The sequence below is a fragment of the Canis lupus genome, chromosome 20 (assembly GCF_011100685.1).
Source record: "Canis lupus familiaris isolate Mischka breed German Shepherd chromosome 20, alternate assembly UU_Cfam_GSD_1.0, whole genome shotgun sequence".
NCBI lineage: Eukaryota > Metazoa > Chordata > Mammalia > Carnivora > Canidae > Canis > Canis lupus.
This window is the reverse complement of record NC_049241.1, coordinates 53,123,205-53,263,241: the sequence shown is the minus strand read 5'-3', so window position 1 is coordinate 53,263,241 and position 140,037 is coordinate 53,123,205. Positions and strand designations below refer to the sequence as shown.

At 54.6% G+C, this 140,037-nt stretch overlaps 3 protein-coding genes, 1 long non-coding RNA gene and 1 pseudogene across 7 annotated transcripts in view; 1 reads left to right on the top strand and 4 right to left on the bottom strand.

Annotated features, from left to right (window-relative positions):
* The window catches only part of CERS4 (ceramide synthase 4), a 32,027-nt gene extending 4,654 nt beyond the window's left edge, over nt 1–27,373 (bottom strand). Inside the window, exons 1-2 of one of the 4 annotated variants that reach the window (XM_038567491.1) lie at nt 27,206–27,373; nt 1,914–2,087 (exon numbers count right to left, since the gene is read on the bottom strand). In XM_038567491.1, coding sequence (XP_038423419.1) covers nt 1,914–2,086 — 173 coding nt within the window. In that variant the 5' untranslated portion in view covers nt 2,087; nt 27,206–27,373. Of the gene's footprint in view, nt 1–1,913; nt 2,088–18,499; nt 18,651–26,215; nt 26,354–26,644; nt 26,752–27,205 lie in introns of those variants that run through there. The other 3 variants (XM_038567489.1, XM_038567488.1, XM_038567490.1) reach the window with 3 other exon arrangements.
* A 10,042-nt stretch (nt 27,374–37,415) lies between these two features.
* On the bottom strand, nt 37,416–38,473 carry LOC119864591. The gene is made up of 3 exons (XR_005374466.1): nt 38,346–38,473; nt 38,130–38,210; nt 37,416–37,612 (listed from the first exon to the last, which is right to left on the bottom strand). It is a non-coding gene; the product is annotated as an uncharacterized LOC119864591 (long non-coding RNA).
* A 212-nt stretch (nt 38,474–38,685) lies between these two features.
* Nucleotides 38,686–41,120, bottom strand: LOC611592 (annotated as a pseudogene).
* Nucleotides 41,121–78,822: 37,702 nt separating this feature from the next.
* FBN3 (fibrillin 3) lies at nt 78,823–131,707 on the top strand. Its single transcript, XM_038567487.1, is given in 65 exon segments — nt 78,823–79,014; nt 79,157–79,239; nt 79,715–79,813; nt 80,009–80,104; nt 80,324–80,419; nt 81,992–82,189; nt 82,295–82,420; nt 82,543–82,668; nt 85,333–85,485; nt 85,593–85,778; nt 86,174–86,317; nt 86,396–86,515; nt 86,615–86,740; nt 87,752–87,874; nt 87,995–88,270; nt 88,571–88,624; nt 90,077–90,202; nt 90,290–90,415; nt 91,762–91,884; nt 92,024–92,161; nt 92,303–92,353; nt 92,577–92,702; nt 93,793–94,017; nt 94,204–94,329; nt 94,702–94,830; nt 95,873–95,998; nt 96,278–96,403; nt 96,568–96,690; nt 96,843–96,968; nt 97,992–98,117; nt 99,458–99,580; nt 99,781–99,903; nt 100,293–100,418; nt 100,527–100,649; nt 101,655–101,777; nt 102,192–102,353; nt 103,306–103,374; nt 104,378–104,503; nt 108,251–108,267; nt 108,269–108,377; nt 108,766–108,915; nt 110,959–111,030; nt 113,421–113,546; nt 113,809–113,934; nt 114,313–114,438; nt 114,824–114,940; nt 116,790–116,918; nt 117,167–117,286; nt 118,091–118,216; nt 119,018–119,170; nt 119,315–119,380; nt 119,605–119,730; nt 119,885–120,004; nt 120,135–120,257; nt 120,997–121,131; nt 121,288–121,413; nt 121,962–122,168; nt 123,033–123,158; nt 123,688–123,810; nt 123,992–124,108; nt 126,992–127,120; nt 127,216–127,335; nt 128,765–128,999; nt 129,549–129,696; nt 130,723–131,707. Coding segments are annotated over 65 exon segments (8,535 nt in total). The 5' UTR covers nt 78,823–78,868; the 3' UTR covers nt 131,062–131,707.
* A 2,132-nt stretch (nt 131,708–133,839) lies between these two features.
* CCL25 (C-C motif chemokine ligand 25) lies at nt 133,840–136,774 on the bottom strand. The gene is made up of 5 exons (NM_001005259.1): nt 136,705–136,774; nt 134,761–134,878; nt 134,503–134,636; nt 134,050–134,175; nt 133,840–133,847 (listed from the first exon to the last, which is right to left on the bottom strand). The coding sequence occupies exons 1-5, from the start codon at nt 136,772–136,774 to the stop codon at nt 133,840–133,842; spliced, it is 456 nt and encodes a 151-aa protein (NP_001005259.1).
* Between the last annotated feature and the right edge of the window lie 3,263 nt (nt 136,775–140,037).

Sequence of the window (140,037 nt, the reverse complement as noted above, 5' to 3'; positions counted from 1 at the left end):
GGGACGCTGGGAGCCTGGTGGGGTGGCCTGGCCGCTGCACCGGGACCGAACCCGAGAAGACAGCTGGGCGGTGGGTCTTCAAGGTGGGGATGTGCAGGTTAACTTGTGGGGTCTCGGGAGCTCCACAGAGTCCCAGGCGGGAATGAGAATCCCCTCACTGCCCGTCTCACGGTGCTCCGGGCCCTCACGCCGGCTGCACCTTCTTCCCATGTGGACAGGTGGAGGAGCCCGATCCCCGGCCCATCACCAGGGGCCCCCAGGGCCAGGCGTCCGGATGGAACTGCATAGCCAGCATCCCAACGTCACCCTTCATTTGGGGAAACTGAGGCTCGGGGCAGCCTAGGGAACTCATTCCAGACTCCATCACAACGGGGAGCGGAGGAGGACAGGGCTGTCGTTTACCAAGTGCTTACACCTGCCAAGCAGGGGTGCAAGTCCACGGTAGGTGCTGGCTCATTTCACTATCGTCAAGGTCCCTACTGTCCTGATGGGTACATTGAGGCTCAGGCCAGAGAGGTGCCCAAGGTGACAGAGCAAGGGAGGAGCAGACTGGCCCAAGATTTATTTTAAAAATGGCAAAAACCGGGGCATCGGGCAGCCCGGGTAGCTCAGAGGTATAGCACCGCCTTCAGCCCAGGGCGTGATCCTGGAAACCTGGGATCGAGTCCCATGTCAGGGCTCCCTGCAGGGAGCCCGCTTCTCCCTGTGCCTGTGTCTCTGCCTCTCTCTCTGTGTCTCTCATGAATAAATAAACAAAATCTTTAAACAAACAAACAAACAAACAAAAACCGGGGCATCTGGGTGGCTCAGTGGTTGAGAGCCTTCGGCTCAGGTCGTGATCCTGGGGTCCTGGGATCGAGGCCCTCACAGGGAGCCCGCTTCTCCCTCTGCCTATGTCTCTGTCTCTGTGTCCCTCATGAATGAATACCATCTTTAAAAAAAAATGGCAAAAACCTCTGCCTTCGACCCTGGAAAGGCTATCTCACCCCCACGGCCCTTTGAAAGGAGAAGGGGCAGGATGTGGTAACTAACCTCTGATGAAGCCATCAGTTAAATACACCCCCCCCCCAACCCCAGGCTGCAGTAGGGAACCTGGACACAGTCTCGTGCCCTCCCGCCCTGTGGGAAAGGTGGGGACTCACCCTTACAATCCTGATGGACTTGGGCCCCTTAGAATCCCTCAGGCAAAGCCTCGGTCCCAGATGACCTACCCCCTGTGTGACCACAGGCCGGGCCCCTGACCTCTCTGTGCCTCCATTTCCTATCTGTAAAACGGGGACCATGACAGTCCCGCCTCACGGGGTCGCACCGAGAGCTGAGTTAAGACGCAGCTCAGAGCAACGGTGAGCCTGGGGCAGGCGTTCAGGGAGGGGGTGGTGGTTGGTGTCAAAGAAATAACCACCTCAGTGGGTCTTCCCCGGGTGCCCTGGGTCAGCCTGTATCCAGGGCAATCCTCAGGAATGGAGAGATCAAGCAAGATGCACGATGCTCCCATGTCCCTGCGGTCAGGGCAGGACAAAGCCAGGGACCCCAAGTGGGGGCCAAAGGGGGGGCTAAGGGCTCCAAGGGGGTCGGGGGGGCTGGAGGGGCCCAGCCTACAGGAGAGAGGCAGGAGCGAGCGGGCAAGAGTTCCTCTGCTCACTGGCCTCCGCAGAGCCATCCTTGGTCAGCAGAGCAAGGACCTGCCCCCTGGGGCTTCCACCCATTCGCTGACGACGCTGGCACACCCAGCCTAGTGCGTGACCGCAGCCCAGCCATCAGAGGCTGGACGAGTGTGGGCGGCAGCAGCTCCAGGGGGGCCGGGGAAGGCACGGGGGCTCCCAGCCAGGCTCCACCCAGGACAAAGCCACACAGGATGGGCAGCCGGGGTGAGCACCGCACCTCCTGGGAGTGGCAACGACGCAGACACTCACCTCTCGAAGGTGAAGCGCATGACCACCAGGGCCAGCGCCAGGGGCAGGGCTGCCAGCAAGTCCCGGGGGTGAGCAAAGACCAGGCCATCCCGGTCCTCCAGGACAGCCCACGTGTTGTTGGGTGGGAGCCAGAACCTGTCCTGCCAGAACCATTCGTTGAGGCTGGACCACATCCTGTGGGCACAGGGTCCGGTTAACAGGAGCTCAGCATGCGGGAGGACCCCCCCCATCCCCACCACCCCTCCCCAGGGCCTGGTGACCTCGGCTTTATGACTGCCCGTGTCAAGGACAGACTTGCGCCGTGTGCCCTCGGGCAAGTGACCAGACCACTCTGAACCGCAAGCTCATGTGTCCAACGGGGACAGCAGCCCACCCGTCAGCCCAGCCTGATGAGGCCCACAAAGGGCTGCCCCGGTGCCTGCTGACCCTCAAAGCACACCTCGTGAAAACACTCATTATTTGGCACCTTATGGATGTAAAAAAGGCAGCCAGAAGTTACGAGACTGGCTGACGGGGGCATAAGCTCGGGTTCCCAAGCGTCCGGGAAGGTCTCCCACACCGTGGGGAGGTGTCCCCAGCACAGCCCAAAGATGCCAAAGTTGAGGAAACCCGCAATTCCCTCCCTGGCCATCCTCCCAGGTGTGAACACCAGCACCGCCTGCCACGAGGCTCGGCCGCAGAGCCCAGTGCGTGGCCGTGCCCGCCAGTCCCTGGAGCGGCAGGCAGGGCATGAAAGCTCCCCAGCGCCGTCCTGAGGGGCCCCAGCAGCTCTGCACACCCCCCCCCCACGATCTTAAGACAAGTGATCCGCCCCCACACTGGTCCCCACTCGGGATGTTTATTTGTCCTTACATCCATCCATCTGTCCATCAGTCCCATCTCATCCATCCATCCCCACTTCATCCATCCACTTTTTTTTTTAACATTTTATTATTTATTCATGAGAGATAGAGAGAGGCAGAGACACAGGCGGAGGGAGAAGCAGGCTCCATGCTGGAAGCCCGATGCGGGACTCGATCCCGGGACTCCGAGATCACGCCCTGAGCCAAAGGCAGATGCTCAAACACTGAGCCACCCAGGCGTCCCTCCATCTGCCTTCTTACCTGCTGATCTGTCTGTCCATCCACTCATTGTCTGTCCAACCATCTGTCCCTCCAACCATCTACCAGCCCACCCACCCACCAGTCATCCATCTATCCATCCAGCCCGTCCTCTGTTCATCCATCCACCTGCCCACTTGTCTGTCCATTCATCCACTTGCCTCCCCATCTGTCCGTCCATCCATCCATCCATCCATCCATCCATCCATCCATCCATCCATCTTCTTACCTGCTGATCTACCTGTCTGTTCCTCCACTCATTTTCTGTCCATCTGTCCCTCCAACCACCTACCAGCCAACCCACCCACCAGTCATCCATCTATCCATCCATCCCGTCATCTGTTATTTCATCCATTTGTCTGCCCACCTGTCCGTCCGTCCATCCATCCATCCATCCATCCATCCATCCATCCATCCATCCGCCCAGCTAGCTACCTGTCCATCCATCCATCCATCCATCCATCCATCCATCCATCCATCCATCCGCCTACCCAGCTGTCCATCTGTCCAACCATCCATCCATGAGGTGTTCTCTGATTGACTTATGCCAGCATGTGGCTAGGTGTTGGGGACACAGCAGGGAAAAAAGCAGACACATTCCTATCCCCATGGAGCTCTCAGCCCAGCGGTGGGGAGGGGGGTGGGGGCAGCCACCACACAAGTAAACAGATTCATAAATGAGATAACACTGTGTGCTGGGGCCTGCTAGAAAATAAGCAGGGTACCATGATTTTAAATGGGGTGACCAATGAAAGCCTAAGGAGTTGCCATCTGAGCAGAGACCCGGAGACAAGGAAGGCCTGGGTTTATGCAGAAGAGAAAAGGGGTGGTAGGGAGGGACTTTCAGAGAAATAAGCAGCAGGTGCAAAGGCCCTGAGGCAGAACTGAGCTCAGAGTGTTGGGGGAGCAGCAAGACACCCCTGTGGCTGGAGCAGAATGAGTGATGGGGAGAGAGGAAGGAGGGGGACAGAGGCAGGTCATGCAGGGCCTGTGGGCTTCAGGGAGGAATCTGGATGACTTCCCCCAACATGCATGATTAAAAATTTCAAACCCACAGAAAAGCCAAAAGAATTTACAGGGAACACCCACAACCCACCACTAAGGCCTACTGTCCACAGTTTGCTCATCTGCTCTATTGCACATCGGCCAGCGCATCCATCCTCCCCTCCATCCCCCCTCATCAGGCCATCTTATTTTTCTGGATGCATTTTTAAAGTAAGCAGCACACATCAAGGGACGCCTGGGTGGCTCAGCGGTTGAGTGTCTGCCTTCGGCTCGGGGCATGATCCCGGGGTCCTGGGATCGAGTCCCACATCGGGCTCCCTGCGAGGAGCCTGCTCTCTCTCTCTCTCTCTCTGTTTCTCATGAATAAAAAGCAGCAGACATCGAGCCCCATCACCTCTAAATATTTCAGGATGCAGATCATTAGCTAGGCTTCAATATTTGCTAATGGGTTTTCTTTTTTCCCCTTTCAAGGTAAAATTTACTAGGGCGAAATGCATAAATCCTTAAGGGTACAGCAGCCGAGTTCAGACAAATGCAGGTCCCTGCGTGATGCAGCCTCCAGCCACGAACATTCTCGTCCCTCCACAAAGCTGTCGTGCCCCTGTTGGTCAATCTCTATCTCCCTGTCCTAAAGGTACCCTCTGTTCCGAGTTTTGTTTCCACCGCATATTTATGGTCTGTGCTAGAAGTTCACATACATGGAATCGCACACCCCATCTTTGTGTCTGGCTACTTTCACTCCGTGTAATGTTTCTGAGATTCATTCACGTCATGGGGTCTACCGGTAGCTGCTGCTACTGCTTTATTATTATTATTATTACTAAATCATGGGTATGTATAAATATACCACAACTGGTTATTGCCTTCTTGTTGATGAGCAATCGGGGTTCTCTTTTGGGGTGATTTTGAGCAAAGCTGTTATGAACGTTCACACCTGCTGGGTCAACCCCCAGGAGTGTAATTCCTAGATCCCAAGGTGGCTGCCTGTTTGACTTCATAAGCAACAGCCAGACTGTGGGGTGGCTGTACCATTTTCCACTTCCACTCGTGGAGTCTGGAGCTTCTGTGGCCCTTGGTTTTATTTTATTTTATTTTTTTTTTATTTTTATTTTTTTAAATTTTTATTTATTTATGATAGTTAGTCATACAGAGAGAGAGAGAGAGGCAGAGACATAGGCAGAGGGAGAAGCAGGCTCCATGCACCGGGAGCCCGACGTGGGATCCGATCCCGGGTCTCCAGGATCGCGCCCTGGGCCAAAGGCAGGCGCTAAACCGCTGCGCCACCCAGGGATCCCTTTGGTTTTATTTTAGATGAGGAGACAAGCCGTGGGGTGTTGGCGGTCACGTGGGAAGTGGCCTTCTCGAGGCCGCAAGGAGGTGCTCTCCCCTGGGAGGGGGTGGAGAGGAGGGGCACATTTCTAGAGACTCTTTGTTTTTTAAGTAAGTTAGTTAGATTGATTGATTACTTATTTATTCATTTATTCATTTATTTTCTCTACACCCAGCATGGGGCTCGAACTCACGACCCGACCTGGAGATCAAGAGCTGCACACTCTTCCGACTGAACCAGCCAGGCACCCTTGCAGAGATATCTTGGAGGCAGAGCCCCCAAGAACTGAACACCCTCAACATATGAGCCAGAGGGAGAGAAGCACACCTATCGGGCTCCATTTCTGTAAAGTTCAACAGCAGGCAAGACCAACCTAGGAGGCTGGCATTAGTTTCCCGTGGCCACTGTCGCACGTGCCCACTCATGCGGGGGCTTACAACAATGCAGCTTTCTTCTCTCACAGTTCTGGGGGGCCGGAGTCTGGGAGGGGTCTTGCTGGGAGGTTGGGAGGGGCTGTGCTCCTTCGGGAGCTCCAGAGGGGGGATCCCTTCCTGCCTCTTCTGGCTTCGAGAGGCCACTTGCACTCCCGCCTTCTGTCTCCAAAGCCAACATCAACTGTCTCTCTGATCTCCTGCCTCCCTCTTATAAAGGCCCTTGTGATGACATTAGGGAATCTGGCGTCAGCCCCCATCTCAACGTCAGCTGACCAGCAACCTCTACTCCTCTTTGTCACACGAAGCTCCAGGACTAGGATGTGGGCACCTTTAGGGGTCCTGGGTAGGCTTAATTCCACCTACCATGTTGCTGGACATCGGACAGGCGACTGCTCTGGGGACAGGCAGTGACCAGAGGGGCCCTGTGGGGTTGCCTGAGGCTGGCATGTTCTGTTTCCTGATCCAGGTGCTATTCTGGTTGAGAAAATTCACTGGGCTATGCATCTATGATGCGGGCCCTTCTCTCTCTGCAACTTAAAGCGTCTGCATTTTTATTTTTTATTTTATTTAATTTTTTTTAATTTTATTTATTTTATTTTTTAAATTTTTATTTTATTTTATTTTTTTTTGCGTCTGCATTTTTAAAGTCTACAATTCCGATTCCATTTCCCACGGGTGGGCCTCTCCCCAACCCCACGATGCCAGCCGGCTGTCCTACAGCTCAACTCAGTTCCAACACTCTACCTGGACACAGCCTGGGAGTCCCCAGGCTCAGTCCTCTGTCACTGGCCCGCTGCCACTTGTGTCCAAATTAAATCATTGTCACCTATGCTTCTGACCAACTGGGTGTCAATCACGGGTTCCCAGGACCCTCTCCTTGGGTTTGAGCACTTGGCTGGAGTGGCTCACAGAACTCAGAAACATTTCACTTACTAGATGATAAGGTTTTTTTTTTTTATTTTTTAAGATTTTATTTATTTATTCATAAGAGACACACACAGAGAGAAGTAGGCTCCCTGTAGGGAGCCTGATGGGGGACTTGATCCCAGGACCCCAGGATCACGACATAAGCCAAAGGCAGACACTCAACCACGGAGCCACCCAGGTGCTCCGATCACAAAGTTTTATTACAAAAGGACACAACTCGGTCAGGAACAGCCGATGGAAGAGACGTAGAGAGCAAGGTGCAGGGGAGGGGTGCTACATCCACACGTACGACTTTCCCCAAATTTCCATGTGCGCACCAACCAGGAAACTCTCTGAACCCTGCCCTTTGGGTTTTCAGGGAGGCTCATTACGAAGGCAGGCTTGATTCAATCATTGATCACTGATGATGAAGTCGACCTGCAGCCCCTGTCCCCTCCCTGGAGGCGGGAGGGGGTGGCACTGACCGGTTGCACCCTCTATCCACAATTGCTTTCCCTGACGACTGACCTTCCCTCTTCCTCGGGTGACTCTGGGCCTTTCCAAAAATCACCACCTTACCCTAACAAAAGACACCTTGATCACTCTTATCATGGGAAATTCTAAGGGTTTCAGGAGCTCTGTGCATGACCAGGGACAAAAATGTATTTCTTATTCTACATTGCACTATCACAAGTCAGATACAAAAAAAAAGAAGAATTCCCAGAGTCCGAGTCTCAGAGCCAGCATGTGGCCGACGTGCACGTCCATGGGGATGTGTGGAACGGCCCAGGGAAGCGTGGGGGTGAAAGAGCATCCCGCAGACCACGCCGCGGGGCCTGTGGCAGTCAGCGAGGTGGCTACAGTGGCAGCAGCTTGACAAATGGTCCAGGGTGTGTGACTGTGGCTCGTCTAGAGCCACAAGGCTCCGATGGCCCAGAGAGAATGGACAGATGCAAGCAGGGACTCCCGCCTGGGTGGTTGATGGCTCTAGGAGAAACCGCCCTCGCTAGCAGGCAAGGATGGCTTGATCCCGTGCACACGCACGCCCAGCCTGGCATTCCCGCCTCCAACCAGAGCCCCACCCACTGCAGGGCATGTCCAGCCTCCTCCTCAGCCGCCCTCCGGCTCGCCCAGACCTTCCTTCCCCCTCCCCAGGCCCAGCGCAGATGGAAACACATGGGGAGCCCCAGGAAAGCCCCCAGCCAGCCAGAGCCCAAGCAGGTCCCTAGGGATCCAGGCCCCCAAGCCCATGTTCGTCCCCCCAACTCCAGGGTGGTGCTTCCAAATCATGATGAGCTTCAGAGACAGGAGGGAACACATGGGGGCAACAGCATCTTCCAATCTCGGGCCTCCGCTGATGTCACAGCTTCCAAGCCCACCATCCACGGCCTGACACCGTCTGCTCCCGCCACACCATAGGGTTTCACACGGCCAGCTTCTCCAAGTGTGCCCTCTGCCCAGAATGCCCGTATCCAATATTTATTGCCCTGTGCTGGGTGCTGAGGACACTAAACAGTGAGGGCAGCGGGCAAGGGCTCGGTCTCCACAGGGCTCACACTCCTTCCTCGGCTGTCTGGCAAACTCCCATGCATTCTTCAAAACCCAGTTCATTTTGTCACCTCCTCCAGGAGGCACCTCCCGATTGCCACCACCTTGGATTTAGTTTAAAGCACACTCCCACAGCCCTGCTTCACTCACCGTGAGGTTGGGAGTGAGTCATGAAGTCTTTTTTGGAGACTGTTGGGGGGGTGGGGGTGGAGAAGGAAGGAAGCATGACCAGCCTGGAACCCCAGTCCCCTCAGCTGAAGCAAGCCCAGCCCTTTCTGACCCACCTTGACTGCAGAGGTCTCAGCCCTGGAAGCTGTTCTCTGAACCGTCTGTCCCCCTCCCAGCCACTCACCCTCTTGACAAAGAGACACTACGGGATGAGAAGAAAACGGGGTCTGAGGCCCAGCAGACGGGCCGAGTCCCAGCTGCAGGACTCCCAGTCCTGGGGGGTGGGCCTCACTTTCTCCACCCACGTGTTGGTGGGACAGGTGCCCGTCCCCCTCACAAGCCAGAGGCCCTGCATAGGGAGCGCCTAGGCGAGGCCTGGCACACAGGCGGGGCTCAGGTGCGGCTGTTACCAGGCACTCACGGCCAGCCAGGCCCAAGCTTCCCTCGCATGCCCATGTGACCCCCCAACACACGCCTTCCCTCCCCAGGCCATGGGAAGGAAGGAGGTTCAGGGTGCCATTCCTCAATTTTCATTTTGCTCTTTGGGGGCCCCCAGCTCCTCTGCTCGCTTCTTGTGGCTCACTGCCACCCTGGGGCCTGGCGGCCCCGTCTGGAAAACAGGTACAGCCGCACCGCCTGTTTTCCTGACTACCGGGTGGGCCCAGGAAGCCGGGCCAGCTCACAACACCGCACGCTGGCATCGCAACTGTGACTCCTGTGTCCCCCTTCCCTGCTCACCAGCCATGCAGCCTCAGGCAGGCGACCAGGCCGCTCCGGGGCCTCTGGTGCCTCATCTGTAGGGATAACAATGACCCTCTCCCACGGGGTGGGGTGCTGAGCACTAACTCGGACCCCACTTACATGTCGTCAGCAGCAGGGAGGGCAGGGTGGAAGGAGAGGCATCTGGGGAAGAGGGATGCTGGCCCGCAGCAGGTTCTGGATGGTTCTTCCCAGAACCTCCCTGACCTCGGCTGTAGTGAATGAACTCAGGCTGGGCTTAGCCGGGGCCACCGAGGGGTCGTTCGGAGAGTCCCCAAGTGTGTGAGTGGCTGGTCCAGCCCAGCCAGCCTGAGCCCGAGCGTACATCCCCATCACCCCTGCCCTGCCCCCAGTCCCCCTGCGAGGCCACTGTGTCTTGAAGCCTGGCTGGCTGGCCCCATGCCCAGCCCTGCCCCTGCCACCTGGGAGCCAGACTCTGATAATCCTTCCTAGTGGCTAAAAATACCCTCAGACCGGGAGAGGGAGATTAGGACTTTGTGTTGATATGGGGAGGGGGGATGAGCAGAGGATCGCTGTTCCCCTCAGGGGCCCAGTGAGCACGCTGGACCCCCGCTGCTCCCCGAACGCCCACAGCTGCCCGGCAGAGCAGGGCTGTGCACAGAGGTTCGTTTTATTTTAAATCTAGCTGGACGTTGCAGGCCTTGCCCGAGGTTGAGGAAAAAGGAAATAAATTCAGTCTCCAGATGTCTGGGCTGCCCAGGGACGGACAGGGACACACGCACGCGCACACACACACAAGCACACACTCTCCGGGCTCCTGCAGCCTGGCCTGCTGCCGGGGGTCACCTGACTTCTGCGGCTGGAGGCCCAGGCAGGGAACACATGATGTGCTAAGTGCGGTGTGTGTGTAGATAACCACAGCCACCCCTGCACCGTCTGCCCCGGATGGCCGTGGCTCCTCCACCGAGCACCTCTCTGAGCAGAGGGCCGACGGGGTGCTAACGGCCAGAGACGCAGCAGGTCTGGGAGACGCTACCCTGCTGCTCCCTGTGAAGAGCCCAAGGAGGGCCCCGGGTCCAGGGCTCTGCCTCACACCCCCACCCCTCATATTCAGGCACACTTCTGGGGGCATCTGGGTGGCTCAGTCGGTTACGACTCCTGATTTAAGGCAGGTCATGATCTCAGGGTCGTGAGATCAAGCCCCGTGTTGGCCGTGGGGCTTGCTTAAGATTCTCTCTTTCCCTCTCCATTCTCTCTCTAAAAACACATACAAACATGTCATTAAGAAATTTTTTTTTAATTAGAAAAAAATAACTTAAAAAACCTACAAAAATAGACCTACCTCTGCCGTCCATACTCTGGTTCTGCTGATAAACCCTCTCACACCCCACCAACTCAACTTACTGCAATGGCTGCTTGCTGGTCTCTTAATTCTCCGAGCTCATTCCTGCCCCAGGGCCTTTGCATGTGCTGTGTCCACCTTACTAAGCTCACTCTTGCCCCAGGGCCTTTGCATGTGCTGTTCCACTACACAGCCCTGTGCCTAGCTCTATCTCATTATTCACATCTCAGCTCACTCTTCGGAGAAAGCTTCTCAGATCACTACCAAAGAAGCCTGTGTATTATTCCATCTCCTCACTCTGTTCTTTTTTTTTTTTTTTTAAGATTTTATTTATTTATTTATTAATGAGAGACAGAGAAAGAAAGAGAGAGAAAGACAGAGAGAGAGAGAGAGAGAGAGAGAGGGAGATTGAGGCAGAGACACAGGAGAGGGAGAAGTAGGCTCCATGCAGGGAGCCCGACGTGGGACTCGATCCCGGGTCTCCAGGATCACACCCTGGGCCTAAGGCAGGCCCCAAACTGCTGAGCCACCAGGGATCGCTGAGGTCAGATGTTCTAAAAGAAGCCACCACCGGGTCTCCAGTCTGGCTCAGATGGTGGAGCCCGGGACTCCTGATCTCAGGATTGTGAGTTCAAGCCCCACGCTGGGTGTGGAGCCTACTTAAAAAGGAACCACCTGGGCAGCGCTGGTGGCGCAGCAGTTTAGTGCCACCGGCAGCACAGGGCGTGATCTGGAGACCCTGGATCGAGTCCCGTGTCAGGCTCTCTGCATGGAGCCTGCTTGTGTCTCTGCCTCTCTCTCTCTCTCTCCCTGCATCTCTATGAATAAATAAATAAAATCTTTAAAAAAAAAAAAAAAAGGAACCACCTGTCTTAACAGGCGACATCAGCTTGATCCCCATAAAGTGGATCCCCTGTGGCCCCATTTCAGAACTGGGAAGCCCAAGGTTTAGAGCAAGAAGCCCCTGGTCATCCAACCGGCAAGAACTGGGAACTCACCAGGGCAGAGAGGGGGCTGCTCCGGACCACTGGTGGGCTCAGGGCTCACAGGACCCGGTGAGCAAGCTCCGACTCCACCCCTCTACGCTTTCAGGGCGCTAGTGGCTCAGCCCAGGTTTTTTTTTTTTTAAGATTTTCATTTATTCATTTAAGAGAGGGAGAGAAATAGTGCTTGTGCATGTGGAGGAAAGAGCAGAGGGAGGGGGACAGACTCCACGCTGAGCACAGAGCCCGACACAGGGCTCGATCCCACAACCCTGAGATCACGACTGGAGCCGAAATCAAGAGTCGGAGGCTTAACCAATGGAGCACCCCAGGCGCCCCTCAGCACATGATTTCTTCACATCTACACCCCTCGGCAGACTCGGGGGCTTAGGTGAGCTGGACCAGGTTCCCCAGTATCTCCAGCCTACTGGCCATGCTCTTTAGCACAGCCAGCCCCCCCAAACCCCACTGGGCTACACCTTCTCAGAACCACCCCTATCAGTGCCGCCACCCCCGCAAATAGAACACCCACCAGTGGGGCCATGAGGAGCATTCTGCAGCTGCCTTGGGCCCCCCCATGGAATCTGCTCCCTCCTGCAGCCCCACCGGGCCCCTGCACCATCCCACATCCAGACGTTGGGATGCGCTGGGATTCGTGAGAGCCTCCCCCATCGGACCAGCCTTCAGGACCCCGCACCCGCCGTGTCTTCTGCCTGAAATGCCTCCACCTGCTTCTGTGAGTCTGCTTCCGCTTCCACTGGTCTCTCAAGGCCTGGGTCAGATTCCACTTCCTCCTTAAGACACATGCTCTGCCTTTCCTGCACCCAGCAGAGCCCCCTCCCCAGCCTGGTCTGCCTCCCCACACCCCACCCTTGGGTCTTTCTTCAGCCCGGATCTTAGCGAGCTGGCTGGCTCTGAGTGCCCCCCTGGACAGGGAGGGACAGGGAGAGCCAGGGAGAGTCCTCTGGGTCCCCAGCATCACCTAGTCTGGGAGCATGTTTCGGAGGGGTGTGTCAACCAGGGAGGTGTCAAGGATCAAGAAAGGAGAGAGGATCGGGTGTCTTGGAGTTTGAAGGGGAAGTGAGCAGTTGTCAGTCCCAAAGGCAAGCAGGGGCGGGGCGGGGCGGGCAGCAGGATCTGACTATTACCTGCACAGGGGCTGATCAAGCATACAGGTGGGGGATGAGGGGAGCCCACTAGGGCTACTACACTAAAAACAAAAATACAGCTCCGCAGAGGTCTCCCGGACATATAAGAAACAGCACGTCTAAAGTGCCTGATTCGATGTGTTCCCACATATGTCCATTCGTGTGAAATCGTCACCCCAACCGAGATAATGAACACGGCCATCCCTCCCTGAATTTCCCTTTCAGAGTCCATCCATCTCGATGTCCAACAGTTGGGGATCAGAAGGCTCGGGACTCCATACGACCAAATCTCACATGCCAGTCTGAAAGGCAGAGGGAGCTACACCACGATGGGCCCTGAGGACAGGACGTCCAGTTGAGGAAGCTAGTCCTGCGCTGTAGGAGTCCGAGTCGGCTCCTGGGAGGTCCCTAGCGGAGCCCCGTCCATAGAGACAGGAAGTAGATGGTGGGTGCCGGGGGTGGGGGATGTGGAGGGGGAGTCCGTGCTGCCTGGGTACAGAGTCTCAGTTTGGGCAGCTCAGAAACTTCTGGAAGCAGATGCACAACAATGGGAATATATCAATACCGAACTGTGCACTTAAAAATGGTCAAGATGGTAAGTTTTAGGTTATGTGTATTTTACGACAGATTTTTTTTAAGGGGGGGGAGGAGGGCCAGAGGAAGAGGGAGAGAGATTCTAAGCAGGCTCCATGCCGAGCGTGGAGTCCGGCGCTGGACTCATTGTCATGACCCTGAGGTCATGACCTGAGCTGAAATCAAAAGTCAACGCTTAACTGACTGAGCCACCCAGGTACTCCCAGTTTTTTTATTTTATTTTTTCAGTTTTTTTTTTTTTAATTTAAAAAATTACCAAAGGGTGGCATAGTCAGTTAAGCAACTGACTCTTGGTTTCAGGTCTTGGTGTCGTGACATCAAGCCCCCCTCTTGGAGTCTGCTTGCGATCCTTTCTCACTCTCCCTCTACCTCTCCAGCTCATGCTCTTTTTCCCTCTCTCTAAAATTAATCAATTTTTAAAAATATTACCAAAGGGGAGAAAAGAGGTGGAAACGTTATGCTTATTGACTTGGGTGGGTGGGCCAGTGTGGTAACCAAAGAGTTAAAAAAAATAAAAGCAAATGCAGGAGCCACTAATGGCCTGATAGTCATTTACGCAATGGAAAACCACCAGGAGAGCTCAGCTTCCGCTGAAGGCAGGGTCAGCCCAGTCACACCAGCCCCCTCAGAGGCAACCAGAAACTGGGGACTACATAAACACAACTACCTGAAAGCCCCAGTGCTGTGATGTCCCACATGGTAGCCACCAGCAGCATGCGGCTATTTCTACTGCAATGAACTGAAATGAAATACAACACCAAATTCAATTCCTCAGTTGCACACAGCAAAATTTCTCTACTCAACGGCCACACGTGGCTTGTGGCCACCAGAGTAGCACAGATAGGGAACATGTCCATCCTTGTGGAAAATTCTACTGGGCAGTACTGCTCTGGGGTCTAGAGTGACCCCAAATAGGCAGTAGTTGGAGGGGAGTCTGTATACCTGGCATAACGAGCAATACAGGATGGGTTTCCCATTTGTACTGCTCTTTGCTGGAAATAGAAACTGGCTTGAAAAATGAGAAGAGACCAGAGAGATCACAATCGTTCAAGAATGGGACAGGACATGGAGGAAAAGAGAGAGCCAGAAAAAGGAAGTTCCAAATTCTACACAAAAACTCTGTGTATATCTCTTGTTCAGCCCTGAACCATGCGTGAGCAGGGTGGACTCCAACCAGCCCAGCTAAGGTGAAAAGAAAGGAAGAGAGATTTCATCTGCTACCCACCATGAGGAAAGCAGACTTTGGAACTTGAATCTAGACAGGTCAATTACCTGATTTATTTATTTATTATTTATTTTTTTTCAGTTACCTGATTAAAAAAAAAAAAATCAATCAGGGCAGCCTCGGTGGCTGAGCGGTTTAGTGCCACCTTCAGCCCGGGGTGTGATCCTGGAGTCCCGGGATTGAGTCCTATGTTGGGTTCCCTGCATGGAGCCTGCTTCTCCCTCTGCCTGTGTCTCTGCCTCTCTCTCTCTGTGTCTCTCACCAATAATAAAAATAATAAAAAAAATCAGAGGCACCTGCCTGGCTCAGTTGGTTAACCACCTACCTTCAGCTCAGGTAATGATCCTGAAGTCCTGGTTTTGAGCCCCACGTCCAGCTCCCTGCTCAATGGGGAGTCTACTTCCCCCTCTACCTCTGCCCCTCCCCCTGCTCGTGTTCTCTCTTCTCTCTCTCTCAAATAAATAAAATCTTAAAAAAAAAAGTCAGTGCTCTGCAGAGGAATACAACAGAATCCAGAGTCTCCACGATACATCTTGACAATGTCCAGAATACAACCTCAAATTACTTGATCTTCGGAGGAACAAGACCACATGACCCATACTCAAGACAGAAGGAAATTAATGGGGACTAGCCTGTGAGGTGACCCAGATGAGGTGACCCAGATGTTGGAAAGAGCAGGTATGGACTTTGAAGCAGGTATTACGGTCTATTCAAGGATATGAAGGGGAGAAAGAAAAAAAAAAAAAGCTCTATTGAACGAACAAATAAGAAACCTTGGTGGAAAAGCAGAAAAACAAACCAAATGTAAACTCTAAAACTGAAAATTATAATACCTGCAATTACAAAGTCATATGTGGGCTTGATAGCGACTGAAGATGATGAAAGAGTCAACAAATTTGAAGCTATCTTAGATACTAGTAAACACTCCAATTGAAGAATAAGAAAAAACAAAGGTTGAATAAAGGTGTGCCATCTGGGGGATGCCCAGCTGGCTCAGACAGAAAAGCCTGCAATTCTTGATCTGGTTGTGAGTTTGAATCCCATGATGGGTGTAGAGATTATTAAAAAAAAAGAAAAAATAAATAAATTGCCTTTGGGGTACCTGGTTGGCCCAGCCGGTAGAGCCTGTGACTCTTGATCTCAGGGTTGCAAGTTCCAGCCCTAAGTTGGGTATAGAAATTATTTAAAAATAAAACCTTAAAAAAAAAGTACCATCTGGAAATAGACAGTGGTGATATTTGCACAACACTGTGAATGTACTCAGAGCTACTAAGTTGCACACTTCAAAATGGCTAAAATGCTGAATTTTATGTTTTGTATGTTTTACCACAATTGGGCCAAAAAAAAAAAAAAGTGCACGGTCTCAGTAACCTTTGGGTTGTTATCAGAAGATCTAACAGGCATGTAATTTGAATCCCCAAAGGAGAAAGAAACAAGATTGGGGCAGGAAGAATATTTAAAGTAATATGAAAAGACTGTAGTTTCTCCCACGTCTACATATATCCAAGAAAACTCACGGAAATCGGCCATAAAGATACAGTTGTGCTCAGGAGAGTTATTATATCAGGGAAGTTGGGGGAGGGAGGAGCTGGTCTATTTGTTTTGTGATTCACTGATTTTTACGAGGAATGTTTCACAGGGACTTAAATTTTTTAATTGTGGTCAAATACATACAAATATATTGTCTTAATTATTTTTAAGTGTACAGCTCAGTGGTACTAACTATAGTCATATTGTTGGGCAACCATCACCACCAACCACTTTTTCATCTTCAAAACTGAAACTCTGTTCCTGTTTTTTTTTTTAAGATTTTATTTATTTATTCATAAGAGACAGAGAAAGAGAGAGAGAGGCAGAGACACAGGCAGAGGGAGGGGCGGGGGGAGCCTGATGCGGGACTCGATCCCAGCACCCTGGGATCCCGCCCAGAGCCAAAGGCAGATGCTCAAGCACTGAGCCACCCAGGTGTCCCAAAACTCTGTTCCTATTAAACACTAACTCCCTACTCCTCCACCCCGGACCCCTGGTAACCTCTACTCTGCTGTTTTTTTTTTTTTTTCTTTCTGTTTTTAATATAGTATTTATCCTACTGTGGCTGGTGTCTCTCACTGAGCATAATGTCCTCATGTTGTAGCAGGTTATCAGAATGGCCTTCATTTTAAGGCTGAAGAAGATTCTAATGAGAATATATATTTAAGGTGACTTTTTATTTTATTTTTTTTTAATTTGTCTATTTGAGAGAGAGCGGGAGAGAGCATGAGCCGGGGGACAGGCAGATGGAGAAGTAGACTCTCTGCTGAGCAGGGAGCCCGACCCGGGGCTTGATCCCAGGACCCTGGGATCCTGATTTGAGCCAAAGGCAGACACTTATCTGACCGAGCCACTCAGGCGCCCCTCTATTTTTAAACAGAAAATCATATTAGCACAAAAGGAAAATAAAGGTTTCCACTGAAGGGGTGGTTGACAGAGGAGATATGGGCTTAGAGGGGGGCATTTCTAGCTGTCAAGGATTTCCCCACCCTAGCTCATCATTAAGAAACCAATTCCCAATCAAGCTCAGCCCCTGCCACTACCCACCCAGTGGAGGGAACCGTGGGTTCCAGGTTGTACTCTGATGGCACCCCTTCTCCACCCAACCTGGTCTAACATCTGCTCGACTTCTCCCACAGCTGGCCACTGGGTCCCTCTGCCACTCCCTGGTGACAGCGTACATGGACGCAGGTGCAGGCAGGGCTGCTTTCTGGGACAGCAGGCCTTGCCCATACCCATACCAGGGACTGCCCAACATACCCGGGATGCTGGTACCATGCCAGGTGTTATCAATACAAGTTTGCCCAGGGCAGGCTCTGTGCCAGGTGCTCTGCCCTTCTATCGTGGAAATGCTGTCAACATCCACATTTCCTTTTTTTTTTTTTTTTTTTAACTGAGAGAGTATGTGCATAGTGGTGGCAGGGAGAGATGGAGAGGGAGAGAATCTTCAGCAGGCTCCATGCCCAGTGTGGAGGCCGGTGCGGGGCTTGTGATCACGACCCTGAGATCGTGACCTGAGCCCAAATCAAGTGTCAGAAGCTTAACCGACTGAGCCACCCAGTGGCTCAGTCACCAGTGGCACGAAAAAGCCCCAGCATCCCTTTTTCGTGGCTGAGTCTCAGGGACCCTGAGTCATCTACCCAGGGTCACACAGCTGGCATCTGAACCCTGCTCTCTATCACTGGGCGTTCCGACGGACGAGGGCGCACGGGACCTCAGCTCGTCAGCAGCAGCCCTGGCTTTCTTGGAAAGCAGAATCTGCCCCTGGGCCCGCACTCTACACCATCTCCACCTCTCTACTTTGGACTCTGCCTAGGGCCCCAGGGACACCCCCCCCCCAAACCACGTCCTTGGCCAATCGCGGTGGCCGATCTATATGTTCACGACCTCCCACTGTGTATGGGACCCCCTGTCTGCCCTTCCTTCCAAGCACTGTGGCATCCTGGCTCCCCTCCTCTCTGCTCTTCTGTCTCTAATCCACGCTGCCTTGCCTCCCCTTTGGCCCCAAATCCAGTCCTGGGCCCCCACGGTCTCCTGCTGTCCCTGGACATTGCACCCACTGGGGAGCGGCGATCGGCACAGGCACACTGTGGGTTTCTGATTCCCGGGGCTCCCAGGTCTCTCCCCCAACAAACCTGCTAGGCCAAGAGCACCTGACGGCTCCTTGCCCAGGCGCGCACCACGATCCTCCACCCCAGTGTGCGCTCTTCCTCCCCAGGATTCTTGGCCAACGTCCCATCTTCCACCCAGTCTTTGGGGACAGGAATCTGGGAGTCATCCCAGATTCACACAGCCTGGCCTCTGGGCCCCTCCTCTGGTCCTGCAACGGCATCTGTCTGCCACGTGACCATCGAGTGGGTCCCTTCCCACTCATGTCCCACAGCTACGCCCTCCTCTCTCATGTAGTAATGGGGCCTCCTCCCTGGGCTCCCTGCATCTGGGTTTTGCCCAGGCCGCCCTTCTAATTTGGCCTGAAATGCCGCAAATGCTCCTGCGCCCAGCACTGTGCACCTAGGTACACCTCTGGGCCTTTGCACGTGCCGTTCCCCTTACCAGTAATGCCCTCCTTGCTGCCTGCCAAATGCCTTCTGCTTCTTCACGACTCTGCTCTCAGACTCGTCCGCCAGGAAGCCCTGCCCAGCGTCCCTGGGCTGGACTGGGGGGCCCTCCCCTCCGTCCTTCCCACAGCCCTGTCATGCTTGGGCCCCAGCCCGCTCCCATCTGTGCATTATGCACTCGCCAATCTCCTTCAAAAGGCTCACTTTGTTTTTCAGTACATTTATTTTCAGAAGAAACTTTGCCTCCCTCCCCTGCGGAGAAAGCCAGCATCAGTGTCACATGCAGACAAGTGGCCATGAGACAGAGACAACGAAAACAAGACATTGAGTCCTGGCCAGTGCTTGACACTGGTGAGGCTGCCAGTCCGGGTCCTGGCTCTCCTCGTTCAAGCGGAGGGTGGCGAGTGCCTGTCACCTGGCCCTCAGTGATACAGGGGCAGCGTGGGAGGCTGGGGCTCGAGGTCACCCCAAGGGAGCGAGCCTGTGACCCCCTCCTTCAGGCGGGCTGTCCTTGGGGTTTCACAGGCGAGGGAAGTGCTGCCCAAGAGCCCCTCAGCAGCTGACATGTGGGAGGTGACAGGGGCTGGGACAGGACTTGGTAGGGACATCTTCAAGGAGTTGGGGGTCGAGGATGTTGGGGCGGGCAGCCCGATCGGGGAGCCACCCCCCTGGGCAGGAATGTGGGGACACACAACCCAGCGGTGGGAGGGGACAAGAGCCATTTCGGGCAAATTCCAGGTGCAGGACTCGGAGAAGATGCCTTCTGAGTACACAACGGGCTGATGATGGGGAGGGGCAGGGCCTCGAGGCCTCTGGAGCCCCAGCACCCCCAGGCACTGCCTCCCTGCCCCGACTGTCTCGCACCTGAACATGAGCCCACGCACTTGTCTGGGTTCCAGGTCACCTGGGGGCCAACCGTGAACTTCAGAGCCCACATGCCTGTGCAGATCTGCTGCTCCTGCTGGGTGGTCTCAGGCTGGCAGCACCTCCTGTGAAATTGTCACCACCCCGTCTGCCTGCCTAGGAAGGGTGGGGAGCCCGAGCAGGGCATGTCCTCTGGGTGCAGGGCTGGGCTTCCAAGCCCCATGGGGTGGGGCAGAGAGGGGTCCCCACCGGAATGCCAGGCTGCCCGTGGGCCCTTTAAGGACCAGAGGTGTTTGCGTAACTAGAGGCCAAGCTGCACTTCCTCTTAGATGACCGTTGAGGGCTCAGAGGGGATGTGCCCAGATGCAGGGCTGCTCACCGATGGAGGACAAGGCAGGGGTGGGGGATGGAGGGCATGCTGGGGCATGCAGGCCGCTGCTCTTCCCCACCCAGCCCTCGGCAGCACACAGCTCAAAGTACAAGCCTCTCCCTCCCCCGTCCCTTCCCCCCTGGGGACCTCCTGCAGACACCACCCACCCCCACCCGTGGTTCTCAGCCAGGGTCTGTGGCCAGATTCCCAGGATCTGGTCAAATTTCAGAAACATCACTCTCATGCAATACCCGGATGTCCCCTCGGCCTGAGTCGCTATTCACCATTCCTCCCACCCTTCAAAGTAAGCAGCGTGCCCTGTTGCTGCTTCCAGGAAGCCTTCAAGACTTCCAGGCTGCATCATGGGCCCTCCATTGGGTTCACTTTATTTTGCCTTATAACTGCCCAGGGGGTTATCGATCTATCTCCCCCAACGAACAGGGTGTGTGTGGGGGTTCTGGGAGGACAGTCCCCAGGATCCGATTCCTGCCTCTGTCCACTGTCAGCTCCAGCTCAGGCCTCAGTGTCAAAATTACCTCCTCGGAAGAGCCAAGTTACAACAGCACAGGTAAGGCAACGAAGAGTGACTTAGCAGGCGACAAACAAGGATGCTGCTAAAATTTACAGAGGGTGATGCCTCAGTAATAATAGAAGCATCCAGGCTCCGCATCCTAGGCGACATGAACGACTCTAAAGGAGAGCCAGTGGCTGCAAAGGTCCACGTCGTAATGGTTTCTAAACAGTCGGTGCCCGATCGGATCGGTAGGCAGTATTTGAGCAATGCTGTGTGCAAGTGACTTATGTACTTGGATTTCCCAAGGTCCCAAGGCGCGACCTCTTCACCTATTTCCAGAAGTCGAATTGGTTGTGCTCACTCCGGGTGATTACTGTTCAAGGTTGGAACACGTTGAAACAGGTGAGCAGCTCCTGCCCTCTGGCTTGCTCCTGTCTCAATCCAGAAGTTGCTGCAAGCATCGTTGACGTTTCATCAATGCAAGCGCCACGGCGCCAGTTGTACCTGCCCGCCCCCCACGCCCCCGGAAAGTACTTTGAAAATCTTCCACCCTGGGACACCTGGGTGGCTCAGCCGTTCAGCAGGTTCAGCATCTACCTTCGGCTCAGGCCATGATCCCAGGGTCCCGGGATCGAGTCCTGCATCCGGCTCTTCCATAGGGAGTCTGCTTCTCCCTCTGCCTATGCCTCTGGCTCTCTCTGTGTCTCTCATGAATAAATAAATAAAATCTTAAAAACAAAAAAAAAGAAAAGAAAAAAAAAAGAAAATCCTTCACCCTAACAGCCAACTTCACTGAGAAAGTAGGACCGGTAACTCAGGCACCTAAGAGACCTTGTTCCCTGAGCTCGTCCTACAGGCTCTTAGGTTTGTACAAACACATCCTATCCCACGAATCTCAGTCTTTCTGTGGAGTCATGTACATTTCCTTGCATGAAAATGATCATAAGCTTCAAAATTCAAAATCAGTCCTTTGCCAGTGAGAACTACATGAGGGGAAGCATGTTCCCATGCAGTCATGGGTATAGCCTGACAGCCCCCCGAGAAGCGCCCCAATCTGCAGACCCGGGGAAACCTCTCGACTCCCAGTGCCCGTGGAAACGTGACCTGGCAGCGGAGGAGCAACTGCACTTTATTGTTAGACATGAGCCATCTGGAAAACAGTACTGGAAACACACATCCTAAAGGGTCAAGGCATTTTCCCAGGATAAGGGTCTATCAAAAAAAATTTTTTTTAAAGATTTTATTTATTTATTCATGAGAGACACAGAGAGAGGCAGAGACACAGGCAGAGGGAGAAGCAGGCTCCCCGTGGGGAGCCGGATACAGGACTCGATCCCAGGACCCCGGGATCACGACCTGAGCCGAAGGGAGATGCTCAACCACTGAGCCACCCAGGCGTCTCCCCCCTAGTTTTATTTTTATTCAAAAGCGAAAGATTCGAAATCTATGAAGAGGGGAAAGAAGTGATCTCCTTAGAGAGGCTCTGGCTTCCCTTATGCTCAACATGTTTGTGGGAAATCCTAGGAACATGTGGGAAAGTTCTAAATGTCCTGACCCAAAGTCGAAATTGCCACCAACTGCTTCCAGGCTCTGGGGAGGTTCCCCAGGAAGCTCCAGGGGGCATCCAGTGCCAGGTGCTTCTGTGATCCGCATTTTGCAACCGAGGCACAGGATCACCCAAGGGCACAGAGCAGGAGGCAGAGGGCTGGGATTCAAATGTGAGTCTGTCTCCAAAGGCTGCCACCTTGTCATCACCGCACAAACATTTATTTATCGTGTGCCAGGTGCTGGGGTCCTAGCAGGGGACAGACTGGTGAGGATTCCAGCCCTCGTGGAGCTGTGGTCCTGCACAGGGTGAGGGTTGGGGGCGGCAAATACTCTACATTTTATTAATTTATTTCATTATGCTGAGTAGCAGGAGAGAAACATAGGGCAGGGCAAAGAGATCAGGAATCGGGCAGCGGGAGCTGCAATTTTAAACAGGAAGGTCAGGATGGTCTCCTTAAGAAGGTGATAGCTGAGAAAAGGGATGAGGACTCCATGGGCATAGAGCTTTCCAGGCAAAGGGAACAGGCGTGCAAAGGCCCTGAGGCCGGGCCATGCTCAGTAGCTTCATGTTACGGGGACAAAGCCTGCAGGGCTGGAACAGAGGGGCCTGTGGGAAGAGGCAAGGGCAGGGAGGCGACCGCCTTATATTAGGGCCCCCCCAACCAACCTCTCAGATGGAGAAATGAGATCCAGAGGTAGCCGTTTCCAGAGCTTGTCCTGCCCACGTTCCCCTTCGGTCCCTGTCCTTGTCCCCTGCCATCTCCAAAGAGTTTAGTTAGACTCGCTCGCTCCAGCTGTAGCTCCCCGGCACCTGCCAGGATCACTGTCCTACAGGAGCCAGGGCCAAAAGGAGCTGCCCTCGGACGCAACCACCTGCAGTGTGGAGAAGGATGGGGGTGGGGAGGCCAGCTGCGGCCACAGGGTCCCGGCGCAGCAGGACCACCAATCGACGTTCGAGTCCAAGGGTCCGAATCCCCTCATTAAAGCCTCTGAAGCTGCTGAGGTGTGGGGCAGGCCTGGGTAAGTGGTGGGGGCAAGAGGGGTGACCAGACCCAGGGGACTGGGCCCCTGACCCCATGCACTAAGGGAAGGGGGGCCGAGTTCTTTCTCCTCCGCCTGCAAAGGGAGTGACGGCAGGCTGATGGCGGGACCATCCTCAAAATACAACCTGCTTTGGTGTCTGCTGCCTGCCCTCCCGGATCTGGGTTCCCTCTCTCAGTGTATCCTGCTCACACCCAGCTCTGTGCCCTGCCTGACCTGCCCGCCCGGTCACTGCCACTGCTCACCGCCCCCCTGCCTCCTCCCTGCCTCCACACCCCCTATCTGTGCCGTCTCCCGGCTACTTCACTTCCTCCGGGAAGTCTTCCAGGTCAGCTGAGCCCCATCACATGTAGGAAGGCTTGCCCACCGGGAAGAGGGGTGGATTCTCTTCCTTCCTCCTGCCAGCCTCCTTGGCCATCAGGGTTCCAGGAGCAACCCGTGCACAGGGGACCAAGTACCCTGCCAATTGCAAGAGACCCAACAACCTCTTACCCTCCAACTAAGGAGGCTCCCGGGGACTGCTGTTGTTGGACCGGGGGACCCTGAGAACCTTCGCTCTCTGCGGCTGCCCCTCTGCCCACTCTGTCTCCCTTGCTCCCTCGGAGCCAGCCACACTGGCCTCTGACATGCCAGGCCTGGTCCAGCCTGAGGACCTTTGCACATGCTGGTGCCTCTGCTTGGAACGCTCCTCTCATCCTTCGGGTTGCACACCCATGGCGTGACTCCCCGAACACCAGCTCCGTTTTGTAGCGGGCAGCAGGGGAGCTTCCTTTCGTTCACCGCCCAGCCCAGATGCCTCCCACTGCAGGCACTTCATAAATATGTGCTGGATAAGTACATAACAGACACGGGAGGGGGCGGGGGGAGACAAGCACAGGACAGAGGGCTTCTCCAGGTAGGGGTCCTGGCCTCTCCTCAGATACACAGTCATGGGATCCTGGGGCAAAATATGGGGTTGGGGTCCCACGATGGGGTGGGGAGAGAGCTGAGGTCCTGCCCATTCATTGTGGGGAACTGGTATGATGATCTCATATTAACAAAGGTATGAAGCCGAGATCGAAGGAGGGGAAAGGCGTCCTTTATGCTGCTCTGGTCAGAGCCTATTCAAGTGTGGCAAAGAAGAGTCCATTCTGAATGGCTTGGGGTGGGAAAGACAGCCAAGTAAGGGAGTAAGATCCCTACCACTGAATTATTCAAGCAGAGGATTCAGAAACTCAGCAGAGCTGACCATTTCCCCCTGGCTTCTGGCTTGCCACCGACTCTGTTTCCCTCTGCCCTCTCTCTGCTCAATCCCCCCAGGTGGGGATGTCTCCCAAGCCCCCAACTTGCTTCTTCCAAGCCCACCCTGCACCTCGCCTTCACCTGGGGGTCTAGCAGCGTCCCAATTTCCAGATGCTGGACACATGGCCGGCTTGCACCTGAACCTGCTCCCCCAGTGGGTGGTTGCTCTACCAACCCCTGTTCGAATCTCTCCAGGGTCCATGCATTCCTCCCTCATCCCCACCTCCATCCAGGCTGGTCTCTTACTTAGGTCCTGCACCCTGCGGATTCTCCCCTCCACCTCTCCCTCCACCTCTCTGAGCACTGCTCTCTCCACCCTGTTAACTCTTCATCATCCTTGTTAACCCACCAAGGATCACCTCCTCCAAGAAGCCTTCCCTGGGGAGGGCCCCAGGGTGAATCAGGCTGCTCCCCTGGGCTTCCTCCCCCCAGACATCCAGGCATCTGTTGTTTCACCAGGTGCTTATTAGCAGCTGGGCGCTGTGCTCACCTCTGAGGTGATGACTGCTATTAGTCCCATTTTACAGGTGAAGAAACTGAAGCAAGAAGGAGGTGAAGTCACTAGCCTGAGGGCACCGAACTCCCAACAGGCAGGACAGGTCAGAGGCAGCCTCCAGACAGCGCAGAGAGAGGACAGCCCGCGGTGCCCAGATAACAGAGGAGCCTGTCCCCAGGCGCCTGCTTTCCCATGGGCATCCCAAGGGGGGTGGGAGGCCCGTTCCTGCTCCCCCCTGCCAACTAAGAAGCCCAGTGGCTCCTGAGCGCAGCGATCGCTCCAAGCCAGGCACTGGGCCAACTAAACACTTTACATGCCTGACTCACTCAATCTGCAGAAGGCCCTGGGTCTGGAGGTGGGCACGGTTACACAGTGCTCCCATTTCTCGGAGCTGGAAATGGGGGCTCATCACGCTGTGAACTCCCACAGGCTCTGGAGTCCTCCCCCATCCCCATTCCCTTGGGCAGCAGGCTGGGATCAGCCAAGCCCTTTCCTAGCTAAGGCTTCCTTTGATCAGAACAACACTCCTAGGCATAGGTACTACTGATCCATTTTACAGATGGGCCAACAAGCTCAGAAAACTTTCCCTGGGGCCACAAGGCCAGTTCAATGACCAAGTCTCCCAGTTCATTTCCACCGCCTCTCCCCTCCCCTGTCAAGACTCCGCCGCTGGGAGGAGGTGAGCTGGGAAAGCAGGCAGCAAAGGTCCTGGCTTAGCCTGCTGGGGCTCAGCTGTGCTGAGTGAGGATCCTGGCATCCCCCCTGCCACCTCAGCCATGTTCATACGCAGCAGCTGCTCTTGGAAGGGGACTGAGTCCAGACTGGGGGCCTTGGGAGCTTCCAAAGCAACCCCATACTCCAGGATGTCTTTTTCGAGCAGCCTCCCTAGAAGAGATCCAGGTCACGGGAGTGGGGCGAGCTTGGCTCCTGCACTCAGCCGCAGGACACCCCGCCTGGGTGTGGAGTCGGTCTCCAGGAGCCCGTCTCCTCCTGGAGCCTCCCCCATCAGGTGGTATTTCACGGTTTTGCAAGTCAGACTCAGCCAGACACAGCCCCACCCCATCTGCTTCTCCCTCAGTTTCCCCATCCCAGCAAGGAAAGGCCCCTGCGCAGTCCCAACCGCCAGCGCCAGAAATCCCCTCGCAGGTTCCTTTCACGCCCCACTTCTGAGCAGGCAGGGGAGGCAGAGGACGTTCTTCTGCCAAAATGCACCCCCTCCTCCCCGGGTCACCCCCTTTTCCACCACCCCTTCCGGTGGGGTCCAAAGCAGCAGCCTCCTCCAGGGTTCCCCCCCAACCCGCCTGCGCACAGCGGGGGGCCGTCCTAAGACGCCCCAGGGCCGGGCTACTCACTTTGGTCTAAGCCTCCCGTGGCCCCCCCCAGGCCGGAGAATGGAATCCACGCACTCCCCGCCATCTCCGAGGCGCGGGCCGACCTCTCCCCACCTCCAAGCCTCCCCTACGGCGCTTCGGACACGCTGGCCTCTTTTCTGCCCTGCAAACACACCCGGCGGGGCCCTGCCTCAAGACCTGGCTGCCGCGGGTGCGCTCGGGCCCCAGGACCCCTCTGCGCGAATCGCCCCCCGACCCTCACTTACCCCATCTCCCCGAGGCGCTGGCCTCCCGCACCCAGCGCGGGCCGAGCGGCCGCAGGCTGTTTACCGGGTCGCAGCCGTCTACGCAGCCGGGGCCCCGCTGCATCCCGGCGCGCGCACGTCGGTGGCGCCCCGCGGGCGCTCGGCGCGGTCTCCGGGGCGTCTGACCCCCGCCCCGCCCCGCCCCGCCGCGCCGCTCGCGCTCGCGCGTCCGCCTCCCGCGCTGCCCCCGCTCTGCTGGCGGCGCGCCGACCCTCGGGGGACAGCGCTGTCTCGGGGCGGCGGCCCGGGCCTGGGACCGGATGAGGAGCCCCGAGAGGCCGCCCCGGGCGGGGGGATGGGGGCCGGGGCCGCCATGGCCGGGGGGCGGGGCCGGGGCCGGGGCCGGGCTCGCCGCCGGGGTGGCGTTCGGGGCGCGGGGCGCTCGCTTACCTGGGGGCGCGGGCGGCGGGGCGCACCGGGGCGGGCGGCGGACGCGGAGAAGGAGCACGCGCAGCCCGCACGCGGCCGCCGGACTCTGCTCCCAGCGCCGCCTCTGCCGTGGGGCTCGGCGGTAGGCTGGGGGGCCGCGGGGCGGGGCGCGGGGCGGGGCGCGGGGGCGGGGCCGGGGCCGAGCCGGGGCGCGGGGTCCAGGCGGCGCCCCGCCCTCTCCGCGGACCGCAAGGCTTCCTGTGGACCCCCGCCCCGCGCCGCCGGCCCGGCCTAGCCCCGCCCCCGCCTGGCCCCGCCCAGGCCCCACCCTGGCCCCACCCCTCCCGGGCCGGGCCCCGCCCCCTCCATCGCCAGGCCCCGCCCCCCGCCCCAGGCCCGCCCGGAGGCGCGCTTGGCCTACATCCAGCTGCAGGTCCTTTGCCGGCGCCTTCTCTCTCGCGTCTGAACGCAGCGCGGCCGCGCTCGGTCCGGCCCGCGGTTCTGTTCCGTTCGCCGCACGTGCGCCCGATCCCCTCCCGGGTCCCCTCTTCCGGCCTGGCTCCGACCCGCGCATCTGCATACCCACTGCGGGCGCCCGGGTCTGCTGGCGTCGCTGGGGAGGCCGGGACTCGGTGTCAGGCCTCGGAGGCCACTCGGGTTCCCCCCGAGCCTGGGGACCTGTCCCAGCTCGCACACCGAGCAGCTCCAGTTCGCGGTTGGTTGGGGCCGAAGCGCGCGGGAGCCGAGCGCCCGGTCGGCAGGTCGGGAGTAGTGGAGGGCGGGCGGGCGGAGGCTGCGATTTGGTGGGGGCGCGGGTCAGGAGGCAGAGCTGTGGAGGCGGCGGCGGGGCGGGGGCAAGTTGCTTCACATCGCTGAGATTTGATTTCCACACGTGGGAAGGGGAAGGGGGCAGAGAACCTGTGCCTCCCAGCCCGGCTCCAGGGCTTTGCACCTGCTATTCTTCTACGAGACTGTGTTTTCCCTTTTCAAATGCGTGCATCCTCCCTCAGACCTCAGGGCCCTCTGCAGAGCCCCCCTCACTCCTCTACCCCCAAAGCTCCTCTGTGCATGGTGGAGAAGGAGGATCATAAAGCCACTTTCTCGAGTATAGCTGCTAGGGGTGCATCCCCTTGCCCCTGGGGGTGCTCAGAGCATGGCAGCCATTTGTATTAATAGTTATGGGAGACACTGTGGAATGGGGGAGACCAGGCCCCAGGGGAGAAGCAGCAGATCCCCCCAGAGAAGTGGAGGGGGGGTGCCCTGAAAGAGGATGTGAGTGGGCCAGGGTCAGAGACAGATTTCAGGGGGGGGAGGGGGGGTGGCTGGAGGAAGGGGTCAGCCTGGCAGGAAGAGATGCAGCTGAACTTTCTGCAGTTGGGCTGCTTCTTGGCTGCCCTCTGTCCTCCTCCCGCCCCCACTCCCTGTGTGAACATGGAACATTCAGGACAGGCTTCCTAGAGGAGGTGACATCTGAATCTGAGAGATGAATGGATGGGGACATTAAGCCGAGTTAGGATCCAGAGGTGAGTGAAGAAGAGCCACAGCCGAGTGGGGCCAGCCACTTGAAGGCCCTCCAAGGCTCCCTGGGGAGTGGCACAGACTTAAAATTAGACTCTGCATTGGGTTCTTCTGGAGCCTGGTGGAGGGGGTGCAGACAGGAGTGAAGGGAGGGACTCCAGAGGGATCTAGGGGTTATGTGGCCTGGGCTCTGGGCATCAGGGGAGGCCAGGACCTGGCTGGTTGGTGGGAGTGCAGAGATGCAGTCATTTCTCAGCTGGCAAGCCCAGCGCAGACCCTAAGGAGGCCCAAAGCTGGGACCTGAGGGAGAGAGGGGGAGCTCCTTGCTTCTTCCTCCCCTCCAGGTTTTCACACCTTTTGTGCCCGAATGGGGGACACATTGTGCCTGGGGAGGCCGGTAAGCCCTGATCCAGGTGGAAGATGCTATAGTGTTGATTTGGGAAAGCGGAGATCAGGGGGCCACGAGCCAAAGAAACAGGTGCCTCTAGAAGCCAGAAACACATTCTCCCCGAGAGCTTCCAGAAGGAATGAGCCCTGCGGATACCTTGATTTCAGCGCAGTGAGATCCGTGTTGGAACTCAGAGCTCCCGAACGATCAGATAAATAAATGTGTGTGTGTGTGTTTAAAGATTTTATTTATTTATTTATTCATTAGAGACACAGAGAGAGAGAGAGGCAGAGACACAGGCAGAGGGAGATCCAGGATCACGCCCTGGGCTGACGGCAGGCACTAAACCGCTGAGCCACCCGGGGATCCCCCTAAATGTGTGTGGTTTTAAGCCACCAAGTGTGTCCTCATTCGTTCCTGCAGAACGCGAGACTCGCACAGACCCCCCATCCTCCTGCCCAGACACCTGTTCATGCTCCCGGGAACCCCCTCCTCATCCCCAACACACACATCCGGACCCAGTTTCCAAGCCAGCAGCCCGGACCCCCATCCAGGTCAGACCCACACCCCCTGCGGGGTGCCCCCCAACACCTACCCCTCTGGACCTCTGGCCCCCTCCCGCGGTCCCCAGGGCTGCCGCTCCCTTGTTCCAGCGGGGTGAGGACTGCCAACCCAGATGCTTGCCTGTCCCTGCCTCTCTGCCCAGCACTGCCCTGCTCACGCCAGGCCTCTTGTCCCCGACCTGTGGCCGACTGTCCTCCCTGCCTCAGCCTTTGCCAGTCAAGACTTCTGGCCTCAATGGGGGGTGAGGGGGCTCCACTTCACAAAGACCTGGGCCTGTGTTTGTGCTATGTGACCTCGGCTGTGTGACACAGCCTCTCTGAGCCCCGTGGTGTCATCATCTGGGGAATGGAAGATAACCAGGCCATCAGGTGTCGGGGGTGGGTACCTGGAGGGACCTCTGTCTCCGTGCTTCCCCATCCAAAGGGCCTGAGTCAGGGCCGGGGAGGGTTGGAGCAGATAGAATGGGGAGTGGAGAAGCCTTTGCACTGGCTGTTCCTCCTGCCTGGGACGCCCTTCCTGCGAGTCCACGCGGCCCTTCCCCCCTCCCTTGGGTCTTTAGTGAAAGGTTCACCCCACATGACCCATTCTCCTCCCCCTGCCTGTCCCCCTCGCCAGCTCTCTCTCTTCAGCCCTCCTCCCTCTCGGTTTTTAGACCTGTGCCTGCCAGCCTCCCCCTGGAAGATGTTCACCCCTCAAGGCTAGGGGGTTCCGCCTTGATCCCCCGGTGACCCTAACGCGGGAGACGGGGCCCGGTACACAGTGAATGTCTCACGGATGTTCTTTAAGGGTGCAGAGAATGGGGAGAAATGAAGCTTGTCCAAGAAAGGCTCAGAAGAGGGGGCCTGCTGGGTATACCCGCAAGTCTGTATGTCTCCTTGTCGGGGTGTCTCCGTGTCCATCTGGGTCTCTGTGCATTTTTGTGTTCCTTAGTGTGTTTCTGGGGTGTCTGTGTGCAAGCATCTGAACATGGATATGCGCAGCCTCAACTTCTCTGGCTACGTGCAGGGGTGGGGCGGTGGGAGGAGGGTGCTGAGCTTTCCTCCCTGGAGCGGCACTGCCTCCCCCAAGGGCCCTCCCTGCTCCCAGGGGGGCGGGCTAACCGCCTTGGGTGGACGATGCCCGCCCCCTAGCCCAGGGTTCCCTGCAGCCCAGCAGGGCACCCACGCTGGGAGCTTTACAGAGCCCAACATATCCAGCCCTGTCTGTGAAGCAAGTGCATTTAAAATTCCCATTTCAGGGGCACCTGAGTGGCTCAGTTGGTTGTCTGCCTTTGGCTCAGGTCGTAATCCCAGGGTCCCGGGATCAAGCCCCTCATTGGGCTCCCTGCTTGGCAGAGAGTCTGCTTCTCCCTCTCCCTGCCACTCCTCCTGCTTGTGCTCTCTCTCTCTCTCTCTAATAAATAAATAAAATCTTTAAAAAATTAAATAAAAATGCCCATTTCATAGATGAGGACACAAGCGCAGAGGGGTGCAGTCAGCTGCCCAAGGCCACACAGCCAGAGAAGAGGCAGCTTTGAACTCAGCTCCTCCTGACCTCTTACCTTTTGTCAGCACCCTGCTTTCTTTCTTCTTTCCCTTTGCTGGATTGGGAGGCTCATGGGTGGGGACACAGAGGGTCTGCACCTTCCCTCAGCCTTGGTAGACTCACCTCCCCTTGCTCTGAATGTCCTTACTCACCTATCCCCAGGGCTGGCCTGGGCCCCGACACCTACTGTGCATCTGTCCTTACCTTCCTGCTCATAGGACGTCCTTCCAGGTTCATTGATTCCCGCCTTCCACCCCGACACTCCACAGGCCATCCAGGAGGCTCTCATTTCTCCTCATCCCCACCTGCATGCCTGTGACTTCTGCACAATCTAGCAGACAAAACATCCGGGGCCTAGAGGTACCGTGACCCGCCATCCAATGTACCTGGGACATGGAACAGTCCGGAGCAAGCCATGGCAGTTGGTCATCCTAGCAGGAGGTAGGGTCACTTGCCCTTGGTGACACAGCAAGATCAGGAGCCCCCATGTCAACACCTGTTGATCCAAGACACCATCCCCTCTCCTAGGAGGAAACTGAGTCCTATTTTTTTTTTAAGATTTTATTTATTTATTCATGAGAGACACAGAGAGAGGCAGAGACACAGGCAGAGGGAGAAGCAGGCTCCCTGCGGGGAGCCCAATGCAGGACTTGATTGCCATTCAATATCCCAATTTACAGTCAAGTCGAGGGTTTTTAAGATAGTCACAGGGTTGGGCAGGTTTCACCACCTTGTTTTTTGTTTTGTTTTTAAGTAAGCTCTATGCCCAACGTGGGGCTTGAACTCATGGCCCTGAGATCAAGGGTCGCATGCTCTAACGAGTGAACCAGCCAGGTGCCCCACCTGGCTTCTTCTTTTTAAGGGAACCAGTCCCCTGATCTGAGGAACAGTGTAATGAACACCCTGGTGCAGACCCAGAAGTACAATAGCCAGTCACAGGGTGTGCAAAGGTAGAGTGTTTTTTTAAGATTTTATTTATTTGACACAGAGCACAAGCGGGGGTAGGAGGAGCAGCAGGCAGAGGGAGAGGGAGAAGCAGGCTCCCCGCTGAGCAGGGAGCCCGATGTGGGGCTCCATCCCAGGACCCTGGGATCATGATCTGAGCCAAAGGCAAATACTTAACTGACTGAGCCACCCACGTGCCCCTAGAAGCTCTTAAAACAATTTATTTAAGTAATCTTGACACCTGATATGGGGCTTGAACTTATGATCCCGAGATTAGGAATTGCACATTCCCCTAATTGAGACAGCCAGGTGCCCCAAAGCTCTTTTTAATATTAAGGAATTTACTTCTTATTCTCTGACATAAGCTGTAGTTTTCTCCACCCTCCACTCCCACCCAGTTTGTTGTATTTTTACCTCGTTTATTATTGTTTTCTGTCCATGTGGATTTGGATTTCCAAAAATCCATTTGGATTTTTAGGAAGCTGGACTCACCTTTTTCTTTTGTGGCTTTTATGTTTAATTATTTTTCTTAGAAAGACCTTAGCTATTCTCAAATTGCTATTTTTAAAAAGCCCCTATGTGTTTTTTCCCCTAGTACTTTTATGATTTTATTTCTCACGTGTCAAACTTTGATCCAGCAGGAATTTGTATTGAGATAAGGTGTGAGGTAGGGACCTGACTTTTGTTCTTTCCGTTGTCCCAACAGTGTTCATTGCATCATCTACCCTTTAGATAGTGCAGCGCTAGGGCTGTCACGTCTACAAGGAGGGTAGTTGTAAGGTGTGGGGGGAAGCTAGACTTGGCACAACATGAAAACTGTTTGCTACTTAATTGATAATTTGGGAAATAAGACCCTGCTTTAATCTCTGGGGTTGGTTCAGCACTGAGCTGCACCCATGGAACATGATTTTTTTTTTCTTTTTTTGGATCCGTTGTTCTCTGGTTGTGGAATGTCGTAAACATTCCCCCCAAAACAATGTCAGCACAATGCAAAATGATACTGCAAAAGGTCTGTTGCAAAATGATACAACCAACCTGGAAACTTGGGGGATTTCATGCGATGGAAGAAAGAGGCTGTGGACAGGGACTAAAATGTGGGTGAGTTATGGACAGAGGAGGAACTGATGGTCAGTCCGAGGAATAGTTAGTTAAACATGGAGAAAGAGCCCATTGGTCGAGGCAGGACAGGCTGCTCCAGGGACAGTGAGTCAACCATCAGATGGGTCAGATGCAGACCCATGTCTGGTTTCCTGGGGCCACCATCGCAAAATACCACAAACTGGGCACCTTGCACAAGTTCTGAAAGTTCTCACCATTCTGGAAGTTCAGTGTCCAAAATCAAGGTGTTGACAGGGCCGTTCTCCCTCCGATGGCTCCAGGGAAGAATCTTCCCTGCCTCTTCTGGCTTTCATGGCTGCCAGCAATCCTTGGCATTGCTTGGTTTGTAGACACATTGTTCCAGTTCCTGCGCATAACCAATCTTCCTTCTCTGTGTGTGTCTGTGTCCAAACTTCTCTTATGAGGTCATTGGATTAGGGGCCCACTGTACTCCAGGATGAGCTCATCTTACTTTGATTGCATCTGCAAAGATCCTTATTTCTAGATAAAGGTCATATTCCCAGGTACTGGGACCTAGGACTTCAACGTATCTTTCTGGGGGACGCAAGTCAACCCACAATGTGTGTGTGTGTGTGTGTGTGTGTGTGTGTGTGTGCGTGTTTATTTTCTCCCCCAATGACTCCAGAATCTGATTGAAATATTAAATGTGAATTATTAAATACAGTTTGGTGGTGGTAGTGAGGGGGATAAATGACCTTCCAACCCCTCCCATGAGTTAATTTATTTTTCTGTTTCAAGAATTAGCCTGTAGTTTCAATGGTAGCTCACATCTTGTTTACTATAAAGCAGAATGAGTTCCTTGTCATAGTTTGTGCTCTGTTTTCGAAGGACACAGTTCCTTCCAATCAACCCTTTTGTTTCTTGCTCTGGCCTTTCGCTGCCAATGTTAATTCGAGGGGCTTTTCTCTGGGACCAGTGAGCCAAAGCTGATGAAGAGGCCTCTTGGTAATTCCAGGTCAATGTGCTGGGCGTGTGATGAGGGAGGTTGGGTGAGCACAAGATGTTCAGGACGTGGGTAGGAGGTCAGGGTGATCTTCCCAAGGACAGAATGTCCGTCAGCTGCAGGGGCAGGTGAGCAGGGATGCAGGGGGCCAGGGAAGAGGTGGGGGGGGTCCCCTGAAACAAAAGTCCAGTGTGACCTAAGGGGGGGGCAGCATGGCAGAAACTGTTCATTCAAGCCTGGGGGGCCCCGGGCTCACCCTTCATGAGCCACAATTGGGTTTTTATAGGAGAGTGTCATACTCTGATCTGCAGTCTGAAAGGTCACAGGGCCTGTGGCGTGGGAGGTGCAGGGAGGGAATAGGGAGAAGGAAGCTGGTTTCCCAGCCGAGGGTGTCTGGAGGCTGGTGGGATGGATGGGGTGGGGGGTAGGGGGTGGGCAGGGGTGGAAGGGAAGGACAGGGAGCCAGCACGGAGGTCTTAGGGGCAGGTCTGCAGCGCCTCGCATGATGTCCCTCTCTGGCTGGGTGGCCAGGTGGGTTACCCTGAGTGGCGGGCACAGGGCAGCAGCAGGCTTGGAGGGACAGTGCCCGGTTGCACGGGAGACGTCCTGATGTCCGTGAGAGGCAAGCCCTGGAAGCTCAGTGTGTCTGTCTGGGCTGGGGAGGTGGGGTCCCCGGTGTCAGCCCCGGGTGGTGGCGTGGGGTGGCAGGCGGCCTCATGGGTGACACTCCCTGTGGGTAAGAGTGACAGGAGGGGCTATGGGGAGAGGCTAGTCCAGACTGCAAGGGGCCAGCCAGCTGGGGCTCGTCCTGCCTCTGCCCTCAGGCAGGTGCAATGGGCCTCCCTCTGCACCCAGGCCGCAGAGGCCACCAGCAGCCTTGCTGGAACTTGGCCTCTAGACCATCCTGGAGCAAGAGTGGGATGGAGGCAGTCCGAGGGGAGGAGGAGGGCGAGGAGGGGAAAGCAGCATTTATTGACCACTTCCCACATGCAGGGCATGTCCTCGGTGTCTTGCCTATTAAAAGTAACAGCAGCCGCAAAAAAACTGTCACAGGGCACTTCGGTGCCAGACATTATTTTAAATGACTCATTCGACCCTTCCATGGCCCTGTGGGGTAGGCACCTTTATCTCCTTTCATGGATGAGGAAACTGAGGCACAGAGACCTTAGGGCCCCAGCCCAAGGTCACAGAGTGTGGGAATCCAGTGGGAATCCACTGACTCCAGTGTGGGAGTCACCGGTGTCAGTGCAAAGCTGGCCGCCCTGCGAGAAGCCTGCAGGAATTTGTTTTGGGGAGGACGGGGCTGAGGCAGGAGGAGCTGAGACAGGCTACACTGAATCCCCCAAGGTCCACAGGAGTGCATGGTGGGAGCTGGGGGTGGGGCTGACCTGACCCCACCTCCCTGGAACCCCCCCCCACTTTCCCTTCTGAAATGGCTGCAGGATTGGGGGGGTTAGGGGGGTGAGTGTATTTGAGTGTATTGGGGGGCAGAGGCCTTTGGAAATGGGAGGAGCAGCAGGGAGCAAACACAGACTGAGCTGGAGCAGGGGGCTGGAGGTGTGGGGGCTGCTCATGCTCTGGGGTCCCTGCCTTGTCCTCCTCCACGGGAAGTGGGCACAGCCCTCCTGCAGAGACCTGGGGTTTCTCAGTTCTTCCCAGCCCTGGAGTCCCATCCCCCACCCTCCATGTGGGGATGGCTCAGAGGATGGGGGGGGCCTCCCTCTCCGAAGGAAAGGACCCTGGGGTGAGCCACTAAGCTTTTGCATATGACTCAAAGCCTTCTCTTATATTTTACAAAAACCCCGTGTGTGCGTTGGAGCTGAACCTCAGAGGCAAGAGTGCGTCACACAACGCCAGCCAGGCGATCTGGCAAAGAGGAAAGCAGGTGCCAAGGCCTGGAGGTTTGAAGCAGCATATTTGGGGCTGAAGGTTAATTTGATGGTGCAAGGAACACAGAGGGTAGGTAGAGGTGAGGCTGCAAAAGAAGCAGGACCAGCGCCAAGAAAGTCCTTAAAAGGCTTGGCTCTAACCTTGGGGGCCACAGGGAGCCATGGAAGGGTTTAGAGCAGGGAGGGACACAGTCTCACGTGTGTGCCCTAGAGATCCCCAGGCTGTTGTCTGCAAGTGGGCTGGGGAGAGGGGAGAGGTCAGAGCAGTCGCTCAGGGTGGAGTTGAGTAGGGCAGAGGGGTAGAAGGGGAGGCTTTTTAACTTTTAGGAGCTTTATTTGAGTTAGTGCGCGCGCGCGCGCACACACACACACACAAGTCACAAATGTTTGTGCTCATAGAGCCAGGATGCGGATCTAAGACGGAAGCTCACCAACCCCTGGAAGCCCCTGCTGTGCCTCCTTCCTGTCGCTCCCACCCAGGGTAACCCCTCACTTGACTTTGAGTAGCACACACTCTCCCTGACAATTGGACTTCCAATAAATGGAAGCCGGTGGGGTGTTCTTTTTTTTTTTTTTTAAGATTTTATTTATTTATTCATGAGACACATAGAGAGGCAGAGACACAGGCAGAGGGAGAAGCAGGCTCCCTGCGGGGACCTCTATGTGGGACTCGATCCCAGGACCCCAGGATCACGCCCTGAGCCGAAGGCAGATGCTCAACCACCGAGCCACCCAGGGACCCCAGTGTATGTGTTTTATATGAGTTATATAAATAGTATCACACTGTATTATCATTGCACAAGTATTTCACTCACAAGTATGTTTTTGAGACACATTTATGTTGAGATGGAGATGAGAGGGGAAGCTACTCATGCCTTCTTCACTCTTCTATAATATTCCACAGGACCATCCTCCTTTTCATTTCTCTACTCCTCCACTGATGGACATTCCAATGGCTTCTAACTTTTCATTCTTCACATTTCAAAATCCACTGTCCACTTTTCCAGCTGCCTCTGCTGTATATGGTTCCATTTCTTTCCATTGGCCATTTGGAGATGACCTTTTGTGAAGGGCCCATTTTTCTGTTGGGGTTTCTGCCTTTTTCTTCCTTTTAAAGATTATTTATTTATTTATTCATGAGAGATACCGAAGGAGAGAGAGACAGAGACACAGGTAGAGGGAGAAGCAGGCTCCATGCAGGGAGTCCGGCTTGGGACTCGATCCCGGGTCTCCAGGATCATGCCCTGGGCCGAAGGCAGCACTAAACCACTAAGCCACCGGGGCTGCCTGGTTTCTGCCTTTTTCTAGTTGATTTGTAGGAGTTCTTTATGTATGCTGAGTACAAGTCCTTTGCCGGATATTTTTACAGCAATTTTGGAAGAAGTTTTGGGAGGCATTCAGAAGGTAAGGTCAACAGATCTAGGTGGCTCAGCGGAGAAGAGGGAGAGGCAGGAGTGGAGAATGATGCCCCAATCTCTGGGGCCAAGTGTCAGGGTTGACTGATGGGGCCATTGCTGAGGTGGGATTCTAGGAAGAGTCACAGGTGAGGGAGGTGCTGGTGGATCTGCAGAGTCACCAGAATTTGTCCTGCAGCTCCACCGACAATATGGGGGCTCCACAGGGAAGGACCCCTGGGTCAGTCACAGACCTCAGAAATCATGTTCAAGATAGGGAGCCTTGGGGCACCTGGGTGGTTGAGCATCTGCCTTCGGCTCAGGGCGTGACCCTGGGGTCCTGGGATCGAGTCCCACATTAGGCTCCTCACAGGGAGCCTGCTTCTCCCTCTGCCTGTGTCTCTGCCTCCCTCTGTGTGTCTCTCATGAATAAATAAATAAAATCTTAAAAAAAAAACACATGAGCATTCTTGTGTGTTTTTCTCTTCTTTTCTTTTTTAGAGTTTATTCATTTATTCAAGTAATCGCTACACCGTAGGTGGGGCTTGAACCCTTAACCCCAAGATCAAGAGTCACAGCTCCTCTGAGCCTCCTGTGGCTTGCAGCAGGTCCAGGTGGACCACCTTTTGACTCGGAGCACCAAACAGGATGGGGTCTTGTGGGCCAGCTGAGGATGGCTGAAGATCTGACACAGGATTTTCTTTTCTTGCATTAAAAAAAAAAAAAATCAAAGAATAATTAGCATGAAAAACTACCTTTTTCCTTTGTTATGCAGCTCTGTGAATCTTAAGCTGTGCAGAGATTCGCATAACCACCAGACTCAGGACACAGAACAGTTCCATCCCCCACCCCCATTCCCTCACCCTGCCCCTTTATGGACTCCCCCAGCCCCTCCCCACAACCACTGACCTGTTGTTCTCTATCACGACAATTTGTCCTTTGCTAAGACTGTTGTATATAAGTGGAAATGGTTTGTTGCCTTTTGTTTTTGTTTTGTTTTGTTTTATTTTTGGTTTGTAGCCTTTTGAAGCTTGCTTCTTTCAGCATGAAGGACAACAGGATTTTATTATTTTTTTTAAATTATTATTATTTTTTAAATAGACTTCATTTATTAGGCTCACAGCAAAATGGGGTGGAAAGTACAGGGAATTTCCCTTTGCCTCCTGCCCCTGCTATGCACAGACAGTCCCTCTATCCACACAGCAGAAGGGACCTTACTCACCATCAATGAACCCGCATCGACACATCAGTATCAGCCAAAGTGCACGGTTTACACTGGGGTTCACTCTCGGGCCTGCACGCTCTGTAGGTGTGGACAAATGGATCATGCATGTATCTGCCATTTTAATATGGCACAGAATAGTTTCACTGCCCTAAAAACCCTCTGCCCTCTGCCGTCCATCCCTCCCTCCCCCCCCGGCACCACTGCTGTTTTTACTCTCTGTACTTCTGCCTTTTCCAGAATGTCACGGAGTTGGAATCCTGTGGCGTGTGTGGCCTTTTCAGACCGGCTCCTTTCACTTGGTCATATGCATTTAAGGTTCTTCCGTGTGTTTTCGTGGCTTGATGGCTCATTTCTTTTTATTTTTTTTTTATTTTTTTATTTTTTTTTGGCTCATTTCTTTTTAGCGGCCAATAATATTCCATTGTCTCGGACCTCCCATAGTTTATTTATCCAACCACCTACTGATGGACTTCTTGGTTGCTTCCAAGTTTTGCCAATTATGAATAAGGCTGTTATACGCATTTGTGTGCAGGTTTCCGTGTGGACATAGCTTTCAACACCTTTGGGTAAATACTGAGGAACGCAGTTGCTGGATCATATGGGACCCGTATGTTTAGTTTTGGAACAAACTGTCAGTCTGTCTTCCCAAGTGGCGGCACCATTTTGCATCCCCAGCAGCAGTGAACGAGAGTCCTGTTGCTCTACCTGCGACTGATTTTTTTTTTTTTGGAAAAGATTTTTTATTTTTTTATTTTATTTTATTTTAATTTTTAAAAAAGATTTTATTTATTTATTCATTCATGACAGGTACAGAGAGAGAGAGAGGCAGGGACACAGGCGGAAGGAGAAGCAGGCTCCATGCAGGGAGCCCGATGTGGGACTCGATCCTGGGACTCCAGGATCATGCTCTGGGCCAAAGGCAGGCGCTAAACTACTAAGCCACCCGGGGATCCCCGATTTTTTATTTTTTAAAGATTTTATTTATTTTTTCATGAGAGACACACAGAGAGAGGCAGAGACACAGGCAGAGGGAGAAGCAGGCTCCCTGTGGGGAGCCCCATGAGGGACTCGATCTCAGGACCTTGGGATCACGCCCTGAGCTGAAGGCAGATGCTCAACGCTGAGCCAACCAGGTGCCCCAGATTTTTTATTTTTAAATAATCTCTACACCCAACGTGGGGCTTGAATTCATGACCTTGAGGTCAAGAGTCACATGCTCTTCCAACTGAGCCAGGTGGGCACCCAGCAACAGAATTTTTTTAAAACAAGCCTTAGTTCGCTTTTCTCTCTCTTTCTTTCTTTCCTTCTTTCTTTCTTTCTTTCTTTCTTTCTTTCTTTCTTTCTTTCTTTCTTTCTTTCTTTCTTTCTTTCTTTCTCTTTCTTTCTTTCTTCTTTCTTTTCTTTCTTTCTTCTTTCTTTCTTTCTTTCTTTCTTTCTTTCTTTCTTTCTTTTTTCTTTCTTTCTTTCTTCTTTCCTTCTTTCTTCTTTTTTAAGATTTTATTTATTTATTCATGAGAGACACCAAGACAGAGGCAGACACAGGCAGAGGGAGAAGCAGGCTCCCTTGGGTGAGCCTGATGTGGGACTCGATCCCAGGACTCTGGGATCAAGCCCTGACCTGAAGGCAGATGCTCAATCACTGAGCCACCCAGGCACCCCTCACTCTGTTTTTCTTGTATAAAACTACGTGGAGCCTGGCTCCTCTGCACAGAGACTGGTGTGGGTCCTTACAAGATGGTCGGTGAATTTCTGATAGGGAGGCTAGGTGAACACCGTCCCTCTCCTCTCCAGGGGTCAGGGTGAGGTAGCTGTATGTCTTGGAGACAGCATCAAAAGTAGCCTTGGCAAAGTGCCCCAGGGCAGCAGGGCAGCCCCTGGCCGAGGGGTAGCAGTGGTCAGTACCGGCCATCATCAGGAGCTTCTTGGGCACAGGGGCTGAGACGATGCCAGTGCCTTTGGGGGCAGGGATGAGACGAACCAGCACAGAGCCACAGAGGCAAGTCACCTTGCACCGGACAGCCTGGGACTTGCCGATCTCATCCCCCTAATAGCCTCACCCACACAGGGACGATGGAAAGCTTGGCCAGGATGATGGCCCCACAGGTGGCAGTGGCTACCTCCTTGGAACACTTGACACCCAGACCGACGCGTCCATTGTAATGTTTGATGGCAACCAAGGCCTTGAACCTGGTCCGCAGGCCAGCACGGGGCTGATTTTGCACAGGCCTGATTTTCAAAACCTCATCCTTGAGGGATGCCCCCAGGAAGAAGTCAATGATCTCAGATTCCCTGTTGGGCAGAGACAAGAGATAAATCTTCTCCAGGGACTTGATCTTCATGTCCCTGACCAGGCGGCCCAGCTTGGTGACCGGGATCCACTCCTTGTCCTCTCTCTACCTTGCCTCTGCGAGCTCTGCGGCCTTGGCATCATCCGCCATTTGGTGTTCTCTTAGAGAAGCAGCCAGCAGCAGGATTTTGAATCACAGAAAAATCCAGACAAAGAATTGGGTTCCAAGTGGGCTCCAAAGAATTGGAGCTTTTTCTTAGACTATTACATGAAAATACTTTCTACTATGTTAAGGGAACCCTTCCTGTATCGTTAGGAAAGCCTTCCCATGTTGTTAAAAAAGTTCAAAACATTTTTGATGACCGCATAACAGATTTCATCGTATTATTTTTTAATTTTGTTTTTATTCTCATTTGCTTATTTTTAAAAGGATTCATTTATTTATTTGAGAGAGAGAGAGAGAGAAGGCATGAGAGGGGGGAGGGAGAGAGGGAGGGAGAGAATCCTATGCAGACTTTGTGCTCAGGGCAGAGCCCTACGTGGGGCTCAATCTCACGACCCTGAGATCATGACTGGAACCAAAGCTGAGAGTCCAATGACCGAGCCGAGCCACCCAGGTGCCCCTTTATCTATTTTTTAGGTTCAAGCCCAATACGGGGCTTGAACTCACACCTTGAGATCCAGACCTGAGCTGAGATCATGTGTCGAAGGGTTAACCGACAGAATCACCCAGGAGCCTCTGTATTTATTTTTTAATTGAGCTTTTAATTTTAATTCCAGTACGGCTACCACGCAGTGTTATATTGGTTTCAGGGATGCCCCGTCACATCACTGTGCCGAGGCTGACTTACCTGTGTACCCAGGCTTTGTGCTACCTGAGTACTGAAAATAACACTACCACCGAGTATTGTTATGGGTAAATATTTGCCTACTTCTCATATTTCTGCAGAGTGAATTCTCAGAAGTGGAAATACAGGCTTGAAAGAGGCAAACATTTTATGATTCTTGGTACACGTTGCCAAATGCTCTCCAGAAGGCTGCAATTTATGCTGAAAGGAGCAAGCCAAAGAGAGATTCTGTAAATAAATTAAAAAAAAAAAGTCACTATTAAAACAGACAACAAGCTGTCTCATTTTTTCACCAGCACCGAGTAGCTGTGATCACTCAGTGGTTGGACGTATTTTCCTCGTGTGTTGGCACAGCCGGTCCACTTGTTTCACCAGGATATTTGTGACTTCTCTGTTCATGGTCTTCTCCATCTCCTGGCTGGAATATTAATATGAATCGATTTGTGTGAGCGCCTTAAATTTTAAAGAGAGACAACCCAGTACATTCCTTTCCCATTTTTTCTACTGCTCTTAAGCTTAGAAAGAGCTTGGAAATCCATTACTTTTATTCCTTTCTGTTTTCTTCCAGTTGCATGGGAGTGTGTAGTTTGATATTTAGATATTTAATTCTTTTTTTAAAAAATATTTTTTTAAATTTTTATTTATGATAATCACAGAGAGAGAGAGAGAGAGGCAGAGACATAGGCAGAGGGAGAAGCAGGCTCCAGGCACCGGGAGCCCGATGTGGCATTCGATCCTGGGTCTCCAGGGTCGTGCCCTGGGCCAAAGGCAGGTGCCAAACTGCTGCGCCACCCAGGGATCCCTAAAAAATATTTTATTTATTTATTCATGAGAGACTCACAGAGGGAGGCAGAGACACAGACAGAGGGAGAAGCAGGCTCCCTGCAGGGAGCCCAATGCAGGACTCTATCCCAGGACCCCAGGATCACAACCTGAGCCAAAGGCAGATGCTCAACCACTGAGCCACCCAGGCGTCCCTAGATATTTAATTCTTTTTTTTTTAATTTTTTATTTTTTTAGGTATTTAATTCTTGAGACCACTTTGTATTTTTTAGCTATTGTTGCTTAACTAATGACCCCAAAACGTAGTGGCTGAAAAGAGCAATACTTTTTTTGTTGTTGTTGTTATTACTTTCCCGATTTTCTGCAGATCAGGGTGGAGAGGGGGGTGGATTTAGGATCGGTTTGGCTGGGAGGTCCTGGTGAGGGTTTTCTCAGGAGGTTCCAGTCAGATGGCACTTGGGACAGGATTCACTTTGAGGGTGGCACGCTCACGTGGCTGGCAAAGCTGGTGCTGGCTGTCGGCGGGGAGGCCTCAGCCCCCCCATCACATGGGCCTTTCCACGGCGCTGCTTGAACAGCTCAAGCAATCCAAAATCCAGGGGTGGTCAAAGCATAGGCCGTGGCTCAAAACTGGTCCATTGCCTGTTTTTATAAATAAGCTTCTGTTGGCACATGACCACGCCCACTGTTGACACGTTGCCTGTGGCTGCTTCTGCACTGCAAGTGCAATGCATTAGCAAGTGGAGTCGTTGTGACCAAGATTACATGGCTCGTGACACATGAAATATTTACTGTCTGGCTCTTTACGGGAAAAATCTGCCTCGCTCTGCAAATGACCGAGGCAGAAGCTGCAACGACTTGCGTGACCTAGCCGTGGAACTCACCTACTGCCCTTCCATGGAATCCCATTGAGCACTGGGGGTTAGACTATATGTTGACAAATTGAATGTAAATTTAAAAAATTAAAAAAGAGGGATGCCTGGGTGGCTCAGAGGTTGAGCGTCTGCTGTCGGCCCAGGGCGTGATCCTGGAGTCCCGGCATCGAGTCCCATGTCGGGCTCCCTGCATGGAGCCTGCTTCTCCCTCTGCCCGAGTCTCTGCCTCTCTCTCCTCTGTCTCTCATGAATAAATAAATAAAATCTTTAAATAAATAAATAAATTAAATTAAATTAAAAATTAAAAAAGAAATTAATTTTAAAAAAAGAATCCCATTGACCACACGGGTCATCTATCTCTGATCTAATATAGGAGAGACTCAAATATCAGGAGGTGACATTCAATCACAGGGAGGCCACCATGAAGGCTGACCCGCCACATGCCTGGGATTTGTTTGCGGGTATTTTTGCAAAGATGCTCAGCTGCTTGCCTATTTATTTTCCCTTCTTCATTACTAAAAGACATCGATTTTGTCTGGGACAGCAATATGCTCAGTGTAAAACACAAGTGTCCCCGGATTCCCTTATAGTTAGAGGTGGCCACGTGACCTGTTTGTGGCCAATGAGACGCACAAGGACATTGACAATAGGAAGTGTCTGGATAACTTTTGGAAAGCTCTTGTTTTTGATTAGGAGGGAAAACTTTTTTTTTTTTTTTTTTTGAAGCACACAATCTTTCCTTTTTCTTGCTGCTTGGAAAAATGGAAAAATGGTCATGATGCCTGGAAGCACAGCAGCCACCCACTTTGAGACCAGAAGGACAAAAGCCACGTGGCTAAAGATGGTGATGGAAAAAGATAGAAAGAACCCAGGTCCCAGCAGGCATCACGGAGCCTCCAAAACAGTGCTGGGCTCCCTCCTGCCTTCCAGACTTCATGTAATATGAGCAATAACAAACTTCTCCCTCTGTATTTCAGCCAGGTTTTTTCTTTTTAATTTTTCTTTTTGATCATGCATAGCCGCATGCAATTCCAATGTGATTCTGATGTAGCGTAAGGATTTTTTTCTCCTGGATAGTTAACTAATTGTTTTATCACCATTTACTGATCTATGATACCACCTGCATTATGCAAAACTCACACACGCACACACACACACACACAAACACACACGGATTTGGTTTCCAATCTTACGGCTAGAGCAATATTGTTTTCATGGTTCTCACTGTATGTTGTGTTTTCATGTCCAGTAAGGCTTCCTTCTTCCTTTTCATTTTACTTCAATTTGTCTTCACCTCTTTATCCTTCTTGGGAACTTTTTTTTGTTTTTAAAGGTTTTGTTTTTAGGGGGATCCCTGGGTGGCTCAGCGGTTTAGCGCCTGCCCTTGGCCCAGGGCGTGATCCTGGAGTCTTGGGATCGAGTCCCATGTCAGGCTCCCTCCTCCTTTTTTTTTTTTTTTTTTTTGCTTCTCCCTCCTCCTATGTCTCTGCCTCTCTCTCTGTGTGTGTCTATCATAAATAAATAAATCTTTAAATTTTTTTGGTTTTTAAATTATCTCTATGCCCAAAGTGGGGCTCAAACTCACAACCCTGAGATCAAGAGTCATATGCTCTACTGACTAAGCCCACATTGAGCCAGCTGAGTGCCTCTCCTTCTTGGGACCTTTGAGTTGAGGCGTCAACGCCCCCACCTCTGCCCCACAATATTTTTAGTCAGTATTTAAGGACAGCTTCTCAGGTTTGGTGCAGGTCAGCTGTCACTTTCTCTCACTGGTTTTATTTTCTCAACTGTTATGGTGTCTGCACTGGATCATGCCAGATGCTGTGCAAAGGGTTACCCCACCACTGTCTGGCTTAATTTACCCAACCCGTGTTGGAAATAGGTACTATTATTTCCTCCCTTTAACAGATGGGAACACTGAGGTCCCTAAGTTGCCCAGTGTCGTGAGGCTATAAAGGGCCAGACACATGATTCAAATTTGGACACCCAACTCTGAAGACTAACTCTACGTGATCCTGCCTCCTCGTCGTGGTGTCATTGCCCCAGGAAGGCAATATTCTCACCTAGAGTTGACTCGAGGGGTGGCAAACAGCTTCTGCCAGTCCTGGGAGGCTGCTGAAATCCCAGAGAGAATAATAATTCCTGTGAACCCCCTACCCTTCCCCAAGTGAACCGGAGGCAGCTCTGGCGGTGGCCAATGCTCTCAGATGGCCACGGAAGGAAATGCAGAATTTTCCTGGGCAGAGAGAAATGTCAGGAACCAGAAGGTAGACAGCAGTGGACAGGACCAGTGAGGGCACTGCTCTCCGGAGCTGAGAGTCTAGAAGGCAGGGATAGGTAGCTTCCTCTCTCTCTGATCATTGTGGAGGCCTAGAGGCTTCCCTGGAACTTTCTCAACAGTGTGTGTGTGAGACATACACAGGGTTGTATGTCACTGCCATCCTCTCTTGAGTTGGCTGAGTCTGGATCATTCCATCAATGCATCCATCAGTGGGAGCATCTGGCAGGACTCGGGATCCCCTGAGGATGTGACTGTTGGCAGGTTGGCTGACTGCCCATCAGGTCCAGTCTATGCCCAGCTGTGGGTCCCCCAGTGGGCATGGATTCTGGCACCGTGTAGCCCTCAGTCACCTGGATGGCTTTGCAGGGCTGGTCTGTCCCTTAGGCACTGGGCCCAAGGCCCATGATACTTTTAGGGGCTCATGAAAATGTTTTCATCTTCATTTTTTTTTAAGATCAGAAGTAAATATGTGCATAGAAAATAATGAGTACATAATAATGAATGTGGCCTGAATCACATTCATTTTTATACCCATGCAGGTCTCATTAAAATTACTACTTTCATTTATTTATATATTTTTAAAGATTTTATTTATTCATGAGAGACACACACACACAGAGGCAGAGACACAGGCAGAGGGAGAAGCAGGCTCCCTGCAGGGAGCCCGATGCGGGACTCAATCCCAGGACTCCAGGATCATGCCCTGGCCTGAAGGCAACAGCTCAACCACTGAGCCACCCATGTGTCCATCCCAGTTCTTATTATAATTCACTCTTTCTCATCCTTCGGGTCTCAGCTCAGATGTCCCCTCCTCTAAGAGGTCCTCCCTGATGCTCCCAACTAAAACAGTCCACGCAGTCACATCACTCTGCTTTCATGTCCCCATATCACTGGCTGAAATTCTCTCATTTGTCAGCTTGATAAGCTGTCTCTCCTGGTTCTAGAGAATAATAAAAAAAATTATTATTATGTCTCACAATTTGAAGGATTGGTTGGGTTTAGCCGGGCAGTTCTTGCTTGAGGTTTCTGACAGTCGGGCTGGTACTGGAGTGATTTCCAGGCTTCCTGGTTCATCTGTGTGGCTATGGATGCTGGCAGCCAGCTGGGTGCTCAGCTGGGGCTGTCGACTGTACCTCCCTACCTGTGGCTTCCCCGTGTGGCTTGGGCTTCCTCATGTCATGGTGGCTGGTTCCCAGAGGGAGCGCCCCAAGGGGGACCCAGATAGGACCTGCAACACCATTTATGAGCCAGCCTTGGTACAGTGTCATTTCCACCACACTCTGTTGGTTGTGGTAGACACAGAGCTCTGCCCTGCTTCAAGAGGAGGAGACCTAGACCCCGGCTCTTGCCAAGGGGATGTCAAGTTCATGCTGAAGAAGAGCAGGTAGCGTGGTAGAGATTGTTACAGCTGTTTTTGGAGAATACAATCTGCCCCATCTGCCACCGGAATGCCATGTTCGAGAGGGTTTGAATGGTTCACTGCTGTGTCCTCAGGGCCTAGAAAGTGCTTGGCACACAGTAGGTGCTCAGCACACCAGGTGCTTCTATTGAAACATTCTAATGCTTTCCTGAAAAATCCTGTGTTCTGAAAACTCACATTTCAAAAATGACAGGATATTATGTATTTATATATTTACATATAAATATATATATTTATATATATATTTATATATTATACTATAAATAATATATTACATTATGACAGGATATTAATTACAATACATATATTAAGTATAAATTAAATATTATATTTATTTATTTTTTAAAATATTTTATTTATTTATTCATGAGAGACACAGAGAGAGAGAGAGAGACAGACAGAGGCAGAGACACACAGGCAGAGGGAGAAGCAGGCTCCATACAGGGATCCCATGTGGGACTCGATCCTGGGACTCCAGGATCATGCCCTGGGCCAAAGGCAGGCACTAAACCACTGAGCCACCCAGGGATCCCCTAAATATTATATTTCATAACAACAATAATTGGGGGAAAATGGGATTGAGGAAGAAAGCAAAACTCATGACACTGTACTCAGAGCGCTAATAACACCAGCTGGCGTCCTGGTCAAACGCCTACCCCAGGGAACCCTCTCCTGGCATTTGAGCTTTTCCAAGCACAAATACCCAAGGCCTGCTTCCTCCTTTGAGGTGAAGGCATTTGTTTCTAAGACCACGTTTAACCAAATTTAAATCTGATCTGGCCTGTGGATGTCCTTCATTAATTTATTGCTTCAGAGTAGGGCAAACGTCTTTGCAATGTCTTCACCCTGAAATTTCCCCAGGCAAGAGAGCAGAAGATGTCAAAGTTCCCAAAGCCCTAAGTCAGCCATTGAACCAAGCCACAGAACGTGAAACACAAAACCCAGTCATGGAATCCAGCCATAAAACCCAACACAAAATCCAGCCATGGAACCCAACACAATACTAAGCCATAGAATCCAGCCATGGAACCCAACTATGAAATCTAGCCATGAAGCCTAGCCATGGAACTCAGCCGTGAAACTCACCCACAGAACCCAGCACAAAACCCAGCAATGGAACCCATGATAATACTCAGCCATAGAATCCAGCCATGGAACCAACCATGAAATCCAGACGTGAAACCTCGCCATGGGGATCCCTGGGTGGCTCAGCGGTTTGGCGCCTGCCTTCAGCCCAGGGCATGATCCTGGAGACCTGGGATCGAGTCCCACATCGGGCTCCCTACATGGAGCCTACTTCTCCCTCTGCCTGTGTCTCTGCCTCTCTCTCTCTCTCATGAATAAATAAATAAAATCTTTAAAAATAAAATAATAATAATAATAATAAAAAGAAACCTCACCATGGAACACAGCCATGGAACCCAACACATAACCCAATCACAGAATCCAGCCATGGAACCCAATGCAAAACCCAGCCATAAAACTTAGCCGGGGAACCCAACAACAACAACCACCACCACCACCACCCTGCCATGAACAGAGCCATGGAATCGAACACAAAACTCAGCCATAGAATCCAACACAGGGATCCCTGGGTGGCGTAGCGGTTTGGCGCTTGCCTTCGGCCCAGGGCACGATCCTGGAGACCCAGGATCGAATCCCACGTCGGGCTCCTGGTGCATGGAGCCTGCTTCTCCCTCTGCCTGTATCTCTGCCTCTCTCTCTCTCTGTGACTATCATAAATAAATAAAAGAAAAAAATATAAAAAAAAAAGAATCCAACACAGATTCAGCCACAGAGTCCAACTGTCGAATGCAGCCACGAACCTACCCACAGAACCCAACACAAAACAGCCACAGAATCCAGCCACTACTTGCCCTGAAAGAAGGCATTTTTATAGCTCTTCAGTTTTTTATTTTTTATTTTTTAAATATTTTATTTATTCATGAAAGACAGAGAGATAGAGAGAGAGGCAGAGACACAGGCAGAGGGAGAAGCAGGCTCCATGCAGGGAGCCCGACGCGGGACTCGATCCAAGGACCCTGAGAATCACGCCCCAAGCCAAAGGCAGACGCTCAACCGCTGAGCCACCCAGGCATCCCATTTTTTCTTTTTAAATAAGATCTTTCGTGTATTGTTCAGACTTCTCTTTAACTGTGAAAAAGTGCTAGGAGAAAAATACACGTGTGAACCACCCCTGCTAGGTTATTTTGACACCCGCCCTCTCTCCATCAATTCAGTCAATTTACATTTACGAAAAGCAAAGCCCAGGTAAGGAGAAAAAGCTGTTGCTGTTGAGTCTGCCGGCAGGACTGGGTGCCCGGGGGGACTGCAGGACTTTATTCTAGCCTCTCAGATGCAGCCCAGTAGGGCTCTGATGAGGGACAGGTGGCGGGGCTCTGTGGCTTCCCAGCTGGGTGCACTCAGGCAAGTCGGCGCTCTCTGTAAACCCGAGATCACACACAGCTTTGCATGTGTGATCTGTGCGGTGGCTGACAGCCCTGCCATCGGAAGGGCCCTGCGCTTGGTCTGATGCTCTGCAGGTGCCTTCTGGAATCCCCCAACCCCGCCAATTACTGAGATATAATCAGCACAATCACTGTGTAGATTTAAGGGGTACCATGTGTTGGTTTGATACACGTAAACGTTGCGAAATGATTAGCAGCATAACCTTAGCTACCAGCTTCCATTGTGACAACAGACTTACCATTTCTTTTCTTGTGGTGAGAATGTTGAGGATCCACTCCTTGGCAACACTCAAACATATGCTAGCTGTAATCAGCCAAGTTGTACATTAGATTCCTCAAGCTTTTTTTTTTTTTTTTAAGATTTATTTATTTATTCAGAGAACGAGAGAGAGAGAGACACAGACACAGGCAGAGGGAGAAGCAGGCCCCATGCAGGGAGCCTGACGTGGGACTTGATCCCGGGTCCCCAGGATCACACCCCAGGCTGAAGGTGGAGCTAAACCACTGGGCTACTGGGGCTGCCCTCCTCAAGCTTTTAAAATCGTAACTAGAAAAAAAAATAAAAATAAAATAAAATAAAATTGTAAATAGAAGTTTCTACTCTGTAACCAATAGCTCATGACTTTCCCCATCCCCAGCCTCTGGTAACCACCACTCTCCCTCTGTTTTTTTTTTTTTTTTTTTTTCTGACTTTTTAAAGACTCCATATATGTATTTATTTTATTATTTTTAAAAGATTTTTATTTATTTATTCACGAGAGACACAGAGAGAGGCAGAGCCACAGGCAGAGGGTGAGGGAGGCTCCTTGCAAGGAGCCTGATGTGGGACTCGATCTCGGGACTCCAGGATCACTCCCTGCATCAAAGGCAGGCACTCAACTGCTGAGCCACCCAGGCGTCCCATATATATATATATATATATATTTAAACACATTATTTATTTATTCATGAGAGACACAGAGACACAGGCTGAGGGAGGAGAAGCAGGCTCCATGCAAGGAGCCCGATGCGGGACTCGATCCCGGGACTCCGGGATCACCCTTAGCCGAAGGCAGATGCTCAACCTCTGAGCCGCCCGGGGGTCCCAAGGCTCCATATATTAAGTGAGATCATACAGCGTATTGGTCTTTCTCTGACTTATTCCACTTAGTGGAATGCCTCCATCTGGAAGTTCTTAAGCATTTTACTTTTGAGCTTGCACTTTGGATGTGAAGTGGGTGGGACAGTGGAGCCCGCGCTGGCCAGGGAGGCCTGCTTCCAGCCCTGGCGACAGGGACAGAACTCCGCTGACCCCACCGCGTATGCCGACTCACCGACACTTCAAATTGAGCATAAAGGGCAGCCCGGGTGGCTCAGCCGTTTAGCGCCACCCTCAGCCCAGGGCATGTTCCTGGAGTCCCAGGATCGAGTCCCACGTCGGGCTCCCGGTGCATGGAGCCTGCTTCTCCCTCTGCCTGTGTCTCTGCCTCTCTCTCTCTGTGTCTCTCACGAATAAATAAATAAAATCTTAAAAAACAAACAAACAAATTGAGCATTAAGTGTGTAGGACTGAGCAAGGGGAGGTGCTCACCGCCTCCGGCTCAGCACCTTGCCTGAGAACCAGCACCGGCCTCCAACTCTGAAAGCAAGCAACCCTGTTCCAAGAAACAAGCACGAAACCCTAAAGTCTCCTTTGTCACCAGCATGGCTGCTAGCCAACGACTCATATTGAAGATGGTGACACAGAAGAACAGAGACGAGGGCAAGCTTGGCTCCTCTCTGCCTGGCCGGGCTGCCTCGCCGGGGCTCGTGGGTGGAGGGTGTTAGCGGGACCCACGCCTGCAGCCAGGAGGGACCGGCTGGCAGGTGTTCCTGAGCTTCTGGCCAGAACGAGGTGCAAGGGGTGAACGCCCTCCAGGAGCCCAACACTGTAATGTAGGGGATTTTGCGAACAAGCACCATGCTCTTCTATTTGCATTTAAAAATAATTACGTTGCTATCAGGCCGTAAGAGATGAATCGTAGAATCCATGCTAAGAATTTAACGTTTTGATTGCCTGTTTACTTAGGATGGCGTGGGACATACGTGGTACCATGACAAGTCGAGGGAGAGACTAGGGGAGGAAAAGGGGGAAAGCTTTGCATTTCCTGTTGTTGTTGTTTTTTTTTAACTTTTTTTTTTATTGGTGTTCAATTTGCCAACATATAGCATAACACCCAGTGCTCATCCCATCAAGTGCCCACCTCAGTGCCCGTCACCCAGTCACCCCCACCCCCCGCCCACCTCCCTTTCTGCCACCCCTTATTCGTTTCCCAGAGTTAGGAGTCTCTCATGTTCTGTTTTTATTTTATTTTATTTTATTTTATTTTATTTTATTATTTATAATTTTTATTTTTATTTTTTATTTTTATTTATTTTATTTCATTTTATTATTATTATTTTTTATCATGTTCTGTTTTTTAACAGAGGACCCCACATTTTCATTTCACTCCGGGGGCTGCAAATTATGTAGCTGGCCTTGTATAGAGCCCACCCCATTACTGGGGTTGTGAATGGTCATAAGGTGCTTGGCCCAGAGCTTGGCCCACAACAGGGCTTCCTAAAACATGAGCCTCACCCTCCTCCTCCTCCTCCTTGGATCTCAGGGACCCCCCTCCATGACCCCTCTGCCCATCCTGTCCCACCACACCTTACCTGTGTGCTGTCACCAGCCCTTCCATTTGGCCAACAGCTGCTCCGAGGGGCACAGTCTGGGTTGGCTGGACCCCAACCCTCTCCCTAATCAGATCTTCTACCATTTGCTCATCTCAGCACCCCCCTCCCTAAAATCTCACCATCTCTTCCCCTGGAGACCCAAAGTGAAAACAGACAAAAAGATTTCCAAGGGTCCAGAGAGTCAGCAAGGACGGGTGCTACAAAAGGTCCTTGCTGACTCTCTGGACCCTCGAAAATCCTTTTGTCTGAACATGTACCCAGATTTGTGGAACTGGGCACGGTGAGACATGGGGACAGGGAAAGGGAGAACTTTATATTCGCAGTCCCCTAGGAGTGGGACGCAGGGCACGCCCCACAGGGCCACGGGGGTTGGGGGGAAGCCCCAGGGTCGGGCAGGAGGCAGAGGGACTGAGGGGGAAAAGAGAAGAGAAAGCCTTTATTGCGATTTCCAAGGGAAGAGCAAGTCAGGGCAGGGGAAGATTTAGGGTTGGCTAGTTTGAATAATCTCAGAAGATGGAGGGTAGGTGTTGTTTCTTGGTTGCCTGTGTACAGGGCCCTGGGGTGGTTGGACCAGGGGAATATTGGCCAGGGGTGCAGAGCCGGATAGAGGCGGGATGGGTGGTGTGAGTCCTGCCCTGGCTGACCTGGGCAGGGAAGGTGAGCCCCGTGGGAGCCCCAGCACTGTGGCTGGGAAGGAGCTAATCCCGCCAGGGGCGGTGCCTCCAGGAGGAGCCCTTAAGGGCCCAGGGTGGCAAAGCCCCAGAAAACACAGAACACAAAATGTCATGGCGAATATGCTCTTCCACCTTGTAACCTGCTCACCCTTTACCCGGTATCTCCGCACTCGTCCCCCCGAGGCCGGCCCGTGCTCCCTGGCCCCGGTCCTGACTCATCACACCCATCCTGGGCCTTCTGTCTCCCTGTTGTGTCTGTCCACAGCAGGGGCTTCTCAGCTCCCCCCGCCCGCGATCGTGGGTCCATCTGCTCCCCTAGACATTTCCCCGGACCCCATCTGGACACGGTCCACCCCTCCAGGTAGGGGCCTGAGCAACATCCCAGATGCCGCTTCTCCCTCAACCCCTGCAGCCGGTTGACCATCCAGCTCTGATGGTTTCACCTCCTTAATATTTTCCAGAAGCCCCTCTTTGCCCACCACCCCCCAGCCGCACTGCCCACCCTCATTCACGCTATCGACAAACGCTTAGTTTATTGTGTGCACCAGACCCTGGTGCAGTGGCCCGGTGTGGGTGATGCCCACCCTGTGGGCCCTGAGAACAATCTGGAGGAGGGCGGTTGGACTCCAGCTGTGAACCGGGGAGATGCACCTGTCTTTTGGGGACCATATCCAGCTGAGAAACTTGCAACACAAATTCACTGGAGGTGGTTCTGGGATCAGCATGATCCTTGTAGCAAAACCTAAATGTCTCTCCCTCAGGAGTCAGCTAAATAAAAACTGTGGCCCCCCTGAGAAATGGGACCCTGTGTGGCCATTGTTGTTGATGTCACACTTGAGGAGGCAGGTCGGGACTGGCTAATAAAGCAGTTTATCTACTTATTTATTTGAAGTTTATTTGTCAATCAAAAATTTCTTTTATTTTTTAAAGTAATCTCCACACCCAGCTTGGGGCTCAAACTCATCACCCCGAGATCAAAAGGGTCATGCTCCACCTACTGAGCCAGCCAGGTGGCCCCAAAGCACTTTAGGTGCACTGCACTGTGATGAATGCTTTACCTGCATTTATGCTTCATATGTACTGAAATGCCCGTCACATTTGTATCTAGAAAGTAGGTGCTGTCATTCTCCCCCCTCCCTTTAGGACAAGGAAGGAAACTGAGGTGGTATTGAAGGGTTAGGTGACCCGGCTGGATTCGGGAAGGGAGAAGCCACAGACCCAGAGACTGAATGCAAAGAATCCCTGTGCTAGGATACCTCTGCCCCCTAATCTGGAAGGACATCACCATCCATAGTTTGTTTCTTTTTTAGTTTTTTTAAAAGGTTTTATTTATTCATGAGACACAGAGAGAGAGAGAGAGAGAGACAGAGGCAGAGACACAGGCAGAAGGAGAAGCAAGCTCCATGCAGAGAGCCTGACGTGGGACTCGATCCTGGGTCTCTAGGATCAGGCCCTGGGCCGAAGACGGTGCTAAACCGCTGAGCCACCCGGGCTGCCCCCATTGTTCATTTCAAAAGCAAGGAACACATTTGTAAGATGTTGACATTTAGGAAAAGATGAGTGGAGGGGATTCAGGAACTCTCCTCACTGTCTTTGCACCTTTTCTGTAGACCTAAAATTGTTTCAGAACAAAAAGTTTATTAAGAGGAAAAAATGTCTCTAAGAGACACTTGTACCCCTGAGTCCACAATAACCAAATAGCAGCAGTAGCCAAAGGCAGAGGCCATATAAGAGTCCATCAGCAGATGAGAAGACAAAGAAAATGTGGTCCAGCCACCCCGTGGAGTATTATTCAGCCTTAAAAAGGGAGAGAAAGAATCCTGACACCTGCTACATGGATGAACCTGGAGGACGTTATGTTCAGTGAAATAAATTGGTCACAAAAGAACAAGCGCTGTCGGATTCCACTTCTATGAGGTCCCTGGAGGAGCGACAACCCCCCAGACAGAAAGGAGATAGTGGGAGCCAGGGCCCGGAGGAGGGAGATGCTGCGGTAGTGTTGAATGGGGATGGTTTCGGTTTTGCAAGACCTAAAGAGCCCCGGAGACAGATGGGGGTGACAGTTGCACAACCGTATGAATGTACTTAGTGCCACACAGCTGTGCACGAAAAAAATGTTCCTCCTGCCCCAGAGTCGGCTCCATCCTTGGGAGCATCGGTCCATATTTGCCAATGACATTATCTACTAAGGCATCAGTGGGGGTGTTGTTGGTTGATGTTGCGGGGTGGGCGGGGGGTGCTGGGCACAGAAGGGGGTGACTTCTAAGACACCAGGTTCATGCAATTCCGCTGGCGCTCAGGTCACACACACAGCTCTTTTCCCCGGGCACGGATTTGCCATGACAGAGAAACCTCAGTGTTGGCACAGCTGCAAGCAGCCTGACGAGGAAAGGAAAGCAGTTTGCGGTTCCTGAAACGGGGTATAAGGTGGACCCGGTCAGGGGATGCCTGGGTGGCTCTGTCGATTAAGCTTCTGACTCTTGATCTTGGCTCGGGTCCTGATCTCGGGGTCGTGGGATCGAGCCCTGTGTCTGGCTCCACGCTGAGCACAGAGCTTGCTGAGATTCTCTTTCTTTCTCTCCCTGCTCACCTCTGTCTCAAAAAAAAAAAAAAAAAAAAAGTGACCTGGTCAGAGGAAGAGCCAGGAGGCCGGGCCCACGCTCCCAGGGAGGAGTTTTGCCTGTGACAGCTCCTCTCCCATCTTTGCCTTCCTTTCATCTCCCACAGGGCAAACTAAGGAGATTTTTTTTTTGGCCAGAAAACCAACCCCCAAACCCCAAAGCCCAGGCACAGGTGAGCAAGTGGGCATGGCAGGGGGTGGGGTGTGGAAGGGCTGGCCCCCAGGAGCAAAGGGAGATCCCCAGAGACCAGAAAAGGCACCTGGAGCGAGCCCACAGGCTGGACCTTATCAGGGTCTATGGGAATTTAGAGCTAATAGTCCTCAATGACCACAATATGACTAGTGATAATTACCCAAGCTCCCCAGTGGAAGGTGCAAGAAGGCCCTTGCTCTAAGATAGGGTGTCTTTGGGCCGCTGGCTGTCTCTGTCCCTAGAGCATGCGACTTGATTTTGATCTTTTGATGGGTGAAGCTGAGCCCCACATTGGGCATAGACATTACTTAATAAAAATAAGTAAATAGGGAATCCCTGGGTGGCTCAGAGGTTTAGCACCTGCATTCGGCCCAGGGTGTGATCCTGGAGTCTCGGGATCGAGTCCCCCATCAGGCTCCCTGCATGGAGCCTGCTTCTCCCTCTCCCTGTGTCTCTGCCTCTCACTCTCTCTGTATCTCTCATGAATAAATAAATAAAATCTTAAAAAAAAAAAGTAAATAACCTACGGCGGCTTTGTGTAGGTTGCAAGAAGCTGTACCTCCCCAAAGGCGTGGGCTGTGGGGTTGCAGAACAAGGTTTAAATCTCAACTGTGCCAGCTGGGCTGCCTTGAGCGGGTTATTCAACCTCAGAGTTTGCTCTTATCCAAAACGAGAGTGACAGCAGTGTGTGGGGGCTGCTTGGGAACCGGATAATACATGTAAAGAGGAAAGGCAGTGCCTGGCATAGGAAAAGCATATTCTGACTCAACTGTTATTTTATAATTGTTTTTGTTTTTATAGGACATCCCACACTCATATGTAACCTCGAATCCCTACAGGGATCCTGGGGGCCACTGATTATCATTTCCATTTTCCAGATGGGGGATCAGAGCTCAGGGAGATTGAACCCAAGAGGCCAGAGCGATAGAGCAGACACTAATAGAGCAGAGACTTCATCCAGCCTGCACACGTTTCCAGACTTAGGGTCCCTCTCTTCACCCCAGCTAAAGCCCCAGAAACCAAAGGGAAACCAGGCATGGGAATGGTGTAAGTGGAGTAGAGTCCATTGGAGCAGAGTCCCAGGCCATGGCTGGGCCCCTTAATTCCAGTAAGAATTCTTTGCTCTTTTTCTGGGTTATGGGAAGAAGGTTCCTGGTGTCCCATGCCAGCACGTCAATGACCCCAGTAGGGCCACAGCTACTTTCCAATCCCACCAGACCCCATCCTTCCTGCTTGGGGCCACACACAGTCTCCAGCACAGGGGCTGTGTTCCCGGCCAGTTTGTCTGCCGCTTGTAGATTTTCTATTAAGTTTTCTCCCCAGGATGGTATTTGACTTCTAGGGGCCTGTGAGACTCACTTGCTGGAGTCCCCACTTGGCCCGTTCGGGGATGGATGCTTCCGGAAGGCAACTAACAACATGTATCCAAAAGTCTAAAAACTGGCCTTTGACCCAGAAATTCTACTTTTAGGTCTCAAAGCTAAGAAAAAAATTAAAGACTTAAAGTTTTAGCAACATCTGTAATTTTAGAATATAGAATGTACAGTAATATACATATATGTATATCACCTACATATAATGTATTTATATACTGTACATATACATAAAATATATATCTAATGTAGTTATATAGCTATATAAAATTATATATAATAATATGTACAGGGACGTCTGGATGGCTCAGTGGTTGAGTATCTGCCCTTGGCTCAGGTCATGATCCCGGGATCCTGGGATCAAGTCCCACATCAGCCTCCCCACAGGGAACCTGCTTCTCCCTCTGCCTGTGTCTCTGCCTCTCTCTCTTCGTGTCTCTCATGAATAAATAAAAATAAAATCTTTAAAAAATAGTATGTACACAGTATAGTTATATATAAAATATAGTAATATAGGGCAGATGTTTAGCACCAGCTTCAGCCCAGGGTATGGTCCTGGAGACCCAGGATCGAGTACCACGTCAGGCTCCCTGCATGGAATGGAGCCTCCCTCTGCCTGTGTCTGTGCCTCTCTCTCTCTCTGTGCCTCTCATGAATAAATAAATAAAATCTTTTTTAAAAATCTAAAAAAATAGTAATATATATTATAATAATAGTAATAAATCAGTAGCCACTTAAGTGTCCCATAATAGAATATTGGTTAAGAATATAGTGCTACTGCTGGGGATTTACCCCAAAGATACAGATGCAGTGAAACGCCGGGACACCTGCACCCCGATGTTTCTAGCAGCAATGTCCACAATAGCCAAACTGTGGAAGGAGCCTCGGTGTCCATCGAAAGATGAATGGATAAAGAAGATGTGGTCTGTGTATACAATGGAATATTCCTCAGCCATTAGAAACGACAAATACCCACCATTTGCTTCGATGTGGATGGAACTGGAGGGTATTATGCTGAGTGAAAGAAGTCAATCGGGGAAGGACAAACATTATATGGTCTCATTCATTTGGGGAACATAAAAAATAGTGAAAGGGAATAAAGGGGAAAGGAGAAAAAATGACTAGGAAATATCAGAAAGGGAGACAGAACATGAAAGACTCCTAACTCTGGGAAACGATCTAGGGGTGGTGGAAGGGGAGGAGGGCGGGGGGGTGGGGGTGACTGGGTGACTGGCACTGAGGGGGGCACTTGACGGGATGAGCACTGGGTGTTATTCTATATGTTGGCAAATTGAACACCAATAAAAAACAAATTTATAAAAAAAAAGAATATAGTGCTATGGCCAGTAGAGTACTATATGATCATTAAAAAAAAATTAAAAAAAGGAGGAGCTAGGTATGTCTTTATTGACATGGGAAAATGTCTACTATCATGAAACAAAAAAAGTAGTTAGAAAAAGAGCCAAATAAAGATAAGGCTAGTTAATGAGAGATGAGAAGAATTACGGGAGAAAAAGTTCTAAGGGACTTGGAAGCTAACTGGAGGTATTTTAGTAGAGAAGTTTCCAGAAGGAACTAGAATGGTCAGTAGAGAACTTTCCAGGAGGAACTGGAATGGTCCGTAGAGAAGTTTCCTGAAAGAACTAGACTGGTCAGTAGAGAAATTTCCAGAAAGAACTCCAATGGGCAAGTTCCAAGTGGCATGAATTGCCTGATTTGCTCAGTGCTATCAATGAGCACTGAGTGTACAACTCGGCGGTTTTTAGAATGGTGATTCTAGGCACTGGCTAGAATGGTCAGTTAGTAGGTGCTCAGGAAAAGACTATTGAGGAGAAGAAGTAGTATTTGAAAAAATAATAGGTAGAAAGTTGGTTCTGTGGTGGAATTAGCTCCTACCCCAGAGGGGAACCAACCAGGTGTGAGGAGGGAGGAAGAGATGCCACGTTGAGAACAAGGGATGGGAGAGGGGGTGCCTGCTGCTCAGTTGGTTAAGCATCTGACTCTTGGTTTTGTCTCAGGTCACCATCTCAGGGTCCCGAGATTGAGCCTCACATAAGGCTACACACTCAGCAGGGGGTCTGCTTGAGCTTCTTTCTCCCTTGGCCCCTCCCCCAATAAATAAATAAATAAATAAATAAATAAATAAATAAATAAATAAATAAATAAAATCTTAAAAAAAAAAAAAAGACGGGCTCTCTGTGTCTCAAATAAATGAATAAAATCTTAAAAAAAAATAAAGGCAGAAGCCAGAATAAACATAGAAAAAACAAACTCAGGAAAATTTAAAAAAAAATATATATATATAGAAAAAGCAATACAACCCCACAGTTAGTATCTTCAGAGACATGACAAAAGATCTACTGAGGAGATCAATAATGTAAGAACAGAATACTGGTTTAAAAAAGAAAAAAAAGAGGATCCATCAAGTTCATTGCATCATGGTTTTGCTTGGTGGAGGCTTGGAGGGACCAGGGCTCCCCCGCTGAGGGAGTGGATGACGGGGTGATGGGAGGCAGGGCCAGGGGGCCTGTGGGCATCCCGGGGAACCGACCGCCCTCCCAGGAAGCCATGTGGGGGGATCTTCCAGACAAAGTGCCTCATAGCAGCTAAAACATGGAAACGACCCAAATGCCTATCAACTGATGAATGGATGACACCGTGGGATCCACCCTTCCATACGCTGGAATATTATCCAGCCATAAAGGGTAAGGAGCACTGAGACATTTCAATGTGGGTGGGCCCTGAGGATTACAGGGGAAGAAGGGAGACCCCAAAACAGTCATATACTGTATGATTCCGTGTACATGCAATGTCCCCAACAGGCAAATCCATAGAGACAGAAAGATGAGTAGTTCAGGGGTGATGGGAAGAGGGGAATGAGCTTTCTTTTGGGGTGATGAGAATGTTCTGGAATTAGATCGTGGTGCTCTTTTTTTTTTTTTTTTAAAGATTTTATTTATTACTGAGAGAGACACACAGAAAGAGGCAGAGACATAGGTAGAGAGAGAAGCAGGCTCCCTGGGGGGACCCCGATGCGGGACTCAGTCCTGGGACCCCGGGATCACTCCCTGAGCTGAAAGATGCTGAAGGCAGACGCTCAACCCCCGAGCCACCCAGGTGTCCCAGATCGTGGTGCTGGTTGCACAACCTAGTGGATGGGGGTAAAAACCACCGAGTTGCACACTCACAAAAGAGAAACTTTATGGTGTGTGAGTTATACCTCAGGAAAATAAATAAAAGCACGCAGCTTTTGAATCTCAAGAAAATAAATAACAACACACAGGTTTGGGATCTCAAGAAAGTACATAAATAAAAACATGCAGCTTCTGAGTCAAACAAACAAACAAAAAAACCCCAAATTGCCCGTTGAGACAGGAAGAAACAAGAGCTGGAGATTAAACTATCTGGGTCAGGGTAAAACACGGTGCGAAGGATGATTTGCATCTGGCAGATTCAGGAACAATGAGAAAGATACACCCCAAACTCTCTGCAAGGGTTGGGATTTTTTTTTTAATCTTAAAAAATTTTTTTTTAATTTTTAAAAAAGATTTTACTTATGTATTCATTGGAGACACAGAGAGAAGGAGAGGCAGAGACATAGGCGGAGGGAGAAGCAGGCTCCATGCAGGGAGCCTGATGTGGGACTTGATCCCAGGTCTCCAGGATCGTGCCCTGGGCCAAAGGCAGGCCCTAAACCTCTGAGCCACCCAGGGATCCCCTGGGATTCTCCAGTAGAAGAGATAAAGCGGGTAAACCAAGGAGAGCACCACATCCCGCCGACCCATACCTTTCATGCCCTGCCCCCATCCCCTGGCCACCTCCCTTCCCCGAACCGGGCATACATGACCTTGAATGACAGAGGAAGCTGAGAGGGAACTTGTGAACTATTGAGAAAACAGTGAAAGGAACTGTTTTTTTTTTTTTCCTTAAAGGTTTTATTTTTAAGTTGCCTCCACACCCAGTGCGAGGCTCGAACTCCCAACCCCCCTCCCGAGATCAAGAGTCACATGCTCTTCGGACTTGAGCCCAGCCTGGAGGCCCTCAAAAGAACATTTGATATAGAAACCCCTGAAACTGATAAAACTAGCCTTGGAGGAATGTCCAGAGCCTCAATCACCCCGTTATTAAAGAAACCAACCATGAAGGAACCACAGACCTGGCTGAACAAATCGGGCAAAGAACAAAAACAAATGTAGGAAGATGGATTAGAGGTGAAAAAAACCAAAATGAATCAAAGATAGGAAGAAAGATAATAAGCACGTAAGTAAGAAAGTAGATTCTGTGGGGACACCCGGGGGAGGGGGGGCTCAGTGGTTTGTGATCCCGGGGTCCTGGGATCAAGTCCTGCTCAGCCAGGAGTCTGCTTCTGCTTCTCCCTCTCCCTCTGCCCCTTCCACACACCCCCTCCCAGCTCATGATTGCTCTCTGTCTCTCTCTCTCTCAAGAAAAAAGAAAAAAAAAAAAAAAGAAAGTGAGACAGAAAAATAGAAAAGATTAGGAAATAAGATCTCAGTCTAGGTATAAACGGTTAAATAGGAGATCTCTACATGTAGCTCCAGCAACATCCTGAAAAGCCTAGAGGAAATGATTTCGGAGACAAAGTCACGTTCTGAACACTGACCCATTTGGAGCATCCGATGAGGTCAGCTACGCTCTGGGAGATCCCCTGATGCATCTGGGACATGATTTTATGAATTCCATTCCATGACTTCGGTTCCAAAGCTTAGCACTGCCAGGACCGACGAGTACAGATCAGTCGCACTTAAGACGGTGGAAAAACTCTAAATGTTACCAAACATTGTCAGTTGATAGTAATGTAAAAAAGAAAAAGAGCTGTGGTGAGACATAGCTTTATTTTAAGAATTCCAGACAGGTCCCATAAAAAGCACTCTACCTGGGGCACCTGGGTGGCTCAGTGGTTAGCATCTGCCTTCAGCTCAGGGCGTGATCCCAGAGTCCTGGGATCGAGTCCCACGTCGGACTCCCTGCAGGGAAGCCTGCTTCTCCCTCTGCCTGTGTCTCTGCCTCTTTCTTTGTGTTTCTCATGAATAAATAAATAAAAACTTGAGAAAAAACAAACAAACAGAGCATTCTATCAAATGAGAAAAACCACCCAGTCCTATTAGGATGGACCAAAAAGCATTCAATAAAATTCAGCAGCCATTCTTTTTTTTTCTTTCCTTCAAGATTTTATTTATTCATTTGAGAGAGAGAGAGAGAGAGAGAGAGAGAGAGAGCGCGAGCGCACACGCAAGGGGAGTGGCCAGGATCATGACCTGAGCCCAAGGCAAATGATTAACTCACTGAGCCACCCGAGGAGCCCCTCAGCAGCTAGTTCTAATAAAAGTGAAAAAAATTTAAAAAGAGAAAGAAACTGGGGATCCCTGGGTGTCTCAGCGGTTTAGCACCTGCCTTTGGCCCAGGGCGTGATCCTGGAGTCCCGGGATCGAGTCCCACATCGGGCTCCCTGCATGGAGCCTGCTTTTCCCTCTGCCTGTGTCTCTGCCTCTCTCTCTCTCTCCCTCTCTCTCTCTCTGTGTGTGTGTGTCTCTCACGAATAAATAACTAAAATCTTTAAAAAAAGAGAGAGAGAAAGAAATTGAGGGTGCATAGTTGGCTCAGTTGGAGGAGTGAGTGAGTCTTGATCTTGGGGTTGTGAGTTTGAGCCCCTTGTCCCGTGTAGAGATTACTTAAATAAATGAACTTGAAAAAATAAAATATAAAAAGAGAAAAAGGGGTGCCTGTGTGGCTCAGAGGGTTAAGTGTCTGCCTTCTGCTCAGGTCATGATCTTGGGGTCCTGGGATTGAGTCCTGCATTGGGCTCCCTGCTCAGCAGGGAGTCTGCTTCTCCCTCCACCTCTGCCTCTCCCTCTGCTTGTGCTCTCTCTGTCTCTCTCTCTCTCAAATGAATAAATAAAATCTTAATTAAAAGAGAGAGAAAGAGAGAGAGAGAGAGAGAATGAGAGAGAGAAATGGCTTAAATGTAATAAAAGCAATTTCCCTAAATCAACAGTAAACATTAGCCTAAATGAAAATTGGGAAATAACCAACACGCCAACTATTACTGTCAGCATCTAACTTTGTCTTGAGGATTCCAACAAATGCAGTAAGACAAGAAAACAATAAGACTAAGACATTTGAAAAGAAGAGATAAACCCTGCTTGTCAATCAAGTGCTTTTAGCAAGAATTGAGTAGGATGACTGCCTAGAATAGAAATGCTGTGCCAAAACATTGAATTTCTCTAATCTTTAAGACTTGGAAATGAGGGAACAGTACATTTACGAACGGCAAACTACCTGTGAATGAATTTAATGAAAACAGTGTGCTGTTTTCACACAATACAAACAAAATTATAAAATCTTATTGAAAGAGATAAAGCAACATGTAGAGCAATGGAAAGACACTTTGTTGGGTTGACATAAAAAAAATAGGAATTACCCAACAGTCTAACTTACACATTTAATGCAACAGCATCAGCATCCCACCGGAGAAAGAATAATTATTTTTCTTGAAATGTCAAGGCAAATATAAAAAAGAATTTAAAAAATTGAATTGATAAGGTATTAGAATGGAACTAGTTAAGTAGCTCAGTAGAAAAAGAGCAGAAATCCAGGAATGTATTCCAGCATATATGAAAATCTATATATGAAAAAAAGTGGTATTTTAATTCTCAAGGAATAGGGCAATTTATTATTTTTTTAAGATTTTATTTATTTATTCATGAGAGACACAGAGAAAGAGAGGCAGAGATATAGGCAGAGGGAGGGAGGAGTAGGCTCCATGCAGGGAGCCCGATGTGGGACTCGATCTTGGGACTCCAGGATCATGCCCCGGGCCCAAGGTAGATGCTCAACTGTTGAGCCACCCAGGCATCCCTAGAACGATTTATTTTAAAAATGATATTGGCCCAATTCTGAATATTCATTTGGGAAAAAAAGAAAAAAGTCAAACCTTAGTAAAGCCTCTGTTTATTGTTGATACAATAAGCAAAAATATATTCTGGGTAGATGCAATACTCAAATATCAAAGAATAAAAATCTTGCTAGGAAATCTAAGTGGCTACATATACAATCTGAGAACAAAAGAGAGTTTCCTTAGCAGGAATGGGAACTCTGAGGGGTCAAAGATACCACGAAATTTTGAAGTCAATAAATCAGATGGCAAAGAGCACGAATAAATTGAGAAAAAGACAATTCAAATGAAAAAAAAAGGGGGGGACAAAGAATGTGAAAAGCAGTATGAAGAGAAATGAAGCCAAGTCACTCAAAATCATCCGAAGAGGTGTTCAATGGGGCTGGGAGTCAGAAAATGCATATTGAGGTAGCAGTGAGATACTGCTTTCTTAAACTGGGAAAAACTTTTATTTTTTAAAAAAATTTTAAAGATTTTATTTATTTATTCATAGACACAGAGAGAGAGGCAGAGACACAGGCAGAGGGAGAAGCAGGCTCCATGCAGGGAGCCCGATGTGGAACTCGAACCCGGGTCTCCAGGATCACACCCCAGGCTGCAGGCTGTGCCAAACCGCTGCAACACCGGGGCTGCCCGGGAAAACTTTTAAAAGCGCTAATACTTATTACTGGTGAGACTGTGGGGAAAAGTGCACTGATGCATGGTGGGCGGGAATGTCCTCCCCAAAAGGATTTGAATTCTTCACCCTGACAATATCAATTTTGGATGCTAATTCTTTCCATTTATGGCTTGTCAAGGGCAGCTTCCACAGAGCAGAAATGGTGATTTTTTTTTTTAAAGTAATCTCTACACCCAATGTAGAGCTCGAACTCATGACTCCAAGATCAAAAGTCATATATTCCGGGCACCTGGGGGGCATACGCAGTTAAGCAGCTGACTTTTAATTTTGCTCAGTAGTGATCTCAGGGTCATGAGATGGAGCCCCGCATCCGCTGCATGCTGAGCACAGAGCCTGCTTAGCTTTCTCTCTCCCTCTGCCCCTCCCCGACTCCGAGCTCACTCTCTTGCTCTCTCTTTCTCTCAAATAAATAAATAAATCTTAAAGAGAGTCCTATGTTCTACCAACTGAGCCAGCTAAGCACCCCTCCAAATTTTAGTTTTACTAAAGTTCAACTTAATTTTTTATTTGCTTTAATGGATTATACTTTTATTTATTTATTTTTTAAAAGATTTTATTTATTTATTCATAGAGACACACACACACACAGAGAGAGAGAGAGAGAGGCAGAGACACAGGCAGAGGGAGAAGCAGGCTCCATGCAGAGGGCCCAACGTGGGACTCGATCCAGGATCTACCAGGATAACACCCTGGGCTGCAGGCGGCACTAAACCTCTGCACCACCGGGGCTGCCCTGGATTATACTTTTAATGTTGAATCTAAGAGCCTATTGCCAAACCCAAGATCACTTAGATTTTTTCCCCCGTGTTTCCTTCTAGAAGTTTTATAGATTTGTATTTTACATCCAAGTCTATGATCCTTTGTGTGGTCAAATATATTTAACACACAATTTACCATTTTAACCTTTTGTGAGTGTACACCTCAGTGGCATCCAGGACATTTGCAAGGCTGTGCAACCACACCACGGTTTATTTCCGGAACTTTTCGTCATCCCAAACAGAAATGGTACTCAGTAAATAATAATTCTCCACCCCCTTCCCCCTCAGGCCCTGGTAACCTGGATTCTACTTTATGTGTCTGAATTTGCTCATTCAACATACTTCCTTATGATCCATTTTGGGTCCACTGTTGTGAAAGGTGTAAGGTGTGTATCTAGGCTCATTTTTGTGCATATGGACATCCAATTCTTCAAGCACCATCTGTTGAAAGGACTGTCCTTTATCCATTGAATTGCCTCTTCTTTTTTGTCAAAGATCAATTGACTTTATCTGTGCAGATCTATTTCTGGGCTTTCTGTTCTGCTTCATTGATCTATTTGTCTGTTCTTTTGCCAACACCATAGTCTTTATTCCTGTAGCTTTATAGAAAGTCTTGACGTGGGCAGCCCCTGTGGTGCAGCAGTTTAGTGCCTGCCTGCAGCCCAGGGCGTGATCCTAAAGACCTGGGATCAAGTCCCACATCGGGCTCCCCACAGGGAGCCTGCTTCTCCTTCTGCCTGTGTCTCTGCCTCTCTCTCTCTCTGTGTCTCTATGAATAAATAAATAAAATCTTTAAAAAAAAAAGAGAGAGAAAGTCTTGACATTGGGTAGTGTCAGTTCTCTGACTTCTTTAGTACTGTGTTAGCTAGTCTAGATCTTTGCCTTGCTCCATAAACTTTAGATTCCATTCGTTGATATCTGGGACCTGACAACATCTATTAAAATTAAAAACACACAAGCCCTTCACCTAACATCTCACTCCTCGAAATCTTTCCTTAGAAATAGAATCATTGGGGTACCTGAGTGGCTCAGTGGTTGAGACTCTGCCTTCTGCTCAGGTGGTGATCCTAGGGGTTCTGGGATCGAGTGCCGCATCAGGCTCCATCCAGGGAGCCTGCTTCTCCCTCTGCCTGTGTCTCTGACTCTCTCTCTGTGTCTCTCATGAATAAATAAATAAAAATCTAAAAAAAAAAGAAAAGAAAGAAAAGAAATAGAATCACTAGTATATATAGGCATAGGTATAAAATTATCTATTGCAATGGTTTTTTGTTTGTTTCTTTTTGTTTTTGGTGGTGATGGGAATAAAACCCATAAACCAAGGGGAGACCTGTCCATGGGAATGTGGTTAAATAAGTTATGGTTCATCCACACTGTGGAAGATTATCAAGAAATTAAAAGGAGTGAATTAAGACCTTCGCAGAGGGTCTGAGAAGTTTCCATAGATACCTTGGGGAAAATAGTGTATCCAATATGATTACATATTTATATGACCCCAACTCTATTTTTGGCCTATGAATATGGACTTTCACTCAGTGAGCAAGGAGAACAGCCTAGTCAGAAACTGTAGATGGTTAACTTGAAGGATGACTAGCTTAAGAGGAAATAAGAGAAAAAGAGGGTAATTTACCCCTTACCACAGTTAAAAATAATAACTTCTCTCTAAACAGCTCCAGCCAATAGAAATATAAATGTGACTCATGTATACAGTCTTATATTATAAGAAATTAAAAGGACATCTGGCTGGCTTAGTTGGAAGAGCATGTGACTTTGATCGCAAGTTTGAGCCCCGTGTTGGATGTAGAAATTACTAAAAAAGTAAATAAATAAATGTTTTAAAAAGTAAAAAGATACTGAAGAAACTTTAATAATGTAGTTTATTTAGCCCAATGTACCCCAAACATCTTCATTTTAACATGTCACCAGTATTCTAAAAAGCATTAATGAGGCATGTTACATTCTTTTTTTTTTTTTTCAAAGTCTTCGGAATATGGTGCATATTTTACACTTACATTTGAATTCGGATTGGCCACATTTCAAGTGCTCACATGCCACCTGGGGCCAGTAGCCACCATCTGCACAGTGCAGCTTTGAAGACAATCTGTAGGAAGACTCGAGTGCCCCCTAGTGACAGATTCAATTAACACCACCCTTCCTGGCAATTTAATCCTCAAAGCCGATCGTGTGGCTCCCTGCCTGGAACCCTCCATGGCTCCCTGCTTCCCTCCTCGTCCACGTGCCCAGGTTTGGCTTCCAGGCCTCTCTTCCTCAATCTGAGTCCAGCTCACCTCTCCACAGGCAACATCCTTTCCTTCCCCCCCAGCCACATAGGACTTGTCCATCATTCATTCATTCATTCATTCATTCATTCATTCTACTCATTCACTCATCCATTGATTCAGCAAATGTTCACTGAAGTCCCAGGGTCTACCCTGGCACATGCATATCTTGACAGTCAGTGATGCTTGAGTTTCTGGGCCCAACGGTCTGCACGTAAATGACTATCCTTGGGCTTCAGTCTTCACATCTGATCCTGGACTTCATGCCTTTGTCCAGGATTATTGGGGGGAACTCAATGTGATAACAAATCACCCGGCACATGGTACATGCCTAATAGATGTTAACTGAACTAATGGCACCTGGAAGTTTGGGGGATGGGGCAGGAAGTTGCAAGGAGAGACTCTGGCAGCAGCTGGGGGTCAATGGGACCATTGGGAGATAGGCTGGGCAGATCCCGGAACCCCAAAGAGATGGGTGCAGATGGTGGGGCTTAGGCTGGGTGCCCAGGTCCTACCTCCCCTAGCAGGACTAACCCACACCTGGCCCAGTGGTCCCAGTCATTGTAGAACCCACCTGTGACTACCCTCTGCAAAAAGACCTTGGTGGCTCCCTGCTGACCTTAAAATAGCAAGGATGTCTCCACAGATCACCCCTCCTCTCTCCCTTGTTCCTTGTGGTCTAGCCACGCAAACTCATGCTGTTCCCTCTCGTTGGGATGCTCTACCTTTCCTTTCTCTCAGTTTAACTCCTCCTTGTCTGGTCAATCTCAGAGCAAATGTCACTGCCTTAAAGAAGCCTCTCCTGACCCCCACCCAAGCTTAAGTCAGGTTCTGAGGCGCCCAGGAACCTCCCTTCTGTGGCACTTACCGCTACTAGAATGTGAATTCCAGGAATCTGTGCTTTGTTTGCGCTTAGAACAGGGCCTGGTATACAGTAGGGACTCAATAAATGTCATTTAAATGAATGTTTCCCAGGCTCTGCAGGAGGTCAGGGTCTGAGTCCATTTCTGCTTGTCTTCCTGTCATCAGTGCCTGGTACACAGTAAGCGATCAAGAAATGTTTGTTGCAGAAGTAAATGCCAACCTCGGGCCTGGGTCACTGGTCACCTGTGTCTTGGGTTGGCCATGTGGACACTGCACATTTCCACCTGCTTGATTTCACCTGATTTTTGCAGGGAAATGACCACAAGAGAGATTTTCTTTCCCATTTTGAGGATGAGGGAACCGGGGTCTGCAGGTCGAGAGGCACAGCTCGGACACACAGCTCGGACTCCATGTCTTGCTCATTCCTTGGAGCTAATGGTGAAGTTTCTTCTCCATCATGGAAGCTCACTGTGGTAGGCTGAGGGAAGCAGCCCCCAAAGGTGTTCACATCCTAATCCTTGGGACCTGTGGATAGATCACCTAACAGGGAAACACACTTGCCGATGGGATTCAGGTAAGGATCTGGAGAAGGGTGTAGATCCTGGATTACCTGGGGGTCCAATGTCATCACAAGGATCCTCAGAACCAGGAGGTGGGGGCCAGAGAGAGATTAGAAGGTGACACACTTCTGGCTTTGAAGATGGAGGAAGGGGCTATGATTCAAGGTCTGCAGGCAGCTTCTAGAAGGTGGATAATGTGAGGAAAGGGATTGTCCCCCGGAGCCTCCAGAAGGATTCCAGCCTAACGACACCTTGATGTCAGCCCAGTGAAAGCCATTTCTGACTTCTGACTTCCAGAACTGTAAGATAATAAATTTGTGTTTTCCTAAAGCCGTCAAGCTTGCCACAGCATCCATAGGAACCGTATATACCCTTCAACCTGAACGGAAGGTTCCAGCAGGTCAGCAAGCAGAAGGCATCAGACAGGTGCTGAGTGACCGTCCACTCAGCCTTCTAAGCCCCGCGTTGTGGGTACAACCAGCCCTGCCGCTCCAATTGTCTCCCGGAAACCAGTGGCCAAGTCTGTCCCCCCGGCGGCAGAGAGGAGATCGTAACTTCGAAAATGTGACGATTATCAGAAGTACGGGAAATGCACAATCTGCGAAATAGCAGCCAGCAACTGTTTGTCCTACAGCTTCATAAAACATCCAGACTTTTCTCTCCAGTGAGAAAAAAACAAAAAACAAAAAAACAAGAAAACCTCTGAGCCCTCAGTGAATTGGCGTGACTTCATGCTTCTGGGCGTGCCCTGGGGAGCGATGGTGGCTGAGGGACAAGATTGGCCCGCCCCACCCCTCCAGTGACAGAGGCCGCAGGTAGGGAAGGATGTTGCTGTCAGACGAGGCTTGGAAGAGCCCGCAGGTGAAACTGTGGCCTCCACATTTTATTTAAAAATATTTTATTTATTTATTCCTAAGAGACACACAGAGAGAGACAGAGACACAGGCAGAGGGAGAAGCAGGCTCCCTGCAGGGAAGGGAGCCCGATGCAGGCCTTGATCCCTGGTCTCCAGGATTGTGCCCTGGGCCAAAGGCAGGTGCCAAACCGCTGCGCCACCCAAGGATCCCCTCTTCTTTGGTTTTTAAACAGCCCTCTTCACGGGATGAGGTGGCATCTTATTGGCATCATCCCTGCTTGCCTCTCAAAGGCGCAGAGCGGCTGTCTGTTGTCTGCTAGCTTCTGGCAATTTCGGATGAGAGCACTCTCCTGGGCCTTCCTCTTCATCTTCCGAGTCATGACATTCCAGATGTGGCAGGTGTGTGTCCCTTCTCTGGGGTGCGTAATGGGGGAGTCTGAGAATCAGGAGCTCTTTCCTTTGGAGACACAGGTCTGTCTTCAGCTCAGGAAATGTTTGCCCATGACTGTCCCATGGCTCTGTCTGCTTTGTCTGTCACCGGGAGCGTCGGAAAGTGCTTCCCGCTTGGAAGTCCCTGCCATGGACCTCTAAGTGTCTTTGCAGGGCGGCCTTACTTCCACCTGTCACCCCCGGCCAGCAGTCTGGCATCAGCAGTGGCCATCCTTCCTTCCCCTGGGCTGAGTGACAGCTCGGCCACACGATGGCTAAGCCGGGTCAGCAGCCCCGAGATGACTCCTAATACTCTCCATAGAGCTCCTCATCCTGCCCCGTGGATGTGCTGTTCCCGTCCTCTCTGTCACCCTGGCTTCTTAGCAGTTGCCTGGGACAGGTGTCCCGGGTGCCTCCTGGGCTTCTGCTCCCCGATGGTTGGTCCTGTTGGGATTTGTCATCTCCCAGGCTTCTCTACTTTGTCCGTTGTCCCTTCAGCAGACAGGCTGGTTGTCCCTTCAGCAGACAGGCAGACAGGCTTGTGGAAGGTGACAATGGTGATTATCGAAGCTGAATGATGAATCCATGGGGGTTCACCACACCGTCTGTATAGTCTCTCTACTTTTGCATGGGCTTGACATTTTCCATAACAAAAAGATTTCTAAAAAGCCAGCATGACATCTTGTGTGAGATGACACCTGTGCCAGCCTATTTCCGGGAATACTGTCTGAAATTAGTTCCCCACATGTCCATCAGTAGGGAACTAGCTAAATAAATGACAGTTTAGCTCATCCATGGAGTCCACTGTAGACATAAAAAAGGATGAGCAAGTTTTCTCCAAACTGACACAGAAATAGTACCAAGATGTCTTAAGAAGTGAAAAGACTGGGGGCGCCTGGCTGGCTCAGTCGGTGGAGCATGCGACCCTTGATCTCGGGGTGAGGAGTCTGAGGCCCATGTTGGTTGAAGAGATGACTTAAAAAGAAAAGCTTGGGAGGCCCGGGTGGCTCAGCGGTTTGGCGCCTGCCTTTGGCCCAGGGCGTGATCCTGGAGTCCCGGGATCGAGTCCCACATCGAGCTCCCTGCATGGAGCCTGCTTCTCCCTCTGCCTGTGTCTCTGCCTCTCTCTCTGTATCTATCTCTCATGAATAAATAAATAAAGTCTTTAAAAAAAAAAAAAGAAAAGAAAAGCTTTGGGATGCCTGGTTAGCTCAGTCAGTTAAGCGTCTGCCTTCAGCTCAGGTCACGGTCCTGGGGTCCTGGGGTCGAGCCCCACATCAGGCTCCTTGCTCAGTGGGGAGCCTGCTTCTCCCTCTCCCTCTGGCTCTCTCTATCTTTCTGTCAAATAAATAAAATCTTTAAAAAAATAAAATCTTTATAAAATGGGCTTCTGGGTGGCTCAGTTGGTTAAACGTCTGCCTTCGGCTTGGGTCATGATCTTAGGGTCCTAGTATCAAGCTCTGCATCGGGCTCCCTGCTCACTGGGAACTCTGCTTCTCTCTTTGCTCTTCCTCTCACCCATGCTCTCTCTCTCTCTCTCTTTCTTGCTCTGCTCTCTCTCAAATAAATTTAAAAAAATCTTTTTTAAAAATCTAAAAAAAAAAAAAAAAAGAAGTGAAAGAGCAAGTACATTCATTGCAGCACCATTCACAATCATCCAAAGAAGGAAACAACCCAAATGTTTGTCAAGTGGCAAATAAACACACAGACTGTGGTTCACCCATACAAGAGAATATCATCTAGTCATTAAAAGAAACAAAACACCCTTCTTTGCTGCAATGTGGATGAACCTCAAAATCATTCTGAAGAGGGAAAGAAGCCAGATTAAGAGACTACATTTTGTGTGATTCCATTTATTTATTTTTACGATTTTTTTAAAAAGTAGGCTCCACGCCTAGTGTGGAGCCCAACACAGGGCTTGAACTCAGGACCCTCAGATCAAGACTTGAACTGAGATCACGAGTCCAACAGTTAATGAGCCACCTAGATGCTCCTTAAGATTTTTTTTTAAAGTCACCTCTAGACTCAATGTGGGATTGAACCCACGATCCCAAGATCAGGAGTTGCATGTGCCACTGACTGAGCCAGCCAGGAGCCTCTACAAAGGTTAACTTTATGTTATGTGAATTGTACCCTAATTAAAAAAAAAAAACAAAACAGTAGAAAAAAAAGATAATCATCAGGAAGCACTTAGTTTACAAGTAAAATAAGTTTTTACAAAGAGGAAAAAAAATCAAGGACAGAATGATGTACATAGGGGCTAACATTTGTGTTTCCCATTAAAGGAAAAAGAACATATGTCTATGTGTCAGAGACACAGGACTCGGCTACCTCCCCTTGCCCAGCAGACTGAGGTTTGGGGCTTTGTGACCTGAGTTCAAATCTGCCTGTGTTCTTTATTGGCTGTGGGGCTGGGGTGAGTGACCCAGGGACTTTGTGCCTCAGTTTTCCCACCTGTGCAATGGGGGAGATAGCGAAGCCGCCTTGGGGGTCTGTTAGGAGGGTCCAGCCAGGCACACAGTGAATTGGGGGGGGTCTTGTCATGTTCAGAGAACCAGATGGGGAAGCCCTCGGGATCCAGCTGCTTGCTCTCTCTGCTCCTCCTGGCCTGGGTCTGACCTCCTCTGGGCCTTCCCCTGGATCTCCAGGACCCACACCTCCCAGCCTCATTCCCAGGCATCTGGCCAAACTCCCGGCCCATGCGCTCCATCCTCCCTGGCTCAGCTGCTTCCTGTGCTCAGACAAAGAGAGCTCTGTCCCCAGGTCACCCGGCCTGGGCAGGCGCAGCGCCCCACACAGCACAGACTGCAGACACCCCCCTGCCATGTGTCTTTGTCTCCAGCCTTGGCCCTGTGCTCCTGGGCATGGTCTGCCCACCCTGTCTCCATCCCTTCCTCAGGCCTGGACTAATGGACCTCAGGGTGGCGGGGGGGGGGGGTCTTCTAGCCCAGGACACACACACACACACAGTGGGGTCATGTCTGCAGGAGGGGACTTCAGGACTGCACAGAAAGTCACAGGGAAGGGTATGTGTGGGATGAAAAAGAGTTGGGCTGGAGTGACTCAGACATTTCATCATGACCTCAGCAGGGGACAGCAGTATGGGGTGCTCAGGGTAACAGGGACAGGTGACAATAGTGATGATGGATGTGATGGGAGTGATGGATGGACAGCATGACAGCAACAGGTGACAAAGAGGATACAGTGTGACAGCAACAGGTGACGAAGAGGAGACAGGCTGACAGCAGCAGATGACACTGAAACAAAAGAAACCCCCCGGGGATTGGTGGAATGTTGGTACGGAGGCTGGGATCTGGGGGTAAAGGACAATGAGGCAGTGTGTGAAGACGACAGGTGGCAGTGGGGAGGCAGTACTGCAGTGAGAGATGACAGCAGTAAGACAGTCTCTGAGGGAGTCGGAAGGTGTGACAGGAATGCGGCCGATGACAAGTTAGGAGCAACACAGCATACAGGACCTTTCCCCCTAGTTGGCCAGCAGGTGACTCAAATGACCTTTCCCTGGGTCTGGGAAACGCACCCCTCACAAGACAGCTCCCAGGACAGGACCTCGAGACACTGCATCCCCCATGCCTGACCCCCTCATGGCAAGGTGGGAACACACACGCACATACACACACACATGCACACACTCCTCCAGCCAGGCACCCTCGCCCCAAAAAGTGATAGATGCTGCTGTTGGAAAAGGCTGGGGCCCCTTGGACTCCGTTTTGCTGAGGGTGGCACTGATTTCCGGCGTCTGGGATCATAAGCATCATCTGAGCCCAGGGAAGAGAGAGGGAACGGAAGGAAGGTGTCTTTGTGGGCCCAGATCTGCGGGCGCCTTGGGAGTCCCCCTGCCGGCTGCGGCCTCGGCAGCCACGAGCCCCCTTTCTGTGGAGGGTGGTTTCTGTCACTTGCAGTTTAAAAACCCAGGCACTCTGGGTCACAGTACAATCCTTCCCGGGTGACACCTTGCAGCAGTAAGGTGAAGGTGTAAAGAGGACAGGAGACAACATGATGTGACAGGCGGCAGAGTAACCGGAAAATGACAAGGTTTCCGTTGATGGGTGACAATGACAGGTGACCTTGCAATAGGGATTTGGGGCTGCTGCCCTAGTGACATCCTTTGGCCTTATGACAGTCTTGGGTGGCACTGGGATGCTGGGGGGCGGGTGAGAGCCGACCTGCCCCTTCAGGACAGCGTGATGTAATGGAGTGACAGCAGAGGTAACACTCCTGGTGTGACCACATGGGTAACGGGCAGCCGCATAAAAGATCCAGGCGGTGCCACCAAAGCAGGACGGTGTGGCAGTCGTGGGGGGCGGGCGCGGTGACAAGCTGTGCTTGCTCTTGGCTGTCATTGAGAACTTCCACCCAGCTCCCCAGCCTCCTCTGTCTCACCGAACCCTACGGATTCCTGGTCCACGGCCTCCAGAGAGCAGACAGGGAGATTTCTAGAACTGAATCACTCACGGCCTGACCCACCAGACTTCCTGTGGGCTGAGCCATCGAAGCTTCGGCCACACTGCCGTCCTGGTAGGGGACTGATGCTCCCCACCTTCTGCACACACGCAGGGCTGCTTCTGGGGCACGCGGTGCCTATCCTGGGTCCACGTAAGACACACTTGTTGGCTGAAGAGCAGACCAGGGTGGGCCTCGCCGGCAGAGGAGCCTGGGACGGGGTGACAGGAGGGTCCCCAGAAGCTGGCTCATCCATGACAGCCCCTGGGCCCTCCCGCACTTGAAGCCCACCTGTTGCTGTTGTCCCGATTGATCCTGGGGTTCCTTCTCTAGCGCACCCTCTCCCCGGGGAACCCCATTCCCTCTGCCAGGATGACCTGAAGCTGGTTCCCGAAGTTTCCCTCTGCCTCCTGCTCCCCCCTGCCCCATCTCTGGCTGCTCTCAGACTCAATTCCAACGCCCACAGTACAGGCTCTGGAGTGATTCCCTTTCCTGGGAGTGGGCCTTGTTGCGGGGGAGCCTCTTGAGGGCTCCGCTTACCTGGCCAGATCCCCTTCTCTCCTTTTTTCTGCTCCCCCAAAACTCCAGCCTCATTCAATTCCTGCATTTCCCATACTGTCTTGTCTCCAGGCCTTTGCCTGAGCTGTTCCTGCTGCTTGTCCTTCTTTTTCTGATCTGCAATTTTCTACTGAACCCTCAAGCCTCCCATCCCCGGCCCCCAACAGACTACTCCTCCCCCCTCCATCCCCGGGGAGTCCCTCTCTCCAGCCCAGGAGTGTTGGAGTCCAGGTCTGTCTCCTGGCAGCACCCACATCAGATTATGAGTATCTCCCTCATAGGGTTTTTAGTTTTTGAGTGAGAGAGGAGTGGGTGTGACACCCTTAGCACCAAGCCTGGCACATAAGCAACCAATAAATACGAACTCAAATGATTTTTACTATTTATTCATTACATTCCAGAAGTGCTGTGATGGAGGCAAGATCAGTACGATCAGCTCTGGGAATTCAATAGGGTAAACTAACAATTTTGCAGTAGGGAGGGGCTTTTAAAATTTTTTTAAAAAAATTTTAAGATTGTATTATTATTTTTTATTTTTTTGTTTTGCTTTTTGTTTTTTTAATAATAAATTTATTTTTTATTGGTGTTCAATTTGCCAACATACAGAATAACACCCAGTGCTCATCCCGTCAAGTGCCCCCCTCAGTGCCCATCACCCATTCATCCCCACCCCCCCACCCTCCTCCCCTTCCACCACCCCTAGTTCGTTTCCCAGAGTTAGGAGTCTTCATGTTCTGTCTCCCTTTCTGATTGTATTATTTTTTTAAAGATTTTATTTATCTGGGAGAGAGCATGAGGAGGGGAAGGGGCTGAGGGAGAGGGAGAAGCAGGCTCCCCGCTGAGCAGGGTGCTCAGTGGGTGGGGGGGGGGCCTCCATTCCAGGACCCTGAGATCATGACCTGAGAGCCCAAGGCAGACGTCCAACCAACCCAGGTGCTCCGGGGAGGGGCTTTTTAGAACTGGGTTTTGCCAGGTGCATAGGAGTTTGCTGGGTGGAATAACTAAGTTTCAGGTCCAACAACCAGCTCAGACTTGATGCCCACCCTAAGGGCCACTGGTGGTGTCTGTTCTCCGAGGTGATAAAGTGGAGGATGGAAGCTAGACATCTTCCCTTGGGGTGTACAGTCCAATCTGGGAGCTAAAATTCCGAATCTGGTCCCTGAGAGAAACTGAGGCCCAGAAGGTCCAGACCTTTGGGATTCTTTTTTTTTTTTTATGATAGTCACACACACAGAGAGAGAGGCAGAAACACAGGCAGAGGGAGAAGCAGGCTCCATGCACCGTGAGCCCGACGTGGGACTCGATCCCGGGTCTCCAGGATCGCGCCCTGGGCCAAAGGCAGGCGCCAAACCGCTGCGCCACCCAGGGACCCCCACCTTTGGGAATTTTTTTTTTTTTTTTTTTTTTTTTTTTTTTTTTTACCTTTGGGATTCTTAAACGCTTCATTCTGAGCCTCAGATGAAAAATGTAGACCTCCTCCCCAGGAAAGGCATCTTTGCCCGATGTTTTGCCTACATTCTCAGGGGCCTCCCTGGCTCCAGGCGCCGCCAGGTGAGTTTCCGACGTCACTCTCGGAGTTCTCTTTGCCCGGAGGAAAGGCAGGGGGCTCGGGAGGACCAAGGGGGGCCTCGTGGGGGAGCCCCGGGACCTCCGGGGCCTGGCTTTCCTCCCGGCCGCCCCAAATCGGAGCCCCACCTCAGGGCTACCTCCAGATCAGTGCCTCTCCGAAAACGCGGTCCCCGCGGCCCGCCCCGCCCCTCCTCCGAGCGCCCTGCGCCCCCCGTCCCGCGGCTCGGCCCCGGCCCCAGCTCCGGCCCCCCCGAGTCTCCCCCGCAGCCCCAGCCCCTCCCCCGCCCCGGGAGCTCCGAGGTGCAAACGCGCCCTCCCCCAGCTCCCCCCGCCCCCCGCTCCCCCCGAGCGGCGGCTCCGGCTCCGGGCTGCGACCGCGGCGGGGTCGGCCTCTCGGTCCGCGTTCCCGCCCCGGGCGCCCGGCGCCGCGCCACCGGCCCTGAGCGCGGAGCCCGCGTGCGCCCGCCGTGCCTGCCTCCACGCGCGCCGCTCGCAGGTCGGGGAAGCGCGGGGCCCGCGGCGGGGCGGGGCGGGGCGGGGAAGGGGCGGGGGAGGGAGGGAGCGAGCGAGCGAGCGAGGGAGGGGATTCCTTTGTTCGCGGCCGCAGCCCCGGGCCCACCCGCTCCCCTCTCGGCGCGGGACGCGGGCGCGGGCACCGGCGGGGCGCGGGCGGCGGGAGGGCCCGACCCGCAGGTGAGGGCGGAGCCGAGCGCGGTCGGCCCGGGGCGCCCCGGCCGTGGGCGCTGCGGGGTGGAGAGCGCGGCCCGCGGGCCCCTCCTCGTCCGCGGAGCCCGGGACCCTCGCTTCCCGCCCGCGCCGCGCGCGCCTTCCCCGCTCATTCATTCGAGCGCCTCCCGGCGCGGGGCGCGGGGCGCGGGGGTGGGGGGGCGCGGGGTCGGGCCCGGCCGGGGCCCCCGGAGGCTGGAGGAGGCGGGGAGGGAGGCTGCGCGGGCCCTGAGGCTGCCTGGGGAAGGCGCCCTCCGGGGCGCACACCGGGGCGCAGACTGGCGGGGAACAGCTTCGGAAGCCAGAAAGGGGGTGCTCCTCCCCAGTCGGGCCCACTCCCCTCTGCCTCTCCGCCCAAGTTGACAAGGGTCTCCCTTCCCCCGAGGACCTTGGAACCACCTGGTCAGGTTCTCATGTCACCCCAAGGCCCAGAGAGGGCAGCCGCTTGCCCAGTGGCGCACAGCATATTCCCTGCCCGTTGGCTACCTAGGCCCAATTCTTCTCCCTGGTCTGGAAAGTAGGACCTGAGAGGGCCCCCCCAGAAGGCCATTAGTCTGCCTTCTGTCCCCCAAACATTCAGCTTCCTTCCTCCTGCCGTTCACCTGGTCATCTACACCCGGAGTGGCCCTGTCTCCATCTCCTCCCTCCCATCCTTCAGGTCCTGGAGAGAGCCAGCCACCTCTTGGGGGGAGCACCCCCAACCTCTCCCCCTCCCTCCCCTCTGCCTAGGCTTCAGCCCTCACCCACCGCCAGCCCCTCACTGCGTGATGGCCTTAGTTTGCCTATCCATGAAGTGGGCATAAAAGCTATCCGTTCCCTGCTGGGTGGAGGGAATGCCCCCCCCCCCCCCCCGGGCTGTGCACCTGCCACCTGTCTCCCCGCCCATCCCATCCCCCTCAGCCCTCCAGCCAGAACTCTGGGAGTCTCTTCAATGCCTCCTGCCTCCTTTGGAACCAGCTTCCAACTCCCGGTGACTCCACCTCCTCATTAACCCCGGGTTTCTGTCCTCAGCCCTCTCATCTGGACCCCTGCCCAGGTCTCATCTGCATGCTTCCTTCCAGGCTCCACACTCCAAACACCCGTTCTGCTCTTGTTCCTCCTCCTTGGAGCCCCCAAGGGCTCTCCATCACCCTCGATCTGCAAGTAGAAGCTCTGCGACACAGTGCGCTCCTGCGACCCCCCCACCCCGTCCCTCTCTCCCTCTACTCAACGATCCACACCCCTCCCCGCGCTCTGCCCAGGCACCCTACTCTTGGCTAACTCCATCTCTGAGACATCACACCTCCTCCAAGAAGCCTGCCCTGGCTGTTCACCTGCTTCTGGGTGAGGGCTGGATGCCTCCCTGGGCTCCAGTGGCGCCCCCACCACCACCTCCCTGGGCTCACCCCCTCCCCCGTTTCCCCCAGCCCTGCAGCAGCTGTCCGGGTGCTCCTGGTTCTGAGTGGTCTGTGGCCAAGAGCTTCTGCTGGAGTTGACTCTGCTTCCTCTCTTTCCTCTCTGCAGCCTCTGAGGGACACATCATGGTTCTGAAGGGTCTGTGCTTGGCAAGGAGAGGGGCTGGTGCTTTCACCATGGCCTGGGGCCCCCTGGCTCGGCTCCTGCTGGCCTGGATGGCCCTATTGTGCGTGGTGCATGTCCAGGGCCGTTGGGACAGGGCCTTGGAGTCTGCGGGCCCCGGACGTGTGCGCAGGCGTGGCAGCCCAGGCATCTTGCAGGGGTGCGTGGTACGGGGCGTGCTGAGAGGCTCTGGGGTGTGGGCTGGGCCGGGCTGGGCTGTCCTACTGGGTGGGGGAGGGGTCAAAGCCCAGGGAATGTCCCGCAAGGCAGGGGCTCACCAGCTGTACCATGCTCTCCCCAAGGCCGAATGTGTGCGGCTCCCGTTTCCATGCCTACTGCTGCCCTGGCTGGAGGACACTGCCAGGCGGGAACCAGTGTGTCGTCCGTGAGTGCCACTGCCATCTGGAGGTGGGGGGCTCAGGCAGGGAACGCTGGGACAGCTCTCCGGCCTGCTGGCAAGTCCAGCCCTGCTTGCAAGTGAATTTGGCCAGGGACGTCAGGTTGAACCATAGGACTGGCCCTTGCCTGTCCTCAGGCTCCCAGGCCACCCTGCCACGTTCATTTCCTTTGCTCTTTACCTCCCTGTCTCTTTGCCTGCCTCGCTGTCTCTCTGTCAGCCTGTACCCCCCACCTCTGGGGTCTAGAATCTGACCCCACTCCCAGGAGAGCCCTCTACCCTAAGCACAGTTAGGACCCAGCATCTTCAGCTTCTGTCCTTGCTGCTCAGCATTTCTGGCCCAAAGAGGCCCTCTCCCCATGGCCCCAGCAGAAACCCAGAGCCTTGCGTGGGCACTGAGGGCGTGGGGACGGCGCGGGGTTCAGGACCTGGCCCTGACTGTCACCTGCTCTGCCCATGCCAGCCGTCTGTAGGCATGCCTGCGGCAAGGGCTTCTGCTCCCGACCCAACCTGTGTGCCTGTGCTGATGGGAAGCTGGCCCCCAGCTGCGGGGGGAGCCGAGGTGAGCTGGGGGGGATGACCCCCAGGGACAGGAGGAGAGGGTTACAGGCTTCCAGATGCCACTGGGGGCCCAGGCTGGTTTTGGCGCAGGGCGGAAGGACCAGAGCTGGGCCAGGTGGGCCTACTCCTGCCGCTGTTGACGTGCATCGCGGGGCTGGTCACCACTTCCCCGTGTGTCCCCCCTTCCCGTCCGTAGGGTCAGGGTGCAGCGTGAGCTGTATGAATGGAGGCAGCTGCCGAGGGGAGTCCTGCCTGTGTCAGAGGGGCTACACAGGCACTGTGTGTGGGCAGCGTGAGTATCCCCCGGCACACCTGGGCCTAGGATCCCAGAGGGCGGGTCTCGACTGCCACCTGCCCGCCACCCACAGGTCACTCTTCTGGGACCAGGGTTTGGAGGGATGTACTTATCCCCAACAGTGCGGATTCCTGGGTGAAAAGGGGCTTTTCTGAGCCTCTCCAGGTCCCTCTGCTGCTAGGGGACCTCGGGCCACCCTCCCCTCTTCTTCTGCAGCTGTCTGTGACCGTGGGTGCCACAACGGGGGCCGCTGCATCGGGCCGAACCACTGTGCCTGTGTGTATGGCTTCATGGGACCTCAGTGTGAGAGAGGTACCAAGCTGGGCATGGGGTAGGGGCCTGGGTGGATGGACAGGGGCTTCCTGGCAGCCAGGCCCTGGAAAGCTCCAGCTGGCCCTGATGCTGGCCCTACTGCTGTGAAGGGCAGAGAAACTGTTGCTCCAGGCAAAGGCATCCGGAAGGGCTTCCTGGAGGAAGTGATAAGTCAGAGTTCATGAGAGGAGCAAGCCTCCTTTTACTGCACCCCTTACCCCCCAGTTTCAGAATATTCCCCACAGCTGAGGTGGGTGGGGTCACCTGTTGGGAGCTGTTGGCCAAAACTCAGATGACGGAAGCGACAGCATTTTGTGGAAAGTTGATGTGGGGGAGGTGGAAACAGCTGGACACCCAGGCCCCATGGGGGGACCCATGTGTGGGCCCGAAGCTGAGCGAGTGGTTGAGGTTCTTGCGGAAAATAAGGGAGGAGGGCGGCTCAGGGTGCACGGGATGCATGGAGCCCAGGGGAAGCTGGGGAGGAGAAAGCCAGCAAGAGGGGGCAGCGTGAGGGCCATCAGACCACCCCGTAAGGCCCAGGAGCCCAGGCCGGCGGAGATGGGGGGACCCCGGACTGACCTCAGTGTTGGGAGGTGCTGCTGGGGGTGGAGGCCCATCTGTGGCTGAAGCCGGGGTGAAGAGGGTGTAGCTATGAGTCAGAAGCTGGGGCTGGGAGGGCTCCTCAGCACGAGGGAGGTGCTTTTAGAAACTGGAGTTTGGGCTGATGAAAGGGGAGCAGCTCAGGGTGGCTGAGTGGGAGGCAGGGGGGGAGGGTGAAAGGGGTGGGGGATGGTGAGGGCCCCAGAGAGGCAGGAGCGAGGGGGATTCCAGAGTTCTGGGTGAATTAGGTGAGATTCTGGGATCGTTTGGACTCAAGGGAGTCAGGACCCTTGTGGCTGTCTGTGCGCCTCCTCCTCCACACAGTCCAGGGGGCTGGCTTCGGCTTCTCCTTCTGGGAGGGGCTTCCCTTGGTCCACTGCCAGCCCCTAGATTGGAACCATCTGGAGGAGGGAGCCAGGAAGCCACATCTGAGCCTGTGTCCAGAGGTGGGAGCACCGAGGAGACCACCTTTGGCCGGGTTCAGGGTTCAGGGCTGCAGTGTTGTGGGTTCAGAGCATTCGGGCGGACGCGCGGTCCCTCCTTGAGTCTGGGAGACTTGGCAGGGCCAGACGGGCACGCACGGATGACACAGGCTCTCCTGCTGGGTGTCTCTGGTCTCTGCCCAGGCCTCAAGGGCGGGTAGGCCTGGGGAAGTGGTCGGATCCTCCAGACATGCCCTTCCTGGGCTTTGTGAGCTTGAAGATCCTGGCCTCCTTTTTGGAGGCTGGTTGCAGAATGCTTTGGGGAGAAGGGGTTTTGAAGGGTGAACGGGAGGTTATCCGATTAGGGATGGGGAACAGCACGAGTAAAGGCTGGTGTATTGGTTTAGGGAGGCTGGGAAGGAGGCTACTGCCGTGGTCCAGGCGAGAGAGGTAGAGGCCAGAGCTGGGGCTGCAGAGACGGAGACGCAGAAGGTTCTGGGGCGGGGGTAGGCAGCTTGAGGCCAGCTGCCCCAATCCGTCTGTCTCACAGACTACCGGACGGGCCCCTGCTTTGGCCAAGTGGGTCCTGAGGGGTGCCGGCAGCAGCTGACAGGCCTGGCGAGCACGAAGGCCCTCTGCTGTGCTACCGTGGGCCGAGCCTGGGGCATCCCGTGCGAGCTCTGCCCCGCACAGCCACACCCCTGCCGCCGAGGCTTCATCCCCAATGTCCGCACAGGGGCCTGCCAAGGTAAGGGAGTCAGCGCTTCGGGAGGGAGGCCCCGGGACCCAGGGCTGGGTGGGAGCCCTCGCAGCCTTGGTTCTTCCCTCCGATGGGCCCGTCATCCCCTTGCAGATGTGGATGAGTGCCAGACTGTCCCGGGCCTGTGCCAGGGGGGCAGCTGCATCAACACGGTGGGCTCCTTCGAGTGCCGCTGCCCCAGTGGACACCGGCCCAGTGAGAACAGTGCCAAGTGCGAAGGTGGGCGCAGGGGAGGGGGAGGACTAGTGACTCCTTGGTGCTCTGGGCAGCTCAGGCCCCCCTGCGAGGAGAAGGGGTGGGGCTGGTGGCGGCGGCCCTGTGACGGGGCATCGTCTCCACAGATGTGGACGAGTGTGTCAGCGTGCTGGGCCTCTGCTCTGGGGGCGACTGCAGCAACACGGTGGGGAGCTTCGTGTGCACCTGTCCGCGTGGGTTTGTCAGCAGCCTGGACGGCTCCCGCTGCCTCGGTGAGCTGGGGCCTGAGGGGGGCCCTTGGGAGACAGGCCCTGGCTCCTCTAGCTTTGCATCCCTCTGGCCTGTGGGCTCCCCAGCCCTCAGGGCTCCGTGTCTTTCCGTCGTCTCTGGAGCTCGGTTTCCATCTCCTCTGGCATTCTCACTCCCTACCCATCAGCCTTTGTGCCCTCCGGACCCCAGTTTGCAAACCCCCCCACCCTGTGTCCCGTGTCCCCCACCTCCCATCGGCCCCTGGGACCCGGCCCTCCTGGCTCCCTGGCCCCCTGCTTCTCCAGCCTCTATCTCTGTGCCCTTATGATGCACATTTATTTTTTTTTTTAGCTCCCTGTCTGTATTCCTCTTAACCTTCCCAGACACTTTTTTCTAAAAGATTTATTTATTTATTTATTTGAGAGAGAGAGAGAGAGAGCGCGTGCCAGTGCGCCTGGGAAGGGACAGAGGGAGAGGAAGAGGGAGAGAAGCCCACTCTCTGCTGAAAGTGAGCCCAAGGAGGGGGGGGTGGTTCCATCTCACAACCCTGAGATCGTGACCTGAGCAGAAACCCGAAGTCTGATGCTTAACTGACTCAGTCACCCAGGTGGCCCTCCCACACTTTAAGAGCACCCCACCTCCCCTAGATCCTCTGTTTGAGATAGGGAAACAGACCCAGAGAGGGGAGGTTTGCTGGAGCCAACTCGGTAAGTTCAGAACAGATCCCTGCCCATACCCAGGCCCTACCCAGACCCCCTGCCCAGCCAGGAGGAGGTGCTCAGGGCCATGCCTCCCCCTGGATGCCCACCCTCCTATAATCCCCCACACCCCACCCGGGAGGCAGAGGATCCCGGGCTCTCACTCCCCGCCCTACTATGTTGATGAGCTCGTCATTAGACTCTAGCCGTGGCCAGTGGCTAACGGGGCAGGTCAGGAATATGGACCCTTGTGGCGAGGGGTGGGCAGAGTCCTGGTTTGGGGAGGAGGGAAGGGACTTGGCAGTTCCCCAGCACCACCGGGGGGCCCCTCCGGCTGGGCCTCTACCAGGCAGGGCTGGGAATATTGTGTTTGGAGCTCTGCCAACGTGCTGTGGCCAACGCTGGGCCTTCTGTTCCTCCACCCCTGGGGGCCACCGTGACCAGCACGGAAGATACCTCGGGGCAAGTCCCCTGGAATAAGGGGGCCTCTCCCGGCTACCAAGCAGTGGAGCCTAGATGTGAACCAAAGTCAGGTTGCCTCTGAACATGGGCTTGGGATTCAGTCCTGGGTCCCAACTACTGCAAACTCTGTGGCCTCGGGCAAGAAGCATCTTAACGTCTCTGTGCCCCAACTTTTGCATCTATAAGTTGGGGATCGTGGCCATGCCTACTTCTTGGAGTCGTGGAGAGGATTAAGCACAATTTTGGAATGATTTGCCGGAGGCTGGACTCAGTGGACGCTCAGGACTCATTCACAAAGACAAGAGAGTGGTGCAGTTGGGGTGCTTAGCAGGGCCTGATCACAGTGGGTGCTTTATAAGCAAAGGCCGCATCATTTTTGTTAGAATTCTTACATTCTGTCTCCGTCTTGAGAGGCAGCTGCTTGGCCAGATCCCCCTGGGGCTCGGGGATCTGAGTTCCTGTCCCCTCTCCCTCTTTTGTCCCTGGGTGACCTTGAATGTATCTATCGGCCTCTCCTCATCTGGGCAGGCCTGGCCACCGCGGAGGGCCTGGGATGGTGCTGGGGGTACAGAGCCCCAACCCCTACACGTGCACCTGGAGCCCGGTGGCTCAGTTGGTTGAGCACCCAATCGTGATTTCGGCTTGGGTTGTGGTCTCAGGGTCACGAGATCAAACCCCACGTGGGCTCCGCTCTGCTTGGGATTCTCTCTCTCCCCCTGCCCCTCCGCCTGCTTGTGCACATGCTATGCTCTCTCAAAGAGAGAGAGAGAGAGAGAGAGAGAGAGAAATGTTTGCATGTTTTTTTCAGCCCGGGGCAGAGCAGGGCAGGGGCTGCTGTGAGGGGCCCTTCCAGCTGGTGGGAGAGGTTTCATGTGGGCCACTGGCCAAGATTTGTGCGTTTTTAAGCTAAAAATACACTCTTTGAGCCTGAGAAATCTGATCACTGCATCAAGCTGTTAGCCGCAAGAGCAGAGTGGGATGTGGAGGGGTGTCCGTGGTTCTTGTATCTGGGGAGCCTCTGCCTCAATTCCCGGGGACTGTAGTCATCAATCCAGCCGTCTGCTCCTTGGCCCTCTCCTCAAATTCACAGCCTCTTAGGTGTCCCCAAATGCCCAGGGCTGGCAGATGGGGGCACATAGCTACAGATACTAGTGTCCTTGCTTGAGCGTCCAGCCTGATCTCCCGCCAGGGCAGCCCCCAAAACCAAGGGGTCTTCCTAAGTGTGGTTGAATGCCCAGAGTGACAGGGAGCTTACTACCAATGCCAGCCATAAGTGTTGGAATGAGCCCAAATCTATCTCCCTGGGATCATTCTCCCTGAGAACGGGCCATGTCCCAGACATCGTGTGCTTCACTTTTTTTTTTTTTCTTTATCTTGGCAACATTCTTTCGAGGTGAGGTGAATGCTCTGAGCATTCGCATTCCAACAGATGGGGAAACTGAGGCACAGGATTCCTTGCCGCCAGTGTTGGTGGAGCTGGGATTTGGACCCAGGTCTGGTAACTGATCCTTCCCCTCCCTGTCGCAGACCACCGGGCTGGCACCTGCTTCTCTACACTGATTGTGGGCCGCTGTGCTGGAGACCTCGCTGGCCATTACACTCAGAGGCAGTGCTGCTGTGACCGGGGCAGGTGCTGGGCGGCTGGCCCAGCCCCTGAGCCGTGTCCTCTGCGGGGCTCTGGTGAGTGGCCTGGGATTGCCCCTGCCCTCCTCTGCCCCCCAGAACTCCCAGAGGAGGGGTCCTGGGGCATGACGGAGGGCCTGGCCTCAAACCCTGCTTCCTTGCAGATGAGTTCCAGCGACTGTGTGTGCAGGGGCTCCCGCTGCTGCCCCCCTCCTACCCTGGCCCCTTCCCTGGACTCCCTGGCTTTGGGTCCAATGGTGTGGGTCCTGGCCCTGGGCCCGCTCGGCACAGCCCCCATGGCTCCAATGGGCGTGGTGTTCCCAGCCTGGGCATCGGCAATGCCCACATTGGTGAGGCCTGGGACTCGGAAGGAGGGATCCATGACCTGAGTGAGGGGGTCCAGGCCTCAGAGGGAGGGTCAGGGCTTTGGAGTGGGGGCCCTGGCCTGGGCAGCAGAGATGAAGGTACTGACAGTGGTCTGGGGATGGGGCTAGATTTGGGATCTGGGTCTCAAAGTCAGGGATTTGGGCCTCAGGTAGGGGCCTGGTGCTGGGGGGTGGAGGTCTCACCCCGTGGTGAGGGGCTGGGCTTCTCTGGGCCCACAGTGGGGTCTCAGCCAATGTGGGCATCTGCAGCTCTAGGGCAGGACTCCAGGCTGAAGTGGGCAGGGTTCCAGCCTCAGAATGGGAGTTGCAATGCAGAGGTAAGGCCTCCGCTCAGGTGCATCTGTTGTCCCCGCGCTCAGGCACAGCCACCTTGAACCAGACCATCGACATCTGCAGACACTTCACCAATCTGTGTCTCAACGGCCGCTGCCTGCCCACCCCTTCTAGCTACCGCTGCGAGTGTAACGCGGGCTACACTCAGGACGTTCGGGGGGAGTGCATCGGTGAGCAGGGCGGTGGGCGGGGCCGCGGGGGCCGCACCTGCACCTGCCGGGCGGGGGCTCAGGGTCCTCTGCCCACAGACGTGGACGAATGTGCCAGCAGTCCCTGCCACCACGGAGACTGCGTCAACACACCTGGCTCCTACCACTGCCAGTGCCACGACGGCTTCCAGGCGACGCCCGCCAAGCAGGAGTGCGTGGGTATGGCTGTGCATCCGAGAGGGGGGACGCCGGGCTGCCTGGCCGGGATCCGCGGCCTGAATCCCCCCCTGACCCACTGCCCTCGTCCCCCCGCCACAGATGTGGACGAGTGCCTCGTGGGCAGCAGCCTCTGCCATCACGGCCGCTGCGCCAACACCGAGGGCAGCTTCCGGTGTGTCTGCAATGCGGGCTTCGAGCTCGGCCCCGGCGGCAAGAACTGTGTGGGTGAGTTGGGGGGGGCGTGCAGGGAGCGGGGGGGGGGCGCCCCAGTGGCTGAGGCCCACCTTGCCCGTCTCTGCTGCGGCATCACCCACTCCCCTCCCGAAGATGAAGCCTCTGCTCCTTCTCCTGAAGCCAGCCCACCTGCCTGAGATCTTCTGGGGCTTCGTTGGCGGGACTCACTCCTTCATTTCCCCCCGAACCCCACCCCCCGAGTTCATGCCATGAATCCCAGCAAGAGCTGTCTGACCCGGGACCTAAGCCCGTCCTGGGAACTGTCACAGGACAGCGAGAATGTGGCCGAGTGTGTAGGAGGATCAGGACCGCGGGGGTGGGGGTGACCTCTCAGGCTCCCTGCGGGGTTTGGGGTCTTCCACCGTAAGACATGTGTGGACACCTCGCCCCTGTTGGTGGCCGAGGACTCCCCGACGGTGGCTGGAGGGCCACATCTTGTTTCCTCACTCCTCAGCCGATGGACGTTTGGGCTGTTTCCACTTTTCGCGATTATGGAGAATCTCGCCATGGACATTCATGTACAGATTTTTATGTGCATCATTCATTCATTCATTTCTTTTTTTTCTTTAAGATTTTATTTATTTATTCATGAGAGACACAGGCAGAGGGAGAAACAGGCTTCCCACGGGGAGCCCGATGCGGGACTCAATCCCAGGACCCCGGGATCACGCCCTGAGCCCAAGGCAGATGCTCAACTGCTGAGCCAGCCAGATGCCCCTCATTCATTCATTCATTCATTCATTTCTTTTACTCCTTTGGGTGCAGACCTTTTAGTGCAAAACTGATATTTTGATACTCATTTCTGCGCCCTACCACTTCCTTTCAGTTAGACTATCTTCTTGCCAGCTGGTTTCCCCTTTTCTTTGTTTTAAATGGAGGTGGTCAGGCCCCTGGCCCCTCGCTCTGCTGCGCCCTGTAGAAGTGAGAGGGAGGGGCTGGTCTGCAGGCAGGGCTGGCCCAGCAAGGGGCCGGAATGGGATCCAGCCTCTCCGGTGTCTCTAGATCACAACGAGTGTGCCACCACCACCATGTGCACCAACGGGGTGTGCATCAACGAGGACGGCAGCTTCACGTGTCTCTGCAAATCCGGCTTCCTGCTGGCACCCAGTGGCCGCTACTGCGTGGGTGAGGCCAGAGGCTGGACAGGACGGTGGGATGGAAGGGACGGTGATGGGCAGGGAGGGGAGGGGCGGGGGTGGTGGCACTGGGACCTTTTGCACAGCCCCTGTGTCCTGCCGCACCCAGACATCGATGAGTGCCAGACTCCGGGCATCTGCGTGAACGGCCACTGCACCAACACCGAAGGCTCCTTTCGCTGCCACTGCCTGGGGGGGCTGGCCGTGGGCGCGGACGGCCGAGTGTGCGTGGACACCCACGTGCGCAGCACCTGCTATGGAGCCCTGGAGCTGGGCTCCTGCGCCCGCCCCTTCCCTGGCGCGGTCACCAAATCCGAGTGCTGCTGTGCTAGCCCAGACCACGGATTTGGGGAGCCCTGCCTGCCGTGTCCTGCCAAGAACTCTGGTGAGCGTCCTGCTGCCTGGCCTTACCTGCCTTTTTTGTCCTGTACACCCTCCAGCTCATCACCCTGGGGGTGGGAAGGGACAGGGCTCTTGGCTCCCATGGGGTGGTAGGGGGGCATCTCTCCGCTGGTGACTCTCCTCAAGAAAGGACCGTGGAAAATCGCTCTCTGCACTGGGAGAGGGAGGGATCCTCCTGGTCCTAGACTCTTGCTCAGCACCAAGGGGCCAGCCACGTCCTTGGGAGTGGCCGAGGCTCCGCAATGCCCACTGACCGCTCCTCTCCCCGTCCCTGCGCCCCTAGCCGAGTTCCAGATTCTGTGCAGCAGCGGTCTGGGCATCACCGCGGATGGTAGAGGTGAGTGGCAGCCAGTGTCAGGAGAGGGCTGCGGGGGCGCGGGGGGCGGGCACTGTGTCAGTTTGCTGAGGCTTCAACAACAGAAATGTGCTCCTCCGCAGCTCCGGAGGCTCGGAGTCTGAGATCAAGGTGTAGACAGGGTTGGTTTCTTCTGAGGCTGCGAGGGAGAAGCCATTCCTTGCTTCTCTTCCAGTTTCTGGTGGTGTTCCTCGGCTTGTAGAAGTGTCTTCCCGATTTCCGCCTCCATCGTTACGTGGGGCCCTCCCGGTGTGTACACGTGTGTGTACGTCCAAATTCCCCCCCTTTACAAGTGTACAATCGTCGTATCGGAATGGGTTGGGAGGCTCCCCGAATGACCTCGTTTTAACAGGATCACCTCTGTAAAGACCCGATCTCCACGTGAGGCCACGTGGTTAGGACTTTAACATACGACTTTGGGGAGGACACCATTCAACCCGTAGAGCTAGAGATGGTGGACGTGTAAAGCTGTGCTTTCTCTCACGCCCCGTTTCCCTCCTGAGCTGCGTTTTCGGCCCCACTCACTCTGCAACCTGTGTGATTCTTTTTTTTTTTTTATTTTTTTTTCTGTGAATTCTTTTGATTCCCCCCGCCAACCCCCCACGACCAGACAGTCCCTACTGTAGGATCCCTGGCTGGTCTCCTGTGGCCACCAGGTCTCGGCCCAAATTGCCTGATCTGTACAGTTGAAACTTGAAAGGAAAGGAAATTCCCCATGTGTGCATCTCCTCGTTTGTTGGCTGAACACACACACACACACACACACACACACACACACACACACACAATCAGCCTTTCTGCCTGAGTGGGAACAAAAGGACTTAGGATGGTTGATTTTCCACTGACTGCTGGGCCATCAGGGGAGGACAGATGTGGGCACGACCACGCTCTCACCCAGTTAAGGGCACAGGTTCTGGAGCCAGACGCCTGGGTTCCAATCCTGGTCCCACTGTTTACTGCTTGAATAACCTGGGGCAACTCACTCTCTCTGCTTCCGCTTCCTTGTCTGCGAAGTGGGGATCATAGAGGACCTGTTTCAGGGGTGTTAGAGGATCAGATGAGTAAAGATGGAATGTTAGCAATTACGATGGCTCTTATTTTTACTGTGTTGCTGCTGTACCAATTTTTATTCCGTGGGTTCCAAACTGAGGGCAGTTTTGCAGCCACCCTCCCCATCCAGGTGCATTTGGCAACGTCTGGAGAAAAACTGGGAAGGGTACTGTTGGCGTCTGATGGGTAGAGGTCAGGGATGCTGCTCAGCATCCTACAGTACATAGGATGGACTCCACGGCAAAGGATGGCCCCAAAGGTCCACTGTGCCCAGATGGTGGGTTTAGAGGGAAATGGGGCAGGGTCTGGGCCTGAGCTCTGGCCCCAGGGGGCACCCGGCTTCTGGAACCTCGGCAGCCTGCCTACACCCTCTTCCTGCTGCAGACATCAACGAGTGTGCACTGGACCCCGACATCTGCACCCACGGCCTGTGCGAGAACCTGCGCGGCACCTACCGCTGTGTGTGCAGCCCGGGCTACGAGGCGGGAGCCGGCGGCAAGGAGTGTGTGGGTGAGCGTGCCCAGCAGAACCCCGGCAGGTGCACGGGCCGCCCCCACTGCACAGCCCTCACCCCCCTCTCCCACCCCCACCTTCTAGATGTGGACGAGTGTGCTCGCAATAGCCTCCTGTGTGACAACGGGTGGTGCCGGAACAGCCCAGGCAGCTACAGCTGCTCCTGCCCCCAGGGCTTCAGCTTCCGGCAGGACATGGAGACCTGCGAAGGTACAGGGTCCCACGCACACTCACAGGCGTGCACATAGACACACCTGTGCTGTCCCCGCACAGGCACACACACATTCCAGCACTTATGCATGCTGCACCCTGCATACACACTTGCACTCTTAGACACATGCATGCTGTGTGTGCACACACAGTGCATGTTACATGCACACACACACCCTTACACACCGCACGTGCTGTGTACTGCATGGGCAGACGCTTGCGCATGTTGCGTGTGTGTGTATACTCATTCACACACACATTCACACTCACGGACATAGATTTATTCACACTTGGTCTCACACGGTTGTGCACACTCCCCAGCATGTGCGCTCAAACCCACATATACCCACATTCCCACACCCACTTATTCTTACACTTTACCCACTCATACTCCCAGCCACACACAGTCACACACTTACTCATCCATTCAGACCTTCAGCCATTCACACGTGTGTGCATACGATCAGACACTCAGTTACACATATTGGTGCTCACTCAATACACACATACACCCCCATATTCACACTCACGGACATGTCTACACGGTCACACACACACTCAGGAGCACACTCTCAAAGAAATGTGTGTGCCCACATTCTCACATTTTCACACTTAAGCTCACAGCCACACACTTAGATGTGTATTCACACATCTGTGCCTTTGTGCCTGCACATCCATGGATACACGCACACACGTGTTCAGGCACTCACACACTTTGCAGCAACATCCTTGTTCCCCAACACTCAGGCACCCCTGCTGCCTCTGCATGACTCCACCTCTGCCCGGGCCTTTTGTCACCTCTCCCTCCCCTGACGGCCAAGGCTCTCCACAGCACCGTCCTCACGCCCACCGCTCCCTACTCCTGAGCCACCTCTGTCCCCCACGTGTCCCTCTCAGGCCCTGTTCCAGTCAAGGCCCTGCAGCTGCCTGCTGCCCACTCCCTGGCCACATCCAGGCCTCCATCTTCCTGGGCTTCCCTCCTGCCTCTCACTCTCACCCTCTCTCATACTGTGACCCCCTTGAGGGTCACTGCTCCCCACTGTGTCTGTGCCCCCCACATCGGCCATGTGTGCATGCTCACAGGATCCTGTGTGTCAGCGCGCTTGCTTGGGTGCCCAGCACAACTCCGTGCAAGCACATGTGCGTGCCTATCTGCCCACTCCGCTCCTATCCACCTGGCCCACGTGCACATGCCTTGTCTGGTCAAGTACACGCGTGGATATATGTGTACACCTGTGTGCAACTTTCGCCACTGGACCCCAACAGCCCCTGGGGAGGAGGGGGCCCTGGTCAGCTGGGGCTCCCCCTTCCACAGCTCAGGACCCAGTGGGGGGCTGTCTTTGCAGACATCGACGAGTGCCTGTCCAACCCATGTGTAAATGGTGCGTGTCGGAACCTGGCCGGTTCCTACGCCTGTGAATGCGTCCCGGGACGCAGCCGGCTGGGGCCCTCCGGCACCATGTGCCTAGGTGAGAGGGCCCCGAGTCCCACGGAGTGGCAGGGCCCCTGCTGCCCAGCCCTACATCCCGCCCTGGGGAAGGCTGGGTCTCTGTGGGCCAGCGCACGGGTGGGGGCTGGAGGTGACACGGGTGACCCCCTCCCCTGCAGACAACATCAAGGGCACATGCTGGCTGAAGGTCCAGGATGGCCGCTGTGAAGCGAACCTGCCCGGAGCCTCCCTGCGGTCCGAGTGCTGTGCCACCCTCGGGGCTGCCTGGGGGAGCCCCTGCGAACGCTGCAAGCCCGGTAATGCCCTGGGAGCCCCCCGGTGAGCTCTGGGGGACCTCCCAGGCTTGGCCACTGCGGTTGCCTGGGCGCCCATTGAGAGGACGGGGGTCTGGACGGAGAGCGTGGCTCCTGTGCCTACTCTGCTTCTCTCAACCCCAGATCCTGCCTGTGCCCGTGGCTTTGCCCGCATGACGGGACTCACCTGTGAAGGTAACTCCCTGTCCCGCTCTGTGGTTCACTCCTCCCTCTGAGCTGCACGCGGACAGGTGCATGCCATGGGGGATGCCCGGGGTCCTGAAGTCTTTTGAGGTCGAGACAGAGATTCCCCCTCCCTGATACCCGGGTCATGCCCGAGACTCCCTGGCCTCTGGGGCTGGCACTGTTCCTTCCCGCCTCCCCAAGGACAACCGTCTCCTTTTCTGACCCTGCCCAGATGTGAACGAATGCGAGGTCTTCCCCGGGGTATGTCCCAATGGACGCTGCCTCAACACGGCTGGCTCCTTCCGCTGTGAGTGCCCCGAGGGCCTGACGCTGGATGCCACGGGCCGGCTGTGCGTGGGTGAGTCCTCGGGGCCACCTCGCCCTCCCTCCACTGCCCCTGCCCCAGTGCCTGGAGACCCCTCCTAGGGACAGAAAGGATTTGGGGAGACCTCTGGGACCCTCTCTACTTCTGCACTCATTTCTTGCTGACATGTCTCAAAAGAGGGCCTTGTTTGTTTTGGGGGTTCACCCTTTCACTTCACTTTAATGAGGCTCGTTGCAAACAGTAAGAGCTTGTGAAACAGCATCTGCGACTTTTTTTAAAAAGATTTTTATTTATTTCTTCATGAGAGACAGAGAGAGAGAGAGAGAGAGAGACAGACAGGCGGAGGGAGAAGCAGGCTCCATGCAGGGAGCCTGATGTGGGACTCAATCCCGGGTCTCCAGGATCAGGCCCTGGGCTGGAGACGGCGTTAAACCGCTGAGCCACCCAGGCTGCCCGTGTCTGTGACTTTTATTTATTCCTTCTCGTTAAGTGGAGAGTGTTGACACGGGGCGGATCTACTCACCGGGCACCCCTAGCATGCCTGGGAATCTCCCTCAGCATCTGGGGCTCCAACATTCCCTCCGAATGGCTCCCCCCTCAGGCTCAGAGATCTGAGATGTTTTCCCCGCTGGATGAGGGCTCCCTGGTTTTGCCACTGTTAACATCTTTTTAAAATTTTTTAAAGATTTTATTTATTTATTCCTGAGAGACACACAGAGAGAGGCAGAGACACAGGCAGAGGGAGAAGCAGGCTCCATGCAGGGAGCCCAATGTGGGACTCGATGCCAGGACCCGGGGATCACACCCTGAGCGGAAGGCAGATGCTCAACCACTGAGCCACCCAGGTGCCCCTGCCATCAGGTTGTTCTGAGGGAGTCTTGATGTTACTTTGAAGATGAAGTGGGTTGAGGAGCTTAGAATGGCACCCGGCACCTAGCAAGCACCTTAACAGGGCGAGTTATTGCCACTAAAATGTAACTGTTGGGTGACGTCGAGTGTCAGCACGAGGCAGTCACTCCCCTCGTGCTCCTTCCTGCTGGGGAGGGCGGTGCAGGACAGATGCTGCCGAGGGAGACCACGGCAAGGTGGGAGGGGGTGACCCGATGACTGTCCCTCCGTGTAGACATGCGCCTGGAGCCGTGTTTCCTGCGTTGGGATGAGGACGAGTGTGGGGCCGCCCTGCCCGGCAAATACCGGATGGACGTTTGCTGCTGCTCAGTGGGGGCCGCCTGGGGGGCCGCGTGTGAGGCGTGCCCAGAGCCCAGGTCCCCCGCATTTGCCAGCCTGTGTCCCCGGGGGCTGGGCTTCGCCAGCCGGGACTTCCTGTCTGGCCGGCCCTTCTACAAAGGTGTATTGGGGCGCTGGGAGCCTGGAGGCCGGGGAGAGGGCACAACACAGCCGGGGCCCCGAGGCGGGGAGTGTGTCTGGGGGAGAGCGGAGGGTGTGCATGCAGTTCGAGGTGTGAAACCTGGGGAGCACACCCAGGGACAGTGGACGCGTTTGACTGACAGCGTTTTCTGCTCCTGCGCCGCAGATGTGAATGAGTGCAAGGCGTTTCCCAGCCTCTGCGTGCACGGCACCTGCCGGAACACGGTGGGCAGCTTCCGCTGCTCCTGTGCGGGGGGCTTCGCCCCGGATACCCAGGGCAGGAACTGCACAGGTACGGGCCTGCCTCGACCACTGATTGGGGGGGCGCCTGCAGGGACGGGGGCTTCGAAGCAGACGTGGAGTCAAGACCTGTTCCGCGGGCCTGTCTTGTCCTGCCTGCCAGCCGGCTGTGTGACCCAGGGCAGGTTGCCGCCCTCTCTGCCCCTTAGGGGACCCCTACCGTAAAAGGAGGGGCTGACAAAGGTGACCTCCAGGGAGGAAACTCCCTGCTCTTGTCTGGGGTGCAGTCACAGCATCTCTGCGCCCCCTGCCTCCCCACCTCACCCCTGCCCCCTACCCCTGACCCCTGGCCCACTTCGGCATCTCAGGCTCCTTCGCAGTGTCTACACATGTGGAGGCCGGTCCCCTGCCCCTCTCTCCCCAGACATCGACGAGTGCCACATCTCCCCTGACCTCTGTGGCCAGGGCACCTGTGTCAACACCCCAGGCAGCTTTGAGTGCGAGTGTTTCCGTGGCTATGAGAGCGGCTTAATGCTGATGAAGAACTGCGTGGGTAGGTGACCGCAGGGCCATTGTGTGGGGGACCCCGATGGGTCTTGGGGCTGAGGGGAGGGGTGGTGGGGATGTTGCTTTGATGGATAGGGTTGGAGGGGTAAGTGTGGGGAGAAGCCGAGACCCAGCAAATCCGGGTGCTGTGGGGTGGTGTCCCCAAAGGCAGCCGGACATCAGGTCTGTCCTGCAGAATTGAGGCCTAGGGACCAAGGTCTGGGTGAGTTCTCCCAGGGCAGGTGTAGTGGGAGAAGAAGAGAAGGGCCCTGGAGAGAGGAGCTCCCCTCCCTTCCTTCCTTCCTTCCTTCCTTCCTTCCTTCCTTCCTTCCTTCCTTCCTTCCTTCCTTTTTTTATTCATTCAGCGAACATTTTGTGTCCCATTATTGAGGGAACTGCCAAGAGCTCATTCGTTAGCCCATGACCAGTCCCTCTGAGCTCACGACCTGATGGGGAGACAGGCGTTAGTAAGATTAATCCCCAGAGAAATGCAAAATGGTCACTGTGAGAAGCACTTTGTGGAGGGGTGGAGTGTGGTCCCCGGGGATGTCCTGCGCTCGGGGGCTTGAGGTTGTGGCTGAGGGACTGGGAGTCTATGTGGTGCAGAGGGGCTGGAAGATCAGCCTGAAGGGAGAACAGCAGGTGCAAAGGCCCTGGGGTGGGTCAGAGGGGTGGAAGGAAGTGAAGGAGATGAGTTCGAAGAGGCTGTTGGGACAGCCTGCTCCCCACACTGATGCCTCGAGGCTGGACCTTGCCTTTCCCCTGTGTCCTACAGGGTTGCTTCTCAGGGGCTCCCTCAGTGACTCCAGGAGCGTCAGCCTGGTGGCCCTGATTCCCCTGAGAATTCCAGCTTCCTTCCTGGGTTCACTTGTCCCTGCTCTTTTCAGCTCAAGCTCTGCTCCCTAGGGTCATCTGAGCCCCAAGCCTCCAGGCTCTCATGAGTGGAGCCAGGGGGACAGGCCGGGGACCGCAGGGAGCAGCTTCCACACGAGCCACAGCACAGCCACCCCGGCCAGCGTCTTTACATCTGCTCTCTTCCACATGCCCAGACGTGGACGAGTGTGTGCGGGACCCGCTGCTGTGCCGGGGAGGTACCTGCATCAACGTGGAGGGGAGCTACAAGTGTCAGTGCCCTCCCGGGCATGCGCTGACGGCCAAGGACACTGCCTGTGAGGGTGAGTGTGCAACTGGTACGCGAGTGTCAGGTGTGTGTGTCTGGGTGTGGATGTGTGTCCACCAAGGGTGAATGTGTGCGTATAGGGTGTGTTTGTGAGTCTTGTGAGTGGGCAGAGGGATGTGAGTGTGTATTTGAGTGTGTGTGTGTTTGTGTGTGTGTGTGAATGCATCGGTGTGCATGTGTGTCCGAGTGTCTCAGGGACATGTAGATGGCAGAAGGGTCCCTGTCACCCGGCTGCTCACACCCGGCCCCCACCATCCACATGCTCCCCCCACAGATGTCGATGAGTGCTCCCTGAGCGACAGCCTGTGTCCCCACGGCCACTGTGTCAACGTCATCGGGGCCTTCCAGTGCTCCTGCCATGCTGGCTTCCAGAGCACACCTGACCGCCAGGGCTGCATGGGTGAGCCCACGCCCCCCTGCCACACACGGGGCCAGCCCGCCGTCCCCTAGTCCTGATGGGGGCCCTAGCCGCAGCGGCTCGTCCTCTCTGCCCCCATCAGCCCCATGCCCAGCCCGGCCTTGCCCCTCGGCCCTGCTTCTCCACCTCTGCCCTGCCCCCCGCAGACATAAACGAATGCCGCTCTGGGAACGGTGGGTGTGACGTACACTGCACAAATACGGAGGGCAGCTACCGGTGCGGCTGCGGACACGGCTACTCTCTGATGCCCAACGGGAGGGCGTGTGCAGGTGTGTGGGATGAGGGAACCAACCTCACCTGGCCCAGGTGAAGCCAGCCAGACCTGGGACAGGCCACTGACCCTGTGGCAGGGTCCCTGGGGCGCCCCCTCTGTCCCTGCCTGCTTACAGCCCAGCCTCCTCCTCTGTCCCCCCCCCACCAGACGTGGATGAGTGTGCGGAGAACCCAGACATCTGCGATGGGGGCCAGTGTGCCAACGTGCCAGGGGGTCACCACTGCCTATGCTATGATGGCTTCATGGCCACGCCGGACTCAAGGACATGCATTGGTGAGGAGCCGGGACTGTGGAGTGGGGGTGACACACAGTGGGGGTGACTGTGGGGTGGGGGTCTGAACTCACAGGACAGACCTTCTGCAAGGAGGCATGTGGGCAAGACAGACACCAAGCTCCTTCCCTGTCACACGTGGGCGAGGGAGACCAGCTTTGCAGCAGTGCAGCAGTCCACCCATGGCCGCCAGTGCCCTGAACAGACCGCCATGTGCCAGAGTCTGTGGGGTCTGATTCTTAGCAGCAGATGCCCTGAACCTTGTTCTTTAAGCACGTCCACCCAACGCTCACCGTGTACCTGATACACACACAGGTTCACACCCCGCTCCCAGGGCTACATGTTAAGATTGCTGCACGCCGAGGTGTTTTCTGCATAAGAGGCTGAGCAAGACGGGAAAGGCACTCTGGACTGTGTTACCTGAGCCCTGCTTGGGGACCCTGGGATGTTCAGGCCATGGTCACTGTCCTGTCCTGGCTGCAGGGCGTCACGAGGCCCAGGGAGCAGATGTGTGCTGGGTGCCGCATCAGGGCAGAGCTGGGGCCAGAGTGGGGAAGTTCGAGGAAGTAGAAGCGTGACTCCCAAAAGACGTATCCAACTCCAGAGCAGCTTAGCCTTCTGGACCGCAGGAGTCTGAGGGAGTGCTCAGCGCCTCGGATCAGATCAAATAGGGAACTGCTTTATCTCTCCATCCCCTTCTTACAGATCCACATTGGCATAAAGGCTCAGATAAGGTCTGTAAGAGAAAAACCTGGCTAGCTTCGCTTAGCTCCATGCGCTCTAAATGCATTCAGCTTCAACATCCTTTTGGGAACACATGCCTGATACATACCACAGAATATGGGCTGTGAAATGTTGACTTGATGCTCCTGGTCGCCCAGTGGTGGCACCAGAAGGAGCTTCCCCCGTCCTGGAGTTGGGCAAAGAGAGCCTCAACGTGGGGGGCCTGCACTGCAGGGCCGAGAGCCATGCTCGCTTGCACATCCCCTCCACCCTCACTTGCTCCCTCCCCTGTCATCCCACAGATGTGAATGAGTGTGACCTGAACCCCCACATTTGCCTCCATGGGGACTGTGAGAACACAAAAGGTTCCTTTGTGTGCCACTGCCAGCGGGGTTACGTCATCAGGAAGGGGGCCACGGGCTGCTCCGGTGAGCTGGCGGTCGGCGGCGTGGTGCTGGTGCAGGGGGCTCCAAGGAGCCAACTCAGGGGTCCTGGGGGCCGCCCCATCCCTCAGGGCTGAGCACAGCCAGACCTCATTCTTCCAGATTTCCACAGGTGGGGTCTTGTGTTAAAGCGGGAACAGGACCCAGTCAGGTGCCGCTGGGGCTCCTCTCAGCACACAGCTCTGCAGAGAGACCTCTGCACCCCGAGGCGTCCACAGCAGTGTCCCCAAAGCATGCCAACCTGATGGCTTTAAGTGATACGGGGCTGAACATTTCAGCAGTCGTCGGTTAGGGTTCCTAGGGCTGCCATAACAAATTCCTCCAAGCCTGGCGGCTCACAGCTGCAGAAATGTATTTCCTCTCCAGAGCGGTCTGGAGGCCAGAAATCTGCAATCAGGGTGTGTGGGCAGGATGGGTTCCCTCCCGGGGGCTCAGAGTGGGAATCTGCCCTTCGGCCTTCTGGTGACAGGGCTATCAGTCCTCCATATTTCTTGGCTTGTAAATGTGTCACTCCACTCTGTCCTCACGTGGGTTCTGGGTCCCAATTCCTGTCTTACAAGGATGCCAGCCATTGGATTAGGGCCACCATAGTCCAGGAGGATCCTGTCCTAACTAACTTGGTTTACATCCACAAAGACACAAAGACCTATTTCCAAATAAGGTGCTGTTCGCAGGTTCCAGGAACTAGGGCTGGAGCATGACCTTTTTGGAGGACGCAAATATACAGTTAGGCAGTTTATTTTAATGGGTATGAGAGTCATACGTCACAAGACAGCCTCAGTTCCATGACTTTTTAGAGACTGTCATTGACGTAAGATTAGCTTGTAAAATAACATTTGGGCGAGTAACAGTGGAAGTAGTGTGAAGAAATGCGCAGTACCCAGTAGCTCACTTAGGCAGTGGGTGGACACTGCAGAGGGTATAAGGGTGAAGCCGACTTCAGACTCGCCTGAGGATCGGAAACTCAGGTTTAGGAGAAATCCCGCTTTTCAGAGCGAGGGCATATGCATTAGGACGGTTATGCTTAAGGTCTACCCTGAGCCTCTCCTGCTGCTATCTCAGACCACTTCAGAGGGCTGCTGGGAGTCATGCTTTTTGGGGTTGGGGGTGGGGGTTTTCTCCTGGGCCCTGGGTGAAGGTGGAAGCTACTGGAGTGGTGGGGGGGCGGGGCTTTCTGGGCCAGCCCTCCCCCAGGAGGCTATACTATCTCCCCACTCTGCTCCTGGGGCCCCATCTCTGCTAGGCTCCAGCCTTGTAGGGGTGCTGTGTCTGCCTTCCCTCTCCTGGTCCCAACCCTTCTTGCGACCGGGGTCCTCTCCTTGCAGACGTGGACGAGTGTGAGCTTGGGGGACACAGCTGTGACAGTCACGCTTCCTGCCTCAACGTCCCTGGGAGTTTCAGCTGCAGGTGCCAGCCAGGCTGGGTGGGGGATGGCTTCGCATGCCACGGTGAGTGCCTGGGGGCAGGCGGCCTGGGCAGAGCAGCTGAGGTAGGTCGGGGGCAGGTGGGGGGCAGGGTGGGGGTGGCCGGGCCCAGGGGTGTCTGCGGGGGTGGGGGTGGGTGCTGGTCAGGGCCGAGATCGGAGGGTCTGCCTCCCTGCAGCCCCCCAATGCACACACCTGGGGGCTCCGGGCTCCGTGTCCTGCAGACCTGGATGAGTGTGCCTTCTGGGAGCACGGGTGCAGCTTGAGAGCCGACTGTCTGAACGTTCCCGGCTCCTACCGCTGCGTCTGCCGCCAGGGCTTCATGGGGGACGGCTTCTCCTGTGAAGGTGAGAGCGGGAGGGCCCGAGAGGGACACCCCGGGGGCTGGATTCCGAGGTGGTCACGGTGGTCAGCTTGCTTCCCGACTCGCCCCGATCCAGCCCGCACACCACACCTTGGGGTGCTGGAGAGGATGTACTTCTGGCCCGCGGGCTTCTCCCCTGGGCTCTGGAGTTGGGGAGCAGGAACGCTTGCTTGCTTCCCGGGGGCCCTCCACCCGCGGCCTGCGTCACCCGGTCCCCTGTCTACCCGAGTCGGGGTCTGAGTTGCCAGCGCTGCTCGCCCGCTTCCTGGAGCCCTGGGTGGCCATGAAGTGTTTGACTGGGGCCCCCCCGCCCACCCTGCGCGGGTCCTGGCCAGTGGGGCCCCCAGCCCCCTGCCTCTTGGGGTCCCGCAGACAGGGACGAATGTGCTGAGGACGTGGACCTCTGCGAGAACGGGCAGTGCCTCAATGCCCCCGGCGGGTACCGCTGCGAGTGTGAGATGGGCTTCGGCCCCACGGAGGACCACCGCGCCTGCCGGGGTGAGGCCGGGGCCTCGGGGCTGGGGGACACCGCAGGTGGGTCCCGGGGTGGGGGGCGCGGCAGGAGCAGGCGGCCGGGCGAGGCGGGCTGACCTGGGGTCCCCACAGATGTGGACGAGTGTGTTCTCGGGAACCTCTGTGTGTTCGGGAGCTGCGAGAACCTGCCCGGGATGTTCCGCTGCGTCTGTAGTGGGGGCTACGAGCTGGACCGCGGCGGCGGCAACTGCACGGGTGTGTGGGCAGGGCAGTGGGTGCGGGAGGGCACCAGGCTCGCGGCCCCCTGCCCTTGGACCTCTTCCCGAATGCCCCATTCCAGGGGCTTGTCTGACCCCCCACCTCCAGCCGCACCCCCATTGATCCCTGTTCCCCTAAACCTCCGCTCTTATCGTCTATCGTCTCCTGAATAAATGCGGTGAATGAACGCAGCTGTGCTCCCTCCAGTACGATCGTCAAAATGATCTACTTACGTATTTAAAATGGGGGTCAGAAAAAAGTAAAAATAAAAATAAAATGGGGTCAGCAAACTCTTCCAGCAAAGCACCAGATAGAAAATATAGGGCCTTCCAGCCTCACAGTCTACTGTACGCAAGTGCCTTGTAGCCTGGAAGCAGACACAGGCAGTATGTAAATAAGTGGGCGTGGATGTGTGCCAATAAAACTTTATTTACACAAACAGGCAGGGGGCCAGATTTGGCCCGCAGATAAGAGTCTGCCAACCAACCCCTGGTTTGAAAGCACGACCTAAATGTTGGCTTTGTGTGATAGCTGCGTGGAACCCAGGGCCCGGGAAACTTTCAAGGGGCAGACGTCTATGCCAAGTGGAACAGAGCCCGGAGGAGATGGGGTTGGTCAGGGCAGGGTCGCCCCTAAAGGCTGCTGCCCCCTTGGGTGTCTTCCCAGGGGAGGATATGGCCTCACCCCAGGCTCCACATCCAACCTTTTTTTTTTTTTTTTTAAAGATTTTTTTTGTTTTTTCATGAGAGACACAGATTGAGGGAGAAGGGGAGGCAGAAACACAAGCAGAGGGAGAAGCAGGCTCCATGCAGGGAGCCCGACACAGGACTCGATCCCGGGTCTCCAGGATCAGGCCCTGGGCCGAAGGCAGCGCTAAACCACTGAGCCACCCGGGCTGCCCCCCCCACATCCAACCTTGAGGGCTTCAGCTTTCCAGGAAGAAGGTGGCAGGGAAGTGGGTCAAGGGAAGGCTCCCCACTGATGGCGCCCCCAATTCCACAGATGTCAACGAGTGTGCAGACCCCGTGAACTGCATCAATGGCCTGTGTGTCAACACCCCCGGCAGCTACCTCTGCAACTGCCCCCAGGATTTTGAGCTGAACCCCAGCGGGGTGGGCTGTGTGGGTGAGTAAACCGCGGTGCCAGCCGGGGTTCTGATGGCAGGTGATGGGCGGAGCTGTGGCCTGTTCACAGTCACCTGTTCCTGACAAACAGGACGCGCGCTGGTCCCTGGTCAGAGCCGCTGAGCCTGTTGCCTGTCGGGACACTGTGCTCAGTGCTCTTGCACACCCTTTGACTCTCGGGGTGCACACGCACAGCTCCCCTCCCTGCCCGTTTCCCCGGATGCACCCTTCTGTCTCTAGGCTACACACACAGACACACACAGTCCCATGTGTACACAGATACGTGTGTACAGGGTTTCAGACGTGCACACGGCCACACACACAGTTACCCCCACAGTTAACACACGCAGGTGCAAACACACACGTACCATTTCTCTCCTGCCACTTGCTAACCGCCCCTTTTTGCCTGCTCCAGACACCCGGGTCGGGAACTGTTTCCTGGACACGCATGACCGAGGGGATGGCGGCATTTCCTGCACTGCTGAGATTGGGGTTGGCGTCACCCGAGCATCCTGCTGTTGCTCCCTGGGGCGTGCTTGGGGCAACCCCTGTGAACTGTGCCCGATGGCCAACACCAGTGAGTCCCTGGGTGGGTGGGTGGGGGGACACAGGCGAGCACTCCCCAGGACTCGGGGAGTCGTCTTTGCTATGGGAGGGAGCCTGAGAACCAGAGAGGGAGAGGGGGTGCCCTGGGTCACACAGCATATTCTTGGCAGTTCATCGGCTGTGCCTCAGGGTCTCTTTCTGCCATCCCTTCCTGCACATTCTCGGTGTGTTCCGATCGCTCCCTTCCTCAGTCAGTCAGCAAACACTGAGTTCCTCTGTGCCCTGTGCAAGGGGCTGGGGGCCCAGAAAAGGATGAACCACAGCCCTGCACCCTGCCTCTCACCCATAAACCAGTGGTCCCTGGACTGTGGGAGAAGAGCAGTCCTAAGGGTTTGAGGCTCAGTGATGGCCGTGGAGGGGAAGGGGGTAAGGGAAGCCTTCCCGAGACAAAGGGCTTGAATGAGGTTTTGAAGGATGAGTAGGAGTTTTCCAGGCAGATCAAGGGGATGGTTGTGCGATTCCAGTGGGAATAGCATGTGCAAAGGCTTCAGGTTCACACACCTGTCACCTATCCAGGTGTGTGTGTCTTTGTGGGTGTGTCAAGTCCAGGGTCTTTCTTTCAATGGGGGAAATTTGCAGTCACACTGGTCTGGTTTGAGGATAGAAGAAATTGCCCTTCTGAACCCCCAACTAGTAGCACACAGTCTATCTATTCACATGTTGAATGTGAACATGTTTACTTGCACGTGCACACGCACGCACACACGCACACACACACACACACTACCCCCTCCTCCCAGATTGGCCAAGGTCTCTTGGCCCCAAGAGGCTGAGGAGGTAAGGGGATGTGGTTGGTGTGGTAGAGGGATGCAGGGCCCGTCCTGGAGCCTTTTTAGGGGACCTCGACCCACCTGCCTCCCCTGGGCTTTACCTAAATGCACCCCGCCCCCCCGGCCCCTCAGAAGAGCCTGTTTCCCTTGCAGCCGAGTACAGAACCTTGTGCCCGGGTGGCGAGGGCTTCCGGCCCAACCCCATCACTGTCATCCTGGAAGGTGAGTTCCTGGCAGGCGATCCACCTGCATACCCCCTGGTTGAGCTTTCTCTCATCCCTGCCTCACCAAAGCACAGTTGCGGGGGGCTCACATCTTCCTGCCCAGAGGCCAGGCAGTGAGACCAAACTGTTCTTAGTTTGTGGTGAATTTTTTGGTTTTTCTTTCATCTACCTCTTCTTCCATCTGTTGGTTTGTTGATCCATCCTTCCATGAATCCCCCATCCACCCATCTATCCATTCATCACTCATCCATCCACCCACTCATCCATCCATTTGTCCACCATCACCCACCCACCCTTCTTTCCCTCCATCCATCCACACACATAATTCCCTCCATCTGTTTGTCCATCCATCCATCCATTCCCCACTCATCCCACTCATAAGTCTTCCATCCTTTATTTCTTCCTCCTTCCCTTCCTTTCTCCCTCTACCCTCCCTCTCTCCCTTCCTGTATTCCATGCATACATACATTCATCCATCCACTCATCTACCCATCCATCTGTTCATCCATCTACTCACCTATCTGTCCATCCATCCATCCATCCATCCATCCATCCATCCATCCTTTTTTAAAAAGTAAGCTCTATGCCCAAGTGGGGCTTGAAATCATGACTGCTGAGATCAAGCGTCAGTGCTCTACCATCTGAGCCAGCCGGGTGCCCCTCATCCCTCCATCCTTTTAGGTACAGGGAGTAGTAAGATTGGAGAATCCATCCAGAGGGAACTATGTGATGGATGGATAGATAGATGCATGGATGGGAGGATGGACTAGAAAATGAAGAGAAAGGGGATGAATTCAGGGTGACACTGGCCCCAAAGAGTCTAGGTACAGCCTCCAAGGTAGGCCCTCGTGAACCCTCCAGATAGCCAACAGCTCTCAGGTTTTCTCGACGAAACAAGACTGGCCCCTCTGGGACCCTGGAGAGCTCAGGGCAGTGTCCGTGTTCCCAGAGTCCTCTGCTGGGGCTTTGTTTCTAAGCACGGCTTCCTCACTTCCTGACAGACATTGATGAGTGCCAGGAGCTGCCCGGGCTGTGCCAGGGGGGCGACTGTGGCAACACTTTTGGCAGCTTCCAGTGTGCATGCCCCCCCGGCTACCACCTCAATGGGGACACCCGCACCTGTGAGGGTGAGTATGTACCTGGCCCATCCCCCCTGCCTTCTTCCCTAGTCGCACCTCCTCTCAGGTGCTGGGGCCTGACATGCCCCTAGGGGCCAGCCCATCTGCTTTGCTGTGGGGGGCGAGCAGGGGGTGCATCAGAAGGGCAGAGAAGGCTTCTCTGGCTGCCCTCTGCTCTACTACCTCGCTCTGACTTCCTCCCCACTCAGAAATGGCCTGGCTTTGCTAGAGAAGCCACGTTCTCCCTCCTTTGGGCAAATGCTGCTTGAGGCCCCATGCTGGGAGTGGGAAGGGACAGACACAGAGGGAATAGCCACACCGTTCCTTCAAGCAGCACTTCACGTGCCTCCTTCCTGCTCTCTTTGGTGCATCGTGGTTACAACCAACAAGTTCCTGGTGTCTGTGACTGTCACCACTGCACCAAGCACTTTCCGTTCTCATCTGTTCATTGACCACAACAGCCCCATGAGGGGCCTGTTCCTTTTATGATCCGGTTTTTCAGATGCAGACTAAGGCTCAGGGAGATTAAGTGACTTGTCTAGAGGCACCAGTTAGTAAGTGAGGGAAACCCCGCCATTCTGGTCCTTGAGTCTGAGCTCTTCCAATGCACTATACCAAGTCCGTCTGTCCACCCGTCCATCCATCCACATCCATCCATCCATCCATCCATCCATCCATTCCTCTATACATCCATCCACCTAGTCATCCTCCATCGACCTAGTCATCCATTCTTCCAGCTATCCACCCATCCACCTATCCATCCATCCATCTATCCATCTACCACCTATTCATCCATCCTTCCCTCTGTCCATCCATCCATCCATCACCTATTCATCCATCCATCCATCCCCTATTCATCCATCCATCCATCCATCCATCCATCCACCTAGTCATCCATCCACCTAGTCATCCATCCTGTCCACCCATCCACCTATCCATCCATCCATCCATCCATCCATCCATCCATCAATTCAATCTCTCTCCCCCTTTCAACATTGTTAATTGAACACCTATATGCAGCCAGACACCGACACTGACACACAAGGACAGAATATCTTTTCCTTGGAGCAGCACTATTTAGAAACTCAAGGAAATGGGGAAGGAAGAGAGAGGGATCTCAGATCAAAACACCAATTTCTGTTGTATGCGGAGGTGGAAGCAGTCACACCAGAATCAGAACACAAATACTTGAAAGATACTTGAAAGATTCCTCTCTGCCTCCCCCACCTCTTAGGATATCAAGGGAGAAAGAGCAGGTCCTATCAATAAATACAGATCACAGAGTAGGGAGACTTCAACCCGAATGTTGACCTTGGATGAGCAGCCTTTCAGGGCCAGCGGTGCTCTTGAGGGCTGCAGTCCTTTCAGCCCTTCCCAGCAGTCACTCTGGGGATGGGACTTGTGCAGTAGCACAGGACCCTATTCTCCAAAGGGCTTACCTTTGGCTCAATGTTTTGCTGTTACCATCTTGAAACTCTTCACGTATCTTGAATAAGGAAGCCCCAGTCTTCATTGGCACTGGGCAAATTCTGTAGCGGTCGTGATCCTTGTTGAATGGCTTGTTTCACTGCTGGAATCGCTGGGTTGTGTGGCTATTTCTTGACTGTTCTATTTTGTTTGAGGAACTGTCAAACTGTTTTCTGCAGTAGCTACAGCACTTTATGTGCCCACTAGTGGTATGCAAGGGTCCCAGTTTCTCCACATCCTCATCAACAATGGTATTTTCCGTTGCTGAAAGTTATACTGTCTCGTGGGTGTGAGGTGGCATCTCATTAGGGTTTGATCTGCACTTCCCTGATGACTCATGACTAGTGAGCATCTTTTCACATGCTCATTGGTCATTTGTATGTCACTGGAGTAGTGTCCATTCACATCTTCTGCCCATTTTTAAATGAGGATGTTTGTCTTTTTGTTGTTGATTTGTGAAAGCTCTTTATATATTCTGGATACAAGACCCTTATCAGACTGTGATAGTGCCTCCCATTCCTGTCACTTTCTTGATAGTGGTCTTTGATGCCCAACAGGTTTTAGTTCTGATAAAGACCAATTTATCTTTTTTTCTTCTTCCATAGCTGCGCCCTTGGTGTCATCTAGAATCCATTGCCAAATACAGGATCATTAAGATTTACCCCTATGTCTTTTTCTAAAAATGTTATCATTTAAGCTCTTACATTTAGGTTTTCTATTTATTGTGAGTTACTGTTTGTGTAGGGTGTCACGGAGGGATCCAGCTTCATCCCTTTGCCTGTGGACATCCAGTTGTCCCTGCACCATTTGGTGAAGAGACTCTTCTTTCCCCATTGACTGGTCTTGGCTTCCATGCCAAAGCTCACGTGACATATGGTTTATTTCTGGACTCTCAATTATATTCCATTGATTTATAAGTCTACCCTGCTGCTAGCACCCCACTGTCCCAATTACTGGAACATCGTACATTTCAAAATTGGGAAGTGTGAGCACTCCGACGTTGTTTTTCCTTTTCCAAGATGGTTTTAGGTAAGCAGGTTCCCTTGCAATCCCATATGAATTTAGGATCAGTTTTTCCACTTCTCTGGTTTTCTTTAATTTTTTTTTTTTTGCAGTTATGTTTTATAGTTTTTGGTATTCAACTCCTGCACTTCTTTGGCTAAATTTCTTCCTGAGCATTTAATTTTTTGGACGCTATTATAAGCACAATTTTTAAAAAAAGATTTTATTTATTTATTCATGAGAGACACAGGGGGAGAGAGAGAGACAGACAGACAGACAGAGACAGACACAGGCAGAGGGAGAAGCAGACTCCATGCAGGGAGCCCGACGTGGGACTCTATCCTGCGTCTCTAGGATCACTCCCTGAGAGAGGGAGACGCTAAGCCGCTGAGCCAGCGGGGCTGTCCTAAGCACATTTTTTTAGTTTCTTTTTGATGGCTCACTGGCAGGATACAGGAATACAGCTGATATTTGTATGTTAGTCTTATATGCTGCAACTATGCTGACCTCACTTATTAATTGGCTCTAACAGTTTTGGTTTTGTGGATTCCTTTGTTTTTTTTTTTTTTTTTTAAGATTTTTTTTAAGTCATCTCTACACCCCGCATGGGGCTCGAACTCACAACCCCGAGATCAAGAGTTATGTGCTCTACCGACTGAGCCAGCCAGGCTCCCCTTTGTCTTGTGCATCCTTTAGGAAACCTCCCATATCAGATTCCACAGTTGTTTTAAGTTCCTGACTGGAGTCCAGAGTTCTGCAAAAGTTGATTTTTGTCAGTTTTTGCCAGCTCAGTAGTTTTCGTGGAGGAATGGAGGCTGGCGTTCCTTACTTTGCCATTTTTGGTGATGCCGCTCCCAGCACGCTAATATCCCACCACCTGTTTTTGTACAGCCCACTGGCTAAGAATGCTTTTTACATTTTTTAAATGATTGAAGAAAATCAAAAGAAGAAGATTTTTGCAATATGTGAAAAATACATGAACTTCACATTTCCTGTCACCTCACATTAGGAACCACACGGCTGCCCCACTCCTGGTGATAATGTAATTGACTCATGGGCTAAAGTCATGTTTTTTTCTTAATAGAAATGAGATCATAGTAAATTTTCCCCCCACTTAGCTCCACGTCAGATCTTTCCATGCCACTGGGATGCCTGCATATTTTTAAAATTTTATTTATTTATTCATGGGAGACACAGAGAGGCAGAGACACAGGCAGAGGGAGAAGCAGGCTCCCTGCGGGGAGTTATCCAGACAACTCCTGGATGCTGCCACTCCCTCCCCTGTAGACATCGACGAATGCTCTTGCACACTCGGGCATCTGTGGCCCTGGTACCTGCTACAACACCCTGGGGAACTACACCTGTGTCTGCCCTGCAGAGTACCTGCAAGTCAACGGTGGCAACAACTGCATGGGTATGAAGTGTGGTGACTGGGGAGACAGACAGTTGTGGGAAAAGCACTTGGGTGTGGAAGGGACTTCTAGGGGTCTCCATGCCTTGGAAGAGTGTGGAGGGGTGTGTTTAGGGGAGTAGAGAGAGGGAGGGTATATGTATTTGAGTTGCTGGTCAGAGTAGAGAACAAGATGCAGGATTCGGGGACTCAGGGCTGCCATGAATGGTTGTTCAAGTTGTGCACTACCCAACAAAAACTTGAATGTAAATGGCACCCCATGTGTCTTGGGACAGAATCATCAAGCCAATTATTTTCAAGTGGTTACATGAATGAGTTCCCATCCATCTGGCTCTCTCTTCCTCTGGCTAACTATCTTTTATCCTCCCTCCTCTTCCTAACCCAACTGCAGACATGAGGAAGAGCATCTGCTTCCGGCACTATAACGGCACGTGTCGGAATGAGCTGGCCTTTAATGTGACCCGGAAGATGTGCTGCTGCTCGTACAACATCGGCCAGGCCTGGAACAGACCCTGCGAGGCCTGTCCCACCCCTGCCAGCTGTGAGTGCCCCCCCCCTCAACCTTCTTTCCAGCTTGGTCCTTTTTAGTGCAATATTTAAGGAGGCACACCCTGCTCAGGGCACCCAGATGAGCTCTCATCCTACATTGCTCTGGTGAGGGCTGAGGGGTTGAAGTTATGTCCTTGTCGATGTACAGAAATCATCACTCTTGGGGTGGGCAAAGCTCCCTTTCTTCTATTTTGTGGATTTGGGGAATTTAAAGTGGGTCAGCGAAGCTTGTATTTGTGGTAAAGATCCTTGAAGACTCACGGATTTTTTTTTGGGGGGGGGGACAGGGTCAGTGAGTGCCTGGGGCCAGGAAGGAAAGCAAAACTGGTCAGAGGAACCAGGGTCCCCATGAGCAGGGGAAGGGGCAGACTCGGGAAGCTCTGGGGAGGACTGCTAAAGTGTTGTTTGGGATGAAGAAGGGGTTCCGGGCAGGGAACAGCATGGGCAAAGCCCTGGAGGCAGCACTGAGCCCCAGACCAGGCTAGGAACAGGCATGAGAGTCACCCCCACCCCCACCCCGGTCTGTGGCATTTTGTTATAGCGCCCGAGCTGGCTAGGACAGTTTGTTTCCTAGGGCTGCGGCAACAAATGACACAAACTTGGTGGCTTTTTAACCCCAGAAATTAATTTTCCCCCAGTTCTGAAGACTCGAAGTCAGAAGCCAAAGGGTCAGCAGGGCCATGCTCCATCCAGAGTCTCTAGCTTAGAATCAGTCTTTGCATCTTCCAGCTTCTGGTTAGCTCTGGGCCATCTTTGTGTTCCCCAGCTTGCAGCTCTGTCCCTAATCTCTGCCTTCATCTTCTTATGGGGGCTTATCCCCGAGTGTCTGCATGTCTCTTCTTTTCTTAAAGGACACTGGTCATTGCATTCAGGGCCCACCCTAATCCAGGATGACCTCATCTTTTCTTGATGACGTCTGCCAAGATCCTATTTCCCCCAAATGGTCACACTCGGTGGTTCTGGGTGGACACCAGCTTAGGGGGTGGTGAGCGTCCATCCGGTGCAGGACGATGGAGCAGGGATCGCTGTTGGGCTTTTCTGGGGGTAACAGGTGAGCCTGTTCTGGGTTCTAGGAAACAGAACTGGACAGACCCAAGCTTGAGCAGGCTGGAAGGAAGCCACAAACCTCCAACTCTGGTCAGGAGATTGTCGGGACAGATCACATGTCACCCTTGGGTTGGATGCTGGGACTTAGGCACCTGCCCAGATCTCATGTACCTGAATCTAAGGTACATGTAGAATATGACAAGGTGGAAATCCACACAGGCCAAGGGGCCATTCTCATCACGATGCAGACAGAAGAGCGAGTGAGGACCAGGGCAGGCACCTTGGGGAAGGTGACAAGGAGGCACTGCCTGAATGTCTGCCTGTGTCTGTCCTGTGTGCCCGGAGACACCTGGGCTGCCTGGCAGCCTCTCAGTTGCAGCCAATGGGATGCAACAAGCATGAGGTGCCCCGGGGGACCCCAAGGGTGATGGCGTCAACTCTCTGGTAGCAGTGTGATGGGTCAGCGGGGAGCCCAAGGGGGCCTTCCCCGTGGGCTTCTGAGTCCTCAAGGCTGAACTGGGCTCTGCTAGGAAACAGCAAAAGGAACAGCATATGCGAAGTTCTGGTGACAGGATGGAGCAGGGCCTCTCCAGACATATAATGAAATCGGTGTAAGGTGAGGGCGGGAGTTTACTGCTGGAGAAGTAGGGCCAGGGGACAAAGGTCTCAAGGTCCAAAGTGAGGAGTCTACCTATTATGGTGAGGGCACGAGTGGTTGGCGGCACTCGTGTAGCCAAGAGATGAGAGAGGCTGCATCTCTGCGTCTCTGTGTTGGAAAATCATGCTGTCCAGGTGGATGGGCTGCCCGTGACCCTTCTGGTGTTGGTCAAAGCAGAGGGAGGGAGAGGGACTAGTTATCGGGAGGCCACATGCGGGCTGGGCTGCGAGGGTTGGAGGAGGCGATGAGTGGGGGACCAAGAAGAGGAGGAGGTGTCCTCCCCGGGAGTCTGCAGCCCCAGCACCCTCTGCCCTGTTCCCCCTTGCCCAGTGGACTACCAGATCCTGTGCGGAAACCAGGCCCCTGGCTTCGTCATTGACATCCACACTGGGAAGCCCCTTGGTGAGTGACCATGTCCCCATGTCCCTCTGTCCCCAGAGCCTTGACCTCTCCGTTCCATGCATCCCCACCCCATGCTCCGGCACTTCCAACTCCCCAGACCGGCCCAGGAGTCCTGTTACCAAACACTTCCACTTTATTTAAAAAAAAAAAAAAAAAAAAGAGTATTTTTATTGTCATTCATTTTAAAAAATTCTGATAAATACCATAATGTGAGATTTACCATCTCAACCATGTTTAAGTGTCCAGTTCAGTGGCATTGAGCGGATTCATGTGGTTGCACAGCCACCCCCACCACCCATCTCCAGAACCTTCCATCTCCCCACACAGAGGCCCCATCCCCAGGAAGCACTGATCCCCCCACCCCCTGCCCCACTCCTGGCTCCCACCATCTCCTCTTTGTCCCTGTGGACGGGCCTCCTCTGGGGACCTCCTGGGAGTGGGGTCCTGCAGGAGGTGTCCTTCTGGGTCTGGCTTTTTGCACTGAGCGAGATGTCTCTCCAAGGTTCATCCGTGTTGCAACATGGGTCAGAACACTTCTGTTCTAAGCTAAGCAAGGTTTTGTACGATTTGATCCTTGCGTGCCACATTTCAGCTGGTGGCGTTGAACTAAAGAACCCATTTCCAGGTGTTTTCCCCTCACGGGCATGTTCTCCTTCTTTAAAACAAGCATGGCAAAAAAAAAAAAAAAATTTAATTAAAATTAAAAAATTTAAAAAAAAGCATGGCAGAAAAAAGGGGGAACACCTACGTGGCTCAGCAGTTCAGTGCCTGCCTTTGGCTCAGGTCGTGGTCCCGGGGTCCTGGGATCGAGTCCCGCATCAGGCTCCCCTGCAGGGAGCCTGTTTCTCCCTCTGCCTATGTCTCTGCCTCTCTCTCTCATGAATAAATAAATAAAATCTTAAAAAAAATAAAAATAAAATAAACAAGCACAGCACTTAAGATCTACTCCCCCTGCAGTCACCGTGTCCAACTGAAGTCCCCTTCACTCTCCCAAGATTCCCATACTGTGTGTCCCAAGGATTTCTAGATCCTTCTTTGTGCATTTCAGTACACGTAGAGGTGGCTATTGAGAATGTATGGCACTGTTCTCTGGGGAGTTTGAAACTTTAAAATTCTCTAATTCCCTACACGTTGGCCTGCAACTCATCTTTTTTTCAGCCAGCAACAGGTTGTGGAGATCCGGGCAGGTTACTGCTTGCTGTGCTATCCCTCTTGCCTTGCTTTATAGTATATGTACCGTATGTGGACCCGTCCTGGTCCCCCATGGCTGGACACTGGATTCCTTTTTTTTTTTTTTTTTTTTAGGATTTTATTTTTTTATTTGAGGGAGAGAGAGAGAGAGAGAACAAGTGGTGGGGAAGGGCAGAGGGAGAAGCAGTCTCCTTGCTGAGCAGGGAGCCCAACTTGAGGCTCAATTCCAGGACCCCGGGATCATGACCTGAGCCGAAGGCAGACACTTAACCACCTGAGCCACCCAGGTGCCCCTGGATTCCCTATTTATTTATTTATTTATTTATTTATTTATTTATTTATTTGGATTCCCTTTTTATACAGTTGACCCTTGAACAGCATGAAGGTTAGGGGCACCAAACCCCGTACGGTCCAAAAATCTGCATAAAACTGTTGACTCCCCCAAAACCTAACTAGTAGTCTATTGGCAGCCAGAAGCCTTACTGAAAAGGTAAACAGTAGATTAACACAAATTTTACACATTTGAATAGGAGGCTGCATTCCTAACAATAAAGTAAGCTAGCGTCAAGAAAATGTTAAGAAAATCATCGGGAAGCTGCACCTAAGGAAAGTATTTATATTTTTATATAAAAAATAAATATAGATGCCTGAGTGGCCCCCTGCAATTCGCACCTGTGCTGTTTAAGTGTCAACTGTCTACATAACAGCTCTTTCGGGATCTAACTCACATCCACACACTCCGCCCGGCTCAGGTGCAATGCCGTGGTTCCCCGTGTGCTCACGGAGGGCTGCAGCCATCCCCGCAGTCTAAGTGAGAGCATCTGCATCACCCAAAAAGAAACCCGGTCCCCCGTGAGCAATCACGCCCCTGACGACCGCTGTTCTCCTTCCAGTTTCTTGCTCCGCGTGGTCCCAGGACCCCCCACGCGGCTCCCTGCTCTCACAGCAGACCCCTCGAGGCACAGGCAGCCTTGCTGGGCCGAGCCAGTGGGTTTGCAGTGGAGACACGCCCGCTCCCTCTGCTCTTTGCCCTTCGTCCTGCATCCCCATCTCTTCCCTGGTGTCAGAAAGATTTTGGCCACCGCAGAATTGCTCGAGCAGGTGCTCGTCTGCGGCCAGACCGCATGGCCCCTTGGCTCAGCGCCCCTAGATGCTCCCTGGGGCTGGGCTGTCCCGCTGACGGCTGACGCCCTCCCCAGACATTGACGAGTGTGGAGAGATCCCGGCCATTTGTGCCAGTGGCATCTGCATCAACCAGATCGGGAGCTTCCGCTGCGAGTGCCCCACGGGCTTCAGCTACAACAGCGTCCTGCTGGTCTGCGAAGGTGCCACCTGCCTGGCCTCCCCAGCCCTGGATGGGAGGCTGTTCCCCCACCCCGTGCTCTCTAGGCAAATCATTTCAGCGCCACAAGCCTCAGTTTCCCTTTCTGTACAATTGGGCTAATGCCTTTCCCACATAACTGCTCACCCTCTGGTTCGGCTTCTCCCAGAGAGATTCCCTGCTTTCAAAGGCTGGGGCAGGGTTTGGGGTTGGATTCTGGCAGGGGAGCCTCCACTGCACTCCTGCCCGTTGGCTGTGTCCCGCAGACATGAACGAGTGTGCCAGCGGGGAGAGCCCCTGCCAGCAGAATGCCGACTGCATCAATATCCCTGGCAGCTACCGCTGCGTGTGTGCCCGAGGGTACAGGCTGTCGCCCGGTGGGGCTTGCGTGGGTGAGTGGGGACCCCAGCAGGGCGCAGGTAGGGGGCTGAGGGTGTGGGGTATGGGGCAAAGCTAGGCCCTGTCCCCTGTGACCTGAGTAGGGCATGGCTCTGTCCAGGCCTTTCTCCGTGGCTGTGGGGTGCCACATCCATGGGGCGGTGGGGGTGCTGAGCACCTGTTGTTGGGGGTTGGGAGAGGAATGAGAGCATGTGCCGGCAGCAGCTTGAATACGGAGCTTCCAGGCAGCTCTGGCTTCCCCATCACAGCACAGAAGGGCTCAGCAAACAGAGAAAGAGAGAGAGAGAGAGAGAGAGAGAGTGTGTGTGTGTGTGTGTGTGTGTGTGTGGAGGTGGGGTCCCAGGGACACCACACTGCCTGCCCTCCCCCAGGACAGAACGAGTGTCGGGAGATCCCAAACGTCTGTAGCCACGGCGACTGCGTGGACACAGAGGGCAGCTACACGTGCCTCTGTCACCGTGGCTTCCGGGCCTCGGCGGACCAGACCCTGTGCATGGGTGAGAGTCCCTGCCTGCTTCCTCCCGGAGAGCCAGGCTGCGAAGTGGGGGAGAGGGGCACAGGTCTACACCTCCCCTGGGGTGAGGACAGTGCTTTCATCCACCTGGTTCACAGACAGACCAGGTTTGAGTCTGGGCACTTAAGGGTAAGTGGGGGTAAATGACTTATTCACCTCCTTATGCCTAAGTTTGCAAAATAGCAATAAATAGTTGTGGGGCACTTTTTAGCCACACCCCCACACACCCCGCCCTCGGTGTCGCTGCCCATCCACCTGGCCAGGGCTAGGTGCAGGGGAGGCAGGCTGGGTCCAGCCAGGCCTTCACTCCCTGCGCTGCCCGATGCCCTGGGTGAGCTGGATGGGGCTTACGGGCTTTGCTCCGGCAGACGTCGACGAGTGTGACCGGCAGCCGTGCGGAAACGGGACCTGCAAGAACATAGTCGGCTCCTACACCTGCCTCTGCTTCCCCGGCTTTGTGGCAACGCACAGCGGAGATTGCGTGGGTGAGCCACCTGGGCTGGTGGGAAAAGTGGGTCCTTGGCTTGTCTTGAGGGTCCCTCTCTGAAATAAAGGATCTGGCCTCAGGGATCCCTTCAATAAAACAACCCCAGCGGTTGGTGCTCCCTCTAAAAATGCGTCAACCACAAAAGTTCCCACACCTCTTCAATTGTCAGCTGCCAGGGGGTCTCTCACATTCAGGTTGATGGCAGCAGGTGGACAGTGCAGGGAGGGCGACAAAGATCTGGGTGATGCTTGCAGTCGAGTGCAGTGGTTGAAAGCATGCATTCCAGGGTCAGGCGGCGAGACTCCAAATCCCCGCTTTGGCACCTGCCAGCTTCGTGACCCCAGACAAGTCATCCACTTCTCTAGGCTTCAGTTTCCTCCTCTTCAAAAAGGGAGGTTAGTAGTACCTACCTAATTTATACGAGACGAAATAGAGTGTAATAACAAGGAATATTACCAGAAACAAAGAGAGATATCACATACTCAGGGGGCAGTTCTCTGAGAAGACATGACGACCATAAATTCATATGCATTTAACAACAGAGCTTCAAAACAGATGACATAAAAAATGGACAGAACTATGAAAAGAAACAGATAAGCCCACAGATATAGTTGGAGACGTCAACACTCCTCCCTCAGTAAGAGAGGGACAAGGAGAAAATCAATCAGGCTGTGGAAGATCTGAACCACACTGTCAATCACCTAAGACCTGGTCAGTATTTATAGAACATTCCAGAACACATGTCCTTCTCAAGTGCACATGGACATTTACCAGGAAAGCCCATAGCCTGGGCCATAAAACAAACCTTAACATTTAAAAGAATTGAAGTTGCACAAAGCGGGTCCTCAGAATGTAAGGGAATTAGAAATGAGTCACAGAAGGACATCCAGAAAAATCCCCAAATATTTGGAAATTAAATAACATACTGCTATAGAAGAGTCCAGAGCACAAGAGAGAAATCATAAGGGAAATCAGAAAATATTTTGAATTACTTAAAAAAAAAGGGGGGGGGACGCCTGGGTGGCTCAGGGGTTGAGCATCTGCCTTTGACTCGGCATGATCCTGGAATACCGGGATTGCACCCCACATCGGGCTCCCTGCATGGAGACTGCCTCTCCCTCTGCCTGTGTCTCTGCCTCTCTCTCTGTGTGTCTCTCATGAATAAATACATACATAATCTTAAAAAAAAAGAAAAAGAAAATATTTTGAATTAGATGAAAATGAAGGGATCCCTGGGTGGCGCAGCGGTTTGGCGCCTGCCTTTGGCCCTGGGCGTGATCCTGGAGACCCGGGATCAAATCCCACGTAGGGCTCCCGGTGCATGGGGCCTGCTTCTCACTCTGCCTGTGTCTCTGCCTCTCTCTCTCTGTGACTATCATAAATAAATAAAAATTAAAAAAAAAAATGAAAACAGCAAAATTTGTGGGGTTCAGCTAATGGAGTAGCCAGAGGCAAATTCATAGCATCGAGTGCTACGATACTGGCTGGGGCGCCTGAGTGGCTCAGTCGGTGAAGCGTCTGCCTTCTGCTCGGGTCATGGCCTCAGGGTTACTGGATCGAGCCCCTCATTGGGTTCTCTGTTCAGCAGAGAATCTGCTTCTCCCTCTTATTCTCCTTCTGTGCTCTCTCTCTCTCTGAAATAAAAAAATTGTCTTAAAGTGTGACAATACTGGTATCTGCCTCCTTGGATAGTTAGAGGTTAGTGCACAGAGCCTAGGACATGGGTATATGATAAATTAAAGTCACTACCGTCAACGTCAGGTCATTGTGGATGGAAGAGCAAGGGAGGCTCAGAGCCCCAGGACCGTGGGTGACCCCGCCTGCCCATACCCCCACCCCCTCTGCAGACATGGATGAGTGCCGCACTCTGGCGGGGCAGGTGTGCCGATTTGGCCAGTGCCTCAACACAGCCGGCTCCTTCCACTGCCTCTGCCAGGATGGCTTCGAGCTCACGGCCGACGGGAAGAACTGCGTGGGTGAGTCCCGCCTTGCGGTGGGAGCCGTCTCTGCCAGCACTTGCTCCGAGTTTACCTGCGGTTGGTACTTCCAAGTCCTCACGGTTCCGTTTCGTAATCGTGCATTTATTTTAAGGTATAAAAAGAAAGAAAACTAGCGCATCACACCCAGGCTTTCACAGGGTTTGTGGTGTAGGGGTAAGGCTGTCTTAAAAAACCTACGTTTTCTGAAGTGAGGGTGCTGAGACCCCTCCTCTTCCTCTCCACAGACACCAATGAGTGTTTCAGCCTCACGGGAACCTGCCTGCCAGGCACTTGCCAGAACCTCGAGGGCTCCTTCCGCTGCATCTGTCCTCCTGGCTTCCAGGTGCAGAATGACCGCTGTGTCGGTGAGTGTCCAGCCCCAACTCCCACTCTGGGGCTGGGGAGGCATCTCCAGGCCTCTGTTTCCCCATCTGTAATATGGGAAGGCCAGCTGGGGTCATGGTGAGGGTGGAGGTGTACTCAGCACAGCACCCAACACGGCTCCATACACGATTACTGCTGTTAGGATCATTTTGGCCGCTCGGCTCAGGTTCCCTCTCTGGGGCCCACAGGCTTCCTCATGACTCCTATAAAAGGGGCATGGGTGTGGGGTCGTGGTGAATCTAGAACTCCTTACTCAATGAATGATGGTTAAGGACCAGTCTGGCCTGAGCTCCACTGGCGTAATTGCGCATCGGGGTGACTTTGTACCGTGTTGGCTAATCTGGACCAGTCTGGCCTGAGCAGATGGGCTGGCCCGGGACCAGGTGTGCTAACCTCGATCGGTCTGGCCTGGCCTCCCCTGGTCTGCTCTCTCTGGGCTACCAGTTACCTGGAGCTAACCTCATCCAGCGTAAGCTAAATGTATCCAATCTTGGTTAGCTTTGTACAAAGTTGGTCTCTAAAGATGAACTTTCCCTGACCATGACCCCTGACCTGGAGATACCTTCTAGGCAAAGACCCCCCCCCCCCCCCCACCACCAACTCACTCCGACACAACTCACCTGGTGCTCCAGCTCATGCTGAGTCCCAAGGGCACCTGCCCTGCCTTGGTCGCTAGACCCTCCCGGGCTCCCCTGCTCTGTCTGCCCCTCCTGACAGCCGAGGCTGTCCCACTCTGGCGGAGGTCCTACGTACCCTCCACCCAGCTCGTGTCCCTGCCCCTCTAGACATCGACGAGTGCCTGGAGGAGCCCAACCTCTGCCTCTTTGGCACCTGTACCAACAGCCCCGGGAGCTTTCAGTGCCTCTGCCCACCTGGCTTTGTCCTCTCAGACAATGGGCACCGTTGCTTTGGTGAGTGTGTGGCCCAAAGAAGCACACAGGGCTTAGAGAGGGAGAGAAGAGTCGGGTCACCCAGATACGGGGGGCTGCAGGTTCCTGTATGGATCTCCAAGAGCTCTGTCTGGGCTGAAACGCTTCTCTGCGTTAGTGGGGTTAGTCTAGTCCAGGCAACCTGTTGGCCAGACACGTCACTTCTACAAAGGGCTATCCCGGTCCAGTCTGGGCTAACCTGGTCCCCTGGGCTTTGCTCGCCCTGTAGTGGCTGCAGTTGCCCTACCTGGGCTGGCTTCGTCTCAGCTAGGCTAGCCTCCACCAGTCCGAGCCAGCCTCTTCTCTCCCAGGTTAGAGGCAACAGCGGGGGAGGGCGGGGTAACTCCACCAGTATTTGTTGTTCAGACCCTAACCTGCCCTGGAGGACTTCTCAGGTTGATGAGAGGTCCGGGCTGAGGACCAGAGGCTCATGATAAGGATTTGGGGTCCAAAGTCCCAGGTCCTCTGGCTCTCTGGGATCTTCATCTCTCCACAAAGGGGCTACTGAGCCAGGAATAACCGTGGCTGAGTTTGCTCTCCCTACCTTGGGGGCACCCCCACAGCTGTGGATGTGGGGCGTTACTGGAAGGGGTGTCTGGGGGTCCAGCAGAAGCCCCGAGGACTGACCCACATTGGCCCAGGGTGGGTCACACGTCCATCTCGGAGCCAGTCACCACGGTCAAGGGCCTGCACTTGGTTCTGATTGGCCACTGGTAGGGTCTGGGCACCCTGTTCTCGGGGACCGGATGACCTTCAAATGTTTCCCCGGGGGTCGCCCCACAGACACGCGGCAGAGTTTCTGCTTCACCCATTTTGAGGCTGGGAAGTGCTCTGTGCCCAAAGCTTTCAACACCACCAAGACCCGGTGCTGTTGCAGCCAGAGGCCTGGCGAGGGCTGGGACGACCCCTGTGAGCTGTGTCCTCAGGAGGGCAGCGGTGAGCGCCCCGCCCCGCCTGTCTAGTCTCCCCTTGGGTTTTACCTGCCTGCCTGCATCCCTTTGGTTTCCTACACCCGCTCAGGGGGCTCCTGGGGGCTGCACCAGCCCCCAGCCCTCACCCCCTTCCCCTCTTGATGTCCAGCTGCCTTTCAGGAGCTCTGCCCCTTTGGCCACGGGGCCGTCCCAGGCCCGGATGACTCTCGGGAAGGTGAGCCCCTCACCCACGTGCTAAGGGCCCCTCCCGGCCACCGCACCTGCCTCCCCGGCCACCCAGCCCTGTCTGTACTCTGCCCCCGTTCCCAAGTGTCAGGCTCCCTTCTTGGCCAGTGGGTGGCCCTGGACCGCACGGGGGGGCCCCCCGGAGGGAAGGAAGGCAGCCTGGGTGTGGCTGGGTGTGACAGATGCCGTGCCTGCAACCCCTGCCTCCCTCAGATGTGAACGAGTGTGCGGAGAGCCCCGGCGTCTGCACCAATGGCCTCTGTGTCAACACTGATGGCTCGTTCCGCTGCGAATGTCCCTTTGGCTACAGCCTGGACTTCACGGGCATCCGCTGCGTGGGTGCGTGACCAACCCGCGTCCTCTGGAAGGAGGGAGTGGGGTGCCCACCCTGCATCCAGTGCAGAGGGCCACCAGACCTGGCCCTATGAAGCCAGGGGCATCAGTTGAGGGGGGGGGCTCTCTGCGGGCCCTGACCACCCTCCCCTGACCCCAGACACAGATGAGTGCTCCATCGGGCATCCCTGTGGCCAAGGCACCTGCACTAATGTCATCGGAGGCTTCGAGTGTGCCTGCGCTGATGGCTTTGAGCCTGGCCCCATGATGACCTGCGAGGGTAAGACCCTGCCTGCCCAGGAGCTGGGCTGTGCACTGGTGGGGGGGCCCCACCAGGGGCTGGCCTGGAGGTGGGGGCGTGGACCCCAGAGGCCGACCAGCCCAGCTGGCCTCTGCCTTGGCCTCCCCAGACATCGACGAGTGCTCCCTGAACCCCCTGCTCTGCGCCTTCCGCTGCCGCAACACTGAGGGCTCCTACGTGTGCACCTGCCCAGCCGGCTATGCCCTGCGAGAGGACGGGGCCATGTGCCGAGGTAGGACGGGCAGGGGCAGGGGCAGCAGTGGGTGCTGGGCGGGCCCCGGGGCTCCCCATCCTGGAGAAGGCAGGGAGATAAGAGCAGGGGTCTCCCGAGGGTGAGATGAAGTGAGCGGAGCCCTGAGGCCCGTGAAGTGCAGTGGGCGCCCTTCTGTGACAGGTGCTTCTGTTGAAAACAGGGTTCCGAGTCTAACAGGTCAGGTGGCCCCTCCAGAGCTGAGCAGGACAGTGAGGACAGCAACTGTGGCCCCCAGGGGAGGTGACAATGTCTGGAGACAGTTCCTATTGTCACAGTTGGGTGCAGGATGGGGGGTGCTACAGGCATCAGGTGGCCAGGGATGCTGCTAAATACACCACAGAGCATGGAATGGTGTCCCCCACGAGGGGTTCTTGGGGCCCAAATGTCCTTAGTGTCAAAGCTGAGAAGCTCTGGGCTGGGACTTGGGCCCTCCAGGGCTCCTGTGGGGTTCGTGCTCCAGGGACCGTGGTGAACCGGACAGGTTCACAGACTCTGATGTGGGCAGGGGTTTCGGGTGTGCAGACAGTTGTGACCCCTCGGCTCTCAAGAGGCCTGGGCGGGTGTGTGTGTGTGGGGGGGGCTGGGCACGTGCAGTGCTGTGTGGACCTCACCCCGGCCCCAGGTGAGGCCCCAGAGGGAGGTGGGATCCAGGCCCCACAGCCCGGGGCCAGGCCATGGGGCGCCTGACCTTGGCCACCCTCTATCCCTGGTTATGCAGACGTGGACGAGTGTGCGGACGGTCAGCAGGACTGCCACGAACGGGGCATGCTGTGCAAGAATCTCATCGGCACCTTCGCCTGCGTCTGCCCCCCAGGCCTGCGGCCGCAGTCCAACTCCAGGGACGGCTGCACAGGTATGGGGGTGCTTTGGGGGTGCAGGGACACCCCCCGGGGCGGAGAGGGAAGTCAAAGCAAGAGAATGCGGCGGGAGGGGACTCTCCAGGGCGAAGGGAGGCTGGCTCGGGGGGGTCTGGCCTCCCCGGCACCCTGCCTCATCCCTCCCACCGCAGATGAGGATGAATGTCACACCCAGCCCAGCCTGTGCGCCAACGGTCGCTGTGTCAACACTGTGGGCAGCTTCCAGTGTGACTGTGATGAGGGCTTCCAGCTCAGCCCTGCCGGCACCGAGTGCCAGGGTGAGTGTGGCCAGGCACGGCGGGCACAGCCATCCCCACTTGCCAAGGAGCTCCGAAGCCAAGCCCCCCGACACAGCTCACCCCAGAGCCAGCTCAGCCTCTTGCCCCCCAAGCCCTGTCTCCGCAATGCCCCAGCGCCAGGCAGGGCCGCAGGCCAGGCCCCTGGAGTCTCCAGCAGCCTCTTCTGCACCCCGTCCTGTCCTTTCTGCTTCCCACCAGCCCCTGGGCATCGTCCCTCTGCTCTGTCCCCACTGTCTGTCCGGCATACCAGCACCCCGTGCCCCCTCCCCCGTTCCCTGGCTCCCACGCTGCCCTTTGACCTCAGGCAGCCGCCCGGCTCTGAGCCCACAGGGCCTGTCTGACCCCAAGAGGGCATCTAGCAGGGCCGGGTGACAGTGGTTTGGAGGATTTCACCCCAGGGCCCCGCAGAGCCGTGTCAGAGACATGTGGGAGCCCTCGGGAGACAATCGGTGCCGCCGGACGCCAGGGGCCAGGGGCCCTGGACGGCACGTTTCTCCCGCCCACCACCCCCCACACGTCCTTCGCAGACGTCCGGCAGGGGCCCTGCTTCTCCGAGGTGCTGCAGGCCGTGTGCCAGGCTCCATCGAGCAGCGGGGAGGCTGTCACAAGGGCCCAGTGCTGCTGTGGGGGCGGCCGGGCCTGGGGGCCCCGCTGCGAGCTCTGTCCCCTGCCCGGCACCTCTGTCCACAGGGCCCTGTGCCCGCACGGCTCGGGCTACACCGCCGGAGGCCAAGGTGAGGGGGGAGTTTGTTCATGGTCGTGTCCTGTCCCAGAGGGTGCTAGAGTGTGCACACTGTGTGCACCTCTGTGCAGGCTGGCGTGTGCACACCAGTGTGAACCAGAGCCCATTCGTTCCTGTGTGGGTGCATGAACTTGGGTGAAGGGGTGAGCAGGTGTGCAAGCCGGTGTGCGTTCTCCTTGTGTGTGAGCATGTTAGTGAGCATGTGTTGTGTGTGTGTGTGTGCCAGTGAGGGGAGAGGCTGGTGTGTGTTTTGTGCGTGCTGGCTGCATGAGGAGTACATGCCACGGGGCTGAGGGGGACTGAGCCCACCTGCGTGTTTTGGAATCTAGCAAGTATGTCCGTCAGGGTAGGTGCGTGTGTGAGGGAGAGTGTTTCTCTGCATGAGTACGTCTCATCCAGCGTATGGGGGGGGGGGGGGTGAGACAGGTCATCCCAAGTGAGCCGCCGTGACATCAAGGACTGAGGAGGAAGTGCCTTTACAAGGCTGTGTCTGGGGGGACAGAGGAGCCCGTGAGCGTGTGTCCTTGTGATTCTGTGCGTCACCGTGTGACTGGTGTGCAGTGTGTGTGTATCTCTGTCTGTACTTCCACGCCTGTGCATGGGTGCCCTGGTGAGACTGTGGGGAGGGTGTCCCCCCTCCCTGCCTGGCAAGTGTTCTCTCTACATAGTGGAAGGAGCTTCGCTAGTGTGTCCTGCCGGGAGAGCTAGGACTCACACCTAAGGGTGGGGGCTGCGAGGTCAGGAAGGGGAAGCCGAGGCTGGCCTTGCCCCAGGCAGAAGGCTGGTGGGCAGGAGGGTGGAGGTGTGCCCCAGTGACCCGAGGCAGCCGGCACGGCTGAGCCCCGCTTATCCCCAGATGTGGACGAGTGTCGCATGCTCGCTCCCCTGTGCCCCCACGGCGAGTGCATCAACAGCCTTGGCTCCTTCCGCTGTCGCTGCCAGGCGGGGTACACGCTGGACGCTGCTGCCACAGCCTGCCTGGGTGAGCCTCCCCACCCCCATCCCCTGGCCCGGCCCCGCCCCCTTTGTGCAGCCTGCAAACCTGGAACAGAGCATCCCTGGTCCTGCCCCTGCCCCGACCCTACCTGGGCAACTCTCCTCCTGTTATTTTGTGCCTCCTAAGATTTTCAGTTACACTGGGTCAGAGCGGTTCATCCAGGTGAGGGATCAGCAAGCCCCCGTTCAGGGGCCTAGTCTGGCCCTCCACTTGTTCTTGTTAATAAAGTTTTATTGGCACACGGCCCTGCCTACTTGTTTTCCTTCCCTCGGTGGCTGCTTTCCTGCCACAAAGGCCGAGTTGAGTAGTTGGAACCGAAACCACTTGGTCCACAAAGCCAAATGTGTCTATTCTCTGGCCTTTTACGGAAAAAATGCCAACTCCTCATGGAAGCCCACAGAGTCTGATTGGTTAGGGCGTGGGAAGGAGGCCGCGGCGGGGCCTGAGTGGAGACCGCAGGCCCTGAGCCTCTGGGAACATCTGTCTGACCCCCTGCATGCTGCCGACCCTCCAGATGTGGATGAGTGTGCCCAGGCCCCCGCGCCGTGTGCCTTCATCTGCAAAAACACCGAGGGCAGCTTCCTGTGCGCCTGCCCCCGAGGCTACCTGCTGGAGGAGGACGGCAGGACCTGCAGAGGTGATGTCCCCCCCAGGCCCTGTGGGGCTCCGGCCCCCCAGGGATGCCCCGGGCGCGTCCCCAGCTGCTCACCCCCTCCCCACTGCGTGGCGTTGGACACCATCCCTGGGGTCTTTCCCCTGGGAAGCCCCCAGCCCCGGGAGGCCCTGCCCTGAGCCTGCGGGGACCGTCTGTGCCGCAGACCTGGACGAGTGCTCCTCCAGGCAACATAACTGCCAGTTCTTCTGCGTCAACACCATCGGCTCCTTCACCTGCCACTGTCCCCCCGGCTTCACCCAGCACCGCCAGGCCTGCCTTGGTGAGTCCCCTCCCCGCTCCCAGCAGCTGGCACGTGGCACTGGCCTTCACTTGTTTCCCAAATAAGTAGCAAGCGCCTGGCGTGTGCCAGACATCGGGGACACAGGGGTGATCAGAACAAAGTCCTTGCTCTGTTGGTGCTCATGTCCTGGTAGCAATCTCCTTCCTTACCCTGGGGACATGGGGCCCTGCCCTGAGGACTCCCTCTGACCTTGGCCCAGGACACCTACCTTTGTCCCTGCCGGGTCTCTCTCCTAGGGTCTCCCCAGAGTGCTCCTGAAATCCCAGGGGCTCACAGGGTCCAGAGGGGGAGTTGGTTCAGAAGCCAAGGCTACAGGGGCGTCAACCACTCCCATCACTTTTTAGTGTCTGGTGGCCTGGGAGAACCAGACCTCCTCTGAGGGCCAAGCGCAGCCACGGGTGGCCCCACTCAGGCTCCCACTAACCCACTCAGCCAGCACTTCCTGAGACCCACTGTGCACTAGGTAGGGCTCTAGGCCAAAGGTCTGCAGACTCCAACCCCTAGGTTGGGCCCAGCCCCCTACCTGCTTTTTGTTAATAAAGTTTTATTGGTACACAGTCACGCCCATTCGTTCACATAGGGTCTGTGGCTGCTTTTGCGCTACAACAGCAGAGCCAGAGTCAAGTAGTTGCAACAAAGTCACACATATTTCCTAGCTGTCCCTTTCTATTTTTTTAAAAAAGATTTTATCTATTTATTCATGAGAGACACACAGAGAGAGGGAGGCAGAAACACAGGCAGAGGGAGAAGCAGGCTCCATGCAGGGACCCCAACGTGGGACCCGATCCTGGGACTCCAGGGCAGAAGGCAGGCGCTAAACCACTGAGTCACCCAGGGATCCCCTAGCTGTCCCTTTCTAGAAGCCATTTGCCTTGCCCTCTAGCAAGAGGCAAGCTTGCTATTGTCACGGACAGTCCCCGCCAGCAGGGAATCCAGACAGAAGCAGACAACAAGGTACACTATAGCGTGTTGGAAGGTGACGTGTGACAGAAAGAAAAACTAAAGCGGAGCAACGAGATTGGGAAGGCTGCAGTTTTTCACCCAGGGATCAGGAGAAGCCTCATCAAAAGAGACATTTTACAAAGGGCTGAAGGAAGTGAGGAAGCGAGCGGTGTGTCCATGTGGGGAAGAGCCTTCTGAGCCTTGAAACGAGATGCGTTTCCCTTTCTCTGCGCAGTAAAGTTATTTACCCTGTCTCCGAAGAGGAGCACACCTAACGTGGCATTGGCATGTGTGCACTCACCCTATGCACCCGGCCAGCTCACGTGGGTCTCCTCTCCCACAGATCGAAGGCTCCAGATCACCCATAAGGAACACCTGTATAGCCTGCACTCCTCGTGGGTGGGCTTGGGCTAACTAGCTCAGAGGTCGGCAAATTTTTTCTATAAAAGGGCCAACAGTAGATATTTTCGGGCTTGTGATCCATGCAGCCTTTGTTGAAAATCCTCAGCCTTGCGTTTGTAGATCAAAAGCAGCCATAGACAGTGCATCATCATAAATGAATGTGCGTAGCCACGTGCCAATAAAATTTATTTTACGAAAAACAGCCAATGGGCCAGACTTGGGTCTCAGGGCCTCTGTTCGCTGATGACTGAACCAGAAGATCAAACTGACAGGACCATGTAGGCACCCGGCCACCTGACGCTTGGTTTGCTTTGCTGCGTGCAAGGGAAAGAAACCACAGTAGTTCCAGATGCTTCTCTCTGGGGGGATCCTGGCGGGAATCCAGGGCTGCTCTCTGTGGCCCCTCAAGGGACCGCTCAGACAGGAGGGTTGAGCCCACGAGCAGATACAGGAGCCCCTCTGGCTTAGAAGCCGCACGTCCCCAGTGTCTTGTCCCCAAGAGAGATTTCAGGAGGTCCCCAACGGGAAGTGTCTAGTGTCAGGAATCTTCATACTCTAGGAGGCCAAAGCTAGGGTCGCCTGCCAGGAATGTGTGGTGCACCCCCCTGCCCCCCCGCAAGCCCCAGCGTGGGCCGTTACCACCGTAGCATCGTTGTCGGGTAACCAGCCTCGTCTCTGCTTGCCCGGCTGGAACAGAACACCCTAGACCGGAGCGCTTAAGCAACGACACGTAGTGCTCACGGTTCGGGAGGCTGCAAGGCCAAGGTCAGGGTGCCAGGACGGGGGGTTTCCGCTAAGGGCTCTCCTCTTGGCTTGCAGACAGCTGCCCTCCGCTGTGTGCTCACATGGCAGAGAACGCACAAGCTCTCTGGCGTCTCTTCTTACAAGAGCACTCACGCCATCCTCAGGGCCTCACCCTCACGAGCTCCCCTAAACTTGCTCTAAAGCACCTCCCAAAGGTGCCGCCTCCAAATACCATCACTCTGTGCGTTAGGGCTTCAACATACGAATTCGCGAGGCTTTGGGGGGGGCGCCCACATTCCATCGATAACTCGGGTCGACATCTTGTGATTGTTGCGTTTCCAGGAGGACAGAGGGCACTGGTAACCCCAGGAAAGGGGTTTTTGTTCATCTTTTACTCCTATGCTCGGTGCCATCCCAAGTCCTTTATGCGATGATGTCAGTGTCACGGAAACAGCAGCCAGGAGAAGCCGTAGCTGGGGCAGCAGGCCCGCAGAGGGCCAGTCAGCCCCCCCACCCCCACCCCCTCCACTCACACAGCTCTGGAGGCGGGCTGGAGCGATTCAGACGAAGTCCTCGATGTGCGATGTGCGTCATCTCGCCCATTCAGGGCAGTTCTGTGAGGCGGGACAGTTACGGATCTCATTTCACAGAAGGGGAAACCGAGGCACAGAGAGAATCAGTGACTTGCCCAAAGCCACACCATCCATCAGGCAATGGGCCCGACACAAATCCCCTAACCGCCAGGCCGTCCTGCCCGTTCTGTGTCCCCTGCAGACAATGACGAGTGCTTGGCTCAGCCTGGCCCGTGTGGCCCTCGCGGGCGCTGCCACAACACACCAGGCAGCTTCAGCTGCGAGTGCCACCAAGGCTTCGCCCCGGACAGCTCAGGCCGTGGCTGTGAAGGTAGAGCTGGGCTTTGGGTGGGGTCCAGACCCCCGGCTGCGCCCCAGGGTGGGGGGCCGCCCGGCGAGCCCGCTGGCCCTGTCTGTGTCTCGCAGACGTGGACGAGTGTGACGGGCCCCATCGCTGCCAGCACGGCTGTCAGAATGAGCTGGGGGGCTACCGCTGTGGCTGCCCCCAGGGCTTCACCCCGCACTCCCAGTGGAGCCAGTGTGTGGGTGAGTGTCCAGGACTGGGAGGTACGGGACGGCGGGGGGTGGGGGGGCATCAGAATCTGTCGGGGCAGGCAACTGGAATCCACTCCCACCCAGGACCCCGTGACAGGCACAACTACCTAGAGGACAGATGGGCCGGCCTGGGAGGTAGCGCGTCCCCCAGCCCACTGCTGGGGAGTCCGGGGGCCGCAGGGCAATGGCAAAGTTCAAGTCCGGTTCGTAGGGAGTGGTGGCCCGGAGGGCTCAGCTGCGAAGGATTCTGAGTCAGCGCCCGATCGATCAGCGATGCCTGCCCTGAGCGTGGCAGTGGGCGACCGGAGCGTGCGTGCCCATCTTTGCCACGGTCTTTGCAGAGGCCCTCAGCCTGGGGGACTGGCCTTCTGCACCCCGTCTTCTCCATCGCATGCTTCTCTTTGTGCTCCGGTCCCTCCCGAGGGCAGCCTCATCCTTACCACCTCTCTCTGCTCCTCCCCTGCAGTCTGCTTTCACTCTCTGCCCCTGTGGGGCCTGCTCTCTGGAGACCTCCCCGCCTCCCCTGCCCCTGCACCACCGCTGCCTGCTGCTCCCGGACACCCTCCTCCCTCCGCCTCTCTGGGGCGGCTGTCCCTGCCCTCCCGCCGCCTCTCTGACACCCCCTTCTCTCTGGTCCCTCCTCCTGCCCCGATGGTGGGTCCAAGGCTAAATTGTCCATCTTTCCCCTGCCCTGTGGCGTCTGGCCCCCCGGGGAGGGGACCACGCAGACCTTGGCCTCCACGCCCGTCCCTCCTGGTGTGCCGGCCTCCCCCGCTGCACACTCATCCCTCCCTCTGTCAGCTCTGGCTTGCCTGGGACCCACCTTGCATCAGGCCCTGAGGCTGCAGAAGTGGGCCAAGGAGCAGACGCCAGCCCTGCTCTTGGGGTGTCTACCCTAGTGGCGGGGACAGGGGTTAATTAGGCCGGTGGTTCTCATCAGGGAATGGTTCTGCCCCTTTGGGGACATGTTGAAGTATCTTGGAGACATTCTGCTCATCACGACGGGGAGGCGGGTGCTCCTGGCACCTAGTGAGTGCGGGCCAAGGATGCCACGCAATGTTGAATGGTACACGGGACAGCCCCCACCACAGAATGACCCGGTCCCAAATGTCACTAGTGCCAAGTAAGAAACCGCGTTCCAGATCGTCCCACCATTTCAGATTTCTGGGAGGTTTGGAGAAATGCTTTGAAGGACAACTATAAGGCTGGGGGAGTCAAGAAGTGTAGGGGGAGAGGCCGACCTAGTCCGCCCTAGACCCCCCAGGCTGGTGGAGAGCCTGATGGAGGTTGACGATGACCCAGGGCTCTGAAGGAGGAGCCGGAGTTAACTGAGTGCGGACTGAGCTGCGGGAAGGGGCTCTGCAAAGGCCGCCCTCCTGCGCCCCACGTTTTCTCTCTGTGGCTCTCTCCCACTCAACAGACGAAAACGAGTGTGTGCTGTCACCTGCGGCCTGCGGCAGCGCCTCCTGCCACAACACGCTGGGTGGCTTCCGCTGCGTCTGCCCCTCTGGCTTTGACTTTGACCAGGCCCTGGGGGGCTGCCAGGATGTAGACGAATGTGCCGCACGGGGCAGCCCCTGTAGCTACGGCTGCGCCAACACCCCTGGCGGCTTCCTGTGCGGCTGCCCCCAAGGCTACTTCCGGGCTGGGCAAGGGTAAGGGGCTTGAGCAGGGTGGCCACGGGTTCCCAAACCCTGCGAGAGCATGCACACACACACGTGAACCCATGTACTCATGCATTTACACACATGTGCCCAGAGACCTGAGCACAGAGCCTCACAGCACTTGTATCGGTGCACACTCAGGCTCACACCCCAATTTGGTGTCATGGCCTTCATGGTATTCCTGTATACTTGCAGGTGCACAGTGGTAGATGCACACTTCTCTGCAATACCCTTGAGCACATGCATGACTCACACCTATGCCAACACGCCTGGGCACCCTTAGGCACTCTCAGTGTGCATGCATCCGTGTCCTGGGGTGCCTGCAGGTTCACATCTGTGCCCAGTAAGCTAAGGGGTTCATGCACATATACACACATCTCTTGTGTCGGTGCATGCAAAGGCACACCTGCTCATTTACACGCCAGCACCCATCCCCACAAGCAGTGTGGCTCTGAACGGAGAGTGGGGGCTGGAGAGGGTGGCTGGGGAGACCCCACCAGCCTGCCCCTGAAGACCCACCACCCCCTTGTCCTGGCCCAGGCACTGTGTCTCTGGCTTGGGCTTCAGCCCCGGACCCCAGGAGACCTCGGACGAGGAAGAGCTGCTCTCGTCCGAAGCCTGCTATGAATGCAAGATCAATGGCCTCCCTGCTCGTGACCGGCCACGGCGCAGCACCCATGGTGACCAGGTGGGGCAGAATGAAGGCAGGAATGAGATAGGAATGGTGGGTCTGAGGGGCTCTCATTATTAACGAAATATGAGTCTATTACTTTGCCTTCTTTTCCTTATTACTTTTGCTTTTTTCCCCTTTTCCTGGAAAAGAGTGGCCGTATCTGTAACCCCATCGTTACCACTGTTTTCTGTAAGCTGTGTCTGTAGTGAGTGAATGCAGTGGTTGTGGGGGCTCCTGGGATGGGCGCCCCCCCAGCGAATCTGGGCTGAGGTGGGCTGGCCCTGGGGCTTTGCCTGCAATACCCACTAACTGCCAGCAGGTGTCAGCAAGAGCGCACGTCTGAGCAACACTCCCTGGGGCCAGGGCCTAGGCCCCAGAACCCAGGGGCGGGGTAAGAGGAAGAGCTTTCACAGGAGCCCAGCCATCAAGCACTCCTCATCATGTAAATGAGGCAGGGAACAAACCCAGCCCTGCCCAGAGCCGAGGAGAAAACAGATCACCTCCTGTAGGACTGGCTACGTCACCCAGCCTGTCACCCAGCCCGTCACCCAGCCCGGGTCAGCCTGCCATTGAGGCCACTGGCTTATTCAGGGCCCTGTCTGGCTGCCAGGACCAGGAGCGCACTCAGAGCCGCTCGCATAAAGAGGGGTTTGTCATCTACACACAGGGTGCTCTCAAAGAGCCCAGATGCAGGAAGCGTAGTAACCCACCCCCTCCCCCACCCCGGGAACCGGAAAGCTATCCAGCAGCTCCTCTGGTCTCGTGCCTCTCTCACTGTGTAGGCCTGAGCGTCTACCTGCCCATCTTTGCTTTTCACTGGGGGACCAGCCTCCGCCATCCTCATGCCTCTGTCTGTGGCCCAAGCTGAGGCTCGGCCTTGCAGATGGAGGCCTAGACAGAGGTCAGGGCGGAGAGGGTTCCAGATTGTCCTCCACTTGAGAGACTGGCTGAAATCTCCCCTTGGCCGTGACCCTGTGGCCCCTACCCACTGCATTCCCATCCTCCCCACCTGACCATCACCTGCCTGGTCTTTGCCCACAGGTGAGCCTGGCCAGCCTTGACTCCGAGGCCCCGCTGACCTTGGGCCTGAACCTCTCCCGCCTGAGCCCCGCTAGGCACATCCTGGAGCTGCGGCCAGCACTGGAGAGCCTGGGGGGACGGGTCCACTATGTCATCGCCCGCGGCAACGGGCCAGGTTTCTTCCGCATGCATCACCTCCAGGGCCTCAGCTCCCTGCAGCTGGGGCGTCGCAGGCCCGGGCCTGGAACCTACCGGCTGGAGGTGGTGAGCGTGGCAGGGCCCTGGGGCACCTGGCCGGAGGGGCAGCGGGTGCCCAGCGGCGGGGCCTTGCGGTTAAAGGTACAGCTGCAGCTGCTGTAGCTGAAAGGAGCCCGCACCCGCCGCCGGACCCAGGCCCCTCCCGCAGCCCCCTCTCTGGACCCCTGCACGGGCGCTGCCCCATCCTTGCCTCTTCCGGCGGGATTTTGGGGAAACTGAGGTCACTCCGCTCGCTGCACATCTGGTATGGAGGTGTGCCCCAGGGCCCCTACTCCTCCTCCTCTTCAGAGTGCCAGATTCTGGAGTGGAGGGACTGATCCCACCGGCAATGGGATCGCTGACCAGGTGGAACCCCAAAACTCAGGAAGAGTAACATACGATTCTGCGACCTCAGGCGAACCCAGCCGCTGCCCAGGGGGACCCCAACCTTCAGTCTTCCCTAGAGACTGCCGGAAGCTGCAGCATGCACCTTCCCCCGCCAACCAGGGGCAAGGAGGGGCCTGCGATTCCCTAAATCTGGTCAATCTCAGGCGTTCACTTCTGCACTGTGCGCTGTGGCTCTCCCCCAGGGGCCAGTGGGCCCCGGGAACGGGTGGCTGGGTGGGCCTGGGGCTGGACCCTCCAAGCCAAAGAGCCCGTGGGGCCCCGGCTGGGGTTGGTGACACACAGTCATTCCCCAGGCCCCTGGTCAGGTGGGCTAGGATGCCGAGGTGCTTTTATATCAGAAGCAGAGACGACAATAAAGTTATTTTGGGTTACATCGGCCTCTTTGGCGTGTTCTGGAAGTCAGGAGACGCTGCCGTCAGCAGGGCCAGGTTGGGCCCCTGGGTCAGGGAGCAAGAGGCCTCAGGGGTGGGAGCTTTGGAAGGCTGGACTTCAGCCTGGGGCTCTGAGGAGAAAGCGGGCAGGTAAGACACAGGTGAAGGTCACCTTCCACCTGAGGAAGTGGGGGACACGGTCCCAGGGTGCAGGCGGGTTCTGCAGACTTGCCACCCATGAGTGGCACAGAGCCAGGCTGCGGGTGGCCACCACCGCAAGCCCTCGTGGGTCTGCTAGTACTGACGACAACGGCTCTCGGCTCTTGCTGCCTGACCACACACGACGTGCCAGGTCACCATTCCTGCTGAACTGGTTTAGTTGTCATCACAACTGTGGGGAATAGGGGCTGGTATGCTCATCCCCACTTTACAGACTGGAGAACCGGCTCGCAGAGGTTAAGCAAGCTGGCCAAGGGGACTACAGCTTGCAGGTAGCAGAGCCTGGGTTCAAAATAGGGCAGCTGCGCCAGCCTCGCTGCTGTCCCCCAGCCGGGCCATCCTGCCCGGTTCCGGGCTAGGCTGCATCTACCTGACCCGGCAGCCCAGCTCGACGCCAGGAAACCATCGATGTGTGGTCCACACATGCGCATGCTGTGCGTGGCACAGACGGTAGTACTTAAAAAATAGGGATCCCTGGGTGGCGCAGTGGTTTGGCGCCTGCCTTTGGCCCAGGGCGCGATCCTGGAAACCCCGGATCGAATCCCACGTCAGGCTCCCGGTGCATGGAGCCTGCTTCTCCCTCTGCCTATGTCTCTGCCTCTCTCTCTCTCTCTCTCTCTCTATGTGACTATCATAAATAAATAAAATTAAAAAATAATAATAATAATAATAATAATTAGTTCATTTTAAAAATAATCTCTATACCCAGCATGGGGCTGGAACTTACAACCCGGATGTCAAGGGTCACATGCTCTACAGACCCAGCCAGGTGCACCCTGATACTAGTGTACTTAGTCCCCAATAACTTGTATGAGAAAAGCAGTGACGTCACCCATTTCACAGGGGGTGGAAGCAAGGCTTAGAGAGTTTGTAGAATCAGCCCGAGTCGTCTACAGAGCCTAGTGGGGCGCAGGTGTGACCCAGTGACCCCAGACAGCCTCTTGTCCTTTAGAGATGGAGCATTTGGTTTTCATCTGGAATGTTCTCTCGTGGCAGAGACAGGCTGCCTGAGGACAGGACAGTGACCTGGCCCCTGAAGTGTGGCCCTGTCTCTCCCTGCAGACTGGTCACTAGAGTCTGGTGCTGGGGCTCTATTCTCAGCCCAGTTCTGGTCCACTTGACTTAACAGGAGCTTTTCTGGACTCCTGTCAGGAGCTTGAGAGGGCTCCTCTGCAGCAGCCAGTCTCACTATATATAGCCCAGGGATCTGAGCAGAACAAGCTCAGGGACCCCTGGTTTAGAGGCGAGGAAAGAGGTGCCAAGAAGAGTGAGCAGTTTGCTCAGGGTCACCAGCTGGACTTGCACCTGGGCCCCAGGAGCCCCAGGGGAGCCATTAGCTGTGAGGACTGCCCCCCAGGAGCCATTAGCTGTGAGGACTGTCAGCTCAGGTCCAGGGGTGGGATGGTCCCAGGGGCTTCAACACAGACTGGGGCAGCACCTCACACCCCATAATGAGACGCGACAGACAGGAGTGGCATCACACCAAATATTTATTTAAAAACCATAGAAAATCATGGCCTGGGAGGAGCAACCCTGGACGGACTGGTGCTCTGCAAGGACCCAGAAGGACACAGGCAGGCGTGGCCCAGGGTGGGTGGCAAGGGGCTACAGGTGGGCCATGTATTGCCGATGATCCACGGCAAGACCCCATTGCCCGGCGCTGACTGGTTCCTGGAGCAGGCTTGAGGTAAGTAAGGTCAGCTCCTTCCTTCCAGCTGCCCAAGGAGCAGGATGTGCCAGGGGTGACAGCAGGGGGAGCCAGCTGTAGGCTCAGGCACAGGCCACGGAGATCTGGCCCAAATGACAGGGAGGCTGGGGTACCCAGAGCCCCAGGGGACAGATGTGGTAGAGAGAGAAAGGTCCAGCCCATTTCATGTGGGGCTAATCCTGAAGACGCACGGGCTCACGGTCCTGCAGGGGGGATTGGAGAGGCCGGCAGGTGACCGGGATTGCAGTGAAGCTGGGTTAGGGTAGTGAACAGCCACCCAAGTGTCGGCCTGCAGGGCTGACCCCAGACCCAACCTCCTTGGTCCTGGAAGGGAGTCCAGGTGCTCACCCAGTCTGTGCTGATCGGAAGCTCTCATTCCTCAGCAGGGATGATCAGAGTCCTTACCTGGATTAGCCATGTTCAGGAAGGAAGTTTTCTTCTTGTTGCTTCTGGTGGACCTGCTGGACTTGGACTTGGAGTGTGCTAGCCTGGACATTCCAGTGTTCGACCTCTGACCTCCCAGATGGGAGTCTGTCCAAGAGAGAAAGAAATAGATGAGAGCTCTACCCATACCCTTTGAGCACCTGGATCCACCCAAGCCTGAAGCCGTTGGCTGGTTACTTGAGCGGATGAGTTTCCCATTTGCTTGAGTTTGCCATCTCTAACAATTAAGAAAAAGTCTTGGCTAAAAAAGTCGGTCATGCACTCAGTCTCCACTCACCAGCCATTGGCCCCCTTTGGGGTGGAGGCAGCTGTCGGCACGCTGGACTGCAGTCCCCTCCTTGGGGGTTGAGAAGCCCAGGAGCCCACAGCAGGGAGGGGTTGGCCTCTTAGATGCTGGGCGTGGGTCTCACCCACCTTGGAGGTTTCTCCGGGAGCCTAGGTGCTGCTTTGAGTGGGTGTTGTTCCGATTATCCAGAAACTTAAACACATTTGGCAACCAGTTGACTCTTGGGTTCACACACAGCATCTTGTTTTTCGGGAAGAAGAATCTGTGGGGGGAGGGGGCGAGAGGGTTCCCAGGGTAGGGTGTGAGCAGGGAGCAAAGTCGTGGACGAGACACACACCCCAACCCCACCCCCTCCACACGGGCTCCCCTCCCACAGTCGTACTCACATCACAGCAGGCAGGTTGCAGCTCCCGCTCACTTCCTGGCGCTGGTAGCCCTGGGCACGCATGAGCAGGCGGGGCCTAGCACGGTGGTGGTAGGCTAAGCAGCAGTCCTCAGAGACACCTGCAAGCACGACCCATGGGCTCGTGTCTCGTGTGCACGTGCACGTGCGCTCCGCGAGGACGGCCATAGACGCAGGCACCCGCAGACATACCACAGCCCTCCCAGGCCCAGCGGAGGCCGAGAGACAGCCCAGCTGATAAGGAGGCCAACTTGGCTCACCTTTGGCCCCTGATAGGGGGGCAGCTGGCAGGAGTTGGAGGGGGTCCATGGGCTGGGAAGGGCCCAGGACCACAACATGAATGAGGGGCCAAAGCCACTCCCACTCCTGTTCTAGGGCAAGGAGCGTAGATGTAACCCCCTGAGGGGTGGGCCAGGGGCCAGCACTCCCCACCCAGGCCCTTCTATGAACCATCTGCCTCTGCCTCTCTTCCCCATCAGAGTGACCACTCAGTCACCAGGCCAGAAACCAGGAGGTCTCTGTTCCTTTAGGCATCGGTCGAAGAAAGCATTTCGAGTTCCTGCTGGGTGCAAGATGTGTAGACAGACTCAGAGGGGAATTGGACCCAGGGCTGTCATGGGGATCTCCCAGCCTGGTGGGGAGACCCAGAGGTCGATCTGTGCTGGGAGGGGGAAGAGCAGGGACCTAGAGCGGGGTATGCTTGGAGGAGGAGCTGCTGGTGTCAGCAGGCCCCCCCCCCCCCCCCCCGGCAGGGTAAGCAAGTGAACCTAAAGTGGCAGGTGGTGCAGAGGCCTTCAGGGCTCTCTGAGACCCATCCCTCTGCTGACCCCTGAGCTCTGGCAAGGATGGGGGAGCAGGAGGGCTTGAGCACTCCCCTGCATCTCTAAGCCCTGGCCCCAGAGGGCAAGGGGTAGTGGTGTCAGAAGGACCCTGGGCTGCAGTACCAGGCAGGCCAGGGGGCCACTCTGCCCCCAGGATCAAAGGGCCCCGGGCTGGGCCTGGCTCCTGGGATGGGTCTCTGATAGCAGGACAATGGGAAAAAAGCCCAGCCCTATCCTGGGCAAAGGTAAGGTTAGCTGGAAGCAGGGCTAGGGCTCTCAGACCTGGCGAGGGGCAGGTGGGGCAGGCAGGGCAGGTGGGGGTGGGGTGGGCTATGGGGCTTTGACCAAGCCAGGGACCCTGCTCAGCCAGTGCTGGGGCTCAGCTGCCTCCCCTGGGACCCTGTCCTACATCCTGGGGACATAGGACACAGTGGCAGGGCTCTTGATAGATACCCAGAACTGGCCTTTGGTCACCAAATCCTCATATGCCCAGTAGAGGGAGAAGTGAGAAGAGACTCCCTGTTAATGACAGTAATGGTTATCGTTGTTGTTGCTGGGCCCTAGGCCAAGAGTTTTGCAAATATCAGCCCATTGGATTTTCATGTCCTGTCTCTGCAGCGGGAATTCAGAGCCCCACTTTGTAGATGGGGAAACCGGGGCTCATAAAGACTGAGTAGTAACTCTCAGCCAGACCACGGGGTAGTCTATGGGGGTGGAGGGGGACTTACTCCTGTTGGGTCACATCACTGCAGTGTGTCCCTGGCCGTACCCGGCTATGCCACCCCTGGGAGCTGTCTCTGCTCCCCACAGTCCCTGGTTGGGCTAAGTCCCAGCAGGGAGGCCTTGTGTCACGGACGGTGCAAGAGGCATCACAGGGTCTCTGGAAGAAAGGACTTGGGGGGGAGTCTGCATCCCCAGGGAGCTGCACAAATGCCAGGAGGTTCTACATCCCTGGGGGGGAGGGTGTTGTCCGCCAGAATTCAGTAGTGGAGACGGAATGGGGGAGGCTTCTGGAGGAAAGGAGGGACAAATGGAGGAGGGCAGGAAGGATGGATGGGGAGAGGAGGGCTCCGGGGAGGCAGGGTAGGTATGGCTCAAGACGTTACCTTGAGTGTGGACAGTAGACCAGGCACCCATGAGGCTGGCCACCAGGCAAACCAGGAGCCACAAGTTCATAGCGCAGACTGATCCTCCTCCTCGGGTGTCTTGAGGAATAATGGGAGAGGTAGGGGTGATGAGGACCCCAGATGGACAGCAGCAGGCAGTGGGGACACCCCCACTGCCTCAAGTCCAACCCCAGGGCCCTCTGCAAAGGAGATGGGCAGCACAGAATAGGGTCAAGTCATGCTGGTGGGGCGCACGGCTCGTGTCAAGCCAAGATCGAGGGAGGACTCACCAAAGCCTCTTGGGGTCTCAGGAGCTGTGCCTGCTGGGGTATATCCAAGCTCTCCAGCCCAGCAGGGCAACACGCTTCACAACCTTTATAGATGGGGCCCCACCCTGTGGCCTCCTGCTCTCCTCCACCCTCCCTCTTCCACCCTCCCCCTTCCCTCCTCCCACCTCCTTTGCTTTGGGCTTCTCCCATTTTTTCTCTTTCTAGATCCTCTCTCAGATGTCAAGGTACACCTGGAGGGAGTTGTAGGCACCTGGGGACAAGGGGACTTACTTCAAAGAGCTGGCAGGAAACACTGGCTCTCTTCTCTCTCCAGTGCTTGGATGTAGACGAGGGTTGGCTCCCTCGGTGATTAGAGGCCGAACCACACAGACAGACAGACCCAGCCTACCCAGGCCACTTGAAGGCTGGCTGCCGGAGGACCCCCTCCCCTTGACTTCTTCCCTGGTCCAGTCCTCTCAGCGCCCCTGCTTTCTCCCCAGAGCACCCTCTCACCTCCCTTCACTCCCTCTCCTGCTGCACACCAGGGCCTACATCTATCTGCTTTGTGCCAAAGGCCCCAGGCTGCCCAGACCCTTTGCCTTGCACAATGGGGAGCCTTACAGCTCTACAGAAATGCCCTGGTTTTGAGAACCAGCAAATCCACAGAAACAGGAAATAAAATCAGTCGTTGCCATGGGCTGGGAGGGGAGAGAACAGGGGTTTGTAACTGCGAATATAGTAAATGCTCAAACCGTACCCTTTCTTTTTTTTTTTTTTTTAAGATTTTATTTACTTAGAAAGAGAGTGAGCACGAGTAGTGGGGAGGGGTCGAGGGAAAGGGAGGAGCAGACTTCTTACCCAGCACAACTCCCACCACATGGAGGACTCGATCCCAGGACCCTGGGATGATGACCTGAGCCAAAGGCAGACACTTAACCGATTGGGCCACCCAGGCACCCACTTTCTTCTTGCCTTTTTAATATTTTATTTAAAAAAAATTTATATATGTATTTGAGAGAGAGAGAGAGTGCAAGTGGCGGAAGGGGCAGGAGAGTGAGGATCCTCAAGCGGACTCCCCACTGAGCACAGAGCCCCAAGTGGGGCTGATTTCAAGACTCTGAGATCATGACCTGAGCTGAAATCGAGGGTCTGACGCTTAACTGACTGAGCCAGCCAGGAACCCACCAGCATGGAGCTTGAATCTGCAACCCTGAGACCCAGAGTCCCAGGCCCCACCCACTGAGCCAGCCAGGCGGGGCCCCCACAACCTTAGACTTCAAGGGATGCAGTGTAAGGTACGTGAATTTTCTCCAATATTCTCTTGAGAAAAATGCTAACAACCACCACAACAAAGAAATGCTCGCCCCAGGTAAGCACGGCGGCACGAAGCAAAGCCGGACCCATCTAGCAGGCACGTTTTTCCTTCCCCCGGGTCAGCGGGTCAGCGTGGCTCACGGAGCCAGGGGCGCCACGGGTGGGAGTGGGCTGTCGCAGGAAGGGGACTCCGCAGAGACGTCACAGCTGACGGCTTTGAACTTGTACCTTGTTACCGCTTGCATCCGTAGCTAGACCACTTCGGACATCCACGGCCCGCTCCCAGCGCGGAATCGCGAGGCTCTGGGGCGGGGCCTTAGCGTGGGGCGGGGCTAAGCAGGGGCGGGGCTTGCTGGCCCCGCCCCTCCCGCGCCCCGCGGTCCCGTGGCCGTCCCCCGGGGCCCCCGCGCGACCCCAGTCCCTCGACCTCTTGCTCCGGGTGGGGGCGGCGGGGCGGGACGCGGCTCCGCGTGGCTGGGGGCGTGGGGACGCGGCGTGGCGGGCCCGGCGGCCTCTCCGCTCCGGCCCCCTGCCCCGGCCTGCCCGCAGCCGCCCAGACGTGGCGTGACCCAGACCTGGCGGGGTCCCCCGCGAGCGAGCCCACCTCCGCTCCGCTCCCGGCCCCGCCCGGCTTGCCCCGCGCGCAGCTGCACCGGGAGGAGGGTGATCGAGGAACCGGGGCGCGGGCGGACAGGTGTTGGCGCCGTCTTGGGGCCGGCGCAGGTGTCAGGGAGGCGGACGGGACGCTCAGGCCCTGGGTCCTGACGACCGCAGCTGCGGCGTGTGACGGCCAGGTCCTCACGATCGGGGCTGAACCGGGAAGGAGGGCGCCCCTCTGTTCCTCCAGCTGCTGGAGGCGCTAAGGGTGGGCTCCTACAGGTGTGACGCGAGCGCAGCTGGGGCGCGCTGGGGTGCGGTGGCCCGAAGCCTCCTCCTGCCTCCCGGTCCCCAGCCCCGACCGCGAGGGCCGTTGGGGGTGGTCTCCAGCCTGCAGCTGAGCCAAGCTGAGGGACTGACCACCTGCCAGGGCCTGCAGGTTGGAAGGGCCCGCGAAAGCCTTCCTTCCGTGAGCCCAGCTCAGCTCTGGGGGAGTCCTCCTCGGGAGGGAACCGCCAGTGAGTGCACACAGGTGGACCCGGTGGGGGGGATGGGCTCTGTGGTGGGGAACCGAGCGAGGCCCTCTGGAGGCCGACTCCCATTTCTCTGCTGGAGAACCCTCCCAGGTGTCCAGTGTTGGCCCGCTTCACAGAGGAGAAGACAGAGGGTCAGGGAAGCTCTGAGAGTCATCAGAAAGGCACAGGGGCACTGGCGAAGTGCCACCAGCTGCAGGGTCCTCCTGCAATTGCTGTCGCGTATTAGATCCCTGTGCTGCTTACAGCTCTCCTGAACCTCTGGTGCCTTCAGGACCCTGCTCAGGTGGCCTCTGAAAGCAGCAGCCAGGGGCCCTCTCCCCCTCACCTCCCCACGGCCCCACACCATTGCGGTTGTGCTAGGCCTGGACTCCTGCTGTGCCTAGTGGCCTCTCCCTCTGGCCCAGATGCACAGTGGTTACCAGACAACTGGAGGGAGGAAAGGGGTTTTTCCATGATGTCTTGCAAGCCTCTGGCTGGCCTTCAGGGACTTAATTTATAGACTGTCTCTGTGTGACCCCTTTCGCTGTGTTCCTGATGTGGTTGACCCTGCTGCCTCCTGGAAAGCTGGCTTTGAGGGGCTTCCCCTCTCAGGCTGACCAGGGGTCTCTGTGTTCCAT

Bases quoted from the DNA above. Each gene is read 5' to 3' on its own strand.
- CCL25 (NM_001005259.1), bottom strand. From the start codon at position 136,774: ATGAACTTGTGGCTCCTGGTTTGCCTGGTGGCCAGCCTCATGGGTGCC. The intron at 134,879-136,704 runs GTAACGTCTTGA...TCGTGCTTGCAG, and splicing joins GTCTACTGTCCACACTCAAG to GTGTCTCTGAGGACTGCTGC. The intron at 134,637-134,760 runs GTGAGTACGACT...CTCCCCCCACAG, and splicing joins TGCAACCTGCCTGCTGTGAT to ATTCTTCTTCCCGAAAAACA.